This window comes from Hyla sarda, chromosome 2, assembly GCF_029499605.1.
Source record: "Hyla sarda isolate aHylSar1 chromosome 2, aHylSar1.hap1, whole genome shotgun sequence".
Lineage (NCBI taxonomy): Eukaryota > Metazoa > Chordata > Amphibia > Anura > Hylidae > Hyla > Hyla sarda.
The window spans coordinates 288393981-288538159 of NC_079190.1; the positions used below are offsets into that span (position 1 = coordinate 288393981).

At 43.0% G+C, this 144179-nt stretch overlaps 1 protein-coding gene across 3 annotated transcripts; it reads left to right on the top strand.

Moving 5' to 3' along the window:
• The first annotated feature begins 30933 nt into the window (after positions 1-30933).
• On the top strand, positions 30934-98924 carry SYTL1 (synaptotagmin like 1). Of its 3 annotated transcripts, none has more exons than XM_056557391.1 (14): positions 30934-31147; positions 59390-59538; positions 59604-59703; positions 62212-62257; positions 63958-64003; positions 65079-65167; positions 65265-65372; positions 67536-67702; positions 69399-69501; positions 74407-74568; positions 95130-95208; positions 95414-95513; positions 96276-96481; positions 98048-98924. In XM_056557391.1, the coding sequence occupies exons 1-14, from the start codon at positions 31029-31031 to the stop codon at positions 98182-98184; spliced, it is 1611 nt and encodes a 536-aa protein (XP_056413366.1). In that variant the 5' UTR covers positions 30934-31028; the 3' UTR covers positions 98185-98924. The 3 variants fall into 3 exon arrangements, with proteins under 3 accessions (XP_056413366.1, XP_056413368.1, XP_056413369.1); XM_056557393.1 differs by having other exon boundaries at positions 65082-65167; XM_056557394.1 differs by lacking the exons at positions 30934-31147; positions 59390-59538; positions 59604-59703 and adding an exon at positions 61723-61876 and having other exon boundaries at positions 62212-62252.
• The last annotated feature ends 45255 nt before the right edge of the window (positions 98925-144179 follow it).

Sequence of the window (144179 nt, forward strand, 5' to 3'; positions counted from 1 at the left end):
TTTTTTGGCACCATGGGGGCTTCCTAAATGCAACATGCCCCCCAAAAACCATGACAGCAAAATTTGCTCTCCAAAATCCCACATTTAGTTGCCCTTTCCCTTTCTCCTTATACCCCTTGTAAAAATGGAAAAAATAAAAATAAATGGGGCCACAAGAACATGTTAGTGTAAAAAATTGAGATTTAGATTTTTCTCCTCCACTTTGCTGCTATTCCTGTGAAACATCTAAAGGGTTAACAAACTTTCTAAATGTCATTTTAAATACTTTGAGGGGTGCAGTTTCTAGAATGGGGTCATTTATGGGATATTTTTCGCAGAAAGGCTCCTCAAATCCACTTCAAACTTAACTGGTCCGTGAAAAAAATCAGATTTAGAATTTATCGTAAAAATTTTGAAAATTGCTGCTATACTTTGAAGCCCTCTAATGTCTTCAAAAAGTAATAACATGTCAACTTTATGATGCCAACATAAAGTAGACATTTTGTATTTGTGAATCAATATATAATTTATTTGGCATGTCCATTTTCCTTACAAGCAGAGAGCTTCAAAGTTAGAAAAATGCTAACTGCTGCCGGCGATATGCTGACTGCAGAGTGATATTCCAAGCCTAAGAAGCAGGGAGCCAAGCAGCGCTGGAGAAACGGGACGACGATAACAGCGCAACGGGGGAACGTAGGAAGGTTTGTTAATGTTTAGTTTTTTAGTTTTTGCAGCCAGGGCACAGGGGAGGTTAAAAGTTTTGCACCGCATTTCTCCTTTAGGGTACATTCCCACACGGCGTATTTGCTGCGTATTTGCTGCTGCATATTTTATTTTCTCTGTTGAAGTCAATGGGTAGGAAAATACGCAGCACCAAATACGCACCAAATACGCAGCAAAATACGCCGTGTGGGAACGTACCCTCAAGGTGAAAATGGGCTGAGTACTTAAGGGGTTAAGAAATATGACAGTTTAAGGTGTTGACTGCAGGATTTAAAGGGAATATATCACCTAGACTTTTTTTTTTCCATATTAGAGGCAGGTACTTTTTTTTTAAATTTGTTTCTATTTTCTGATTGTATGTTTTTTTGGACATTATTATGGGTCTGCCATCATGCCTGAACAGTTAGAATTATGATTTACGGCAAAACCCATGGACATAGACAACATGCAATATTTTTCAACTTGTATAGTTCTTTTCATTGAGTTGTTTTTTGGTTTGAAATTAACTGGCCTACAGTATTTCTTTTATATTGCTTCAATATACATCATTGGGTACAATTAAAGGGGTATTCCGGGCAAAAACATCTTATCCCTTATCGAAAGGATAGGGGACAAGATGTCTGATCGCGGGGGGCCCGCCGCTGGGACCCCCCGCAATCTCCCTGCAGCAGGCTGCAACGCCCCCTCCCATAGACATGAATGGAGGGGGCATGGTGGGACGTCACATCCCCGTCTCGGAAGCCCGGCGGTTTATGAAACTGCAGACGCAGCTATGCATAGAATGCGGGCTGCTGCAGGGAGATCGCGGGGGGGGCCCAGCGGCAGGACCCCCGTGATCAGAAATCTTATCCCCTATCCTTTCGATAGGGGATAAGATGTTTTTGCCTGGAATACCCCTTTAAAGATACTAATTATACAAGGAGAAAAAAATACATACATTTTAAGTAACTTTATTTAATGTTATTACTTGCATATTTATGTATTCTACTGCCTGTGGGGGTGTTTTACCTTGTCTGTATCTGTGTAATTATTTGTATGTCATAATATGTTTTATATAGTCCAATAAAAAGTCTTTGGTTAGTGTTAGAACTTTATAGGCATATACATGTTTAATATCACATTAGGACTAAAACTGCTCATTACTGATTTGTTTGGGTTTAGTAAGTTTTTCTTTTCTAATTATATGGAGATTGTTTGCATGTTATGTCAAAAGGCTAAGCAATGTTTATACGTGCCTGTCAGAAAGGTTTCAGTTTATTTATCCCCAGGCAAGATGGTAGCATCAGCTTTCTGCTCAGCTGTATCTGAAATTATTATACTACAAGTGTTAGTAGGAATCAGGAGACTTAGCATATGTTCACACGCACATATTTTTACATTCATTATTTCAAAGAGTACCTGGCATCAACTAAACTGTCCCTAATTCCCCCCATCTCTCCCTGACACTCACTGAGTCCTTCCCTGTAGTTTTTTTTTCTAAAATGCTATATAAATACCTTTTTGCTGTTCATAAGTTCTGCTCAGGCTCCTGCTGTGAGCTAGGGATGAAGGGAGCGTAGCCTGGCAGGCGCGACGTCATCTTAGGCCTGTCAGGGCTAGCTTCCGCCCTTCTTCCTGGATGCAGCGTTTCCTCTGGGGAGTAGTTCAGGTAGTGCCACACTTTCTCTCCTTCGACCATCAGTGCTGCACTGAGCTGTAGTCAGCGCTGATGCCCGGGCAGAGCTAATGTGAGGGGCGGGGGGACATGATGCAGGGGGGCGGTGGGAGCGCATATGACAATGTGAAAGTTTATGTGAGGGGCGTGGAACACTAGGCAGGGGGGGTGGTAAGTTTATGTGGAGGGGGTGGGGGGGAGATAAGGCAGAGGGGCAATGGGAGTGCTTTTGACGATGAGAGGGTATATGTGGGGGGGGGGGGGACACACAAGGCAGGAGGGGCAGTGGTTATGTCCCTGTCCACAGAGCCCCGTGCATGATTGACAGGCAGGGAGCGAGAGATGAGCAGAGCTTCATTTAACATAAGGAACACTATATAAAAGTTTGACTTGATGACAGGTACTCTTTAATAAAAAGTAAACACGGTATATTTGATAACACAGATTAATTTACCGCTATCCCCTATGCGGCCTCTGTTGAATGAAAAACATCCATAGATTTGTTTCCTTTCTTTTCCTAGCAGTTCAAATTGCTATAGCGACTTTTTGGAAGAAGATAACCTTGGACTTAGTAAATTCCAAATTAATAGAATAATGCTTAAAGGGGTATTCTGGTGAATGAATATATTTCTGGGGATGGGAAAAAAAAATACTTACCTACCCCTGGCCTCCTGCTGCTCCTTACTTCTGATTGTTTTCCAAAAACGCGAGTTCAAAGCAGAAACCTGCCATTTAGCTAGGAAAATGCTGTGGCCAGTGATTGGCTGAGGGAGCAGGTTGTGCTCTGACCTCTCATCAGACCGAGGAAGAGTCACAACAGGAGCTGCAGGGCATCGAGTGTTGTAAGTATCATTTTTTATTTTTTTATTTTTATTTTAGAACACCAGAATATCCCTGTAAGGATAGGCTACATAGTAGTGTTCATGATTAGGAGGAACTACAGCAAAACTTTTTCAAAAGACTACCTCTTTGAGAAGACCTCTACCTTGTGCAGACCTGATTTTTTAGTTACCAATATTCAGTTCCACTATATTTTATTCATACTGGCCATCTTCTATGGGTAGACCAGGGTTCTCTTTATTTCCTCAAGGTACCTGTTGTATGTGGATATGAAATTTTAGGAAACACATATCTGATCCAAGGAAGCTGGGTGAAATATGCAATATCCAGAAATAGTTAAATATCTGACTTAGCTTGCTAGGGACTTAGGTAAGTCCTGTTATGTGGCCTGGATTTTTATCAGATGAAGGGCAGGTTTGGTAGTGGCAGTGGCGTAGCGTGGGGGGTGCAGGGGGGGCTGGCCACACCGGGCGCAACATCTGGGGGGGGGGCGCGCTTGCACTCGCAGCTCTCTGCCACTGCCTGGCTCATTCACTCTCTCTGCAGTGCTGGCTGTGCGAATCCGATCCAAGACGCTGGGTCGCTGCCCACTGTGGAGGGGGGGGTGCCAGGCGTGCGGTGCAGTGGGTGCGAAGAGAGAGCGAGGGACTATCTGGAGGAGGGACAGTGCAGCGGCCGCCCAGCGCAGCGCTGAGCGCGGGAGAGAAGCACACCAGACCAGCCCAGGCAGCAGCAAGAAGAAGCTGGCAGCGGCGGCAGGCAGGTGACACAGGCCAGAGAGGAGAGAGGAAGCCAGTGGTGACAGACGCTGCAGGAGGAAAACCTAAGAGGACCTGGAGGAGAAAACCTAGCCTACTGACTGCTGTGATCGGGTCCGGGACAGCCGGTGAAAAAAAAGGTAGGAGTCACAAGTGACAGGAGTCAGGACTGACTGGAGTAGTACTGGGCTCAGTGGGCTGGCTGTGTAGTGCTAGCAGAGCATCTCCAAAACTGAAGTTTCTTTGGGATGTTCCCGGTCTGCAGGTCAAGACTGGCATGTTGAGCTGACCAGATGGATTGAAGTTTGGTTGGTTCAACAGTGACGAGACAGATTTCGATCCATATGTAGCTGCTCCAGCTCAACATAAGTTGATGTAAGCCAGTGGGTCTAGCAACCTTTAATTTATTTATCAGTATTTTCATAACAAACAATACATGTACTTAGGGGGTAAGGGTTTCTTTAACTAATCTAGTGGAAGAGACTCGAGTGCTAAAATCCACGGGTTAGGGGGTGCAAATTACTATTGCCTTGCCCCGGGTGCTGACAACCCACGCTACGTCGCTGGGTAGTGGGGCATTTCACCCCAATCCTGGGCCACTCCAAGTTTTCAGACTAGTCCAGATCAGCACAGGTGCTAAAGACAGCTTGCCACTGGGCTTTAAAACTAGGTAAGAGTCAATCTACAATCTGAACCTGTACCACTGAGGAGAATTTGAATCCAGAGTGCTCATGTGCTGTGTACTCGCGATGCTGAGTGGACTTGGCACCTCACAGGCCTCCTGTGAGGCTGCTCGTAGTGGCAGATTGCTGCTGCGAGCAGGCCAGGGGCGGGGGAACGGGGGTGGCAACAGGTGGAGGCACAAAATGGATCCGCAGTGTAAAATACGCAGCGGTTCCGTTAGTGTGACCCTACCCTAAATGTTACTTCCTTGACTCTGTCTGCTATTTTGCCTCTGCTTGACTGATTCTACAGAGCTAATCTTCCACAACGTATACATTCACACATGTCACACTGTTCTCCTGCAGCTCCCTGCACTAAATTTGCTCCTGGCACAGGCAGCATGGTACAATGACATTGTCTGCATCAAATTTCCTGGCTATCTCCTCTCAAGCGACGGGACATGAAGCCACCGACTCAGTGTCCCATCACAACGTGCTCTACAACTGTGTGTGTCCTAAGAAAGCACATATAGTTGAGAGCTGCACTCGCCTGGAGGGGCAGAACTTTTTTCCCAGATTCCCGGATGGGCCCCACTTGCCCCACAGACCCGGTCACGTTTAAAGCCTCTGCATCTGTGATCATTACACCTGTGCTTGTAGGAATTAATTGACTGTTTGAATCCCTTCAGTCAGGCTCAGAGAAGAGAAGTAAAAACTAAGAAAAAGTTAAAGGGGTACTCCGGTGGAAAACTTTTTTTTTTTTTAATGAACTGGTGCCAGAAAGTTTAACAGATTTGTAAATTACTTCCCTTAACCTTAACCCCTTCCCGCTATATGACGTATGCATACGTCATGAGCGGGCTCCCTCGATAGAACGCGGGGTCACACGCTGCGTCATATCGGGTCGGTCCCGGCCGCCATCAACGGCCGGGACCCACAGCTAATACCGGACATCACCGATCGCCGCGTCTAAAGTGAAAGATAAAGTTGCCGGTTAACTCAGTGGAGCTGTGCGGGACCGTCACGATGAAATCGTGGTGTCCCGAACAGCTTGCATGACAGCTGGAGGGCCCCTACCTGCCTCCTCACTGTCCGATCGCCGAATGACTGCTCCGTGCCTGAGATCCAGGCAGGAGCAGTCGAGCGGCGATAACACTGACCAATGCCCGGCTATTGCCGGGCAGTGATCAGGGTAGAAGATCAGTGTGAGCAGTGCTATAGCCCCCTATGGGAGCTATAACACTGCAAAAAAAATTAAGTGTGAAAAAAGTGAAAATAAAGTGTTAATAAAGATCATTTAACCCCTTCCATAATAAAAGTCAGAATCATCCCCCTTTTCCCAATAAAAAAAAAAAAAAAACTGTGTAAATAAAAATAAACATATATGGTATCACCATGTGCAGAAATGTCCGAATTATAAAAATAAATCATTAATTAAACCGCACGGTCAATGGCGTACACGCAAAAAAATTCCAAAGTCCAAAATAGTGCATTTTTGGTCACTTTTTATATAATGAAAAAATGAATAAAAAGCGATCAAAAAGTCCGATCAACACAAAAATGGTACCGCTAAAAACTTCAGATCACGGTTCAAAAAATTAGCCCTCATACCGCCCCATACGCAGAAAAATAAAAAAGATATAGGGATCAGAAGATGACAATTTTAAACGTATACATTTTCTTGCATGTAGTTATGATTTTTTCCAGAAGTCCGACAAAATCAAACCTATATAAGTAGGGTATCATTTTAATCGTATGGACCTACAGTTAAGCCCCCAAAAGTTACAAAATGGTGTTTTTTCTTCAATTTTGTCGCACAATGATTTTTTTTCCCAGTAGAATTCTGGGTAAAATGACTGATGTCATTACAAATTAGAATTGGTGGTGCAAAAAATAAGCCATCATATGGATTTTTAGGTGCAAAATTTAAAGAGATATGATTTTTAAAAGTAATGAGGAAAAAACGAAAATGCAAAAACGGAAAATCCCCGGGTCCTTAACCCCTTAAGGACCAAGGGCGTACAGGTACGCCTTTGCTCCCTGGTACTTAAGGACCAAGGGCGTACCTGTACGCCCGTGGGAATTTCGGTCCCCGCCGCGCGCCGGGCGGGGATCGCGCCGGGGTGACTGCTGATATCTATCAGCAGGCACCCCGCGCAAATGCCCAGGGGGGTCATTAGACCCCCCCATGTCGGCGATCGGCGCAAATCGCAAGTGAATTCACACTTGCGATTTGCGCCGATTCCGGGTCATACGGGTCTATGGTGACCCGGTGACCCGGAATAGAAGGGGGATCGCGGGTGTCCTAGACACCCACGATCCCCCTGTAGCGATAGGAGTGAGGTGGCAGAGTTGCCACCCCTCCTATCTCTGCTATTGGTGGTCTAGACGCGACCACCAATAGCAGATCAGGGGCGGAGGGGTTTACTTTCGGTTTCCCCGTCCTGCCCACCGACAATAGGCGGGGCAGAACGGGGAAACCGACAGGGACCGGCGCCGAAGATCCACTTACCCATCGGCGACGGCAGCGGCGACGATCAGCGGAAGAAGAGGACCGCGACACAGCTCCCTGGATCCAACGGAAGCCGGTAAGTTACTTAGCAACATCTGGAGGGCTACAGTCTGAGACCACTATAGTGGTCTCTAAACTGTAACCCTCCAGATGTTGCAAAACTACAACTCCCAGCATGCCCAGAGAGCTGTTTAGGCTTGCTGGGAGTTGCAGTTTTGCAACAGCTGGAGGTCTACAGTTTGAGACCACTGCAAAGTGATCTCTATACTGTGCACCTCCAGATCTTGCAAAACTACAACTCCCAGCATGCCCAGACAGCAGTTTGCTGTCTGGGCATGCTGGGAGTTGTAGTTTTGCAACATCTGGAGGTCCACAGTTTGGAGACCACTATGCAGTGGTCTCTAAACTATAGCTCTACAGATGTTGCAAAACTGCAACTCCCAGCAAGCCTGAACAGCAAACAGCTGTCTCTGCATGCTGGGAGTTGTAGTTGCGATCCCTCCAGCTGTTGCATAACTACATCTCCCAGCATGCCTTTCGGCGATCAGTACATGCTGGGAGTTGAAGTTTTGCAACAGCTGGAGGCACACTGGTTGGAAAATACTGAGTTAGGTAACAGAACCTAACTGAAGGTTTTCCAACCAGTGTGCCTCCAGCTGTTGCAAAAGTACAACTCCCAGCATGCACGGTCTGTCAGTACATGCTACGAGTTGTAGTTTTGAAACAGCTGGAGGTTTGCCCCCCCCATGTGAACGTACAGGGTACATTCACACTGGCGGGTTTACAGTAAGTTTTCTGCTTCAAGTTTGGGCTGTGGCAAATTTTTCACCGCAGCGCAAACTCCTAGCGGTAAATTCCCTGTAAACCCGCCAGTGTGAATGTACCCTAAAAACACTACACTACACTTACACATAATAAAGGGTAAAACACTACATATACACCCCCTTACACTGTCCCCCTAATAAAAAATAAAAAACGTATTGTACGGCAGTGTTTCCAAAACAGAGCCTCCAGCTGTTGCAAAACAACTACTCCCAGCATTTCCGGACAGCCACTGACTGTCCAGGCATGCTGGGAGTTTAGCAACAGCTGGAGGCACCCTGTTTGGGAATCACTGGCGTAGAATACCCCTATGTCCACCCCTGTGCAATCCCTAATTTAGTCCTCAAATGCGCATGGCACTCTCTCACTTTGGAGCCCTGTCGTATTTCAATGAAACAGTTTAGTGCCACATATGTGGTATCTCCGTACTCGGGAGAAATTGCGTTACTAATTTTGGGGGCTTTTTTTCCTTTTACCCCTTATGAAAAAGAAAAGTTGGGGTCTACACCAGCCTGTTAGTGTAAAAAAAATTTTTTTTTACACTAACATGCTGGTGTTGTCCTTTACTTTTTATTTTCACGGGAGGTAAAAGGAAAAAAAGACCCCCAAAATTTGTAACGCAATTTCTCCTGAGTACGGAGATACCCCATATGTGGGCGTAAAATGCTCTGCGGGCGCACAACAAGGCTCAGGAGTGAGAGCGCACCATGTACATTTGAGGCCTAAATTGGTGATTTGCACAGGGGTGGCTGATTTTACAGTGGTTCTGACATAAACACAAAACAATAAATACAGACATGTGACCCCATTTTGGAAACGACACCCCTCACGGAACGTAACAAGGGGTATAGTGAGCCTGAACACCCCACAGGTGTTTGACAAATTTTCATTAAAGTTGGATGGGAAAGTGAAAAAAAAATATTGTTTTCACTAAAATGCTGGTGTCACCCTAAATTTTTCATTTTCACAAGGGAAAATAAAAAAAAGCCCCCCAAAATTTGTAACCCAATTTCTTATGAGTAAGAGCATACCCCATATGTGGATGTAAAGTGCTCTATGGGTGCACTACAATGCTCAGAAGAGGAGGAGCGCCATTGGGATTTTGAAGAGAAAATTTTTCCGGAATTGAAGGCCACTTGTGTTTACAAAGACCCCATGGTACCAGAACAATGGACCCCCCCCCATATGTGACCCCATTTTGGAAACTACACCCCTCATGTAATGTAATAAGGGGTACAGTGAGCATTTACGCCCCACAGGTGTCTGACAGATTTTTGGAACAGTGATCCGTGAAAATGAATAATGTAATTTTCCATTTGCACAGCCCACTGTCCCAAAGATTTGTCAAACGCCAGTGGGGTGTAAATGCTCACTGCACCACTTATTAAATTCTGTGAGGGGTGTAGTTTCCAAAATGGGGTCACATATGGGGGGGGTCCACTGTTCTGGCACCACGGGGGGCTTTGTAAATGCACATGGCCCCTGACTACCATTCCAAACGAATTCTCTTTCCAAAAGCTCAATGGTGCTCCTCCTCTTCTGAGCATTGTAGTTCGCACGTAGTGCACTTCAGGTCCACTTATGGGGTACCTCCATACTCAGAAGAGATGGAGTTACAAATTTTGGGGGGTATTTTCTGCTATTAACCCTTGCAAAAATGTGAAATTTGGGGGGAAACACACATTTTAGTGAAAAAAATATATATTTTTTTTTACATATGCAAAAGTCGTGAAACCCGCGTGGGGTATTAAGGCTCACTTTATTCCTTGTTACGTTCCTCAAGGGGTCTAGTTTCCAAAATGGTATGCCATGTGTTTTTTTTGTTGCTGTTCTGGCACCATAGGGGCTTCCTAAATGCAACATGCCCCCCGAGCAAAATTTGCTCTCAAAAAGTCAAATATCACTCCTTCTCTTCGGAGCATTGTAGTTCGCCCGTAATGCACTTCATGCCAACTTATGGGGTACCTCCATACTCAGAAGAGATGGAGTTACAAATTTTGGGGGGTATTTTCTGCTATTAACCCTTGCAAAAATGTGAAATTTGGGGGGAAACACACATTTTAGTGGGAAAAAAAAATATTTTTTTTACATATGCAAAAGTCGTGAAACATCTGTGGGGTATTAAGGCTCACTTTATTCCTTGTTACGTTCCCCAAGGGGTCTAGTTTCCAAAATGGTATGCCATGTGGGTTATTTCTGCTGTTCTGGCACCATAGGGGCTTCCTAAATGCAACATGCCCCCCAAAAACCATTTCTGAAAAACGTACTCTCCAAAATCCCCTTGTCGCTCCTTCCCTTCTGAGCCCTCTACTGCGCCCGCCGAACACTTTACATAGACATATGAGGTATGTGCTTACTCGAGAGAAATTGGGCTACAAATATAAGTATACATTTTCTCCTTTTACCCCTTGTAAAAATTCAAAAATTGGGTTTACAAGAACATGTGAGTGTAAAAAATAAAGATTGTGAATTTTCTCCTTCACTTTTCTGCTATTCCTGTGAAACACCTAAAGGGTTAAAACACTTACTGATTGTCATTTTGAATACTTTGGGGGGTGTAGTTTTTATAATGGGGTCATTTGTGGGGTATTTCTAATGGGAAGACCCTTCAAATCCACTTCAAACCTGAACTGGTCTCTGAAAAAAAGCGAGGTTCAAAATTTTGTGAAAAATTGGAAAATTGCTGCTGAACTTTGAAGCCCTCTGGTGTCTTCCAAAAGTAAAAACATGTCAATTTTATGATGCAAACATAAAGTAGACATATTGTATATGTGAATAAAAATTTTTTTTATTTTGAATATCCATTTTCCTTACAAGCAGAGAGCTTCAAAGTTAGAAAAATGCAAAATTTTCAAATTTTTCATCAAATTTTGGGATTTTTCACCAAGAAAGGATGCAAGTTACCACAAAATTTTACCACTATGTTAAAGTAGAATATGTCACGAAAAAACAATCTCGGAATCAGATTGATAACTAAAAGCATTCCAGAGTTATTAATGTTTAAAGTGACAGTGGTCAGATGTGCAAAAAACGCTCTGGTCCTAAGGTGTAAAATGGCCTGGTCCTTAAGGGGTTAAGGGGTTAAAAAAAATCTAAAACTTTTTGTACAAAATCAGTAATCTAAAATCGCCCTATTTTGACCACCTATAACGTTTTCATTTTTCTGTATATAGGGTGGTATGAGGGCTCATTTTTTGCGCCGTCATCTGTACTTTTTATCGATACCACATTTGCATATATAAAACTTTTAGATAATTTTTAAAAAATTATTTGGGGAATAAAATGTGACAAAAAAAGCAGCATTTTTTTTACTTTTTTTCTTTTATGTTTACGCCGTTCATCGTACAGGATCATTAACATTATATTTTGATAGTTCGGACATTTACGCACGCTGCTATACCAAATATGTTTATTTTAAAAAAAATTACGCTTTTTAGGGGTAAAATGGGAAAAACTGACTATTTTTATTGGGGGAGGGGATTTTTCACTTTTTTTTTATTTATTTTTTACATTTTTCAACTTTTTTGTACACTTTTTGTGTCCCCATAGGGGACTATCTATAGCAATCATTTGATTGCTAATACTGTTCAGTGCTATGCATAGGACATAGCACTGATCAGTATTATCGGTCATCTTCTGCTCTGGTCTGCTCAATCTCAAACCAGAGCAGGAGATGCCTGGAGATGGATGGAGGCAGGTGAGGGGCCCTGCGTCCGCCATTACAGATGATTGGATTGCCGTGGCAGCGCTGCGGGCTATCCGATCATCAATTTTAACATGCGCATAGCCGCAGATGCCGTGATCTGTACTGATCACGGCATCTGAGGGGTTAATGGCGGACATCCGCGCGATCGCGGATGTCGGCCATTACCGGCGGGTCCCCGGCTGCTGATAGCAGCCTGAACCTGCCGTGTATGACATGAGAACCGCTCCGATGCTTGCGGTCATACACAGGATGTAAATGTACTTCCTGGGGCACGAAGTACCACCAAACCAGGACGTACACTTACGTCTGTGGTCGTTAAGGGGTTAAAAAATCTTAATCCTTCCAGTACTTATTAGCTGCTGAATCGTACAGAGGAAATTCTTTTCTTTTTGGAACACAGTGCTCTCTGCTGACATCATGACCACAGTGCTCTCTGCTAACATCTCTGTCCATTTTAGGAACTGTCCAGAGCAGGAGAAAATTCCCATAGCAAACATATGCTGCAATGGACAGAGATGTCAGCAGAGAGCACTGTGGTCATGATGTCAGCAGAGAGCACTGTGTTCCAAAAAGAAAAGAAGTATGTAATATTAGCAACTATGTAGTTTTCAGCAGCTAATAAGTACTGGAAGGATTAAGATTTTTTTTATAGAAGTAATTTACAAATCTGTTTAACTTTACGGCACCAGTTGAAAAAAAAAGTTTTCCACTGGAGTACCCCTTTAAAATGTAATTTGAGCCTACTTATAGCATTGAAATAGAGTTAACCAAGTGATAACTTGTCTCAAATTTAATGCTTGTTAGTTTGGTTATAGTTTGGACTGGAATGCCACCATGGGTCAAGGATATGATTACAAGATATCTGATAGTATGAGGAGCCCAGTGAGTTGAACTTTTAGACAAAATTTCACAGTGAACACTGAAGTAGATATAACTGGATTGTGGGCATGTATTGCATTAAATATGGTGATGATAAATGTATGTTAAATGGTAACGTAACACATCAACAGTACATCCAGTAATGTGGCTAGGATTATACATCAGAAATGCCTTCATGAAAAACCTAGAAATAGTTGACTGACACTGGATGCCTGGAACACCCGGGAACTCTATCAGTACTTACAAAGGGAATACATTTGTTCTATGTATGTCCTAGAAAGAGGTGTGTCGGTCTGGTGGGTGGAGTGTTCTGGAGTGACTCAGTGCTATGCATACTGTACACACACATACCTACGCTCCACACAAATAGCTTGTACACCTGGACAGGATCTGTGCTCTCACACACAGGTAAGCCAAAATATAGGAATTCCATAAGAAATTAGGGGCGGCTGAGAGATTTGAGGGAAGGGGAGTTTACTGTCAGATACTTTAGTAGGCCAGAATAGCAGGTGTGTAATCAGATTATTAGCAAAGACATTTGCAGAATTCCATATGTGCTTATAGTTTTATATTCCTCTTTTCTAACTTCTGCTGATGTCACAAACCTTTGTCATGCGAGATTACCAGTGACATACAGAAAAGGGAATTCTAAAACCCTCACCTGTGTATCTAGACAAACTGAGGCAACACCTTGTATATGTGTGGGAAGTACTGACAGATTTAGGGATCCCTTTTCCTGTTTATGTGACATGCTGGTAAAGGGAGTTCCATTACTGTGGTCATAAAACACAAAGACGCTTGTGGGGGACAGTTACTTATACACCTGTAGTGCAAACATATTGTCAGTGTATCTTCCGTGAGCGCACCGTTCTTCTTGGCGGTCACTAACAGGCCAGACACGTTTGTTGACAGTTGCTTCCTTTATTCAATATTTAAACTAGAAGAAGAACATATCTACTGAAGATAGGAGATAGAAAGTTTATCAAACTCTAAGGATGATCCTATTGTAATAAAATGAAGGGCATGATAAGCAGTGATCTACGCAGCAGCCGAAGATACGCATATAATGTCATTTGATTCATACAGAATTTCAGATAGTTCATCTAAATAAAAATTTCCTGTTAGATTATTAGTCCTGAATCAAACCATATGCCCCATACCTTAAAAAAAAAAAAAGTTCTCATTATGTGTATGAAAATGAAAACAAAAAAGGTCTGCTTCCAGAAAAAGTCTCACTCTTGCCACTGGCTGTGCCTGAGATTGCAACTTATCCCATTCAAGTTAAAGGAGTTTTTCCATATTAGTGACAAGACCAGAGAACTCCACAATCATTAGCGGGAGAGTTGAGGGTCCTCTGTTCATCCTCACCACAAGACCATGGTAAGGAGGAGGTTGAACAGACATGCATATCACTATTTCATGCATGGTACTTTTTCTATAAGATTTCCTTCACATTCTCTTTTTTTCTGTCTTTAAAAATAGCTGAATAATATGCTTGGCATTTTAAGTGCTTTTTTATATATGCTTTTATTGGGATATTCTTTTTTTTACTTCTTCTTTCCTTTTGTACTGGAATTTTTCCTGGCATTTCTGAAATTCTATAGAGAAGCTTATAGAGAAAAGCACCATACCTTGAGTTTTTATTAAAACTGACTTTAAAAACTACAAATACAACTCAAACTGAATTACTCAATTGCTCTATATTTAGAGATTGTAATATTTTCAAAACTTTTTTATTTTTATTAACATCATTTTTTTAAAAACTTTAAATATCACTGTGACTGTGTGAGCACACTGTTCTGAGTGGGAGGCTGACCCACAGGTTCTGAGATAGAGATAAAGGCAGGCAGTATTAGGCCCAAAAGCACCTACAGAGCTGGCAGAGACACACATGCACAGGCTGTCAATCAAGCCTGAGTGGTAGAAGGAGGATGTAGGGGACATGACTGTATACTAGCCATGGCATGCAACATTCAAACTTCTTTCTTAGCTTTTTTCGCCTACTCACAGAGCTGAGAACAGCATTGAAACACTGTTCTCCTTACCTTCCAGGTCAAGGTCCTGGGGTGTAGGGCCCAGGGACCTAACAGATTAACACTACAGATTCCAGAAAAACATTTATTTTGGTCACTCAGTCAGCTGACCTTTTTCTAACACTCCGTCTCACAGTTCATTATCACTCACTGTCACTTGTAGAGCTGTAACCCTGAACAGGCAAATTTATGCTACCAAACTTAAAGAAACTTTTTCTAGAAACTCCATATGAGTACACTAGTACCCAAACCCCTTAACAGGCACGGTCTGAATCCTTCTCCTGGGTGCACTTGGACTTGGACCACTTTAGCGCCCTCTGTACGCCAACTCCTAATGTGTAGGGGCTCATGAAACCTTAAACGTGAACTCCTTGTGGCTACTCTCTTGTCAGCAGCAGGCTGTCGGATTGACAACCTTTTCTCCATCCTACACAACTAAATTAGTGCCCTGTATATATACAGACAAGTTGAGAGTCGGCCATCAATTAAAAAGACTGATTGCTAATGCCCCTTACATACTGACCAATGTCATGCCCTTGGGAACCAATAGTGTGGAGTATGGTGCATGAAATGTCTTCATGTATATCCTCCATCATCTATTAAAATGTACTTAGACATCGTTGTTTACATGAAATAGTAAAATCCTACAAATGTCTTTATATGCAGTCTCTTAGTAAACAATAGAAGGTACAGCTTTTACATGTAGAGTTGTAGCATTCACAATAGACAAACATCCTGCCTTAGGTAGCTCAGTTTTGTGCAGTCTAGGGTGTGTTAAAAATGACCTTCTTATCATTGGAGGGAGGGGTTACAATGACAGATGACAGCTCTATTATACTACTGAAAGCTTTATTCTAACCATGCCCATACTAAACATATGTAACATACTGTTTTTTTTTTTTTTTTTAAAGGGAAACATTTTGTTTGTATGCAGTATTTATTATTTACTGTTTATTACTCATCCACATTTGTCTTCTTTAAATTATTGGAATTTGATTTTAGAAGGCTTAAGCACATGATACCATATGCTTTTTTTTGCAGTGCTTTAACCCCTTAAGGACTCAGGGTTTTTCCGTTTTTGCACTTTCGTTTTTTCCTCCTTACCTTTTAAAAATCATAACCCTTTCAATTTTCCACCTAAAAATCCATATTATGGCTTATTTTTTGCGTCGCCAATTCTACTTTGCAGTGACATTAGTCATTTTACCCAAAAATGCACAGCAAAACGGAAAAAAAAATCATTGTGCGACAAAATCGAAAAAAAAACGCCATTTTGTAACTTTTGGGGGCTTTCGTTTCTACGCAGTGCATATTTCGGTAAAAATTACACCTTATCATTATTCTGTAGGTCCATACGGTTAAAATGATACCCTACTTATATAGGTTTGATTTTGTCGCACTTCTGGAAAAAATCATAACTACATGCAGGAAAATTTATACGTTTAAAAATGTCATCTTCTGACCCCTATAACTTTTTTATTTTTCCATGTATGGGGTGGTATGAGGACTCATTTTTTGCGCCGTGATCTGAAGTTTTTATCGGTATGATTTTTGTTTTGATCGGACTTTTTGATCACTTTTTATTCATTTTTTAATGATATAAAAAGTGACCAAAATACGCTTTTTTGGACTTTGGAATTTTTTTGCGCGTACGCCATTGACCGTACGGCTTAATTAATGATATATTTTTATAGTTCGGACATTTACGCACGCGGCGATACCACATATGTTTATTTTTTATTTTTTTTACACTGTTTTATTTTTTTTATGGGAAAAGGGGGGTGATTCAAACTTTTATTAGGGAAGGGGTTAAATGACCTTTATTAACACTTTTTTTTTACATTTTTTTTGCAGTGTTATAGGTCCCATAGGGACCTATAACACTGCACACACTGATCTCTAATGCTGATCACTGGCGTGCATTAACACGCCTGTGATCAGCATTATCGGCGCTTGACTGCTCCTGCCTGGATCTCAGGCACGGAGCAGTCATTCGTCGATCGGACACCGAGGAGGCAGGTAAGAGCCCTCCCGGTGTCCGATCAGCTGTTCGGGACGCCGCGATTTCACCGCGGCGGTCCCGAACAGCCCGACTGAGCAGCCGGGTCACTTTCACTTTCACTTTAGAAACGGCGGTCAGCTTTGACCGCCGCTTCTAAAGGGTTAATACCGCACATCGCCGCGATCGGCGATGTGTGGTATTAGCCGCGGGTCCCGGCCGTTGATTAGCGCCGGGACCGACGCGATATGATGCGGGATCGCGGCGCGATCCCGCTTCATATCGCGGGAGCCGGCGCAGGACGTAAATATACGTCCTGCGTCGTTAAGGGGTTAAAGGGGTACTCCGGTAAAAACCTTTTTTCTTTTAAATCAACTGGTGGCAAAAAGTTAAACATATTTGTAAATTACTTCTATTAAAAAATCTTAATCCTTCCAGTACTTATTAGCTGCTGAATGCTACAGAGGAAATTCCTTTCTTTTTGGAACACTGATGACATCACGAGCTCAGTGCTCTCTGCTGACATCTCTGTCCATTTTAGCAACCATGCATAGCAGATGTATGCTAAGGGCAGCATGGTGGCTCAGTGGTTAGCACTACTGCCTTGCAGTGCTGGGGACTTGCGTTCAAATCCCACTAAGGACAACATTAAATAAAGCGTTATTATAATAATGTCAGCAGAGAGAACTGTGCTCGGGATGTCATCAGAGAGCATTCCAAAAAGAAAAGAATTTCCTCTGTAGTATTCAGCAGCTAATAAGTACAGGAAGGAATAAGATTTTAATAGAAGTAATTTACAAATATGTTTAACTTTCTGCCACCAGTTGATTTAAAAGAAAAAAGGTTTTCACCGGAGTACCCCTTTAATACCAGTTAAAATGCCACATGTGTGCTAAAAGGGCTGCTCTAAGCCCTTCATCCTTCCGAAGTGTATAAATGGGCACCACCAATTACCAATGCTTGTGCTACAAAGCGCTTTGAGAAGTTGTTATAATTAAAATGAATTAATGAATACATAAATAAATAAATAAATAAATCCTGATAAGTGTGTACAGTTTAAGCTTATGGGTGATGATAGATTGCCTAAAAGGTTACAGTCTTTAAAGTTAATTAATTTCTTATGAAGTTATGTGGATATTGCTTTTTAGCATCCCATTGTGATAGCTTTGGCAACCCTGTGGATCGTAGAATTGATAATGCGCTGTTCAGAAGATATATTTCTGCTTTAGCTCAAGTTAAGACTGTATTGCTGTTGCTAAAGAATCGCAGGTCTTGCTTCTCCAGATTAAGGAAGACATTGTCCAACAGGTACCCAAATAGGACTGTCTCAAAAATATCTAACAAATTGCTCTGGTCTGTGAAGTCTATTCAACAAGCAATTTTGCAGTTTGTGGTATGGTGTTCTCTACTGCAGGGCTCTAACTTTGGGGGGCAGATGTCCACCAAAGTTTTAATGTTCTATAACATACGCTGCATACGTACCAAAGTTGTTACTGCATTGTTCCTGGCCTGAGTCAGGTACTGCATATATCTTTATCTACCTGGAAAAGGGGCTAGTAAAGGCAGTTCAGTGAAGTCTCTTATAGCAAACATTCACACCACAGTTCCTTATATCCTGGGATGGATAGTCAAATCCCATATTTGTCAAGCTCCAGTGAGGTAGTTTACAGTGGGGATGAAAAGTTTGGGCACCCCAGGTAACAATTTGTATTAATGTGCATAAAGGAAAGATGGAAAAATCTCCAAAAGGCATCAAATTACAGATTAGACATTCTTATAATATGTCAACAAAAGTTAGATTTTATTTCCATCATTTACACTTTGAAAATAACAGAAAACAAAAAAAATGGCATCTGCAAAGTTTGGGCACCCTACAGAGTTAATATCTTGTACTGCCCTTTTTGGCAGGTGTCACAGCTTGTAAATGCTTTTTGTAGCCAGCCAAGAGTCTTTCAATTCTTGTTTGAGGTATCTTTGCCCATTCTTCCTTACAAAAGTCTTCCAGTTCTTTGAGATTTCTGGGCTGTCTGTCTTTTAAGGTCTATCCATAGATGTTCAATTATGTTGAGGTCAGGAGATTGTGAAGGCCATAGCAAAACCTTCAGTTTACGCCTCTTGATGTAATCCCCCGTGGATTTTGAGGTGTGTTTAGGATCATTATCCATTTGTAGAAACCATCCTCTCTTTAACTTCAGCTTTTTCACAGATGGCATCAAGTTAGCATCCAAAATTTGCTGAAATTTTATTGAATCCATTTTCCCTGTGTCACTGGCTGCAATACAACCCCAAAGCATGATTGATCCACCCCCATGCTTAACAGTTGGACAGAGGTTCTTTTCATTAAATTCTGTTCCCCTTCTTCTCCAAACGTACCTTTGCTCATTCCGGCCAAAAAGTTCAATTTTAACCTCATCGGTCCACAGAACTTATTTCCAAAATGCATCAGACTTGTCTATATGTTCATTTGCAAAGTTCAAACGCTGATGTTTGTGGTGAGGACGTAGAAGAAGTTTTCTTCTGATGACTCTTCCATGAAGACCATATTTGTACAAGTATCTCTTTATAGTGGAATAGTGTACCACAACTCCAGTGTCTGCCAGATCTTCCTGGAGGGATTGTGCAGTCAAACATTGGTTTTGAATAGTTTTTCTCATAATCCTGCGAGCTGTTCTATCTGATATTTTTCTTGGTCTTCCACATCTTGCTTTAACTTCCACTGTTCCTGATGTCTGCCATTTCTTAATTACATTCCGAACAGAGGATATTGACATCTGACGTTTTGCTATGTTCTTATAGCCTTCCCCAGCTTTGTGAGCGTCAACTATTTTAAGTTTAAGATTTCTAGACAACTGCTTAGAAGAACCCATGGTGCTGATTGTTGGGGCAAGGTCAGATGAGTCTGGGTATTTAAAACCTTTGAGATTGACTTCACCTGGTCTTCTCAGATGATGATGGAGAACAATCCATGACACTGGCAGGTCTCAGCTTTGCAAACGGGGCAGTGCATGCTATAAATACTGCAGGGTGCCCAAACATTTGCAGATGCCATTTTCTTGTTTTGTCTTATTTTTTAAGTGTGAATGATGGAAATAAAATCTAACTTTTGTTGACATATTATAAGAATGTCTAATCTGTAATTTGATGCCTTTTGGAGATTTTTCCATCTTTCCTTGGCTTCTTTATGCACATTAATACAAATTTATACCTGGGGTGCCCAAACTTTTTATCCCCACTGTATGGTATTTCTGTTAGACACCAGGAATATGTCCATGTCTCTTCTACCAGAAAAACTGAAGATCTGTTAAACTTTTAATATATTATTTTTTATGTAATTATAAGACACTATGCTATTCACTTGCTGTTAAAATTCTCAATCTTTATATGTTTTTAACCCCTTAAGGACCAAGCCCATTTTCATCTTAAGGACCAGAGCTTCCTTATGGTGAAAGGATCTGACCACTGTCACTTTAAGCATTAATAACTATGACTTGCATTGAGGGGGCGGGGCGTGACATCAGATGGGGGCAGAGTCGTGACGTCACGATCTTCTGTTCCCGGGGTCGGGACCCAGACCCGCCAGCGCTTCCGGAGTAGTAACAGGTGGGTGCCGCATGCTATATTGCGGGGTCCCCAGCGGCGGGACCCCCGCCATCAGACATCTTATCCCCTATCCTTTGGATAGGAGATAAGATGTCTAGGGGTGGAGTACCTCTTTAAGGCTCACTATACCCCTTGTTACGTTCCGTGAGGGGTGTAGTTTCCAAAATGAGGTCACGTGTGGGTGTTTTTTTTTGTGTGTTTATGTCAGAACCACTGTAACGATCAGCCACCCCTGTGCAAATCACCTCAAATGTACATGGTACGCTCTCACTCCTGAGCCTTGTTGTGCGCCCGCAGAGCATTTTACTTCCACATAATGGGTATTTCCATATTCAGGAGAAATTGTGTTACAAATTTTAGGGGACTTTTTTTCCTTTTACCTCTTGTGAAAATGAAAAGTGTGGAACAGCAACAGCATGTTAGTGTAAAAGTGTAAAAAAATTATAAAATTTTTACAATAACATGCTGGAGTAGACCCCAATTTCCCCTTTTCATAAGGGGTAAAAGGAGAAAAAAAACCACAAAATTTGTTAGGCAATTTGTCCTGAGTACGGAAATACCCCATTTGTATCCCTAAACTGTTTGAAATACGACAGGGCTCCGAAGTGAGAGAGCGCCATGCGCATTTGAGGCCTAAATAAAGGGATTTGCATAGGGACCCGGATGCAAGAATTACACTTGCCTCCGATACTAAAAATACCCTATGGCAGTGTTTCCTAAACAGGGTGCCTCCAACTGTTGCAGAACTTCCAGCATACCTGGAATCAATCGCTGTCCGGTAATACTGGGAGTTGTCTTGCAACAGCTGGAGGCTCCGTTTTGGAAACAGTGTCATACGAGAATTTTTTATTTGGGGGGGGGGCGGTGTAGGGATATGTGTATATGTAGTGTTTTAACCTTTATTTTGTGTAAGTGTAGTGTAGTGTTTTTAGGGTACATTCACACGGCTGCGGCGGAAAATTAGCTTCATCTCAAACTTGTAGCAAGAAACTCACTGTAGACCCCCGCCCGTGTAAATGTACCCTGTACATTCCCATGGTGGGGGGGAAATCTCCAGCTGTTGCAAAACTACCACTACCAGTAAGCCCTTTGGCTGTCCGTGCATGCTGGGGGTTGAAGTTATGCAACAGCTGGAGGCACACTGGTTGCAGAACACAGAGTTTGTTACTTAACTCAGTGTTTCGCAACCAGTGTGCCTTGAGCTGTTGCAAAACTACAACTTCCAGCATGTACGGTCTATCAGTGCATGCTGCAAGTTGTAGTTTGTCACAGTTGGAGGCACACTGGTTGAGAAACGCTGAGTTAGGTAACAAACTTTGCAACCAGTGTGCCTTCAGCCGTTGCAAAAACTACAACTCTCAGCATGCAGTGACAACTGAAGGGCATGCTGGAACTTGTAGTTATGCAACAGCTGGAGGCATACTACTAACACTCCCAGCATGCCCTTTGGTTGTCCCTGCATGCTGGAGGTTGTAGTTATGCAACAGCTGGAGGCACACTGGTTGCAAAACACTGAGAATTTGTTACTTAACTCAGTGTTTCCCAACCAGTGTGCCTCCAGCTGTTGCAAAACTACAACTCCCAGCATGCCCAGACAGCCGAAGGACATGTTGGGAGTTGTAGTTTTGCAACATCTGGAGGGCCACAGTTTGGAGACCACTGTGCAGTGGTGTCCAAACTGTAGCCCTTCCAGATGTTGCAAAACTACAACTCCCAGCATGCCCAGACAGGCTTTGGCTGTCTGGGCTTGCTGGGAGTTTGTAGTTTGGCATCTCATGGAAGGATGCAGTGAAGATCGCTTATCGCTGATCTTTACTGCTGCCTCTGCCGGTTCCACCGCTGCCTGTCCCGATCCCGCTGCCGATTCCGCCGTGATCCTCGGTCCCGCCGCGATCCTCGGTCCCGACACCCTCCGCCATCTTCCCCCTGCTCTGCCCTGACATCCAGGGGCGGGCAGAGCGGGGATTTCAACTTTGACTTCCTGCCTCCCTCCTGCCATTGTTCAGTTTGTCCTAAAGACCAATGGCAGGGCATAGGAGCGAGGTGGCCACCTGGCTCCTATCCCTCAGGATGATCGGAGCTGTCTCTGACAGCTCCGATCATCCCTATTTTCTGGGCTATCGGGTCACCAGAGACCCGATCAGCTCGGAACCCTGCAAGTCCTTGTCATTAGTCAGTCACTAACTGACTGACTAATGACAACCATCAGCAGCAGGGGACCATTCTGATTGGTCCCCAGCTGCATAGTGTCATCGGTCAGCTGTTCAGAACAGCTGCGATGACGTTTCTATCACCATGCCAACGGACATGGGGATAGAAAATGTATTGGACGTTTATGAACGTCCATTTGTGTTAAGTCACAGGAAAAATGGATGTTCATAAACTTCCATTTGCGGGAATGGGTTAGTGTTATTGAAAAAAATGGCCACTAGGTGGCTCTGTTCTGTTCACTGCACAAGTCAAACAGTTAGTTTGGTCTCCTCCCAGCCTGGCAGGAGACCAAACTCAGGAAGTGCATGTGGGGCATGGCAAGGCACAGCTCTCGCAGGCCTCAGTGACGTCGCTCCTGCTGGGGAACACCCACTTTCTCCTGCTGGGAGCTCACACAATGTGAGCAAGGGGAAAGGTATGACACAGAGCTTTTTAAAGCTCAGAATTTTTTTTTTAAAGGGCTGAAGGGGTGTTAGGAGTAGTTAGGGAATATAATCTGAGTTAGTTTAGAAAATATGGTTTGATGACAGGTACTCTTTAACACGTTAACGACCATGGACGTGTATACACGTCCTGGTGGGCTGCATGTTCCTGCACCAGTGTGCGTATACACGTCCATGGCTCTCATGGATACTGCCCAGTGTACTCACGAGATCATGGCAGGGACTCAGGTGTAACACACAGCCGGGACCCTGCCGCACTGCAGGGACCCAAGTAAACTTCGGTCTCGGCAGTTTAACCCTTACAGCTGCAAGCAAGCGACCGCAAGCTGTAAGAAGTTTGACAGAGGTAGGGGTCTCCTTCTGTCTCTCTCCAGCAGCACCCCACAATGATCGCGGGGTGCTGCGGCATACTTGGGCAGCTGGGGGTCTTACAAAGGACGTTAGGATGTTCTGATATGCTGCCTGCCAGTGCTAAACTGGCAGGCAGCATATTACTACAATGCTTTGGAATACTAAGTATTCCAAAGCATTAAAAAAGTGTTTAGAAATAAATAAATAGTAAATAAAATAAAATAAAAGTGTAAAAAAAAGGGGTAAAAGCAATAAAAGTGTAAAAAAAAAAAGAGTAAAAAATGAAAATACATTTATTAAATAAGTATAATAAAGAATTAAAATGCATAATGAATAGGATCACACGGCGCAAATCCGCAGCATATTACATGATGCAGATGCCCATCAGCAGTCACAATAATGAGCTCCCTGCTGCGGCTGAGTAGCTTTTTGTGTCCACTCATAGCGGCGGATTTCCCGATGGCAGTCATGAGCGGACACACTGAGCTACCGAGCCGCAGCAGTGATCTCGCTCTTGTGACTGCCGGGGGCATCCGCGGTGTGAAATACGCTGCGGATGCGCTCTATGTGACCCTATACTTAGTAAATACTTTTTTACAAACGCCCCGTTCATACTGCATTTCTGCAGTACGTTATCTGTCAGCATCATGCCAAAAAAGTGATGCTGACGTAAACTGTAGCAGCTCCATTAATTTCTGAATGAGACTTCTACAGCATACACTGGCATCCCTTTTTCGACATGACGGATATATCCATCAGGATCTTCAACTGTCACAGACAGCTGTGCATCACTGCTAGCTGACCAAGGAGCGATCAGAGTGGTCCCTGGTCCAGCTAATATATATTTATTTCTGAGACAAAAATCTTGCGGTCCACATGGGGTCACTTGTAGGGATGCGGTATTGTTCTGCCAGCTCCGATCCTTTGCAGACATGGAGTGGGGTCTATAATTCATATACAGTAATTATGCCCTGAAAGCCAAAGGGGGCTCCTCACCTTCTTGGTCCTACCAGGCGGTCAGGCAGTATCACCGAGCTAGATCAATAATAGATGATGTGCATTCACTGCACTAAATGATTATGAAGTATTTAACAACAAATCACCGAATAGAAGAAAAGACATCACTGTTATCACAATGTAGGGCTAAAACTTAACCTTCAATGTGTACTAAATAAAATAAAAAAATAATATCACCTACAATAAGTGTATGCACACCACCAAAACCAAAAAATGCACAAAAGCCAAAGTACGCCAATAGGTGACGGGACAGGAACACACGAAATTTTGATAGGGGAGGTCCTGATGAAGATGTATATAGAGTGTGTAGAACCCCTCAATAAAATTGCTGCAATGGTCGTCCAATATGAATGCAGAGATGAAGTGGGGGAAGTGCTCTCTAACACTAGGCGCCCTCACCTACTGTCCCTGCCTTTTGAGGTGCCCAACTCCTAAACAGGGTGGCCTCAACCATGGTGACGTTCCCTTGCCTCATATAAAGTGAGCGAAAAAATAATAAATGTAGAGACAGAGTAGAAAGCAGATGCGACCTATAAGTCACCTAGTCCTGTCACACTAGTGGCGCACTGTCAAATAACCAAAGTATATACAATAATCTGATAACTCACTGGTCACATGTTCCAATGCAACCAAAAAGCCATATTTTCAAGATTCAAGTCTGTTTTCAGCACGATCCTGTAGTCCACCATCAGGACTGTGGGCTATTGAGGGACTTGACGTTTTCTTTCGCTGACACCATCGTGGTCATGATAGGTATATCTCTAGTGTGTGCCATTACACACCTGGATTGTTTTCTTTGTATACAGGAACTAGTTTAAGTATTCTGCCCCATTGTATTGAGACATGGGATTTTGTTACACTATGAAACCGGTGTGAATATGTACTTAAAGTATTAGTCTAGTTGCATTATATCGGCATCTTTTTTAGTGCACTGTGTCCCATTGTATTGTGACAGTGCACTTGAGCTGCTGAGTTGATATTTCATTGGTGTGATTTTGCATTAAGAGTATTATACCTGGTGCACTGTGTTGGCGCCTTGTGCACTACTCTATTTCTTTGTCCCTATCATCATGTTGTGTGGGTACATATACTACCAGCGTTCCATCAGGTTGCTGTTGCTGACATCAAAGCACAATACCATTCGGGTGATAGAGCCCTCTGCCTGAACATAGATTTTTATTGTCATTTTTTGTATTTTACTGGAATCTTGAAAATATGGCTTTCTGGTTCCCTGATGAACCTGTTCTCGATTAGACGGGGAAAACGCGCTGGAACATGTGACCAGTGAGTTATCAGATTATTGTATATACTTTGGTTTTTTGACACTGCGTCACTAGTGTGACTAGTTTTGACACTGACGGGACTAGGTGACTTATAGGTCACATCTGCTTTCTACTCTGTCTCTACATTTATTATTTTTTCCCTCACTTTATATCAGGCAAAGGAAAGTCACCGTGGTTGAGGCCACCCTGTTAAGGAGGTGGGCACCACATAAGGCAGGGACAGTGGGTGAGGGCGGCCTAGTGTTAGAGAGCACTTCCCCCACTTCATCTCTGCATCCATATAGGATGACCGTTGCATCCATTTTATTGAGGGGTTCTACACACTCTATATACATCTTCATCAGGACCTCCCCTCCCTCCTTATACTATTACTATCACCATTACATGTGTTCCTTTCCCGTCACCTAGTGGCATAGGTTGGTTTTTGTGCAATTTTTTTTTGCATTTTTTGGTTTTGGGGGCATGCATACACTTATTGTAGGTGATATTATTTTTTTATTTTGTTTAGTACATATTAAAGGTTAAGTTTTAGCCCTACATTGTGATAATAGTGAGGTATTTTCTTTTATTCAGTGATTTCAGGCGGTCAGGCAACCAGGTGGGGGTACTGCCCAGCCGGGATGAACAGCGTGCTAAAATATGGGGCGCATTTTCTCCATTTCAGAAGCAATGTACCAAAATGATGTCCCACAAATAAAGAATTTGTAAAAAAAAAAAAAAAAAAAGCTAATTACAATTTTTTTTCACTGACTTTGAAATAATTCTAGCCACACAATAAGGGCTCAACGTACTCACTTTTGCCCTAGGTGAATACTTTAGGGGCGTAGTTTCGAAAATGGGGTCACTTCTGGGGGTGCGGTATTGTTCTGACAGCTAAAATGCTCTGCAAGATGAAGGGCGGCCTATAATTTGTATTATGATATCCTGAAAGTCAAATGGCGCTCCTCTCCTTTTGGGTCCCACCATGTGGCCATGCAACCAAATATGGCCTAGGCGGGGTATTACCGAACACGGGACGAACAGCGTAATAAAATATGGGACGCATTTCCTCCATTTCAGACAACAACATGTCCCACAAATTATGCATTTGTGAAAAAAAGCTAATTTTATTTTTTTCACTTAGTTTGTAACCATTGCAGCCACACAAAAAAGGACTCAAAGTACTCACTTTTGGTCTAGGTGAATAATTTAGGGGGTGTAGTTTCCAAAATGTGGTCACTTGTGGGGGTTCTGTATGGTTCTGGCAGCTAAAACCCTTTGCAGGCATGAAGTGCAGCCTATAATCCATTCAGCCTAAAATGATGCCCTGAAAGCCAAATGGCGCTCCTCTCCTTCTGGGTCCTACCACGCTGCCAAGGAACCAAACATGGCCTAAGCGGGGGTATTTCCAAACATGGGCCGAGCAGCTTTATAAAATATAGGGTGCATTTCTTGCAATATCAGAAGCGATGTACAAAAAATATGTCCCACAAATTATACATTTGTTTCAAAGAAAGCAAATTTGGAATTTTTAACACTGACTTTGTAATAATTCTTGCCAAAAAACTATGGTGTTAAAATGCTCACTGTACCCCCTAGTGAATACCTTAAGGGGTTTAGTTTTTAAATGGGGTCATTTAGTGGGGGTTCCTATGTTCTACCACCTTCAAGTTAACGGCAAACCTTTCATAGAAAATTAAAAAAAGATGTACTTTTCAAATGTTCTAAATTTCAAGTAAAATTGTTAGGCTTCTAATTAATTTAACCCTTTCAGGAACCATGACGTACCGCTACATCATGGGACACTTGGTCATAAGGACCCATGACGTACCAGTACGTCCGTGGGAATTCCGGTCCCCACCACGCGCTGGGTGGGGACCGGACTGGGGTGACTGCTGATTTTGATCAGCAGGCACCCCGCGCAAATGCCCAGGAGGGTCATCAGACCCCTCCCCATGTCGGCAATCGCCGCAAATGTGTGAATTCACCGGCGATTTCTATGGTGACCCGGAAAATAAGTGGGATCGAGGTTGTCCAAGACACCCACGATCCCCCTGAAGGGATAGGAGTGAGGTGGCAGGTGCCACCCCTCCTATCCCTGCTATTGGTCATCTAGAAGCGACGACCAATAGCAGATCGGGGGCGGAGGGGGGGGTTAAGTTTCGGTTTCCCCGTTCTGCCCATCCACAATAGGCAGGACAGAACGGGGAAACTGACAGGGACCGGCGCCAAAGATCCACTTACCCATCGGCAGCGGCAGCAGAGGACGGCGATGCGGCTCCCTGGATCCTACAGAAACCGGTGAGTTGCCTAGCAACATCTGGAGGGCTACAGTTTGAGAACACTATACAGTGGTCTCTAAACTGTAGCTCTCCAGATGTTGCAAAACTACAACTTCCAGCATGTACTGATCACCGAAGGGCATGCTGGGAGGTGTAGTTATGCAACAGCAGGCGGTACGCAACTACAACTCCCAGCATGCCCAGACAGCTGTTTGGGCATGCTGGGATTTGTAGTTTTGCAACATCTGGAGGGCCACAGTTTGGAGATCACTGTGCAGTGGTCTCTAAACTGTAGCCCTCCAGATGTTGCAAAACTGCAAATCACAGCATGCCCTTTTCCTTACCAGCAGAGTGCTTCAAAGTCAAATTTTTCCTGAAATTTTGGAATTTTTCACCAATAAATGATGCAAGTATCGACAAAAATTTACCACTAACATAAAGTAGAATATGTCACGAAAAAACAATCTAGGAATCAAATTTATAAGTAAAGGCATCCCAGAGTTATTAATGCATAAAGTGATAGAGGTCAGATTTGTAAAAAATGCTCCCTTCCTTAGGGTCATAATGAGCTCTGTCCCCAAGGGGTTAAAGTTTTTTTTTACAAACATGCTCAGGCTGCCCAAAAAAATAAATAAAGAACCTATTCTTTCCTCTCTGTCCCCGTAGCCCCGGATATCGTTGCTTTGTTCTCTGCCGAGCTACTACTTCTTGGTGCTGGGGTCCAATACGCTTGAGTGCCGCTCAGCCAATCACCAGCTGAGACAGGACGCTGCTGCAACCGGTAATTGGCTGAGTGGCAATGCCTTTCACTGATCCTGGGGCCTGAAACATTACATTGCCAATTACTGGCCACAGCTGTGTCCCTCCTCAGCCAGTGACTGGCTAAGCGGCACTCTGATGTATTGTCATCCCAGCACCAGGAATTGGAGTATGGCAAAAAAACAGAGCAGCGATACCAGAGGCTATGGGAACTGAGTAAGAGGTAAGTATAAGTTTTTTTTTGGCAGCTTTGGCATGTTTATAGGAAAAACATTTTTGCTGGATAAACTCTTTAAACTTAAAACAGTTAACTATGTTTGAAAAGATATCTAGTCAAATGTATTTGCAAGTATATAATATTTATATAATATGTTAATTAAAGGTTTTATATTGTATAAGTTCCCACATAAGTTATATTGTTCCCACATAACATTTGCATCATTACCATTCACAAAGACAGCATAGTTAAAAGGGCATTCTAATCTTGACAGATATTCTAGTGCACCTTAAATTCCCACTGTGTTATGAAGTCATGGCCGTAAATGTTGGCACCCCTGAAATTTTTCAAGAAAATGAAGTATTTCTCACAGAAAAGGATTGCAGTAGCACATGTTTATTCCCTTTGTGTGCATTGGAAAAAAAGCTAATTGGACATAATGTCACACCAAACTAAAAAAATGGTCCGGACAAAATTATTTGCACCCTTTCAAAATTGTGGAAAAATAAGATTGTTTCAAGCATGTGATGCTCCTATAAACTCACCTGGGGCAAGTAACAGGTGTGTGCAATATAAAAATCCCACCTGAAAGCAGATAAAAAGGAGAGAAGTTCCCATAGTCTTTGCATTGTGCGTCTGTGTGTGCCACACTAAGCATGGACAACAGAAAGAGGAGAAGAGAACTGTCTGATGACTTGAGAACCAAAATTGTGGAAAAATATTAACAATTCCAAGGTTACAAGTCCATCTCCAGAGATCTAGAATTGCCTTCATCCACAATGGGCAACATTATGAGGAAGTTTGCAACCCATGGCACTGTAGCTAATCTCCCTGGACATGGATGGAAGAGAAAAATTTATGAAAGGTGTCAATGCAGGATAGTCCGGATGGTGGATAAGCAGCCCCAAACAAGTTCCAAAGATATTCAAGCTGTCCTGCAGGCTCAGGGAGCATCAGTGTCAGCGCAAACTATCCGTCGACATTTAAATGAAATGAAATACTATGGCAGGAGACCCAGGAGGACCCCACTGCTGACACAGAGACAGAAAAAAGCAAGACTACATCTTGCCAAAATTAACTTGAGAAAGCCAAAATCCTTCTGGGAAAATGTCTTGTGGACAGATGAGACCAAGATAGAGCTTTTTGGTAAGGCACATCATTCTAGTGTTTACTGAAAAAAGAATGAGGCCTACAAAGAAAAGAACACAGTACCTACAGTGAAATATGGTGGAGGTTCAATTAAGTTTTGGGGTTGCTTTGCTGCCTCTGGCACTGGGTGCTTTGAATGTGTGCAAGGCATCATGAAATCTGAGAATTGCCAACGGATTTTGGGTCGCACTGTACAGCCCAGTGTCAGAAAGCTGGGTTTGCATCCGAGATCTTGCGTCTTCCAGCAGGACAATGACCCCAAACATACGTCATAAAGCACCCAGAAATGGATGGCAACAAAGCGCTGGAGAGTTCTGAAGTGGCCAGCAATGAGTCCAGATCTAAATCCCATTCAACACCTGATGTTGGGAAAAGTTGCCCTTCCAATAAGAGAGACCTGGAGCAGTTGGCAAAGGTAAAGTGGTCCAACATTCTGGCTGACAGGTGTAAGAAGCTTATTGATGGTTATAGGAAGCGACTGATTTCAGTTATTTTTTCCAAAGGGTGTGCAACCAAATATTAAGTTAAGGGTGCCAATAATTTTGTCCAGCCCATTTTTGGAGTTTAGTGTGACAGTATCTCCAATTTTCTTTTTTTCCTCCCTTTTTTGGTTTAGTTCCAATGCACACAAAGGGAATAAACATGTGTATAACAAAACATGTGTTACTGCAATCCTTTTCTGTGAGAAATACTTCATTATCTAGAAAAATTTCAGGGGTGCCAACATTTACGGCCATGACTGTATGTAAAATAAATCTAAATATCATATAAAAAGGATGCCTTCAATATTCCAAGTCATTATTTAAAAAATTTGGTTCAAAAATGGTTTTGGTGGTGCCAGCAATGATTTTTCTGCAACCTTTCACTTGCCAGACCATAGTTCATCACTTCCTTATTCAAGGCTTGTGGTATTAGCTATTAAACATACATCCTGTACATACACCACCAAGCAGCTGCAACTAGTATACTCCCCCATAGTGTGTAGTCTGTCACTGTTTTTAACATTTTGCTTATTGCTGCCATGTCTCATGTACACTTCAAGATATCTTCAAGCTTTTTTTATGTGCCTCTCTAGGTGCCACTTAGGTAGACATCATATCACCCATGGTCATTCAGCTGGTGTGATTGACTTGTGCCTCTTCCTGCTGCTGTGACCAATGTGGGCAAAGAATGGATGACAGTGGGGACCTTCTGGATCTCAGTTTTTTGACAGGAGAGGAGCAAAAAGTGATAACTCAAGTTCTGCAGAGAGACACACAGCTAAGGGAGAAGGATGACCAGCGAGTACAGTAAGTGATTAAGTACTGTAGAAGACAGGATGTTTCCATGACAGGTAGACATGATTTGCTTTTCTATATGTGTTGGTTTATTTTCACAGCATTTTTATACACATTAGAACATATTTACAGTTGTCAGTCATTTTTAGGAGGTCTATTACATATAAAGCAGTTTTCTCAAGCACAGAAAAATGGAAAGGTGCAAAAATTACAATCTTACCTTACCTTGAAACATAACACAGTGGTGGCCCCTTAGGGCCCTTTTCCACAGGCCGACGGGAGATCTTGCTGATCTTAGTTTGTTTGCTGAGCCTTTAGAAGAATCACTTGTGTGGTCATTTAAATTCTTCTATTTAGGCTGATTGGTGTCCTGTTAACATGGTCCACGTAAAAAGGCGGGCCTTTTGTCGACAACCCATTACTTTCCTATGTTTCTGGAGTAGACTGTCAATTCTCCAAAGCCATTTTGTTTAAAGGAGTCTTGATGACAGATATATCTTTTTATATTTATTGCTTTGTATATATCGCATAATGATCTGTATACAGTTGAGATTGACGCAAATGTGATGGTTATTACAAAATTTGCTGCTTCAGTGTTTTTAGATCTTTTACTCAGTTGATATGAAAAAAAGGTTTTTCACCAGAGTACCCCCAGAGTGAGCCCACTACGTTGGATGAAAAGCAACCCAACACATGAATGGTCTCCTGATGCTTAACTATCAGCATGACAGAGAACTCATGGTAGTGCTTACCTTTTCTTCTTCAGACAATCATTTTTCTAGATGTCCCATCATAGAAAATTACTTTACCCTAGTTTTCTGAGTACAATCCACCTACTCCCTGCAGAATATCAGTCTGTCCCGATCCTGTAACTAAATCCTCTTTAGAAGAGGGTTCTGACTCTTACTAGATTTTATTAGGTGTCCTGAGGCCTTCTTCTCATCAATTGAATCTCTCTCCTTGAAGTTCTTGATGGTTCGTTAAATTGTTTATTTAGGGTGTCAATCTAGCCCAGATCTTTTGTGTAGTCTGCTCTCTTTTGGTTTAGCAGCATCATGCCTCACCGTGGTAATGTTTCTGCACTAAACAGAGTTGCACACAGTTGAATGACAGCTCCTCTGTCCTATCAGCTGCAGGAGCGCTGGGCCAGTCACTGTGGAGTTTATGGAGCAGATGGAAATAGCTGAAAAGGTTGATCAGCAAGAGACCATTCAAGTCCATGCCCCTCTGGTACTGGTAGTCACTCCGCCTGAACCTCCTGTTAAATTCCCTGACCAGTTATCTAGCAATAGAAAATCTTTTGTCGATATTAAGGAAAGCTGCAAGTTTTATTTCCGCTTAAGGCCGTTACCGTCAGGTTCAGTGGACATAGTGATTTCTTTGCTACACGGCACTACTCAGCACCGGAGTTAAAGGGGTATTCCGGCTTTATACATCATATCCCCTATCCAAAGTATAGAGGATAAGATGTATGATCGCAGGGGTCCCGCTGCTGGGGAGCCCCCGCGATCTCGGTGAAGCCCCCGGCATTCTGTGCCGGGGACCTGACGTCACGGGCACGCCTCTAGTGATGTCACGCCAAGCCTCCTCCATTAATGTCCATAGTGGACAGGGATGTAGGCCGCTAGAGGAATACTGTGCAAAGTTCCACAAATGGTGCATAGCCTCTAAGTGGAAAGACCCTGTATTATGGTGTCAATTTCTGTTAGGGTTGTCATACACCCTTAAAGACTTGTTAGAGACGTACCCCATTCCTAAAAATCTTGAATAACCTTTGACTTTAGCTATCTATCTTGATATATGATTGCGGGAACACAGACAGAAACACAGAGCAAAGTCAGGATAGAAATATTTCAAATCTATAGGGCAGCACCGTTTTAACCCCTAAAGGACTCAGGGTTTTTCCGTTTTTGCATTTTAATTTTTTCCTCATCACCTTCTAAAAATCATAACACTTTCAATTTTGCACCTAAAATTCCATATTATGGCTTATTTTTTGCGCCACCAATTCTACTTTGCAGTGACATTAGTCCTTTTACCCAAATATCCACGGCGAAACGGAAAAAAAATTAATTGTCCAACAAAATTCAAGAAAAAATGCCATTCTGTAAATTTTGGTTGCTTCTACGCAGTGCATTTTCCGGTAAAAATGGTACCTTATCTTTTTTTCTGTAGGTCCATATGGTTAAAAAGATACGCTACTTATATAGGTTTGATTTTGTATTACTGAAAAAAATCATAACTACATGCAGGAAAATTTATATGTTTAAAATTGAGCGCTAATTTTTAGTGCCGTGATCTGGTTTTTATCGGTACCATTTTTGTATTGATTGGACTTTTTGATCGCTTTTTATAATTTTTTTAATGTTATAAAAAGTGACAAAAAATACGCTATTTTGGACTTTTGAATTTTTTTGCGTGTATGCCATTGACCGTGCGGTTTAATTAATGATATATTTTTATAGTTTGGACATTTCCGCACACGGCGATACCACATATGTTTATTTTTATTTTTATTTACACAGTGTTTTTTTTAAATGGGAAAAGGGGGGGGGGTGATTCTTACTTTTATTAGGGTAGGCGTTAAATGATCTTTATTAACTTTTTTTTCACACTTTTTTTTTTTGCAGTGTTATAGCCCCCTCTAGTGGCTATAACACTGCACACACTGATCTGCTACACAGATCATTGCCGTGCATTAACACGGCAATGATCAGTGTTATCGGCGGTCAATTGCTCAAGCCTGGATTTCAGGCTTGGAGCAATCAATCGCCGATCAGATGCGACGGAGGCTGGTAAGGCTCGCGGTCTAGCTGATCGGGACGTCGCGTTCTCACCGCAATGGTCCCAATCAGCCCGACTGAGCTGCCGGGAGTGTATTTTTGTTACTTTAGACGCGCCGATTAACTTTGAATGCCGCATTTAAAGGGTTCATAGCAAGCGGCACTATGACCGATGCCGCATACTATTAGCCCAGGGTCCCGGCTTTCATTAGCAACCGGGACCGACCTGGTATGATATTATATATACCGGGATGGGGTACAGGGCGTACAGGTATGCCCTGCGTCCTTAAGAGGTTAAAATCAAAGAAATCAAGAGCAAAGTCAGTTAACAAGCTAAAGGTCAGGCAAACAAGATGCAAACACTGGTAAGGCTATGAGCCGCAATCATGAGCAAACCAAAACCAGAGTGCAGAGTTAAAATAGCCACCAAGGGAGAATGCAGACAGAACTCCACAATGACTGGTCCAGCGTTTCAGTAGCTGATATGACAGAGTAACTGTCATTTACCTGTTTTCAACTCTGTGTCGTGTAGAGCCATTTCCACTGTTATCCATGCTGAACCTAGAGAGAGCAGGCTGCACAGAAGAGCTAGGCTTGACATAACATAAGGGCAAACTAACAATATTTTTGTTTTAAAAGCACTTTTGATGCAAAACAATGATGGCTGCATGTGTTTTCTTGGAGATAACAATGGTTAACAATAGAAGACAATGATTTCAAGCACCATCCCCCCTTTCAAAGCAACCACGGCAGAGGTGAAGTGGATCCCCTGAGCCTGTGTAGATGATGGCGTTGGCCGTACCAGGTAGCGGAGTCTAAGGTGGCTCTGGTCTTCACAGAGCCCGCCGCAAAGCGAGATGTACTTGCTGCAGCAGGCTGCACCCAGGTCGCTACCCCTGATACGACTCATCCACACAGGCAGCCGAGGTGTAATGTGGCACAGGAAGGATAAGGCAACTCGAAGTCAGGACAGGCAGGAGGTCAGGGCTGGTGGCACTGTAGCAAGGTCAGGTCACGTAGCAAGAGCTCAGAAGGCAGGCGGCACAGGAGCAAGGTCTGGATACGTAGCAATCGGGTCAGATACATGGCAAGGGAAGACGCAAACTGTATGCTTTCTCTAAGGCTGAAATGGCACAAAGATCTGTCAAGGGTCAAAAGGAAGTGCTTATATTTATAGGGTCATGGAGCAGCAAGAACCAATTAAGTCTGTACTGGCCCTTTAAATTTCATAGTGCCGGCGTGCATGTGCCCTAGGAGGTGGGGAAGCAGGAAGGCCAGCAAGCAGGAAGAACAGAGGAGACACAGGGATGACGGGTAAGGTAATGAGCAGTGGGCTGGGTGCGATTGCATCATGGGATGCGAATCACTGTGCAAACTGCGCCGGGCAGTGGAGAAGGAGTGCGTTCGCGGCCAGCATGTCTGACTGCGGTGCAACTCCTAACAGTACCCCCCACCCCCTTAGGTCTCCCCCTCTTTTTAAGGCCGGAGAAACCTGAGCACCAGATCCCGGTCTAAGATGTTCTCCTCAGGTTTCCAGGACCTCTCCTCAGGACCAAGACCCTTCCAATCAACCAGGAAGTACCTTTTCCCCCTGATGGTCTCAGTGGCGAGAATCTCTTGAACTTCAAACACATCAGAGGCCCCGGTAACAGGGGTAGGAGAGATATACTTCTGAGAGAACCGGTTAAGGACCAACGGCTTGAGGAGACGTGGAAGGAGTTCGGGATGCGCAGAGAAGGAGGAAGATGTAACTTGTACGCAATCGGATTACTGCGGCATAGAACTTTAACCCCTTAAGGACGCAGCCCTTTTTCACCTTAAAGGGGTACTCCGGTGAAAACCTTTTTTCTTTTAAATCAACTGGTGGCAGAAAGTTAAACATATTTGTAAATTACGTCTATTAAAAAAATCTTAATCCTTCCTGTACTTATTAGCTGCTGAATACTACAGAGGAAATTCTTTTCTTTTTGGAATGCTCTCTGATGACATCACGACCACAGTTCTCTCTGCTGACGTTATTATAATAAAAACGCTTTATTTATTGTTGTCCTTAGTGGGATTTGAACCCAAGTCCCCAGCACTGCAAGGCAGCAGTGCTAACCACTGAGCCACCATGCTGCCCTTAGCATACATCTGCTATGCATCTGCTATGCATGGTTGCTAAAATGGACAGAGATGTCAGCAGAGAGCACTGTGCTCGTGATGTCAGTGTTCCAAAAAGAAAGGAATTTCCTCTGTACAATTCAGCAGCTAATAAGTACTGGAAGGATTAAGATTTTTTAATAGAAGTAATTTAAAAATATGTTTAACTTTCTGCCACCAGTTGATTTAAAAGAAAAAAGGTTTTCACCGGAGTACCCCTTTAAGGACTGAGCCCTTTTTCGCAATTCTGACCACCGTCACTTTACGAATTAATAACTCGAAAACGCTTTTTACGAATATTCTGATTTTGAGATCATTTTTTTGTTACATATTCTACTTTATTTTGGTGGTAAATTTTCGGAGTTACTTGTATCCTTTTTTGGTGAAAATCCCAAAAATTTTCTAACTTTTAAGCTCTCTACTTGTAAGGAAAATGGATATTCCCAATAAATTTAATTTTATTTACAAATACAATATGTCCACTTTATGTTGGCATCATTAAATGGACATATTTTTGCTTCTTGAAAAAATGAGAGGGCTTCAAAGTAGAGCAGCAATTTTCAAAAATTTCATGAAAATTGCTAAATCTGAAGGGACAGATGTTACAGAACTACAACTCCCAGCATGCCTGGGCAGTCTAGGCATGCTGAGAGTGGTAGTTTGGCAACATCTGGAGTGCTACCGTTTGGGCACCACTGTAACAGTGGTCTCCAAACTGTGACCCTCCAGATGTTGCAAAACTACAACTCCCAGCATGCCCAGAAAGCCTTTGGCTGTCCGGGCATGCTGGGAGTTTCAGTTTGGCCTTCCTATTGGTTGCCACAGTAAAGATCACTTTACTTTTACTTTCATTCACGTCCACCCCCCCCCCCCCCCCCCCCCCATCATCCCTATTTTCCGGGTGATCGGGTCACCAGAGACCCGTTCAGCCCAGAATAGAAAATCGCATGTCTGAATTGACATGCGATTTTCTGCAATCGCCGACATGGGGGGGGGGGAGGTCTCAGGACCCCCTGAGCGATGGCATTCCCGTCCGGTCCCCAACCGGCTAGCGGCGGGGAACGGAATTCCCACGGGCGCATGCATACGCCCCACGTCCTTAAGGACTCGGGATGCAGGGCGTATGCATGCGCCCGGCGTCCTGTAGAGGTTAAAAGGACCCAAGAACCGGGGGCCAGTTTGTAACTAGGTTGCTTCCGACGAACATACCTCACAGAGAGCCAAACCTTGTCCCCGGGGGAAAAGACTGGTGGAGACCTTCTCTTCTTGTCAGCCTGGGACTTCATGCGGGAGGAGGCAAAATCTAAAAAACACCAGGTTTCCTGCCAAATAGTTTGAAAGTCCCGAACCAAAATATCAACTGCTGGTACTCCAAAAGAAGTGGTCAGAGGTAGAGGAGGACAAAGTTAGTGACCGTAAACAATAAAGAATGGAGAGGTACTTGTAGAGTCAGAGTCACGATGATTGTAAGAGAACTCAGCCCAGGGTAACAGATTGAACCAGTCGTCCTGCCCGGGCAGAAACGAAATGGCGAAGATATTCTCCAAGAACCTGGTTCACCTGCTCTACCTGGCCGTTGGTTTGCGGGTGGTATGCTGATGAAAAGTCCAATTTTTCTTTGAGGCAAGAGCAGCGGGCCCGCCAAAACTTGGAAACAAACTGAACCCCTCTGTCAGAGACGATGTGAAGCGGTAGACCATGCAGGCGGAAAATATGTCGGAAGAATTGATCTGCCAACTGAGGAGCTGAAGGAAGTCCAGGCAGAGGTACAAAATGAGCCATTTTAGAGAAACGACCACCCAAATGACGGCAATTGGAGGAGGACGGCAAATCGGTGATAAAATCCATAGCAATGTGGGTCCACGGAAACTCAGGGACGGGTAAAGGCTGTAAGAGACCCACCAGAAGAAGTCTTGTTACGAGCACAAATTATGCAGGTATGGAAAAAATCAGCAACATCGCGCTCCAGGTTAGGTTCAAACGTTTTTATTGAACTTTTCAAGAATTTACAAACATATAACACAGGCCATTACATCATCATGGCCCTACAAAAAACAATATAAGAATAAAACACAAAGGAAAATATACATAGATCATATGTAAATACGGAAATATCACTCAGTAGGATAATAAGTTTGGTCAAAAAAGAAAAAATACAAATGTGATAATAATTGTCGTGTATTAATGGTCATACACATGGAATGTACAGGGTGGACCATTTATATGGATACACCTTAATAAAATGGGAATGGGATGTGATATTAACTTCCTGTTTGTGGCACATTAGTATATGTGAGGGGGGAAACTTTTCAAGATGGGTGGTGACCATGGTGGCCATTTTGAAGTCGGACATTTTGAATCCAACTTTAGTTTTTTCAATAGGAAGAGGGTCATGTGACACATCAAACTTATTGGGAATTTCACAAGAAAAACAATGATGTGCTTAGTTTTAACGTAACTTTATTCTTCCATGAGTTATTTACAAGTTTCTGACCACTTATAAAATGTGTTCATTGTGTTGGATTATCAATGTAACCCTCTTCTCCCACTCTTCCCACACTGATAGAATCATCGCAGGAGAAATGCTAGCACAGGTTTCCAGTATCCGTAGTTTCAGGTGCTGCACATCTCGTATCTTCACAGCATAGACAATTGCCTTCAGATGACCCCAAAGATAATAGTCTAAGGGGGTCAGATCGGGAGACCTTGGGGACCATTCAACTGGCCCACGATGACCAATCCACTTTCCAGGAAACTGTTCATCTAGGAATGCTCGGACCTGACACCCATAATGTGGTGGTCCACTATCTTCCTAGAGCATTCCTAGATGAACGTACGTCCGTATTCCAGGGTGACCGGCCAATAAAGAAGAATGTCCCCAGGTCAGCACCTTAATCCTAAGGCAAGATGGCATAAAAGTATTTCCTGGGGGAGCCTGCTGAAGATTGACTGGTGCTGCCATAACCAATCGATCTGGAGGAACAATATGACAAGCTTTAGGTTCCTGGCCCACCACATCGGAAGCTCGAGAGAGGCAATGCGAATGGGAAAAAGGGAATGGGAAAATTAAACCGGGAAAAGAAAAGTGACCACGTTGTGCAGACTGTAAGTAAAGAAGATTTTTATGGTCTGTATAGATATTGATAGGATGAGTAGCTCCCTCTAACAAGTGACACCATTCTTCCAGAGCGAGCTTAATGGCCAAGAGTTCCTGATCACCGATGATGTAGTTCCTCTCAGCAGGAGAAAATGTTTTAGAGAAGAAGCCGCAAGTCACCGTTTTGCCCTTGGAGGATTTCTGAGTCAAAACTGCTCCGGCTCCTACAGAAGAGGCATCCACTTCAAGGTAGAACGACTTGTCCAGGTCCAGGTCAAACAAGAAAAAGCCTCCTCCACTGTAGGTGGCCAGGACTTGGGATTGGCACCTTTCTTGGTAAGAGCCATAATCGGAGCTACCAGGAGAAGTGCGGAATGAACTGCCGATAATAATTGGCAAAACCAAGAAAGTTTTTAATAGCCCACAGACCAGAAGGTCGCGGCCAGGTTAGAACCGAAGACAGCTTGTCAGGATCCATCCGAAGGCTTTGGTTGGAGACAATATAGAACAACAGAGTCGAATTCTCGAAAAGACATTTCTCCAGCTTGACGTAGAGGTGGTTGCTCTGAAGGTGACGCAGGACCTTTCGCACATGAGTGCGATGAACTTCCAAGTTTGGCGAGAAGATCAAGATGCCATCCAGATACACCACAACGTGAGTGTAAAGGAGATCTCGGAAAATGTTGTTGACAAATTCTTGAAAAACGGCCGGGCGTTTCAGAGACCTATCGGCATCACAAGGTACTCATAATGCCCATCACGGGTATAAAAAGCAGTCTTTCACTTGTCTCCTTCCCGGATTCTCGCAAGTCCAACTTGGTGAATATCTTGGTTCCCTGTAGGCGATCGAATAGTTCTGAGATTTGTGGGAGGGAGTACCAGTTCTTGATGGTGATTTTATTAAGTCCCCAGTTATCAATGTAGGGACGGAGAGAACCATCCTTTTTTTTTCCACAAAGAAGAAACCGGCTATGGCAGGAGAGGTAGATTTCCGAATGAAGCCCTTCTGTAGGTTCTCGCTGATGTATTCTGACATGGCCTGCGTCTCAGGAGCCAACAAGGGATAGATTCTTCCCTGAGAGGGTGAAGAACCCGGCAGAAGATCAATTGGACAAGTAGGGTCGATGAGGGTCAATGAGGAGGAAGACTCTCCGCTTGCTTCTCGCAAAACACGTCAGCGAAGTCATGGTCCGGGGTAGGCAGACCCGGCAGAGAGGGGCAAGGAATAGGATGCTTCAGTTGAATTGTCACCAGACAGCGTTTCAGACAATCCTGACCCCAACAAGAAACTTCTCCTGACCCCAACAAGAAACTTCTCCGGAGCTCCAATCAAGAACCGGGGCGTGGCATTGCAGCCATGGCAGACCAAGGAGAACCGAGGAAGAACAGTGAGAGAGCACATAGAACTTGATCCACTCCTTGTGCATAGCACCCACTTGCATCTTCAGAGGTTAAATGATATACTTCACCGCGGAATTCAGGCACTCCCCATTGATAGTAGAGATGTACAGAGGCTTAATGAGCTGTTAGACTGGGAGATGATATTTATGGACCAGAGAGGCATCCATGAAGTTCCCTGCTGAACCAGAGTCCACAAAAGCAGAAATGAGAAACCGCAAGAGGAGAAGAGCCGGACCGGCATGTATAAGCGAGGAGAGGGAGTATTCACATCTAGAGACGCCTCCCTTACGTGCCCTAAGTGCATGCATTTCCCGGTTGCTGAAGCCGAAGAGGGCAGTTATTGTGAAAATGCTCCGGGCTGGCACAGTACAGGCACAGATTCTCTTCCCACCGGCGTGACCTCTCTTGCGGAGACAGATGAGCTCAATCCACCTGCATAGGCTCTTCGGCAGAAGGCATAGAAGTAAGTAGAGGCAGCCGCTGAAACACCGGAGCCAAACAGGGAAGACGACATGAACGAACAAGTTTGCGTTCTTGACGGAGCTCCTCTTGTCTCGCACATCAATGTGGGTAGCCAGCAGAATCAATTCAGCCAGGGAAGATGGTGGGTCCCGTGTGGCTAGGGTATCCTTTCCCGTGCTAGAAAGTCCCTTCTTGAAGGTAGCACACAGGGCCGCATCATTCCAATCCAATTCTGAAGCTAAAGTACGGAATTGGACCGCGTAGTCATCTACAGAGGAATCCCCTTGACGGAGGTTCAGGAGCACGGTTTCAGCCGAGGAACAACGTGCTGGCTCCTCGAAGACACTGTGGAATTCCAAAAGGAAAGCTTGCAGATCGGTCGTAACCGGATCACCTTTGTCCCAGAGTGGAGTAGCCCAGGTCAGCGCCTTACCGGAAAGAAGGCTCAACACGAAAGCCACTTTAGCATGTTCAGACGGGAACTGGTCAGACATGAGTTCCACATGCATAGAGCACTGGGTCCCCTTCAAACTTGGTTGGCAGAGACAGGCGAAGCTTGGGACAAAGGCATAGCCAGGAAGTTGCTGTCCCCGAAGGAGCCGCAGGAGCGGATTGCTGCTGTTGTTACTGCTGTTGCTGCTGCTGCTGAACGGAGAGGAGATGCTGCATTATGGTGGTCAGCTGATTCAGTTGCTGGGCCTGTTGGGCTAACTGTTGTGACTGCTGAGCCACAATGGAGGATAGGTCCTCGACACTAGGCAGTGGCACTAGAGATTAGCGAATTGAAGCTGACGAACCCGAATTCGTTACGAATTTCATGAAATATTCGATTCACAATGAATGCAAATATTGCCGAGATTCTGTTGCGCAAATCGTTTAATTAAACTCCATTTCCTGTGGTCCAGGCTCCAGGGCAGCTAAAATGGCAGATCCACATGTCAGTACATGGGGCAAGGAACGCTGGGAAGGCGGGAAGGAAAGGCGGGAAGGGAAGAAGGCGGGATGACTCTGAATCACAAGCAGGATGCAGCCTATCAGCAGCCAGTCACCCTTGTGATGTCACAGCCCTATATAATCATAGCCATTTTGCGGCTCGTCATATCATTCATCACACTGCACACAGAAAAGCTCATTCCAGCAGCGTTTCACATCCTAGTAACATCAGCGTTCTGTTGGACAGGGAGCAGTGTTTTTTTTTCAATGAAAAGGATTTTTACTACAACCATTAACCTCCCAGTTACTTTCTTCAGCATTGTATTAAAGAGAGGGGCAGATAGCTGTGTGTTGCCTCATACATTTCAACAAGCTGCCTCAACTTCATAAACCTTAGCAGAGGAGGCAGGAAGATTTCTTCAGAGCAATTCTGTGTCTTTGTTCCACAACAAATCATCTGCTGTACTAGTCTGTAGACGGTATAATACCCAGCAGTCCGTTCCTAATAGTCTTTGACAGAGTGAAATTTTGTGTTTAGTAAACAGCTTTTTTGTGCTGCAGCACTGTTGTGTTCTGCTGGTGTTGTGCAAAAATACGTTTATTAAGCGTACTGTACCGCATTTTTCTGCCCTCATAAGTGCATACCACATACGTACATCTAAGTAGTGTACTATTTTGTACCTGTTAATCTGTCAAGGGCCTACATACTGTGAAAGGACAGCCAAAAGTAATCACCAGCTTGTGTTTTACTCCAATATGTTTATTAAGCGTACAGTAGCGCATTTTTTGCCCTCATAAGTACATACCACATACCTACATCTAAGTGGTGTACTATTTAGTGCCTGTTAATCTGTCAAGGGCCTACATACTGTGAAAGGACAGCCAAAAGTAATCACCAGCTGGTGTTCTAACCCAATACTTATTTAAGTGTACTGTAGTGTATTTTTCTGCCCTCATAAGTACATACCACATACCTACATCTAAGTAGTGTACTATTTTAAACCTATTAATCTGTCAAGGGACTAAAAACTGTGGAAGTCCAGGCAAAACTACTCACCGGTTTGTGTTTTTACTCAGATACTTTTTTAAGTGTACTGTAGCGCATTTTTCTACATACCACATACGTACAAATAAGTAGTGTACTATTTTGTACCTGTTAATCTGTCAAGGGCCTAGATACTGTAAAAGCCCAGGCCAAAGTAATCACCAGCTGGTGTTTTATAAAAATAAGTTTATTAACCGTACAGTAGCTCATATTTCTGCCCTCATAAGTGCATACCACATACCAACATCTAAGTAGTGTACTATTTTAAGCCTGTTAATCTGTCAAGGGCCTACATACTGTAAAAAGGACAGCTAAAAGAAATTGCCAGCTGGTGTTTTACTCCAATACGTTTATTAAGCGTACAGTAGTGCATATTTCTGCCCTCCTAAGTGCATACCACATACCTACATCTAAGTAGTGTACTATTGTAAGCCTGTTAATCTGTCAAGGGACTAGATACTGTGAAAGTCCAGGCAAAACTACTCACCGGCTTGTGTTTTTACTCAGATACTTTTTTAAGTGTACTGTAGCGCATTTTTCTGCCCTCATAAATGCATACCACATACGTACATCTAAGTAGTGTACTATTTTGTACCTGTTAATCTGTCAAACCGAGAGGTTTAGTGTTTATGATTAGGGGCATATGTATGGCCTGATACTCTCTCTATACATTATATTTAATCTGTCAAGGGCCTAGATACTGTGAAAGTCCAGGCAAAAGTACATACCTGCTGCTGTTCTAGACACATACTGTTTAAGCGTAGTGAAGCGTATTGTACTCCCCTCATATACGCACTAAGTATGTCAGGCAGAGAAGTGCAAGGAAATGCACAGAGGAGTGGCAGAGGCCTAAATTCCTCAGGCAGAGGTCGCAGCAGACTAGGGATGAGTAGCAGCAGGAGTCGCAGCGAGAGGCCTGAGCTCCCGGTATCAGCTAGCGGTCGTGTCTCGACCAGCAAACCATCTGCTGTCATCGATTGGTTAACACGGTCATCCACTTCATAGCAAGTGACATCTGATTCCCCCAGTCAACAGTCAGTGGGTTCCTCAGACACAACCCTCAGTTGGCATGGCCCGAGAGCAGTCCCTGTCCCATTGCCTCTGTCCTATGCTGTTCCCTTCCCTACAGAAGTATCTTATGCTGTGGGTTCAGCTCCACTATTCACTGAGGACGATCTAATAGAGGGCAGTCAGCAGCTACTGCCCAGCCAACAAATGGAGGAGACATCTGCTGCTTCCTCCGCTAGGCGGGCAAGTAGTGATGAGGAGAGTGACGTGGGAGGTGGTGTTGCCAGGGTTCAAGGTCCTGAAGCAGACACTGTTGAGGAACCTGAGGAGGACACCAGTGACGTGCAGACACTTGTTGATGATGATGAAGCCGATTGGGAGCCGGGTGCAGAAGGGGCTTCATCATCATCAGGAGAAGAGAGTTGCAGGTTGCCTGTGAGGCAGCAGCTGAGCCAGCAAGGTGGTAGCATGGTTGGCAGTCAGCATGGTGGCAGAAGAGGAAATTCTGGAGCCAAACGTGCCCGGGGGAAACCACCTGCTTCGCGGCAGCCTACCTTCCCGGAAGGTAGTGGAACAGGGGTTCCTGGAGACGGCGGCAGTAGCAGTGAATTAGTGCAGACTGTTGGTGGGAATATAAGCTACTCTGCGGTGTGGCTGTTTTTCATCAATCATCCAGAGGAGGTTCACATATGCAAGATATGTCGGCAGAAGCTGAAGCATGGGAAAGGTCCCAATGTTGGCACCATGGCCCTGCATCAACATATGCTTCGCCACCATAAAGCTGCCTGGGAGAACCGTGGCACCGATGTAGTGATCCAGCCTGCTGCATCACCCAGTGGCATGCCGCTCCCTCTTTCAGCCAGCCAAGGCTCCACTACCTCAGCCGAAGGGAGCTGTGTGTCATACCCTCTTTCTGTCACTCCAGATGCTCCTGCTCCTCAAACTTTTAGTCAGCCATTCCGCCAACAATCCATCGGCGAAGCCATGCCAAAAAAACAACAGTATGCGCCCACTCCAACGGTGCAGAAGCTGAATGTGCTCCTGTCTAAGTTGCTGGTGCTGCAGTCCCTCCCTTTTCAAATGTGGGACTCTGCACCTTTCAGAGAACTGATGGCTTGTACCGAGCCGAGGTGGAGAGTGCCAAGCCGTCATTTCATTGCAAAGACGGCAATACCAGCCCTACACAATTTTGTGGAAGAGAAGGTGGGCCAGTGCTTGAGCCTGTTGGTGTGTACCAAAGTGCATGGCAGCGCCGATGTCTGGAGCTGAAACTATGGTCATAGACAATACATGTCCTTTACGGCTCACTGGTGAATGTGGTTCCTGCACAGCCACAAAACCAACTTGGACAGGTCACGCCGCTTCCTCCTCCACGCTCTCAGCCTGTTGGTCCTGTGACAGTGTGTGGCTCTGCCTCCTCATCCTCCACAGTGTCCTCAGCCTCCACTGCCAAGATAAGTCTCAGTGGCCCTTCAGCATACCATGTGTGCAGGGCATGGCGGTGTCACGCTGTTCTTCACATGGTTTGCCTTTGGCGAAAAGAGTCACACAGGAGGAACTTCTAAAAGAAATTGGAGCATGGCTTACTCCACAAAAACTGGAAATGGGAACCATGGTGACTGACAACTGGAAGAACATCTTGCATGCGCTGCAACTTGGAAGGCTGAGCTATGCGCCCTGCATGGCACATGTGTTCAATCTGGTTGTGAAGCAGTTACTGAAGTGTTCCCCCCATTTGCAAGACATCCTAACAATGGGAACATATAATAGGTAAAAAGAAAAAAGGCGGCGCTTGAATCCAAAACACCAATGAAAGTATAAGAGGTATGTACTCACCCGGTGTATGTGGGAGGTCACAAAACAGTGATCCCCCACTAACACCTGGAGTCCTCTTCACGCTTATAAACTGAACCAATCTCCGTCATATGGACATCCCTTAGGGAGGGCGCAGGGTGAGCCGGAATCACAAAACCGTGGTCCGTATATATATAGGAGAAAGACAAATAGAAAAACCAGCGCTCGGGGACAGTTCAGAAGAAAATAACAGTCAAACCATATTTTGGTATATTGTCATAGAGGTAGACTTACTTCACTAGGGGAGATGAGTAGGTGGCATTGCATTTCACATCATCCCCTTCCAGGAGAGTTTTACAGAATGGCCGGGCAGCCCGTGAGTATATAGGATAAGGTTTATTGCGACGCATTTCGGAGGGCTTACAGGTTGTATGCCTGAGGAAGGAGGCGATCTTGTAAGCCCTCCGAAACGCGTCGCAATAAACCTTATCCTATATACTCACGGGCTGCCCGGCCATTCTGTAAAACTCTCCTGGAAGGGGATGATGGGAAAAGCAATGCCACCTACACATCTCCCCTAGTGAAGTAAGTCTACCTCTATGACAATATACCAAAATATGGTTTGACTGTTATTTTCTTCTGAACCGTCCCCGAGCTCTGGTTTTTCTATTTGTCTTTCTCCTAACAATGGGAACGAAACTTTGCATGCACTTCAGCCACTCGTGCACCACAAAGCACACCCTCCTTGAGTTGCAGCGTCAGAACGGTATCCTCCAACACGGTCTGATTTGTGAAGTTGCCACACGTTTGAAGGACGGGGAGGAGGGGGAGAGGGGAACAGTGGAGCACAGTTTAGGTTTCGCAAAATGGGCAGTTTTTCTAGTAATCTGACAGGAGAGGAGGAGCAGGAGCAGCCAGAGGAGCTAGAGGGTTACGAAGAAGGCGAGACAGAGAGCCCAGACACACCGTGGCAGTATGCAGTGGAGATGGAGGCAGGGAGTCCCTCCGAGTCACTTGCACAAATAGCACGATGCATGCTCACTTGCTTGCGTAATGACAGCCGAATTGTCCCCATTCGGTAGCATGGTGACTTCTGGATCTTCACCTAATTGGACCCTCGCTACTGCCACAAAATAGGAGCCTTTTTTACACCCACTGAGAGGAAGGACAAAATGACCTACTACAGAGGCATCCTATGTAGTCAGTTGGCTGATGCCTATTGGTGCCATCCTCAATCCTCTCGCAGGTCTGAATCGGGGGGCCCTCAGCGCTCACCTTCCACTTCCATGGCTGCTGGGGAGGGGTGGGGTGGCAGGAGCAGTACCAGCTCCATCAGCAGCCTAAGTCTACAGTCGCTGATGAGTAGCTTGCTTCACCTGCATAGTGAAGAAACTCATCAGCAGCAGGTACACCTGGAGCAGGATCTGAACCAGCAGGTGGTGGCATACCTTGACATGCCCATGCCAACACACCTTGAAGATCCGCTGGACTTGTGGGCAGCCAAACTTGATTTGTGGCCGCAACTAGCAGAGTTTGCCCTGGAAAAGCTGTCCTGCCCGGCCAGTAGTGTGCCATCAGAGTGGGTGTTTGGTGCGGCGGGGACCATAGTCACCCCAAGGAGAACTCATCTGTCCACGAAAAATGGGGAGAGACTGACCTTTGTGAAGATGAATCAGGCATGGATCAGCCAAGATTTCCAACCACCAATGCCTGATGCATGAGAGTAGATTGACCATTATGCCACACCAACAATTCACAAATATGTATAGTGCCAAACAGATTTAAGGCGCTGCTCCCCAGTTACAAACATTGCTCCGCATCAGACCTTTTTTCACCCACCTTCGTCATAGGGTACTGGTATTGCCACCCACCACACCCCTCTGTCACCGGGTCACTTTCAGGATTCTAGATGCTGCTGCTTCCACCTCCAGGCTATCTCATTCAGCCACTATATGGTCTCTTCTCATGCTTCAGCCAACTCCAGGCTGTGTCATTCAGCCACTATATGGTCTCCTCATGCTCCAGCCACCTCCAGGCTGTGCCATTCATCCAATATATTGTTTACTGATGCTTCAGCCAGCTCCAGTCTGTGCCATTCAGCAACTACATGGTTTAGTGATGCTGCTGGGCCTAGGCCATTACCTATATATGTTTATGGTAGCACTAGGTACCATGCACATATTTTATTCTTAGAGATTGTGAGGCCCTATTGTGAGCCACCTCCAGGCTGTGCCATTCAGCCCCACTATATGGTCTCTTCATGCTGCCACAAACTCCAGGCTGTGCCATTCAGCTACTATATGGTCTGCTCATGCTTCAGCCACCTCCAGGCTGTGCCATTCAGACACTATATGGTCTCCTCATGCTTCAGCCAAATCGTCACTGGGTACTGGTATTGCCACCCACGGCACCACTCTGTCATCGGGTCACTTTCAGGACTCCTGATGCTGCTGCCACCTCCAGGCTGACTCAATCAGCCACTATATGGTCTCTTCTCATGCTTCAGCAACCTCCAGGCTTTGTCATTCAGCCACTATATGCTCTCCTCATGCTTCAGCCACCTCCATGCTGTGCCATTCATCCAATATATGGTTTACTGATGCTTCAGCCAGTTCCAGTCTGTGTCATTCAGCAACTACATGGTTTAGTGATGCTGTTGGGCCTAGGACATTACCTATATAGGTTTATGGTAGCACTAGGTACCATACATCTTCAATGGAAATGTAAAAATTCCTCTTTTATTCCTAGAGATTGTGAGGCCCTGTTGTCTCCTCATCTACCGCCAACTCCAGGCTGTGCCATTCAGAAGCTATATGGTCTACCCATGCTGCCACAAACTCCAGGCAGTCATTCAGCCACTATATGGTCTCCTCCTACTGATGCCACCTCAAGGCTCTGTCATTGTGCTGCCATGTGACTCCTTGTTAGATTTGGTCCTTTGTACCCACACGCCGGGGCTTGGGACACTAAAACTTGGGAGTTAAAAGTTCAATTTCAAAATTCTCAATTTCAATTTCAAAATCTTAAATTTCTATTTAAAATTCTTACATTTCAATGATCTCCTCATGCTTCTGCCAACTCCAGGCTGTGCCATTCAGACACTATATGGTCTCCCCATGCTGCCACAAACTCCAGTTAGTCATTCAGCCACTATATAGTTTCCCCATACTGATGCCACCTCCAGGCTGTCTCATTCAGCCACTATATGGTCTCCACATACTGATGCCACCTCCAGGCTTTCTCATTCAGCCACTATATGGTCTCCTCATGCGTCAACCACCTCCAGGCTGTGCCATTCAGCCACTATATGGTCTCCTCATGCTTCAGCCAACTCCAGGCTGTACCATTCAGCCACTATATGGTCTCCTCATGCTTCAGCCACCTCCAGGCTGTGCCACTCAGCCACTACATGGTCTCCTCATGCTTCAGCCAACTCCAGGCTGTGCCATTCAGCCACTATATGGTCTCCTCATGCTTCAGCCAAATCCAGGCTGTGCCATTCAGACACTATATGGTCTCCCCATGCTGCCACAAACTCCAGGCAGTCATTCAGCCACTATATGGTCTCCTCATGCTGATGCCACCTCCAGGCTGCCTCATTCAGCCACTATATGGTCTCCTAATGAGTCAGCCATCATTAAAAAATGATATCCTACTTGTATAGGTTTGATTTTGTATTGCTTCAGAAAAAAATCATAACTACATGCAGGAAAATGTATACGTTTAAAATTGTCATCTTCTGACCCCTATAACTTTTTTATTTTTAGGTGTCCAGGGCGCTATGAGGGTTCATTTTTTGCACCGTTATCTGAAGTTTTTGTCGGTACCATTTTTGCATTGATCTGACTTTTTGATCGCTTTTTATTCAGCTTTTCATGATATAAAAAGTGACCAAAAATACGCTATTTTGGACTTTCGAATTTCTTTGCGCGTACGCCATTGACCGTGCGGTTTAATTAGCGGTATATTTCTTTTAAATCGGACATTTCCGCACGCGGCGATAACACATATGTTTATTTTTGTTTTTATTTACACAGTTTTTTTTTATTATTGGAAATGCCGGGTGATTCAAACTTTTATTAGGGGAAGGGATAATTCAAAGGGTTAATGATTTTTTTACACTTTTCTTTTGCAATATTATAGCCCCCATAGGGTAAAAATGACACCTTAACTTTATTCTCTTGGTCCATACGGTTAAAATGATACCCTACTTGTATAGGTTTGATTTTGTATTGCTTCAGAAAAAAATCATAACTACATGCAGGAAAATGTATACGTTTAAAATTGTCATCTTCTGACCCCTATAACTTTTTTATTTTTCCATGTCCAGGGCGCTAGAGGGTTCATTTTTTGCACCGTGATCTGAAGTTTATGTCGGTACCATTTTTGCATTGATCTGACTTTTTGATCGCTTTTTATTCATCTTTTCATGATATAAAAAGTGACCAAAAATACACTATTTTGGACTTTCGAATTTCTTTGCGCGTACGCCATTGACCGTGCGGTTTAATTAGCGGTATATGTTTATTTTTCTTTTTATTTACACTGTTTTTTTTTTATTATTGGAAATGCCGGGTGATTCAAACTTTTATTAGGGGAAGGGATAATTCAAAGGGTTAATGATTTTTTTACACTTTTCTTTTGCAATATTATAGCCCCCATAGGGGGCTATAACATTGCATTTTCTGATCTTTAACTGTGTTCAATGCATCTCCATAGGGATGCATTGATCAGGGTTTTCGGCGATTGATTGCTCAAGCCTGGATCTCAGGCTTGAAGCATTCAATCGGCGATCGGACTGCAGGAAGGAAGGTAAGAGACCTTCCTCCTGTAGTACAGCTGTTCGGGATGCCGCCATTATACCGCGGCAATCCCGATCAGCTCCCTGAGCTAACCGGCAACTTTCACTTTCACTTTTAGCTGCATGGCTCAGCTTTGAGCTCGCGGCTAAAGGGTTAATAGCGCGCGGCACCCCGATCAGCAAACTCCACGCTGTGTCATTCAGCCAATATATGGTTTACTGATGCTGCTGGGTCTGGGCCTAAGTTTTTTTTATGGTAGCACTAGCTACCCTAAATCTTCAATTTAAATTTAAAAATTTGTCTTTTAATCTTAGGGATTGTGAAGCACTAGTGTATACTTGTGCTGCTGCCAACTCCAGGCTGTGCCATTCAGCCAATATATGGTTAACTGATGCTGCTGGGCCTGGGTCTGGGCCTAAAATTTTTTTTATGGTAGCACTAGCTGCCATAAATCTTCAATTTCAATTTCAAAATGTATCTTTTAATCTTAGGGATGGTGAAGCCTTAGTGTCTACTCATGCTGCTGCCAGCTCCAGGCTGTGTCATTCAGCCACTATATGGTCTCCTCATGCTGCCAACACCTCTACGCTGTGTCATTCAGCCACTATATGGTCTCCTCATGCTTTAGCCACATCCAAGCTGTGTCATTCAGCCACTATATGGTCTCCTCATGCTGCCAACACCTCCACACTGTGTCATTCAGCCACTATATGGTCTCCTCATACTGATGCCACCACCAGGCTCTGTCATTGTGCTGCTCTGCAGCAGTGATTCTAAAAGCGATGCCTGTAATCTGCATGTCATACTGAATAACAGTATTATTTCACTACCCCAGCACACTCCATATGCGTGTTAGAACACAGCAAAGTGTTCTACACCCCTATTGAGGTTCTCTGTAGGCCAGAAATAGCCGTTTTTTTGCTGTGAATAAATTCGGATCAAGCCGAATTTTTGCACCTTGGCGGGATCCATGGCCGGATCTTACTGTTACAGCAGAGGTGTAGTGGATCCACTGAACCTGTGTAGAAGATGACGTGGGCCGTACCATGGAGCGGAGTCTAAGGTGCCGCTGGTTTTCACCAGAGCCCGCCGCAAAGCAGGAAGGACATGCTGCTGCAGGCGGCACCCAGGTTGCTACCCTGATACGACTCGTCCACACAGGAAGCCAAGGTGTAACGTGGCACAAGAAGGATATGGCAACACGAAGTCAGGACAGGCAGGAGGTCAGGGCTGGCGGCACTGTAGCAAGGTCAGGTCACGTAGCAAAAGGTCAGAAGGCAGGCGGCACAGGAGCAAGGTCAGGATATGTAGCAATGGGGTCAGATACATGGCAAGGCAAGACACAAACAGAATGAAATGGCTGAAATGGCACAAAGATCCGGCAAGGGTCAAAAGGAAATGCTTATACTTACAGGTTAATGGAACAACAAGAACCAATTAAGTGTGTACTGGCCCTTTAAATTTCACAGAGCCGGCGCACGCGTGCCTTAGGAGGCGGGGACGCGTGCCGGCAAGCAGGAAGAACAGAGGAGACACTTGGACGATGGGGAAGGCAACAAACAGTGGGTTGGGTGCGATTGCATCGCCTGATGCAAATCGCAGTGCGAACCGCGCCGGGCAGCGGAGGAGTGCATCCGTGGCCAGCATGTCTGACCGCGGCGCGACTCCTAACAATAATTCATTCAGTATGAAAGAGTGATATCAGCTGCCTTGTCCTTATTAGCACTTTTTCCTGATCTAACAAGATCACTGAGATGTTAGCCTGTTATTTTGTGGCAGGGCTGAGTTTTTTATTTATTTAGTTAATAGATATGCAAATTAATAACTGTATAGTTAATTGCAATTCATCTGATCATTCTTCATAACAATTTAGAGTTACAGAGTAAATGTGAATTGCCACTATTAAAAACTCAAGCAGCATACTTTTTGAAAACAAAATTTGTTTCAGTCTCAAAACTTTTGGCCACTACTGTAGAAAGCTAATAAACTGTGATCTCCCAGGAGAGACAAATATGTCTTAAAGAGGCCAACTGTGGCCAACCCTATCATGAAATATCTTAGGTTGGCCTGATCACACACCATTTCTTGATATGCTCTCCTTATACTTAACTATGTGAGTTTAAAGTTTGTCTGACTACTCAGGGAATCACCAGTGTGAACTTAAATGTTTTTATTTTTTTTAATATCCATAGATTGCTGAGGCCGTAGAAAAAAAAACTACACTCACCTACCCCTTGTCCCCCGCAGATCCCATTTCATCTCCTTCCGGTCCTCTGCTACCCCTATCTTTTGCCTGCTTCCAAGACAAGAGCTTGGAGCAGGAAAGGCCACTCGGTCAATCACTGGCCAAGATGAGATACCACTGCAGCCAGGGATTGGCTGAGCGGGGACCAGGGTAGGTAAGTATAGTCGTTTTTTTTTACAGACCCAGCTATCTATGATTTTTTTAAAACCCCTTTAACATAATCATGGGAGTGAATATCAGGTGATGGTCATGATTATACAGACCCAGCTATATACCAATTACAAACCCCCCAATGTAAAATATTCAAAGCCCCTGATAGTATAATTATGCTCATCACCTGACTATTAAAATGAAATTCAGGCTAAGGGAGGGTGTAAGGAAAAAAATCTCTGTGAGTTTCCTCGCTCTAGAGCTGCTGTCAAAATCACTGAACTAAGGTTCCTATTGTCAGGCGCTTCCTGGTTTGGTGACGTGACATCAGATATCTGCTCATCCAATCAGAGACTGAGGCGGGATATCGCAGCGGCTGCTGATTGGATGACTTATGTTTGGTGATGTCATGTTCAATGATTCCGGCAGTGGTGCTAAAGCGAGAATGGCAAGAGAGGTTTCTTTTTACACTGTTTAATTATTGCTGACAATATCATATTGTTAAGGGATATACTGTACAGGAATGCACCAGGTATACTGACATAAATCTCTTTATACTGGAATTAACTACCCACTTTTTACTAGACAACTGCATATTCTGACACTTAACCCTTCACTCTCCTAGACCACCAGGAATATTGGCACTAAAGTGGTTGTCCAGTTCCATACAAAATTAGAATTGAGCTTAGAAACAAAAAAATTATACGGACCTGCTTCAATCTCCCTACCGTTCTGGCACTCCAGGTCCCCCGTTGCTCACCATTGCTATCTGGTCCCTGTGACACATTACCCTAGTAGCAAATGCCCACTCAGCGAGTTACTGACTAAAACAAGTCACTGCTGCGGACAATGAATCGTTGAAAGGGCAGTTCCTTCAGGGACACACGAACCAGGAAGCAGCAATCAGCATCAGGGTCATCAGAACAGCAGCACCCTGATTTCTAGCCCCTTTAATCTACACTCTTGACACCAATATTGAATAGATTTAGGGGGTTCACATGGGTGAAAATAAAACTGAAAAATGCCATGGATGAAGCATGACTTTTAAAAAAAAAAAATTATCCAGATTGAAAAGCCATAACATTTTTTTTTTCTTTTAACGCTTTTTCTCTCTTGAGTGGTGTTTTATTTAAATTTTTTTGTCTTTAAGGTCACTGGCTGTAGTGGTGGCATTTTTGTATACCTAGTTTGCACCATTTTTTTCCCCATATACCACAGTAGGTTTAAAGACAACAATGCTTAAAAAGAGAACAATGCCTTAAAGGGGTATTCCGCCCCTAGACATCTTATAAGATGTCTTATAAGATGTCAGATCGCCGCGGTCCCGCTGCTGGGGAGCCCTGGGATCCCCGCTGCGGCACCGCGCTCTCATTACAGCACAGAGCGAGGTCGCTCTGTGCGTAATGACGGGCGATATGGGGGACGGAGGAGCGTGACGTCATGGCTCCGCCCCTCGTGACATCACGGCCTGTCCCCTTAATGCAAGTCTATGGGAGGGGGCGTGACGACCGCCACGCCCCCTCCTATAGACTTGTATTGAAAGGGGCGGGCCGTGACGTCACGAGGGGCAGAGCCGTGACATAACGATGCTCCGGCCCCTGTACTGCCCGTCATTACGTGCAGAGCGAACTCGCTCTGTGCTGTAATGAGAGCACGGTGCCGCAGCGGGGATCCCAGGGCTCCCCAGCAGCGGGACCGCGGCGATCTGACATCTAGGGGCGGAGATGTCTAGGGGCGGAATACCACTTTAAAACCATATGTAAATGTGAGTGTGCATTTTTGTGCCATTTTCCTCTCATTTTCTTCGATAGAAATGACTTGTAATAAACTGAATAAAACACCACAAAAAAGCATATACTTATACACACTATTATGGGATACAGCACCAGAACATGCTGTTTTTTGTTATTTTTTTCTTTTAAGCCAAAAAATGCATTGAATGCAAGGAAGCGGTATTCAGGTACTGAGTTGCCAGGCAGAACACCCTTATAAAATCCTGTTTAATTGGTTTACTTTATTTCGATGAAAGAGTAAAAGCACAGTCCATCTGCTTAGCTATTTTGTACTTGAGAGATGATAATGCTAACTGCCAGGCGAAGTCAATGTAAAATGAATAGCACTGGCAGTGTCATCTGCACACACAGCAGGAAGAAATAATCTGACTAAATCTGACTAAACAGTACATAGAAAATCGCACAATAGAAACATATAATGGAATAGATATTGTGAAGCAGCATGGCGCACAGTGGATAGTGCTGATCCATTAGATTGCATATAATTGACTGTGTGGGAATTTATTGTCATATGCATGAATGCCAAAGAGTAACTTACTAGCCATAGGAATGTGTTCACAAAAGTACATCCTCTTGCTAAACTGCACCTGTTTGTTTTAGTCTGCATACATTTTCTGCCTAAAAAGGACAACCATTTGTAGCGCTGTGGCCAAAGAACAGATTTGATAAAATGAAAGGTATCACTTCAAACTCAGCATACATCTAAATAAATATAAAGCGTCTGTGTGTGTATATACATTTTCCAGCATCACTTCCAAATGGCTGGAGATATTTCGCTAAAACCTGGTACACTCGTTATGCCAACTAAAAATATAACATGCCAAGGTCAGCGTTTTTGTCTAAAGTCCCATGTAAGTCTATGGGACTTTCAGTACCTTACTCCACAAGCTCTATTCTACATCTCCTGGTGAGTTTGTCGGTGCAGCTTGCAAGCTACCCCCCTTCCCGAAGGCCATGCTTCTCTGCAAGCCATGCCCCTTCTATTTTCCTCAAGGCCAAAAACACAATTTTCGTCCGATACACCCACATCACAGGTCCTTCAACTACAATCTTTCGATCACAACTCAGCCCCACTTTACTCCACAAGCTTCGCATCTCAAGATGAACAAGGACAGGATAGGAGGACGAGATATGAGGTTGGGATATGAGGACAAAAATATGAGGATAGGATATGAGAAGGGGATATGAGGATAAGAGCATAATTGTTGCTTGTCCTCTCCCACAAGGTTTAGGTAGGAAGACGGGGCAACGCCGGGTACTCCGCTAGTTTCTTATAAAGCACTAGCAATCCCAGTGATCAAGCAAATATGGGACAATATGGGATATATAATTTTTTTTTTCAACAACATATAAGGGCTTGTTTTTTGGGGGACAAGTTGTACTTTTTATACCATTTAGGGGCTCATATAGTATAACATTTTCCTTCAGAAATGCACTGTCTCCATGGATGGCAATGCATTTCTGAGTGGATACCACAGAAAGAATTGACATATCAATTCCTTCTGCGGAGGCCAGAAACAGTGCAATGGAATTTATGGCAGAGTTTTTCAGCTGGATTCTGCTTGGAAATTCCACCAAGTGAACTAGGCCTTGCGGGTACCGGTTGGTACCACCTTCATTTTGGAAGGTCGAACCAAGGAAGAAAAGGTTGTGCTGTTCCCACCATTTCCCTAAGGATCTGCAGCTCCATAGTCCTCCCTGTAGAATAGAACCTATACATATCTATAGCAATACCAGCTACATTCCCTCATACACCAAGGCAGGGGCAGCAACCACAGCGCTTCCACCACCATCACCAATTGTACCATACTGGCACCATAGAAGGCATACAGGACTCCAAATCAGCAGGTGCACCGACTGTAGGTAACATTTCTCTTGAAGACATGCATCCTCTCCCCTCTCTCTGTATACATGCTCACACTGGCTGCTCACCTATAGCTGCTGTATCTTGTACATTGGATGGCGGCTAACAGCCTTACTAGGTTCCACAGACATGAAAAAGGTCCTAATGGGGCTACAGCTATCTCATGCCAATTCCGTGAAATATTTATTTGCATGCCACTATTGATGCAACTGCACTGTAAGATACTAAACAGATCTGACAGAAGTGACAAAAATGTCTAATTGGAACAAAGGAAAATTAAAAAGCATTTTATAGTTTTTCATAATGTCCTGTTCTCTACAGGTTTCCCCTATTTGGGGGATAACTAACTTTTTTGGACATCCCCTTTAAATACTATTTGGGAGGCCACATTAATGTATATCGCAATAGTTTGCAATGCACTCAGACCACAGCTATTTATAAAGTCAGTACATGTTGCTGTGTGGGATCTTATTACACTTGGCACAGATTGCTAAGAAAGTAACAATACTTAAATATTTGATTATGAGTTACTGTTCTTAAGCCATACTACCAGGTAGCTTGACTTGGCAAAGGCACATTAACACCTGTCTGCCTCCCATGTCTTACTTCAACATATTTTTTTCCCAAACAAATATAAACCCTGCACCACCATGGCCTAAACTGAAATCACAACTTCCCTCCATTTGGTAGTCAATGTGATTCCTATTGTATTTGTAAATCACTTATCTTGCAAAAATAACACCTTATCGCATAAAAAAACCTGCTCTAAAGTCTTGACCACTGGAAGTCTCACTGCAATCTGCTGTCCATTGCCCGCTGTCAGGGTAAATCTGTCTTTAGGAACAGCGAAGGCTATGTCCACTTCCGTGTTGGGCAAATCTGTTATAAATCTGTTATTGTCACATAACGGAGGTCATTCTTAATTGCTCTAAAATTGATGTTAACAGGAGTCTGTTATATTAAAAGATTTTGTTAAAATAAACATAAAATAATGGACCATGAGCATCCGTTATTGTTCATTATAGCATCCATTTATTACCGTTAATGTCAGTTATTTCTAATTTTAAAGGGGTACTCTACTGGAAATGTTTTTTTTTTTTTTTTTTTTTTTTTTATCAACTGGTGCCAGACAGTTAAACAGATTTGTTAATTACTTCTATTTAAAATCTTATTCCTTCGAGTATTTATCAGCTGCTGTATGCTCCACAGTAAGTTCTTTTCTTTTTGAATTTCCTTTTTCCCTTTGTGCTCTCTGCTGACACCTCTGTCCATGTCAGGAACTGTTCAGAGCAGGAGAAAATCCCCATAGCAAACCTATCCTGCTTTGGACAGTTCCTGACATGGACAGAGGTGTCAGTAGAGAGCACTGTGGTCAGACAGAAAGGAAATTTGAAAAGAAAAGAATTTCCTGTGGAGCATACTGCAGCTGATAAGTCCTGGAAGGATTAAGATTTTTAAATAGAAGTCATTTACAAATCTGTAACTTTCTGGCACCAATTGATAAAAAAAAAATGTTTTCCAGTAGAGTACCCCTTTAAGCATACTTATTTTGATTTAAAAAAAAGTTTAAGTTTTTAAAATTAGCAAAACATATGTCTCTCCTATGGGACCCCCTGTGATCTACAGGCATCCATGCAGCAGGAAGATTTGCAGGCCCCATTCTGGGTATCATGCGGGGTTCCAGAGGTCAGACTCGTCGTAATCAGACACATATCCCTAGGGATACTTTGCCAAACACTGGAGTACCCCTTTAATAAGTTACTAAAAAGCAGTCAAAAAATTTTTATTAATAAAAACTACAATAGAATGTGAAACTCGCACAGCCATATATTTCTTCTTTTTTTTTTTTTACTATTGTTCAATGCAAATACATTCAACAATTAATTTGAAACAAAGCAAATTTGCAAACATCCTCAGTAAATCTATAAGTCTCCATAGTTGTAGACATCAAAAATTGTGTTAGGTCAGATCTTGCAGTCACACTCCCTTCTATCTATTCAACACTAACTGCTGCTGATCAAACTATGTAGGTTTTGCTACGGTAAGTTACTAAATGATTGGTCTATACAGGGATCGTTTATTGTCTGTTACTTTATAGATGTAATTGACTGTATAAGAGTTGTGGATACAAAGTGGATACAAGGTGTCAAATGAGTATCTGCCGCCTCCCTAATTAGGTGTCAGAATTAGCATATGCAGGATAGAAGAAATCACACTGACACATAGTTCAAATAAATGATATTTCCTGTATTTGAACCAATTACAAGGGTTGATATAGTCTGTAGCATGTCATGAACAGCTGTCCTTATGATTGGTTTCTTCCTTCGGTAGGCGCTCCTCGTCCATCAGTGAGTGGCCACTTTTAGCCAGCATGTTCTTAATAGACATTTTACCTCACCTACCACAAAAGCAGTAGAATTCTAATTGAGGCAACTTTCAATAAAATAATGGATGCAACAGTGGACCTTCCCTTTAAGGGCAGTTTTTGCTTATTCCTGGATATTTATTCTTCTGTATTTATCTTTAAGGCCACAGTACACATAGTAATCAGGATACATACAAAGGAGAATATACTATGACCTTGACAGGGAAATTTTCTTACATTTCTTCATTTTCTACATCAATCACTATTTCATGTACGTGATCTGTAGTTAGGGTAATATTGTTCCCTAAACTATGTTATCCTTATAAAATGATAGTACAATAACCTAGAGCACTCTTCTCTCTTTTTACAGGAAACTCCGGTCATCTCTTTCAGATCCTCTTGTACTTAAAAGACTGTCTGGGGACTGGTTCAGTGATGTCAGGGCAAGACGTCCTTGGGGCCAAGTTGGTGGAGTTGACATAGTGAGGGCCTCTATTAGACGGAAGAAGAAAACCAGAGGTGGGTCATAGGTTTTCTCAGGTATTAGGAAAGAGTGATTCACTATTAATAGTTTGTTTTGACAGGTGAATGGGACCAATGTTGGGGTCAGGATGACAAAGAACTGAATGGGGATTATGACAGTGATGATTCTGAGGAGGATGAAATAAAAACAACTGTAATAAGGTAAAAATCCAATGGGGCTGTATTGCACTGTGAAATATGGAAAATGCAGCAAGGTTGAGTACTGTTGTTTTCTGGTTAGATTATACATGTTATTAAAATAATCTGCCAGCACCAGAATATGTTGTTGTTCTTCCAGAAGTAGGGTTTCATAAGTAAACATCAAGAGTCTTTCTGGCAATACAAAAGGTTTTACACGGGAATGGGGGTGTAATCAAAATAAAGAACATGCCTATGAGGGCATTCACACCACGTTTTTGCATTTCAGTTGCCGTATCTGGCGGGGAATTTAAAAAACCGTCCTCTGCCATATCTCCACCAGAGCCGTACTGCATCCCAACGGAGTCAGATAGTAACTCTGGTTGGCTCATTTTTGGACCGTATCCGGTTTTGTTGCCAGACTAAAAAACTTTTTAGTTCAGTTTTTAGTCCAGCAATAAAACTGACTCTTGGATGAAAACAAAATGAAAGAAATTACCACATCCAGAAGGCCAAAATAGGCAGCAGAATCCAGCAAAAGACTGATGACTTTAGCGGAAAATTTGCCCAAGAATACTATTCCCATGAGAACAGCATTTCCATAAACAAGTCATGGTTTTCATATAATAGGCCCAACTTTATGGAATGAGTGTGTCCAGCAGCACAAGCTGGGCAGAACATGTAATGCACTGAAATTGCAATTTTCACTTTGCACCGTTACATTTTGGAAAACATCTCTGTGGTCAAAATGATCACTAAACCCCTACATGAATTCCTTGAGGGGTGTAGTTTCCAGAATGGAGTCTCTTGTCAGGTACCTCAGAGGTTGTGTATATGCAACATGGTGCCCTAAAACCATTTCATCAAAATCTGAACTAAAAATGATTATCCTTCCTTTTTGAGTCCTGCTGTGTGCCCAGACAGCAACTTGTGTTCACTTATGGGGTACTGCCTTAAAAAATGTCTGAGGGCTTCCACTGAATAATGCTACCAGAAGGCACTTCAAATGCGCATGGTGCCCAAAAGTGGTTACAACAAAATCTGTACCAAATTAGCAAAATAGTTCTCTTCTGAGCGCTGACAAATGCAAAACACCTACATAAAAGGGGTATTCCAGGAAAAAAACTTTTTTTTTTATATCAACTGGCTCCAGAAAGTTAAACAGATTTGTAAATTACTCCTATTAAAATCTTAAACCTTTCAATAATTATCAGCTGCTGAAGTTGAGTTGTTGTTTTCTGTCAGTGCTCTCTGCTGACATCTCTGCTTGTCTCGGGAACTGCACAGAGTAGAAGAGGTTTGCAATGGGGATTTGCTTCTAAACTGGGCGGTTCCCGAGACAGGTGTCATCAAACAGCACTTAGACAGAAAAGATCTCAACTTCAGCAGCTCATAAGTACTGAAAGGATTAAGATTTTTTAATACAAGTAATTTACAAATCTGTTTAACTTTCTGGAGCCAGTCGATACATAAAAAAAAGTTTTTTTCCTGGATAACCCCTTTAATTCCTTGAATGGTGTAGTTGAAAAATGGGGTCACTTGTCAGGGGTTCCCACTGTATTGGTACCTTAGAGGTTGTGCAACATGGTGCCCTAAAAGCATTTCAGCAAAATCAAAAAATTCAACAAATCAGGGGGGCTGCCATATTTAGAATAAATTGCTTAACAAACATTGAGCAAAACTGGAATGGAAAAACTTAAATTTTCACTTTCATTGCCCAATTCTAAAAACTTTTCTCGCTTTTGCAGTTTGCAGTTCTAGGACTAGAATAAAGAATAGTCCCTTAAAGGAAAACTGTCACATGTGTTGTCCCGCACTATCCACAGGTACCTTTGGATAGTGCGGGAGACGCTGAACAATTTGAGTCCTACCTTGCCCGGATCCGCTGCACCGTTTCCCTGTTACAGGTCTTTTTTTGTGTATTAAAATTAGCACTTAACTGGAAAAGGCGGGGTTACTGCCTTCAACTGCCACTGTGTTGTAACCACCGCCCTGCCCGCAGCACCGCCCGGCTAATGAATATTCATATATTTCCTTACTATGTTGTCTCATATCGGCCGAGTCTCAAACTGCCTATACCCTTACTTCAGCGCTGCTCCGGACGAATGAAGCAGCTCCGAAGACCGCTTCCGGGTGTAGTGAGAAATCCCGCACATGCGCAGTAGCGTCCGGGACTCGGCCGATATGAGACAACATAGTAAGGCAATATATGAATATTCATTAGCCGGGCGGTGCTGCGGGCAGGGCGGCGGTTACAACACAGTGGCAGTTGAAGGCAGTAACCCCGCTTTTGCCAGTTAAGTGCTAATTTTAATACACAGAAAAAGACCTATAACGGGCAAATAGCGCAGCGGATCGAGGCAAGGTAGGACTCAAATTGTTCAGCGTCTCCCGCACTATCCACAGGTACCTGTGGATAGTGCGGGACAAGACATGTGACAGTTTTCCTTTAAGAAATAGTGATCTACCTAGTGATGCATTTTTTTTTTTTACTAACCCAGTAATATGTGATTTTTCTGTAATTTATGCTAGGATTTCCAGTTTGCCTCAACAGCAAGATTCCTCTGATGAAGGTCAGGTATGTACAGTGCAGATGAGGATGCAAGAAAATTCTATAGGCTATTCTAATGTTTGGAAATTGTATAGCATAAAATCCCAGAATTTTGGGAGACATTTATTTAGACTGGTGTCTCACATGCCGGTTTAAATGAATCCCCCGCCAGCGCACAGACTTGCTGGTTTATGTAGAGGGAGCTCTGAGCAAGCTTTAGCAAGTGTAAACTCTAGTAAATGTGTCCCACAGGGCGAAATCTAACCTCTTTGCGCAAAACCACATCTATTTAACAAGTTTTTTTTCGCACAGCTGTAGCTTGTGCCAAAATATGCAGATTTTCCCCACTTTTGATCAATGCTCCCCTTTGTCTCCCTTTAATATACTTCCGCACTTCCCCAGTTACTTAATAGGTGCCAGTGCGTTTAGTTAGGTTGTTACACAGAGAGGAGTGCGGTGCTTACTTCTGCTGCTGGTTTACACGCATGGTAGTGCTAATTACTGAACGCGTCTTCTGATATACAGACATACATTGGATACTTCTCTATGAAGTCACCCTTCGTTTACACCCTCTAGTTGGGTGGATCTCTCTATTGGTTTGCATTTATAATCCCCCAGTTATTTAATTAGTCCAAGAGTCACATACATTAGTGGCACATGTGTTATGTGAGAGACCCCCAGTGAGTCTTTGATTTATTAGTAACTGAACATTGTATGTTATCTTTTCATTATCTATGCACATCTCCCCCTTTGATTGTATTTTATTAATGACAAAATAAAAGTTAAGATTTATGCAACATGACTCTGTGATACTTGGATAGTGTACCTTAAGATATGTTTAAAGCGTACCTGTGAGATCCCACAAAAAAAAATTTGATATGTTACTCAGTACCTAATCCTGACCATGTACATATACATTTTTATGCCTCTATCACCTATATTTATTATAAAAAATATATCTTTCCATTAGCGCACTGTGTTAGAAATTCTCTCAGGGGAAGGGGCATGTTCCTCTTTGTGGTGGTGGGAGGTGACTGGTGTGTCTGCTCATGCAGCCTTGTCCATGAGTCATCTCTTCTCCATGACTCATGGACAAGCTGATGCTGCTGCAGGACTGGATAGTGTCACAGTAGGTATGGGGACCCCTAGTGGTGGGACTTTCAGGAGCAGTTTTCTTAATTAAATATTAAAAACATTTTAAACAACCATATTACAAAAGGTTTTTAGTTTTTTCAGTAACAACATAAAAAAGTTTTTGAATCTGACAGTCTTTTCACATATGGCGCTGAGCTGTAACCCCAGATCAACCAATGGAAAGGTACCATGCTGTTTATTATAAACAGGAGACATTTTTTTCTAAAGCTGGACAACCTTTTAAACATTGACAGTGGGAGTTGCCTTTGTCATGGTTACACACCAGAATCCTATTCTCTAATGGTCCTTATAAAGGTTTGTTTTTTTTGTTATAAGTTATTTAAAGCTTAATCACTGTATAAATGAAAAGCTCTACAACTTCCTGATATACTCTGTGGTTTCATTTCTTACCATTTTGAAAATGTGCAAAAATTAGCAACTTTTTACGTTTTATATTTTACTTGCGTAAAATATATCTAAAATCTACTCCGTCTCTTAGCTGATGTAAATTTCACAGTCTGACGCACATACAATGAAAATATTCCAGCTCATTATTGGTATAAGATCAACATTTTATTGTATTTGATTTAAAGGAGGAGAACTCAGCCCCCAAAGAGGAAGATGACAGTGACACACCAGGTAAGTAGTATTAAAAGGGGACCAGTCAACAGGAAAACAAGGCTGTAAATTAGTGCATGGTTAAATTGGGCTAGTCATCAGGAATCAGGGCATAGCTTTATAACTTTTATAGTCCTTTCCAGTCCCAGGATATATACCTAATATCGTGTAGGACCCCCTTGTTCTGTCATAAACAACTCTATCTATCAAAGCCTGAACTACACAAGACCTCTAAAGGTTTTTTGTGATATCTGACATGAAAATGTTAGCAAAAGATCCTTTAGGGTAGGATCACACATAGCGCATCCACAGCGTATTTCACACTGCGAATGTGCTTGCTGTCGGCAATCATGGAGCGACTGCAGAGAGAGCTCCCAGCTGCGGCCTGGTAGTTCTGTGTATACACTTGTATCATCGTATTTCCCTCCGGCAGTCACGAGTGAACACACAGAGCTACCCATCCAGCAGCTTATTCACATCGCTGTGGATGCGCTTTGTGTGACCCTATGCTAAAAAGTGTATTCTCACACACAGGATCCACTGCAAAATCAAAAACTGTAAAATCCACAAATGTAGATTTGCAACTGTGAATCTGTCATCCCATCTGCACATTATGAGCTACAGATTTGTGCTGACAAATAATGACAGGCTAAGGGTCTATGTAGTGGCCATAAAAATATGGGGGAGGATTTTAACATAGAAGGTACTTGCACAAAATGACAAAAAATTGTCTGTAACTGACAAGCACGCAAAAAGCTTCACCAGATGACCAAGAAGCAAAAAAAAAGATAAATTTTGTCAGCTTGTTATCAGCTTCATGAACAAATCAATGATTGCTTGAAGTAGAACAAATCTACAGTTTTAGCCAATTTTTGTGTATACTCTAGCTAGTGTATTGATATGGTCACATGTGCCATATTGTATTTGCTGCTGCATATTTTCCTACCCAAGTCAATGGGTTGCAAAATCATTGCAGAAAACAATTAGCAAAATACAGCACATGTGACCAAACCCTCATATTTGCCATTTACTATTAACATATAATTACTATAAAACCTTTGTCAGTCTTACAATATGACTTTGTTTTTACTATAAGAAGTTCTTCCTATGCGTCGTCGCATACCTAGTGTTGGAGACCTGGGAATGGAAGAGATAAACTTATCATCTGAAGCTATAACTGGAGAGGTAATGTGCATAAAAGTATTGAACAGCACGGTTATTCTTAAATACTTAGCATATATTGTATATTAGGTATCACTGTGCAACATATCTGTCTTTTCAGGAAAACCTTAACAAAAATGACTTGACTGTCAATAAGGGCCCAGTAGGTGAAAGTGGACACCGAAACCTTAACTACAGTCCATCTGTGCCAACTTTGGGCAATAAATCTGTAAGAACATGTCTTTACATTTGCTTAGTTGTTACTTTTATCATTATATTAATCCCACAAATTTGACTGTAAAAGTACTAGAGGAAGGACAGAAATAAGAGCTTCATGTGCAGAGATAAAACAGACAGTAGGGGCATATACCCCAAACCCCAAGGGGATACCCTCATCTAGTGTTGTGCAAGACGAAAACAATGGGTTGCTCTCACCTGGGGTTGTTCACAAGCAAATAAGTTTAACTATGGGATAATGTACCTATAACAAATCAGTACTAATTGCTGTTAAGTTAATCAAGAACACTGCATTATTATTATCATTATTATTATTGTACAATATTAAAAGGAGACTTACAAAAAGAAATTCACTTTATGGGTAAGGTCACAAGTGCCTTATTTTGCTGCATATTTGCTGCAGCATATTTTCCTACCCATTGAAGTCATTGGGTTGCAAAATCAGCTGCAGGAAATATGCATTAAAATATGCCACAAAATATGGCACATGTGACCCTACCCTAAAGGTATTTCCATCACAGTCATAAATGTCTGATAGTAATGGGTCCTACCTTTCATACTTACACCTACATCAAGAACAGGCCTTATGGTACCCACACACATTAGATTGAAGTTAATCTAATGATTGTCTGTCAGGTAATATCTTACAAAAAATAATCATTTTAGCTGACTGACGTTATCATCTGAAAAGAAGTCGGCTTTGTTTGATATTTTATGCCAATAGTCGAATGAAAGATCTTTCAGTCCGGAATGTTCTCAAAATGTTTCCAGAATATTTCCAGAAAGATCATTCATTGTTCACCTTGTGTCCTTGATCATATATGACCAGTCTGAACTAAAATGATCAATAAAGACTAAAACGTGTATGGCTGTGTCCGAGAAACAATCGGTTGTCAGACAAATGATTGTTTAATGGTGGTTCAACCTGCTTTTATCTAATGTGTTTGGCCACCTTTAAAGGGGTATTCCAGGAAAAAACTTTTTTTCTATATCAACTGGCTCCAGAAAGTTAAACATATTTGTAAATTACTTCTGTTTAAAAATCTTAATCCTTTCAATAATTATCAGCTGCTGAAGTTGAGTTGTTGTTTTCTGTCTGGCAACAGTGCTCTCTGCTGACATCTCTGCTTGTCTCAGGAACTGCACAGAGTAGCAGTTTGCACAAAGGTTTGCTATGGGGATTTGCTTCTAAACTGGGCGGTTCCCGAGACAGGTGTCATCAGAGAGGACTTAGACAGAAAAGAACAACTCAACTTCAGCAGCTCATAAGTACTGAAAGGATTAAGATTTTTTAATAGAAGTAATTTACACTTTCTTGAGCTAGTTGATATATATATTAAAAAAAAAATTTCCCTGGATAACACCTTTAAGTTAAATAGTGCTCTGTGAATGACCCTCTATTGTTGTCCCCCTCAAATCAAAAATCTATGTTTATTATCTACTATTGTTTCATCAAAGGTTAGGGCTAGATCGATCGATGCCTGACAATGGTGGTATGAGACCACTGAAACATAGCTTTTTTTTTGTCTTGCTGAGGATGGAATAAATCCCAGGTTTTTTCACTGAAGATTTTGTGTGCTGCAGTCCTTTCTGCTTTAGATAGATAGACACACACACAGGTAGATAGAAGCAGAAATATGCTCACAAAGATAGTTTAGAATATCAAGTGAAAAGATTGATAGATGGCACTGACTTGTTCTCAGCAATAGAAGCGTTTATTAAAACCGTCAGGTCACTGATACAGAGACCGGTCAACAGACCGTTTCACGCTATCCTCAGCGCTCAGTGTTATGGATTGAGCACCACAGAGATTGCAGCAAGGCTGAGGGTTAAGGTGAGCAAGCTGTGGACATTTAAATCTCTTCTTGGGTATGTGGCAGTGCCGACTTGTCTTATTTCTTATAGATTGTATAGTTTAGAATAGCAGAGGCAGCCAAGTGATGTCCCCTTTCTGCAAGAGAAAGGAGTCACCATATGTACTTGTTTGTAATAACATCATAAGAATATAAGTAGTATTTGTTCACTTTCCAATGAGTTTTCTAATGCGATTGTCATCATCTAATTGTTTGAGCTTTTATCTGAAGCTTTTGTTTTCTGGCTGATGTGGTTTTAGAATTACTGAATATACTATTGTTTTCCTTGCCTCCTTTTACAGCTTTCTGGCAGCATGATGAGCCTGTTCAGTGCAGGAGAATTCTGTTCTCTAGACGTTCAAGGCTGGATCCAGTTTTCTATTCAGTATGACTCCCCCAAGAAGGAACTACGGATTCTGGTTATACAATGCAGAGATCTGACACCAGCCCATAGTCAGACTTCTAATCCGTAAGTGGGAGAGAGAAGCAGTATTAAAGCTTAATATGTAATCAATAAGTATTTATTGTAGGGAGGACATTCGGCTTATTTTGGAAGTGATATGACATCACTAGAATCTTCTTACAATTTTACCATAGTTCCTAATTTTAAAGGGGAGCTTTCACCTTAGTACTGTACTCAAATGCTAGCCATGTGCCATAACAGTCGGACAACCCTACCTCAGTTAACGCGTACCTCTAATGTCTTTTAGACAAGCAGCACTATGCAAGATGGCCAAATGTCTAAATAACATCCATTTCAAATATGGTACCGATAGCCCTCAACATGGCGCCATTTTTCACGTTCCCCTGTGCTCTCTGCTGTATATTTCTATGTGCTATGAAACCGAGTGCCCCATTCTGTCTCCACATCACCCATCTCCAGTTATGTAAGTCTATAGCACTGGGTCTTGCACTAGATCTTGGTGTGGTGGAAAAAGAGCAGGACATTCTGTCTCCTAGTACATAGAAATATACAGCGGGAGCAGAGAGAATTGCCTCCAAATTTGGCATTTAGGTGTCAAATTTTTCAACGGACATAATTTTTAAAAATGACTATAGTGTTTATGTTTAACGGACACATTTTCTTTTTGAAACATATTTCATTTTGAAACCTATTGAAATGGATGGAAACATATTTAATTCTGTTTTTCACTGGTTTTTGTTTTGTTATTTTGTGCTATTGTGTACAGCAAAAAAAAAAAAAAACATATGCATTTCCCTTAAAGCTAAGAATCAGGTCTCTTATGGGCTTTTTGTTTTTCTCACTGAACATGACCCAACTAGAGTAGCTGGGGCATCTGTCTTCTTTGCTTTGCCAGGACAATATAAGCTGCTTGAAGGCTAAAAATTCCAGTGACCGTGACATGCTACCTTCCTATCGCTGTGACACTGTTCAGGTGCACGAAATGTCATTACTTTACCTCTCCAGTAATGCTACAGCTCTGCTGACTCACAGCCTCCCATTGTCTCCCAAAGTAATGCAAGGCTTTTTTCATGGGCCTACCAATTCATGGGCTTTTTTCATGGGCCCACATGGAGTAATTCAAGAGGAATTTACTCGAGTAATTCCTCTTGAATTCTCCGCTCCAAATTAATGCACATCTCCTCTGCCCATTGACTTTAATGTTATTTCTGCTGTCCTGTTCACACTGCGGAAATTCTGCTAGCAGAATTCCGACGCTGAATTCCGTTCCGCTTGAAGAAAGAACATGTTCATTCTTCAAGCGGAATCCGCTAGCAGAAATCAATTGAAGTCAATGGTAAAAAAAATTCCGCCCGACATCGTTTTCGCGCGGAATTCGCAGGCAATTTGTACGCAATTTGCGCAGAATTCGAGTGCAATTTGCGCGGAAATGGCTGAAAAACCATTCACATCTTTCTCCCCCATGTCCGCGCACAATTCCGTGCGCAATTCCGCGTGCAATTCCGCGCGCAATTCCGCGCACAATTCCGCGCAAATTATAGTGCAATTTACACCATAGGCAAGAGAAAATGCACCTTGATAAATCTTGTCCTATGAGTTTTTTCAGACTTATGGAGCTCCTAAAAAAAATCTTGCTGATCTTGAATATTTTTTATGTTTTTCATGAACATTATAAAAGAACTCTGTAGGTGATAGAAAAAAGAAATCTTTATGTGTACCTTTCTTTCATAAATATCCTTAGGTATGTGAAATGTTATTTGCTCCCTGACAAATCTGTTCAAGGCAAGAGGAAAACAAAGGTGAAAAAGAAGACTTTAGACCCTCTCTTCAATGAGACTCTAAAGGTTGGTTCAAAAAATATGAACTAGGTCCATTATATGCTCCACTATTTACTATGGTAATAATAATAATAAAAAAAAAAAAAAAAACAATAACCACACATTTACTTATTGTAGGACCCATCAGCTGTGTTAGGTGTTTCCAACAGGGTGTGTCCTTATACAGTCAGACAACACTGACTGGACTGTGTCATAGCGCACAGGGAAGTACTCATTGGCATACAAAATGGTAATAAGCAGTTAACAATGTAGATATACATTTCAAGGATAAATACCAGAGAAATGGCACAATGTAGAGTTCTAAAAGGTTACCAGCATTGTTGTTTTTTTTGGAATACAAGTATTTACTTGCATGTCCTATATCATATGGAAAGGTGCATAGTGTTCAAATCCTCTTGTACTGTATTTATCATCTCCAAATGCAGACAATGGTTATCAAACAGCACAGAAAGTACCATTGATAGTCACTGTCCACCACTGCATGTGTCCCTATTCTATAACCAAATGTAGGTAACAATGGAGGTCTTGGGGACTAATAAAAGGGGAAGTAGTTCTGTGATTTCATTGGACCTAGAGGAAGTAGAGTGTGCCGTGAAAGTCAGAATTTTTTTTTTTAACCAAGGGCTTGCACAAATATGTTAATCTTTTTAAAGCCCGAAGCCAGGCGTTCTGGCTTTATAAATTTCCCTCTACTTGTTTTACAGTTGTATTGTAATGAATGAGGGTTGGGTAGGGGGAAGTGAACCCTAAGCTGTCCCTAGAAACACTCTCCCTGCCTACTTGCCCATCCACCCTAAATGATGGATCGACAACTGGGTGCTGGTCCCTTCCTGTGCTAAAGTGCAATGGCGTCAAGATCAACAAAATAAACTATACTGTACATAGTCGGGGACAGGTCAGAAATGTAGTGAGAATACAACCAACAACTAGGTAAACCAGGCAGAATATAATTACTTACAAAACGTGATATAGAATACTAACATGCAGTTCAGAAATCGGAATAAAGATAAACAGCAGATATGAATAAACGAACAGGACTAGATATGGAATAAACATACAGCAGACAAAACCAGGAGATGCAGGGGATGAACAGATTAACTGAATGTCAAACACTAAAGGGATCAGGAAATATAGAACACAGTTCACACTGGACACAGAACAAGGAATACAATATACATCCCACTCCAAACATGGAGGGACATCAATACCAAAGCCAAATAGGCTCCTAGCCAGCAGGAACTCTCCACCGAGTGATCAGGATACTGGCCTTAAAGGAAACAGAAATACTAAATACAAACAAACGCAGGTAACATAGTAACATAGTTCATAAGGTTGAAAAAAGACCAGAGTCCATCATGTTCAACCTATATCCCTAATACTAAAAAAAACTCATACTAGAGGTAAAAATTCCTTCCCCGATCCAAATATGGCAGTCAGAATTAATGACTGGATCAACGTTCTGTCCCTATAATTCTAATATACATAACCAGCAATGTTCTTACTCTCCAAAAATGCATCCAGACCCCTTTTAAATTCTTTGAAAGAGTTCCCCATCACCACCTCCTCCGGGAGAGAATTCCACAATCTCACTGCTCTTACAGTAAAGAACCCCCGTCTGTGCTGGTGTAGAAACCTTCTTTCCTCGAGAGTAGAGGATGCCCCCTTGTTATAGATTCAGTCCTGGGTATAAATAGATCATGGGAGAGATCTCTGTACTGTCCTCTGATATATTTACACATAGGTATTAGGTCGCCCCTAAGCCTTCTTTTTTATAAACTAAATAACCCTAATTCTGATAAGCTTTCTGGGTACTGTAGTCTTCCCATTCCCCGTATTACTCTGGTTGCCAGTCTTTGAACCCTCTCCAGCTCCACTATATCTTTTTTGTACACTGGGGCCCAGTACTAAACACAGAATTCTATGTGTGGTCCGACTAGTGATTTGTACAGCGGTAGGATTATTTCCTTGTCGTGGGCATCTATGCCTCTATTGATGCAACCCATGATTTTATTTGCCTTGGCAGCAGCTGCCTGACACTGGTCACTACAGCTAAATTTACTGTTAACTAAAACTCCCAAGTACAGGAGAAGACTAACTCCTAGATAGCTCAGATAGCACTAGGCTCTGGAATTCTATCCCAGGAGTCGCAGGAACTAACAAGGTAAAAACATGAAATGCACAGTGTGAACACGGACTAAGAAATATCACAGAACAAGCACAATACTAAAACCCGACAATGTGTACTGGAACCAAGCACGCTAAAATCTATATCATAAACAGGAATAATAACCATGGTTAAAACTCAGATAAATACTAAAACAGAAAGGTGCATAATAAAACAGTCATGGTCAGAGTAAAGCACTGATCACCAGTAGCCAGTTCCAGCAGAGCTCGGGTTTACATAACCCGACCCAAGCTGCCATAGCCTAAGACCATTAACTCATCCCTAGCCAGGGAAAATAGTAAAGGAAACTGTTCAGACACAAGCCTAGTGTCTGAACAGACCCCAAAACAGAAAAATACAAAAACACTGAAAACGGACATTACATGTATAATGAGGATGAGGATGGCTGGCTGAGCACTACCACATACTGCTGTGATGGTGAGAAGGCTGTGTACAACTCCATACTGCTGTAAATACAGGGTAGTAGTGCTGACATGCTGCATTGTCTTTATTAAATGGCTGTGGACACAGAGCCTTCTTCAGTGTATTGTATAATCCAATGCCTAGATAAAATGCATTAGAATACATGATACACTGGGGAAAAGCTCTGTGTCACTATTGCTGCATGCACTGCAGCCCCTAGCACAGCAAGCAGTAAGTGAGTGAGTGGAACTAGGGCATGAGAAGCTCTGCAGTTCCTGACTCTGATCTTGGTGGCAGCAGAGAGCCCTGTACTGCTACCAGGCAACATCTTCAGCACATTACAGGGGAATGGGCAATAAGAAACCCCATTCTGGGAAAAGTCACAGGTCCCATGGATATGAGCTTGTCAGATGTAAATACTATATTTTGTGGATATTCCATAAATGTCTAAGCTGGGAACGTCCATTTAGGGATTAATACTTTTTATTGGAATGATGTTTATTGCCCCAGAAGTCCCTGACCCCATAGTTGAAATTCTGAGAACATAGTAATAGGAGACGAGGGGGCTGATATTCTCAGCTATGGCAGGCATAAACTAGGAGACTTTATTAACATATTAAAAATGACAAACAATAACAAACAGTTTATTGATGTCTTACAATAAAAGAAAAAAGATCGACATAAAAAATGTCTCTTTACCATTAGGCTTAACGCCTTAACGACCTGGTGCGGTGGTACTTAACGCACCAGGACGTACACTTACGTCCTGTACATGACCGCAAGCATCGGAGCAGCCAGGGACCTGCCGTTAATGGCCGACATCCACGATCACGCGGATGTCTGCCATTAACCCCTCAGATGCCGTGATCAATACAGATCACGGCATCTGCAGGAGTGCGGTCTGAAAAATGCATGATCGGATCGCCCACAGCGCTGCCGCGTCGATCTGATCATTGGTAATGGCGGACAGAAGTCCCCTCACCTGCCTCCGTCCATCTCTCAGTGTTTTCTGCTCTGGTCTGAGATCGAGCAGACCAGAGCAGAAGATCGCCGATTACACTGATCAGTGCTATGTCCTATGCAAAGCACTGAACAGTATTAGCAATCAAATGGTTGCTATAAATAGTCCCCTAAGTGTAAAAATAAAAGTAAAAAAAGTAAAAAGTAAAAAAAATTAGAATGTAAATTGTCCCTTTTTCGCAATTTTACAGCCAAAAAGTGTAAAAACATTTTATTAATAAACATATTTGGTATCGCCGCGTGTGTAAACATCCAAACTATTAAAATATAATGTTAATTATCCCGTACGGTGAACGGCGTGAATGTAAAAAAAAAGTCCAAAATTGCTGTTTTTTTTAAAACATTGTATTCCACAAAAACTTGATAAAAACTGTAATAAAAGTTTTACATAAGCAAATGTGGTGTCAAAAAAGTACAGATCACAGCGCATACCACTGCTTATATGGAAAAATGAAAAAGTTATAGGTCAGCAAAATAGAGGGATTTTAAACTCACTGATTTGGTTAAAAAGTTTGCGTTTTTTTTAAGCACAACAATAATAGAAAAGTATGTAATCATGGGTATCATTTTAATCGTATTGACCCACAGAATAAAGAAAACTTGTCTATTGTAAATACAGCATGAAAACGAAACCTTCCCAAATTTGCTAAATTGCGGTTTTCTTATCAATTTCCCCACACAAATAGTATTTTTTAGGTTGTGCCATACAATTTATGGTAAAATGAGTCGCACAAAAAACAAGCCCCGATACTAGTCTGTGGATGAAAATATGAAAGAGTTATGATTTTTAGAAGGCGAGAAGGAAAAAACGAAAATGTAAATAAAATTGTCTGAGTCCTTAAGGCCCAAATGGGCTAAGTCCTTAAGGGGTTGAAATACCGGGGAGAGAGTGGTAAGCTGCTTCCAAGCAAATGGAATTCAACTGTTAAATCCTTCTGTCCCCCAATATCATCTGTAAGGGGAGAGTCAATATTAAGAAATTGTTCAGTCCCGCCCATATAGTGGTTCCATTGATAATAATCTAATGTGTATGGAAAGCTTTAGGGTGCGTTCACTTGTACACGTTTTTAATAATTTTTAATTATAGAATGCAAAGCCAGGAACAGATTAGAAATGGAGAAAACATATCAAGGAAAAGAGAAAACTTTTTTTCTAATCCATTCCTGGCTTTGTTTTTGTTGTAAAAACCTGAACTGGATGGATGTTTGGTTTTCATCCTAAATTCCTAAGTACAGTAACTGTAATAAATCTTTCTGGAATGTTTGCCAGTCCATGATATAAATCACAATGTTTCTACATGATAGTACAAGCTTGAGAGATCAGAACTACAAAGCCGTTTCCTAAACTTGTCTGTGTGGCATCGTGGGTCACTAGCAAGAAACATATTCTTGGGAGAAGTAGAACTGGAACTTGCAATTTGGGACTGGAGCCAAACTCAGCCAGCATGGCATAATCTTCAGCCAAGGGTAAGTGGAAAGTTTCTTCTTTGAAGTAGCAAAAATAGGATGTACTGTTTTATAAAAGTTTAGTGTATACAGTTTCACAGATATGTATGTAGATTTCCCCGAAGGTTCTCAAAAAGTCATCTTGTTTTTAAAACTCTTGACAAGAAGTCACAAGGGTGGACAATATCTATTAGTAAATGTAAATTCACAGCTTGTATGAACATGGAAATGACCCCTTCTTGCAAAATGACATAAGTGTACATTGGGATTGCAAATGTATCATGTGGCATGATGGTGGGGGATGGTGAATACCAGGAAGAGAAGGCATGAATCAGGGGATGGAACATACCAGGTTGAGGGGGCATAAATCAGGCTCAGAGTGTGTAATTATGATATAATTACGTTTTTTATACTGAGCACAGGTCCTCTAAATATAACAATAAATTGCCACCATATCATATGAAACTGTGACGGTGCCATGATCAGAACTGTCACATGCCAAGCAGACCTTGACAATTCCTGAGCAAGCAAAGAGGTCTTATATTGGAAGTGACTGTGATTTACTAGTCAGTGTTGACTAGAGAATCATATTGTTCTGGCTTCTGTAGAGAAGAAGAAAAAAATAGAGACTGTAAAAGGGCGCCTCGTGTATAGATTAGGTAAAGTCGTGCATGGGAGACCAGCATCTCTATCAGATGGATGTTAACCTTACATGCTGTATGTGGTTAAAAAAAGCCTATCACCTTAGAATTAATCTGGGTACCAAGATGTTGAGTGGCGTCTGAGCTGGAAGCAGGGACAGCCTGTCCTGAATGTAAATAAGAGTATAGGTAGAAAACAAGACCTCCTGTTCCAGGCGCTGATGACTGTTTGCATCAAGTAGAAGTAAACCACAGAATTCTTTTTAAAAAATCCATGGCAAGACTGTTTATTGTTTCAAAGAAATCATACAAATAAATTGGATGATGATGGGTTTTGAGGGTAACACCCTCTTCCTCAGAAGCTGCGCATCTTAGATTGTGAATGGAAAGATTCTACTGGACACCACGCTGCATAGTGCCAAGTAAACTGCCTGGCACAGGTACTTTGCACATGTCTAATTAATAGGATAACTACAGTGCCTCTCCATCTCCGCTCTGCACAGCTGTAAAGAGCGGTATACAGATTTACAATGGAAGTCTATGGGACTTTTGACAATTATGTGTACCAAAGTCCCACAGACTTCCATTATAAGCATATGCCACTTGCTTTAGCTGCGATGAAGGGGCATAGAACGTGCAGCCGCACACTTCTGCTACTACTATTCCAGCGATTGGTAGAGGTCTCAGCACTCGGAGCTCCATCAATACAAATTTCTGACAAGTCACTATGAGGTTAATACTTACACGAGCTCATTATAATGATAGTTACACCAGCTCATTATCGTTACAGTCAGCTCATATGAGAATTATAACTATTATTGACCAGTTAAGTTAACAGGGTTTTCCTACATTTTACAAAAAATTACCAGGGGCCAGGGATTGGGAGGTCAAATAAAAACATATCCCTCTAGTTGCTCCTGTCCAGTACTGCTTCTGTCCCTAGCAAACCTAATGCTCCAGTGTTCTTACCTTACACTGCATTGGAGCGATGCAGCCAGTCAAGGGCCTCAGCAGTCATCAGTACCTGTTACACCTGGTGATGAGTACAGTGATGGGCTGCAGTGGTCCCATACAGCAGCAGCCCCCCACATTTAATATTATTTTAGCAACTGGCATAAACTACTCCATTTTGAAATTGGCAGGCACTTCTTATTAAATCCTGTGCAGCTGACACAGGCAGGCTTTTACATAGGACCTATGTTAGAAACCAGTCTTATTAAATACCCACAGTGGCCCACATTTACTATTGCAAACCCGACATGTTTTGTAGGGTTGTGCGCCCGATTCCAGCGCATTGCGCCAGAAATACTGTCTGTGCCAGAATTTGCGCCAGAATTGAAAGAAACCCGACTAACTCTCCATTTTAGAAAAAGAAAAACTGAAAAGGGGCTTGGTCACCGGAAAGGGGCGTGTTTCCAACATTTTCAGGAAAAACCCAACATATTTACTAAGATTTCCACAGAAAATGTGGTGAATTTCAGCTGAGGAAAACCAGACAGGTCAGAGTATGTGTAAAAAAAGAAAAATGTAGGGAAAGTGGAAAATTAAGGGAAACCTTAGTAAATACCGTGGAAAAATAATTGTAGGGAATTATAACCCACAAAGAAACCTACACAACACTCTTAGTAAATAAGGGCCATTGTATTTTATTTACTGACAGCAAGGTGGTATTATTCAATCATGTGGTGGTGGTAATATCTGGTCATGGTGTAGTGGTATTATTGGACTTTGTTTAGTGCGTTTTCCTCAGCAAGGGCCCATTGACACAGGAAAATATCCGCCTGCTGAAATTCCGCTGCCACAAGAATAACTGTGTTTTGTCTATGGAGACGGCAATGTCAGCGTAGTTCTAGTGCCGACAGATTTAGTCAGCGCTGGCGGCAATCAGAAAAATTCCATCCGGAGATTCTGCAGTGTGAACCTAGCTTAAACGGGTATCAAAAAATTGATATGTTGTAGTACTTAAGTACTACAACATATCTCTAAACCAGTTTAAAATCACTTTTAAATTCGGCCACTAGGGGTCACCCTCCTAGTGGCCGAATGCATTCTGCAGTTACGTCACTACAGAATTTTGACTCATTTAAGCCTAGCAATGAGTTGAAATTCAGTCACTGCCGTGCTCGCTCCCGCCTGTCAATCAGACAGGCGGGAGCTTGCGCTTTGAAGGAAGTGGATGCACGCAGGCTCCCGGGGACAAGGTAAAGTATTATTGGGTGGGGGTGGGGGGGGGGGGTTGCGTGTTCACCTATACAGTATGCCTCCAGTTTCCCCACTACAACTCCCAGCATGCCCTGATAGCCAATAGATGTCAGGGCAAACTGGGAGTTGTAGTGGGGAAACAGCTGGAGGGACACTGAATAGGTGAACTAAGGGGGGTGGGGAGGGGGAGTGGGTTGAGCGGAGCGGCGGGGCGGGGGGGGGGGGGGTTGCGGTAGGGCTGGATGGTATACCAGTCGCGGGATGTGCAGGAGCGGGAGCCGCTGAGCTCACGTGCGGTGCACATCCCCGCTCCCCCTGCAGCTGCCGCTGGCTCTCAGTGATCAGAGCCAGGGGAAAGCGCAGAAACTTCATCCCCTGGCTCTGATGTTTCCCTCAGCCCCAAGCCTGCACCCTGTTCAGCCCCCTCTCCTATTCCTTCAGGCTGTTTGTTTATCATTCCCGTCCCCAGGCCTCCTTCCCCTGCAAGAGCTAAATGTGACTGGCAGGCACAGGACATCTTATCTTCATCCCCGCTCTGTTCTCTGATCCCCGAGCAGGGACCGGGATCAGAAGCTCTGCAGCGCCCGTACATTCAGTGCTTGCAGGGGGAGAAGGCTCTGCTGATTCTCACATTCCCGTCCCTGCTCGGGGATCAGAGAACAGAGCGGGGACGAAGATCAGAAGTGCTGCGTGTGCACATTCTGCGCTTGCAGGGGTAGAAAGCTCTGCAGCGGCCGCAGCTGGGGACCGGGATTATAAGCTGTGCAACGGCGAAAATGTAAGTGAATAGCCGTCAGTGCGCCCATGGGGGAAATCATGATAGTGCTGCGGCTGACAATTAACCCCTTCCCCACCATGGGGGCCGTGCGCACGGTCCCCATGGCGGGGAAGGGGTTAACTGTCAGCCGCTGCACTTATACATTGTTTCCCCCATGGCATAACGGTAATACTGTGATATACATATTAGGTCATACCGCCCAGCACTAGGTTGCGGGCTGCGCGGTGGGGAGGGGGTACTCTGGGTGAACTAAGGGGAGGTGGAGTGGGTTGAGCGGCGCGACGGGGCCGGGGGGGTTGCGGGCTGCGCGGCGGGGAGCGGGATGTGCGGCCATCACAGATCCGGTGTTCACCTATACAGGGTGCCTCCAGTTGTTTCCCCACTACAAATCCCAGCATGCCCTGACAGCCAATAGATGTCAGGGCAAGCTGGGAGTTGCAGTGGGGAAACAGCTGGAGGCGCCCTGTATAGGTGAACTACTGGCGGAAGTGTTGGCCCCAGCAGGCATCAGTGACGTGGTGCCTGCTGGGGAAGTCTGCCTGGTAGTGAGCACACTGCCAGGCAGACAAAAGGCATTTTTAATATGTAAAAAAAAAAATTCAAGGCATGGAGGGGGTTAGGAATAGATGGGTAATAGGCAGGGACAGAAAAAAGAAAAAAAGTGATGGTGGGAGCTACCCTTTAAATATTCACATTCCTTGAGAGAATGTAGTCTCCAATATAGGGTTACTTTTAGGAAGTTTCTGCTGTACTGACACCTTGGGTCTCTGTCAATGCATCATGGTGACCAAAAACCATTCCAACAAAATCTGACCTACAAAATGCCAAATGTTGTTCTTCTATTCTGAGCCCTGCTGTGTTTCCAGACATCAGATATGAGAAATTGTGTAAGAAATTTTGGTGTCCATATGAAGTTTAGAATCACTGATATGGTATTTCTGTACGTAGGATAAATTGTGTAACAATTTTTTGTGGAGATATAAAATTTCTGCAAATTTTGAAGCAGTGGGAAAAAATGTTTTAAGAGTGAAGTAGTTTTAAAAATGTTAAATAATTTCAATTCTGGAGAACAAGAGGAGAAAAATAAAACCAATTTAGTAGTCTGCAAGAAAACAAGCAAACATTATGTGATGAGGAGAACATTATCTGTAATGGGGGAGAACATTATCTGTAATGGAGGAGAACATAATCTGTGATGAGGGAGAACATTATCTGTGATAGGAGAGAACATAATCTGTGATAGGGAAGAACATAATTGGTCATGGGGAGAACATTATCTGTAATGGGGAGAACATAATCTGTGATGAGGAAGAACATTATCTGTTATGGGGGAGAACATTATCTGTAATGGAGGAGAACATAATCTGTGATGAGGGAGAAAATTATCTGTGATAGGAGAGAACATAATCTGTGATGGGGAAGAACATAATTGGTCATGGGGGAGAACATTATCTGTAATGGGGAGAACATAATCTGTGATGAGGAAGAACATTATCTGTTATGGGGGAGAACATTATCTGTAATGGAGGAGAACATAATCTGTGATGAGGGAGAAAATTATCTGTGATAGGAGAGAACATGATCTGTGATAGGGAAGAACATAATTGGTCATGGGGGAGAACATTATCTGTAATGGGGAGAACATAATTTGTGATGGGGGAGAACATTCTCTGTGATAGGGAAGAACATTAATAGGAATCAGACAGATAACTGTCAATGAAGGCCGATCTGAAAAGAAAGAAACATTAACTACTGTAATACCAACAAGATGGAGCCCAACCACAACCAAATTAAACTTAAACCTTTTTTCTGCTGTGCCCCTAGAGAGAGAAAAATTCACATTGCATTTTTAGTATTTGAATTGTATTCCAGGATTTGCTGAGAGTTTTAGTTTTGCAACATCCGGAGGTCCGCAGGTTGAAGACCACTGCTCTATACTATATTTTAAAATTATGATAGTTAAGGTTGACTCCATATTTGGATATTCTTTGCGTATGCCACTTAAAATTTTTTCTCCAAAGGTACTTGAAAAGTTTCCATCAGAATCTGTGGGAGAACTCTTTAGGTGTATACAGTAAAACTGTATCCATAAACTCAACACCCCCCACCCCACACACATGCACCATTATCTGGTGTAGTCAAAATATTAACTTTGGTCTCTGTTATTCATTTTAGTTAGAGTTTACATTTATTTGCTGAAAAGAAACGAATGTCCAGCGCAAGGCTCAGGGAAATGTAGATGTGTTTACAATCCATGGTAGGCAAACATCAGGACTACACAAACATGCAGGTGACGCGTTTCAGCCTTAACAAAATGGCCTTAGTCATACAACAATTGTATGTGTTGTGGAGTGCCTTGGGAAACAGGAATCACCTGTACTCCGTCAGCAGGACCGCCCACACAATAGCTAGTGGAACTCATTTACTAACAGCATTCCAACTCTTTTGTCGGGTTGTGCGCCTAAATTCTGTGTAAATTCTGAATGTGCGACAGAAAAATCCTGACAGAATCAGAAACACTCAGAGTGAGAAAAAAATACAAAATGGGCATGGTTTTCGGGAAAAGAGGCGTGTTCCCTACATTTCGTCTTTTTTGAAAACCACTCTGAAAATCATGTGAATTTTCTGGGAAGAAAACACCTTAAAGCATGTATAATGTTTCCGAAAGCGGAGTAAATTAGTAAATACCATGGGAAAAAAAAAAGGTCTGAAAACACAAAAAAAACTCCACTCCACTCTTAGTAAATAAGGGCCGGTATGTGTATACCTAACTGCAACACCTATTCAACAATACAATCTCACATATATTAGAGTTTATTATACTAGACATACAATACAAAAGCTAAAACCATCTAATAATAGAAAGAATCATTATAATGTATATATATATATATATATATATATATATATATATATATATATACACTGCTCAAAAAAATAAAGGGAACACTAAGATAACACATCCTAGATCTCAATGAATGAACTAATCTTATGAAATACTTTTGTCTTTACATAGTTGAATGTGCTGACAACAAAATCACACAAAAATTTGTAATGGAAATCAAATTTATCAACCCATGGAGGTCTGGATATGGAGTCACACTCAAAATCACTGTGGAAAACCACACTACAGGCTGATCCAACTTTGATGTAATGTCCTTAAAACAAGTAAAAATGAGGCTCAGTAGTGTGTGTGGCCTCCACATGCTCGTATGACCTCCCTACAATACCTGGGCATGCTCCTGATGAGGTCTCCTGAGGGATGTCCTCCCAGACCTGGACTAAAGTATCTGCCAACTCCTGGACAGTTTGTGGTGCAACGTGGTGTTGGTGGATGGAGCGAGACATGATATCCCAGATGTGCTCAATTGGATTCAAGTCTGCGGAACGGGCGGGCCAGTCCATAGCATCAATGCCTTCCTCTTGCAGGAACTCCAGCCACATGAGGTCTAGCATTGTCTTTCATTAGGAGGAACATAGGGTCTGAGGATCTCATCTCGGTACTTAATGGCAGTCAGGCTACCCCTGGCAAGCACATGGAGGGCTGTGCTGCCCCCCAAAGAAATTCCACCCCACACCATTACTGACCCACCGCCAAACTGGTCATGCTGGAGGATGTTGCAGGCAGCAGAACATTCTCCATGGCGTCTCCAGACTGTCACGTCTGTCACATGTGCTTCTGTTACAGTGTGAACCTGCTTTCATCTGTGAAGAGCCAATCTTGGTGTTCTCTGGCAAATGCCAAACGTCCTGTATGGTGTTGAGCTGTAAGCACAACCCCCACCTGTGGACGTCGGGCCCTCATACCACCCTCATGGAGTCTGTTTCTGACCATTTAAGTGGACACATGCACACAGGGCTCTGTCAGTGCTCCTCCTGCTCCTCTTTGCACAAAGGTGGTGGTAGCGGTCCTGCTGCTGGGTTTTTGCCCTCCTACGGCCTCCTCCACATCTCCTGATGTACTGGCCTGTCTCCTGATAGCGCCATCCATGCTCTGGACACTACGCTGACAGACACAGAAAACCTTGTTGCCACAGCTCGCAATGATGTGCCATCCTGGATGAGCTGCACTACCTGAGCCACTTGTGTAGGTTGTAGACTCCATCTCATGCTACCACTAGAGTGAAAGCACCGCCAGCATTCAAAAGTGACCAAAACATCAGCCAGGAAGCATAGGAACTGAGAAGTGGTCTGTGGTCACCACCTGCAGAACCACTCCTTTATTGGGGGTGTCTTGCTAATTGCTTAGCATTTCCACCTGTTGTCTGTTCCATTTGCACAACAGCATGTGAAATTGATTGTCAGTCAGTGTTGCTTCCTGAGTGGACAGTGTGATTTCACAGATGTCTGATTGACTTGGAGTTACATTGTGTTGTTTAAGTGTTCCCTTAATTTTTTTGAGCAGTGTATATGATAATGATTCTTTCTATCATTACATGGTTTTAGATTTGTATATCTAGTATTATAAACTGTAATGTATGTGAGATTGTATTGTTGAATAGGTGTTGCAGTTAGGTATACACATACTATCTATTGTGAATATGTGTGGGCGGTCCTGCCGACAGAGTACAGGTGGTTCCTGTTTCCCAAGGCACTCCTCCCATGCATATAAGATCTAAACACGTACAATTGTTGTATGATTAAGGCCATTTTGTTAAGGCCGAAACACGTTCACCTGCATGTTTGTGAAGTCCTGATGTTTGTCTACTATGGCTTGTGAATAAATCTACGTTCCCCTTGCGCTCGACATTTGTTTCTTTTCTGTATCATCGAGGTGAAGTCCACACCTGGTCCGTGCAGCAAGTACATCAGAGGGTGAGCTGATACAGCTACTTCTTTGTTTCTACATTTATTTGCTGTATGGAATAGCGCAGGCATATGCAAATTTTTATTTTTTATTTTTGTTTAAATCACCAAACCCCAGGGTAAAAAAAACACCCCTATTTATCTTCCCCTAAAATTTAACCTTCATTCCATTTATTAAAATATTAAACACTCCATGAAAAAATATAAAAACAGGTACTGTCATAGAGTATATATGGACTGTCACTTATGATATACAGAGTACGTACTCCCTGTTGTCAAAAGGTAAACAGCATAAACTGTATACTGCAGTGCCATTCACCTTTTGACAACAGGGAGTACCCTGTATATCATACAGTCATTGTGTGGGTTGTAGACTCCATCTCATGCTACCACTAGAGTGAAGCACTGCCAGCATTCAAAAGTGACCAAAACATCAGCCAGGAAGCATAGGAACTGAGAAGTGGTCTGTGGTCACCACCTGCAGAACTACTCCTTTATTGGGGGTGTCTTGCTAATTGCCTATAATTTCCCCCTGTCATACAGTCATGGCCGTAATTACAGGCATCGCTATTAGAATCACTGCCGCAGAGCGTCTGGATGTGGCAGCAGGGAGACAATATGGCGTAAAAATTTAAGAGATTTTTTATGTAACTTTTATTTAATTTAATTTTAATTGATTTACATTTTTTGAGTACCCATTCTGGTGAGCATCGAGCTGGCTGTGCGCTGCAAGGTGAGCTACCACCTGTTCCAGCCCGTGCCTCTCAGCGCCCCCGCCCCCCCCCCCCCTCCCACTGTCTTACTCTTCGTGGAACTGTAAATGTTTCATTTAATCAGTTATGGTTCATTGTTATCACTCCAACCTGTTTTCTTGGAGAACATATAGTCGCTGAATGACAGCCTGGATGTGGCGGAAGCATAAGGAGACCGTATGGTGGCAGAATGAGACAGCCGGGAGGTGGCAGCAGTATAAGGAGTCCTGAATGTGACCCGGTGACAGAGGGGTGCGGTGGGTGAAAAAAGGTCTGATGCAGGGGAATGTCTGTATCTGGGGAGTAGCGCCTTAAATCTGTTTGGCACTATGCATATTTGTGAAGTGTTGGTGTGGCACCATGGTCAATCTACTCTGACGCATCAGGCATTGGTGGGTGGAAATCCTGGCTGATCCATGCCTGATTCATCTTCACAAAGGTCAGTCTCTCCACATCTTTCATGGACAGATGAGTTCTCCTTGGGGTGACTATGGCCTCTGCCTCACTAAACACCCGCTCTGATGGCACACTACTGGCTGAGCAGGACAGCTTTTCCAGGGCAAACTCTGCTAGTTGCGGCCACAAATCAAGTTTGGCTTCCCAGAAGTCCAGCGGATCTTCAAGGTGTGTTGGCATGGTCATTTCAAGGTATGCCATCACCTGCTGGTTCAGGTCCTGCTCCAGGTCTACCTGCTGCTGATGAGTTGATTAACTATAACAATGTGAAGAAAGGTACTCATCAGCGACTGTAGACTCAGGCTGCTGCTGATGGAGCTGGTACTGCTCCTGCCACCCCCCCCCCCTCCCCAGCAGCCATGGTAGTGGAAGGTGAGCGCAGCCCCCCCCCCCCATGTCAGACCTGCGAGAGGATGGATGATGGCGCCAATAGGCCTCGGCCAACTGACTACGTAGGATGTCTCTGTAGTAGATCAGTTTGTCCTCCCTCTCAGTGGGTGTAAAAAAAGGCACCCATTTTGTGGCAGTAGCAAGGGTCCAATAAAGTGTAGAGCAAGAAGTTATCCTGCTGCCGAATGGTGACAATTTGGCGGTCACTACGCAAGTAAGTGAGCATGCAACGTGCCACTTGTGCAAGTGACTCGGAGGGACTCTCTGCCTTCATCTTCACTGCATACTGTCACGGTGTGTCTGGGTCCTCGGTCTCACCTTCCTCATAACCCTCTAGCTCCTCTGGTTGCTCCTCCTCTCCTGTCAGATGACTAGAAAAACTGCCCATTTTGTGAAACCTAAACTGTGCTCCACTGTGCCCCTCCCCCTCCTCCTTCAGTTCAGCCCCCACAAGGCTCATGTGGCCATGAGATGTAGGCGCCACGTCTCCAGTGCCCTGACCAGCCATCGTTTCCAACACGTGTTGTAGGAAATGAAGCAGTGGAATGACGTCGTTTATTCCATAATCCTGGTGACTTTTTAATAATGTGGCTTCCTCAAAGGTCCCGAGCAAACGGCAGGTGTCACATATAAGCTGCCACTGGGTGACATTGAAGTTACACAGGGGAGTACCCCTATCTGCTTGGATCATCAAGAAATTGGTGATGGCTTTTCTCTGTTCGTATAGTCGGTCCAACATATGGAGGGTGGAATTCCAACGTGTGGCAACGTCACAAATCAGACTATGTTGGGGTTCTGATGCTGCCGCTCAAGGAGGGTGTGCTTTGCAGTGTACGAGTGGCTGAAGTGCATGCAAAGTTTCCTTACCATTGTTAGGATGTCTTGCAAATGGGGGGAACACTTCAGGGACCGTTTGACAACCAAATTGAACATGTGTGCCATGGCTCAGCCTGCCTTGTCGCAGCGCAGACAAGATGTTCTTCCCGTTGTCAGTTTTCGTGGAGTAAGCCATGCTCCAATTTCTTTATGAATGACTTTTAGCAGTTCCTCCCCTGTGTGACTCTGTTTGCCAAGGCAAACCATGTGAAGAAGAGCGTGACACCCCCGTGCCCTGCACACATGGTATGCTGAAGGGCACTGAGACTTGTATGTGCAGTGGAGGCTGAGGACATGGTGGAGGATGAGGAGGCGGAGTTGCACACTGTCACAGGACCACCAGCCTGAGAGCATGGAAGAGTGGAAGAGGAAGCAGCATGAACTGTCCAAGTCGGTGTTGTGGCTGTGCAGGAACCACATTCACCCAGTGGGCCATAAAGGACATGAATTGTCCCAGATCACAGTTACAGCTCCAGACGTCGGCGCTGCCGTGAACTTTGGTGCACACCAACCGGCTCATGGACTGGCCAACTTCTCAAAATTGGGTAGGACTGGTACTGCCTTCTTCGCAAAGAAATGACGGCTTGGTACTCTCCACCTCGGCTCAGCACAAGCCATCAGTTCTCTGAAAGGTGCAGAGTCCACCACTTGAAAAGGGAGGGACAGCAACACCAGCAACTTGAACAGGAGCACATTCAGCTTCTGCGCCATTGGATGAGTGGGCGCACACTGTTGTCTCTTGGACATGCTGGTGGAATGACTGACTAAAAGTAGGAGGATCAGGAGGATCTGGAGCGACACACAGGTATGACACACAGCTCCCTTCGACTGAGGTGGTGGAGCCTTGTCTGGCTGAAAGAGGGAGAGGCATGCCACTGGGTGATGCAGCAGGCTGGACCACTACATGGGAGCCATTGTTCTCCCAGGCCACTTTATGGTGGCGAAGCATATGTTGACGCAGGGCTGTGGTAGGCTGCCATGAAGCAGGTGGTCTACCCCAGTTACGTTTGGCACCAGAATTTCCACTCTGCCACCATGCTGACTGCCAACCATGCTACCACCTTGCTGGCTCATCTGCTGCCTCACGGGCAACCTGCAATGCTCTTCTCCTGATGATGATAAAGCCCCTTCTGCACCCGTCTCCCAATTGCAATCGGCTTCATCATCATCATCAAGTGTCTGCACGTCACTGATGTCCTCCTCAGGTTCCTCAACAGTGACTGCTTCAGGACCCTGAACACTGGCAACACCACCTCCCACATCACTCTCCTCATCACTACTTGCCAGCCTAGGGGAGGAAGCAGCGGATGTCTCCTCCACTTCTTGGCTGGGCAGTAGCTGCTGACTGTCCTCTATTAGATCGTCCTCACTGAAGAGAGGAGCTGAACCCACAGCATAAGATACTTCTTTAGGGGAGGGAACAGCATAGGACAGAGGCAATGGGAGGACAGGGACTGCTCCCGGGCCATGCCAACTGAGGGTTGTGTCAGAGGAACCCACCAACTGTTGACTGGGGGTATCAGATGTCACTTGTGATGAAGTGGATGACTGTGTTAACCAATCGATGACGGCAGATGGGTTGTTGATCGAGATACGACCGCTAGCTGATACCGGGAGATCAGGCCTCTCACTGCGACTCCTGCTGCCACTCACCCTTAGTCTGCTGCGATTTCTGCCTGTGCTGGATGAATTTAGGCCTCTGCCACTCCTCTGTGCATGTCCTGGCACTTTTCTGCCTGACATACTTAGTGAGTATATGAGGGGAGTACAATACGCTTCATTACGTTTTAAAACAGTATTTGTCTAGAACCGAAGGAGGTGTGTACTTTTGCCTGGACTTTCACAAAATCTAGGCCCTTGACAGATTAACAGTACAAAATAGTACACTACTGTAGGTATGTGGTATGCACATATGAGGGCAGAAAAATGCGCTACTGTACACTTAAAAAACTTATTTGTGCACACCAGCAGTACACAGTCGCTGTGTACTAAACCCAAAAATGCACTCTCTCAAAGACTATTAGGAATGGACTGCTGGGTATGTATTATGCCATCTACAGACTAGAATAACCAGCAGACCATTTGTTGTGGAACAAAGACACAGAGTTGCGCTAAAAATGTATTTTTCCCTTCTCTGCTAAGGTTTCTCCAGCTGAGCCAGCTTGTTCAAACGTATGATGAACACACAGCTCTCTGCCCCTCTCTGTAATATAATGCTGTAGAAAGTGACTGGGAAGTTAATCGCTGTAGTAAAAATTATTTTCTGTGAAAAACACATTGCTCTCTGTCCACCAGAATGCTGACATGACTAGGAGGAGAAATGGTGCTGGAAAAAGCATTTCTGTGTAACACACAAAGATCTGTATGTCCTATCTCTCTGCAGTGAAAGGATGAAGTGACAAGCCGGAATATGGTTGCCAATTATATAGGGCTGTGACATCACAGGGGTGACTGGATGCTGATAGGCTGCATCCTGCATGTGATTCAGGGTCATCCCTCCTATCCTTATTCCCGCCTTCCCAGGATTCCTTGCCCCAAGTCTTCACATGTGGATCCGCCATTTTAGATGCCCTGGAGCCTGGACCGCACTAAATGGAGTTTAATGAAGCGATTCGCGCAATAGAATCGCGGCGATATCTGTATTTTTAATGAAATTCAGAACGAATTCAGATTCGTTATATTCGACTCGCTCATCTCTAGCTGTAAATGTTGCCACCCCTAAAAAAATTTCAATAAAATGAAGTATTTCTCACAGAAAAGGATTGCTTTAACACATGTTTTGCTATACACATGTTTTATTCCCTTTGTGTGTATTGAAACTAAACCAAAAAAAGGGAGGAAAAAAAACAAATTGGACATAATGTCACACCAAACTCCAAAAATGGGCTGGACAAAATTATTGGCACCCTTAACTTAATATTTGGTTGCACAAACCTTGCTTTCTGACACTGGGCTGTACAGTGCGACGCAAAATCCGTTGGTAATCCTCAGATTTCATGATGCCTTGTACGCATTCAAGGCACCCAGTGCCAGAGGCAGCAATACAGCCCCAAAACATCATTAAACCTCCACCATATTTCACTGTAGGTAGTGTGTTCTTTTCTTTGTCGGCCTCATTCCGTTTTCGGTAAACAGTAGAATGATGTGCTTTACCAAAAAGCTCTATCTTGGTCTCATCTGTCCACAAGACATTTTCCCAGTATTATGGCTCAAATTAATTTTGGCAAAATGTAGCCTTGATTTTTTTTATGTCTCTGTGTCAGCAGTGGGGCCTTCCTAGGTTTTTGGCCATAGACAGATAGTTCGAGCTGACACTGAGGCTCCCTGAGCCTGCAGGACAGCTTGAATATCTTTGGAACTTGTTTGGGGCTGCTTATCCACCATCCGGGATATCCTGTGTTGACACCTTTCATCAATTTTTCTCTTCTGTTGATGCCCAGGGAGATTAGCTACAGTGCCATGGGTAACAACCTTCTTGATAATGTTGCGCACTGTGGACAAAGGCAAATTTAAATCTCTAGAGATGGACTTGTAAGCTTGAGATTGTTGATATTTTTCCACAGTTTTAGTTCTCAAGTCCTCATACAGTTCTCCTCTTTCTGTTGTTAATGCTTAGTGTGGCACACACAGACACACAATGCAAAGACTAAGTGAACTTCTCTCCTTTTCATCTGCTTTCAGGTGTGATTTTTATATTGCCTACACCTGTTACTTGCCCCAGGTGAGTTTAAAGGAGCATCACATGCTTGAAGCAACCTTATTTTTCCACAATTTTGAAAGGGTGCCAATAATTTTGTCCAGCCCTTTTTGGAGTTTGGTGTGACATTGTTAAGATATGTGCTCCGGCCGCACATGCTGGCTGTGAGCGCATGGTTCCGTTACCTGCTGCTGTCAGCGGAGCTGGGATTTGCATGGCGGGACACGCATGCATACGAATCCCAGTCCGTCACTCACCTGGTGCTTTTCCTGCCTTCGCTTCTGCCTCTCTGCTCCGGCGCGCGTGTCCCTGTCCCCTAGGGCATGCGCTGGATCTTTAAGATTTAAAGGGCCAGTGCGCTCATTAGTGTAGTAACACCTTTTGGCTCATTGATAAATTCCTCCACCTCCCACACTTCCCTGCCAGATCTTTGTTGCCCTAGTGCCTGAGAGAAAGTGTTCCTGAGAGTTGCCTTGCCGTGCATCATACCCTTTGCTTCATGACCTGACCTTGCTCCTTTGCCATCTGCCTACTGATTACTTGCTACGTTCCAGTCTACTGAAACGAGAGTGTTACAGTAAGATCCGGCCAGGGATGCCGCTGAGGTACTCCTGCCTGAAGTCGCGGATCTTCCTCCTTTGGGGTATGTCAGTCTCAGCAATTGGAGTGACAGGTGCAGCAACTTACCCAACTGTCTGCTCAACAGCTATTGGCCTTACAGCAACAACAGCAGCAGGTACCGCAACCTGGCCCACTCCCACCACTAGTTCCTGCAGTGTCTTCTGGCTACCAGCTACATCTACCTTTACCTTATAAATCTGATGGTGATTCCAAGTTATGAAGAGGCTTCGTCACACAGTGCTCCATGCACTTGGAACGTGCAAAGGTGGCCTTTGTCATTAGTCTACTCTCCGGGAAAGCCCTGGCTTGGGCTACACCACTTTGGGACCGTGGTGATCCGGTATCCTCCAATTTCATCCTCCATCTTCTTTGACTGAACTTATCCACTTGGCCACACGCATTGATGTGTGTTTTGCTGAGAGACAGGAAGAACTGCGCTTAGAGAGAGAACCAGCCCAAACATGGAGATATCCTCGCCTGGCACCTGTGTTTCAACGTCCACCTCTTCAGTTTCCTGCACCTCTTGCCAAAGAGGCTATGCAAGTGGATCGTTCTTGTCTTTCGCAACAGGAGAGGTCACGACGACGCAATGAGAATTTGTGCTTGTATTGTGCTAGCCCAGAGCACTTCCTCAAGGACTGTGCAGTTCGCCCACAGCATCCGGGAAATGCCTGTACCTAGGGTACATGGGAGAGGCGTCCCTGGGTGTGAATACTACCTCTCCACGCTTATCTATTTCTGTACAAGTCTTCACTTCAGACTAGTCTTCCTTCATTGCTGCATAATTTTTGGATTCTGGATCCGCAGGTGACTTTATTGATGCTTCTTTGGCCGACAAGTATCATCTTCCTGTCAATTGGCTTGTCAAGCACTTGTTCATCTCCTCTGTTAATGGACAAAATCTGGACTGTATGGTTCACTTCCATACAGAATCTCTTGTCATGTAAGTGGGTGCATTACATAAAGAAAAGATTGAATTCTATGTTCTGCCACACTGTACTTCAGAGATTCTTCTTGGCCTTCCTTGGCTGCAACGCCATTCTCTGCAACTGGATTGGAGAACTGCAGCAATAATTCACTGGGGACAATTCTGTCAAAATCTTTGCCTCCAACCAGTTTAGCCTAAAGTTGTTTCTTGTCTTCCTCCTTTACCGGGCCTGCGGTCACCTTAGCAAAATTTCTCTGATGTATTCTGCAAGAAACAGGCTGAGTCTCTGCCTCCACATCGTCCTTACGACTGCCCTATAGATCTTCTGCCTAGTACCACTTCTCCTTGTGGAAGGATATACCCTCTATCGGTTCCTGAGACCAAAGCCATGGCTGAGTATATCCAGGAGAATCTCCAAAAGGGATTTATCCATAAATCCTCTTCTCCTGCCGGAGCTGGTTTCTTCTTTGTAGAGAAGAAGGATGGCTCACTCTGTCCATGCATTGACTACAGGGGACTTAACAAAATCACGGTCAAGAACCGTTACCCATTACCTCTTATCTCAGAACTTTTTGACGTCTGCGTGGTGCCAAGGTTTTCTCCAAGTTGGACTTACGTGTAGTGTATAACCTCATTCGTATCCGCAAGGGAGATGAATGGAAAACGGCCTTCAATACTCGAGACGGACATTTTGCGTATCTCGTATTGCCTTTTGGTCTCTGCAATGGGCAGTTTTGGAGACGTGTTACACTGGGATAGTGACTCTATCTGTGTATTTGCATCAATGAGAAATTACATTAATAAGTTTAACAGCTTGTCTAATTCTATTATGCGTCTTTTTAGATGGTAATACCTATAGAACTCTCACTATCTACATGTGTTTTATGTGTAAACTAAGTAAAAGTTAAGTTTTATATCACTCCCCATATTTACTTCGGTCTCTGCAATGCTCCAGCCTTTTTCAAGAGTTTGTCAATGATATCTTCGGTGATCTTCTCTACAAATGTGTTGTCGTATACCTAGATGAAATCCTGATCTTCTCTTCCAACTTAGAGGAACATCGTACTCATGTTCGTCTGGTGACTACTGAAGAATCATGTCTATGCCAAACTGGAGAAATGCCTGTTCGAGAAGTCTAATCTTCCGTTTCTTGGCTACATTGTCTCTCATCAGGGCCTGCAGATGGATCCAGATAAATTTCTGCAGTATTGGATTGGCCTCCTCCTTCGAGCCTACATGCTATTCAACGCTTTCTGGGATTTGCTAACTATTATCTTCAATTTATCCTACATTTTTTGTCCTTGGTTGCTCCAATCGTGGCTCTCACTAAGAAGACCTAAGTCTTGGCCTCAAGAGGCTGAAGAGGCCTTCTCCCGTTTAAAGTCTGTGTTTTCCTCTGCTCCTGTGCTTACATGACCAGATCCGGAGAGGCCCTTTGCTTTGGAGGTTGATGCCTCATCTATTGGAGCGCGTGACGTTCTTGCCAAGGGCAAGACTGTAACTTGTGGGTTCTTCTCCAAGACTTTCTCTCCTGCTGAGAAGAATTACTCCATTGAAGATCGTGAACTCCTCGCTATCAAGCTAGCCTTGGAGGAATGATTAAATTTATTGGAAGGTTCTTCTCATCGGGTCAGCATCTACTCCGACCATAAAAATCTTATGTACCTTCAGTCTGATCAGCGTTTGAACCCCAGCCAGGAAAGGTGCTCACTGTTCTTTTCTAGGTTCAACTTCTTCATCCACCTCTCTCCGGCAGATAAGAACATCAGGGCAGATGCTCTCTCCAGGTCCTCTGACATCATTGGTTTGGACTCAACGCCTAGGCATATTATTCCTCCTGACCGTTTGATTCCTGCCGCCCCTGCTGAAATTCAGCAAGTTCCTCCGGGAAAATCCTTTGTGCCCACCAGATTGAGAAGCAAGGTACTGAAATGGGGTCATTCTTTGTTGACAGCAGGTCATCCTGGTATACGCAAGACTCTACTTCTAATCTCCCAGCACTACTGGTTGCCCCATCTTGAACATGATGTTTCTGATTTTGTTTGTTCCTGTGAAACTTGTGCCCGTGACAAAACTCCTCGACAGAGACCTGCAGGACTCTTACAGCCTTTACCCAATCCTGGAGACTCCCTGGTCCCATATCGCCATGGATTTCATCACCGATTTGCCACCCTCTCATAATAACACTGTCTTTTGGGTTGTTGTAGATCGGTTTTCCAAGATGGCTCATTTTATTCCTCTACCAGGTCTTCCCTCTGCCCCACAGCTGGCAAAGTACTTCTTGTTGCATGAATTTAGTTTATATGGTCTTCCTCAGCATATAGTTTCGGATCGTGGTGTGCAGTTTGTCTCTATGTTCTGGCGAGCCCTTTGTAACCATCTGGAAATCAATCTGAACTTCTCCTTGGCCTACCACCCTCAGTCCAATGGTCAGGTGGAGAGGGTTAATCAAATTCATGAGACTTCAGCATTTTGTTTCATCTCGCCAAGACGATTGGGTCGACCTTCTCCCCTGAGCTGAATTCTCATATAATCTTAAGGATTCCGAGTCCACGAGGTCGTCTCCCTTTTTTGTTGTCTACGGACTCCATCTCCATTCTCCTCTTCCTCTGCCTGTTTCCTCCCGTGTGCCTGCTGTTGATGAGCTGGTCTTTATCCCAGGCTTCTTCACGCATGAAGGCGCAAGCTGATAAGAGTATAAGACCTCCTCCGTCCTTCTCTCCTGGTGACATGGTGTTGCTTTCATCCCAGTACATCCGCTTTATACCCTGTTACAAGCTTGGTCCTCGCTACCTTGGTCCCTTCCACGTCACTCTCCTCAAGCCTCATAACCGGTTTTCTCAAAAGAATCTTGTCTCCAAACCTGTCTCCGGCTCTTCTGATATCTACAAAGTTAAAGAGATTCTTACCACTAAAACCGTGAGAGGTAAACATTTTTTCCTGGTCGACTGGGAGGGTTACGGTCCTGAGGAGAGATCTTGGGAGCCTGAGGAGACTATCCTGGATGATGATCTTCTCAGGAGTTTTCTGAATCGTAAAAGGAGGGGTAGACCAAAGAGGGGGTACTGTTACGTTATATGCCGCCTGCCGAAGCAAGTCCATCCTGCTTTGCGACGGGCATTGGTGAAAACCAGCGGCACCTTAGACTCTGCTCCCTGGTACGGTCCGAGTCATCTACCACACAGGTCCAGCGGATTCACTATCTTCAGTGTTCCAGTCTATTGAAACGTGAGTGTTGCAGACATAATGTCCAGATTGCTTTTTTTCCTCCATTTTTGGTTTAGTTCCAATACACACAAATGGAATAAACATGTGTACAGTGGTCCCTCAACATACGATGGTAATCCGTTCCAAATGAACCATCGTTTGTTGAAACCATCGTATGTTGAGGGATCCGTGCAATATAAAGTATAGGAAGTTGTACTCATCTATCCCCACCCCTCCGGACCCGTCACCGCTTGTCACCACTGCCCTAGATGTCGCCCTCCATCGCTGTCGCCGCGTCCCCGTGTTGTTCCCCATTCTCCGGACGGCTCTGCTTCTCCGGGATCGTCGCTCTCACATCGCCGCCATCACGTCACTACACACACTGCTCCTATTGGATGACGGGACGCCGTGCGTGGCGACGTGATGACGACGATGGAGAGCGCCGGCGATGCAGCGGAGCCTGAAGAGGATGGTCCAGAGCCCCGAGGACAGGTAGGAGACCATCACCGGAGCACACGGGGCACCGTAAACGGCTATCCGGCGGCAGCTGAAGCAGTCTGCGCTGCGGGATAGCCGTTTATGCGATGGCCCCGACATACAAAAGCATTATATGTTGATGCTGCCTTCAACATGCGATGGCCTCTGAGAGGCCATCGCATGTTGAAATTATCATAAGTCAGGGCCATCATAGGTCGGGGGGGGGTCACTGCTCAGCAAAACGTGTTACGGCAATCCTTTTCTGTGAGAAATACTTCATTTTCTTGAAAAATTTCGGGGCTGCCAACATTTACGGCCACGACTGTAAGTATTAGGTGATATATACTCTATTACAGTACTTGTTTTTATATTTTTCAGGGAGTGTTTTATTTTAATATGTGAAATAAAAGTTACATTTTAGGGGAAGATAAAAAGGGATATGGTGATTTACAGTTAAGGGCCCCTTACATACCCTTTGAATAGTGTTGTTTTATGACATCAGAGGTATGCCTGCGGCAGTTACTGCACAACGCAGTGTGAAGAGAATTTACGGCAACAGGATGCTACTTCACAGGCATCCTGCTGAATCCAACTGCACCATCCTGTTTACATCTGTTTTTCAGTGAAGCTTGCATTTGACCTTTAATGTGTTTAAATCTGAAGAATTTTTATCATGGGGTTTGGATTTTATATGACCAAATAGTGCTGCATGCTGAGATAGACCAGCTCTAACTTGTGATATCTTTAACAGACACCTCTCTCACCAGACTTTTTGTATAGTCGTGGAAGGCTCAATTTGGCTGCAAAATTCATTCCTCAGGGAGCTGATGGTGAGTTTTTGCTTTCAATTTACTCTTTTACTATAGCAGATCAACCTCTTTGACAAGTCAAGTTTTTCCTTTTTGTATACAGAATACAGTTTACTGTATATATTGTGTTCCTGTCTAAATGTACTCCATTTCTTCAAATAGGATTTCAGGAAGGGAACATTCATTGCCTTTACATTACATTGTCACACTTTTTTCTTATCGGCAGGTTTAGGACTTCCACCTTCGGGAGAACTGCATATTTGGGTGAAAGAGGCACAACAGCTTGTTCCTCATAAAGCTGGAAATATTAGTTCATTCGTAAAATGGTATAGTAACTAAAGAAATTCTTCTCACAGTTTTCTTTTCGGACATGAAAAACATGTAATGCATGGAAAACACAAGATTCATTTTTTTTTTTTTTTACAAGCAACATGTGTTTTAGTGGTGTAGGTCCTATAGAGAAGTCTATTGGTAAAACACCAAATAAAATGACAAACTGAGAGCATGCTGTGCAGCGTGAATAAACACTGCTGATACAAATGCACTATTTTATATTACACAACAGACTTTAGAGTAACATATAGCAACAAGAAAAAAAAGCTAAACAAAAACTTTGTTAAGGCTAGGTTTCCACACAGGTTTTTTTTTTTCTTCATTTATTTATTTATTTATTTTTTTAATTGCCACTGCAATTTTGTAAGCGAAAGTCAGAAGTGTATTTAATAGGAATGGGAAATATAAAGCAAGGACTTATTTTTCCCCATTCCTTATGGATCTACTTCTGGCTTTGGCTCATAAACGGCAGTGGCAGTTTTCCAAAAAATGGCAGATATAACTTGTGTGAAAGCCTAGCCTTAAAACACTAGAAATAAAGCCATTAAAAACATTTTCTAAAAAAACACCATTGTTTGTATGTTTATAATCAGTCTTAGAGTCTGACTTTTGTAGCCATGTAAGGCACGTTGTTGGCTCATAGCTATCTAATATTGGCAAAATTTTGTGTATGGGCTTAAAAAGTAATTTAATATGGTGTCACAGTTAAATGTATTAGCCTGATTGACATTAACTTCTGTTAAACTTCCATATAGCTGTGTGCTCCCCGATGATAGCCCATCAAGTATTCAGCGCACACGAGTAATTCCACGTAGTTTGCGGCCAATGTACAATCACACCATGGTATATGATGGTTTTCGGGTGGAGGACCTGGCTGAAGCATGTGTAGAATTTACACTGTGGGATCAAGGAGCTATATCCAGTCGACCCCTTGGAGGAATTCGTCTTAGTACTGGTCGAGGTACATTAAACTTTCTTCTTCCACCACTTTAACAGAATTAGAACTTTTTTTGAAAAGTATTTTTTTGAACACTTTTCAATATTTTCAGAGTTTGATAAGAAGCCACTTCAGCCAATTGTAAGTGAACAATAAACAATAGTACATTCTACCTCCATAACAACATCTTCCATCTATGACAAAGTTAACGCATGCAGGCACTATTGCGGAGATTTATCAAAACCTGTCCTGAGAAAAAGCTGCTGAGTTGCCCATAGCAACCAATCAAATCCTTTCTTTCAATTTTCAGAGGCCTTTTCAAAAAAATGAAACCAATCTGATTGGTTGCTATGGGCAACTCAGCAACTTTTCCTCTGGACAGGTTTTGATAAATCTCCCCCTATAGGGCCCCCACTAGCGCTTTACTGTTTTTCCCAGTATAATGGCTGTTCAAGGTACCACAGTGAGTGGGATGGCTGCAGTCCCTGATAGCTGGGACGCTGAAAGCACTGCTGTGTAGGAAAAAACTCAAAAGTGGATGCAGCACTATAAGGGTTCTGTATCCTATCTATTCTCACAATTCTTGGGAGTTTGTGAGATCACAAGCAATGTCATCTCTTTATGAGATGGGAAAACCCCTGCACTCAAATGATAATAACAATGGATATTAACCAAGATAATAACAATAGTAACAATAATGATGATGATGATAATAATAATAATCATAATATTAAACTAGTGGTAGGAATTAAATCAATTAACCAGATCATTTCAGTTTAGTGAAACAGGTTTGACGTTAGTGCCAGAAATATTACTCCTAGTCTGGTATCATTATTTTCCTGCAACACAGTGCCAAGTTTTAGTGATAATATAAAAACCCTGTTATTGGTGCATAATAGAACCAGATGCTGCCAGCAGGAATATTACCACTCACTCTGTCTGCTTGGAGTGGACATATTGATGCTTGCTGTTAGAGAGTCAAGCTAGGTTACCCTCAATTGCCCCCTGGTTCATTTGTTTTGACTCCAATCTAGTCCGATTAAGGCTAAAATCAAGTGCATAGATTTAATGGTGGTACATAGTGGTACTATAACCCTGAATATTACTTACTTTTAAAGGGAAAGAATTGTCTATATCTATCTATATCTATTTATTTCTATCTATTTTCTGTTTGTGATTATGGGGGTGACCATCTTGCCTGAGCTTCTGTTAGAAGCATTTAGAAATATACTTTACTACAGCCACATTGACCATAGGAGCCTGTAGTCTGGAGCTGGGTAATTGACTTCTATGAGAGAGTGTTCTAGGCATGGTCATTGACAAGTGAAGAAGTCATTGTGCTAGAAGGGTGAGAAGAGGAGCTGTGACTAGGCTATGTTCATACATCATCGTTTTACAATGTTTTTTACAGCATCTGTGCTCGATTTTGCCAAAATTGTGGCAAAGAATGTCGCTATTTTACCTATCACACAAATTCCTATAAAAACATGATGTTTCCACGAGTTGCATAAGCCCTGTGAAAAAGTGCCAATTTTGTCATATAATCATGTAATATTTTTTCTATTCCCTTTTCTGTATTCTGTATTACAGGAAACAGTTACAATGTTCCAGTCAGCTGGATGGATTCTACAGAACAGGAAAAAAGATTCTGGGAGACAGTCATAAAAAATCCAGGAGAATGGACAGAAGTGACACTGCCACTAAGACAGAATCTAACCCCCCGCTAATAGCATTTCAGAAAAGACCTAATTTTACCTCAGCTAAGAAGGGAAGCTGGCCATAGACATTAGATTAATGCCAACGTAGAGTACCTCAGCTTGCCGCCATCCCACCCCATCCCTGTCTCTGATTGGAATGACTAAAAGTGCATGGAGGGAGGAGAGCTGAGTGGCTAAGACCTTCATCACTGCTTGTCCTGAGGGAAAACTTGAAGTTCAGCTAAAGAAAATCCAGTGTACGTAGCCATCTCCTGTTTCCCCCTATAGTGAATTTATAGCAGGATCTGCCCATGCCTATGCACTTTAGATTACTTTTGGATCTTGTGAAAATCAAATTTGCTGAAAAAACTAATTTGCATGGACAACTTTATCCATCACTTATAACTGAATAGTTTTAAATACAAATAGCAAATAGCCTGTGCAGAGGCTATTTTGCCAAAACTAAACAACATTTTACCCTTGAGTACAGTTTAAAGTGGTTGTCCTATTTATTTAAAAATGTTTGTACCGCTTGGAATTGTGATAACATAAAAACAAAATAAGCTATACTCACCTGTTTATTTCTCTGCAGTCATCATGTGCTTAAGTTTTTTGTTTTTTTATCTCAATCCCAAGCAGTAGAAAAATGTTTAAATAACTGGGACATCTTAGTAGATTACTTAAACCCCTTGTTTAGATATATTTTTGATTGCCCATAGCTAAATGTGAAACTTTTCCTGAAAGATTTATATTACAACTTAATAAAATAAATGCACTTTTATTATATGTATATGTCTGTAGCCTTGTTATTTAAAAAAAAATATATATATACATGTAGTGTCTTTGGAACGTCATTAGGAGAAATAAGACAGGGTAAGTAAACAAAGGGACCTGAGCATCAGTGATGATGTCATCGACCATGTAAGGTGAGTACAGTATAATTTATGATATAGGGTTGGTGCATGGACCAGACGTGGACTATGTCCTGTAAATATGGAAAAAAAGAAAGGATGTCCAGCTTCAGGCTTGAAGACGGAACTTTATTTGAAAAGCCATAGGAAACATCAAAACGGATTCAGGTGGCATGACGCGTTTCGACCTTAGGAAGGCCTTAGTCATGACGAGTCATATCACCTGAGTCCATTTTAAGGAAGAACTACGGGATTGAAAAATGTATCCCCTATCCTAAGGATAGGGGGTAAGTTTCAGATCGCTGGGGGTCCAACCGCTGGGGCCCCCCGCGATCTCCCGTACGGGGCCCCGGCTCTCTGGTTAGAGAGGGCGTGTTGACCACCGCACGAAGCGCGTGTTGACCACCGCACTATGCAGAGAGCCGCGGCCCCATACGGGAGATTGTGGGGGGCCCAATCGGTCGGACCCCCCGCGATCTGAAACTTATCCCCTATCCTTATGATAGGGGATAAAATGTTAAATCCCGTAGTTCTCCTTTAATGTTTCCTATGGCTATTTAAATGAAGTTCCGTCTTCGAGCCTGGCTCTGGACATCCTTTCTTTTATCCTTACAGTATAGTTTATTATTTTATAGCCAAGCAGGCAGCAGTTAGTTAGTCAGTTAAATCAGAGAACCTTTTTAAATACACTATGTAAAATATCTCCTGAAAAAAGGGGGGAAAGGATCAATCATGTACGATTAAGGTCAGATGTAAAACTTGGTTCCTCAACTTTTTTAACTTCACTTTTCAGTAATTTTAAGCATTTGTACTAGGTTCATAAAACGTGACATTGAAAAAAAGTGCAGATTTTCTTATTCCATATGTTTCCTTGTTTAGACACACATACATAGTTGCAACATTTATTAAACAACATGGGATTATTTTATTAATTTGTTGCAGCTAAGCAAGATGAAAACAGGCACTTTAAAGGGGTACTCTGCCCCTAGACATCTTATCCCCTATCCAAAGGCGATCTGACATCTTATCCCCTATCCTTTGGATAGGGGATAAGATGTCTAGGGGCGGAGTACCCCTTTAAGATATATAAATAGCATCAAAGACATTGAAACTGATATATTGAATGTCTCCAAATACAGAAAAGCACAAGACACAAAAATAAAATATAAACTTGGAAGGAAAAAAGGTACAAAGTTAAAAGCAATGACAGGAATTAATACATGAATCCTGTGTTTTTTGTGAAATCAATTAAACCTGTAATGAATTAGAATTTAGACTCACCTAACCCCGCCTTGTCCGGACTAAAATAATTTAGATTTGTCCGGAAGGGAGAACTCCAGAAGGGAGAACTCACTGAGGTGAGTCTGTTTGAATTAGTGGAAGCACGAAGATATTAATAAAATGCACATAGCGAGATTGTTTAGTAAGACATGGGAGTGTTTGAGGAAAATATTGGGCATAAAGGAAAGCTTAATATACACTAGAGTGTGGGAAAATTGTAATTTCCCTGAATTAAATAAATGACGTGAATATGTTAACTGGGAACAATACGGGGTGAATAGAGTAATAGAATTGGTCACTGAAAAATTAATAATTGTGTGGGACACATTGGTAGAGAAATATAAAATAAAAAGAAGTAAAGGTTTTAATATGCACAGGTGTGTATTCCTTGGGAGAAGGATATTAATAACCCGAGGTGGGAAGTTGAGAGACATGCATTGATGGACTCCATTTTTAGTTTACTGGGTAATACGAAAAAAAATTTGGGGAAAATTTATAAAGGTATAGTAAAATCAGTCTCAAACCGTAAGGGACCAAAAAGGAAAGATAAGTGGGTGAAGGAAGTAGGACCTATAAATGATGATGAGTGGGAAGAAGTTTTCCACAATGTTAATCAAGCATCAATAAATGAGAACCATAAAATTTGATTAATAAAAATAATACATAGGCTTCCGTATACACCAACATTTCTGCAGAGTATCGGTAAAAGGGGAAATGCTGACTGTTCGAAATGCCCCTCCTTTGATGCAGACTTAATTCATGTGCTCTGGGGATGCCCGCAGATTCAAAAATGATGGGGAGAAATTTTTATTAAAATAGAAAAACAGCTTAAGGTTAAACTACCTTGTGATGCGAGAACAGTAATTTTTGGAATAGGGCAGACAATTAATAAATTGCTAGGTATAGCAAAGATTTGTATTCTGAGAAAATGGTTTGGAACTAATATAAAAGAATGGAGTAACATTGTGGAAAAAATTAAGATCTATGAAACTATTAATAATAAAGGAACAAAGAAGGGTAGGAAGATTTGTGCTGGCTGGAAGGAGTGGGAGGGGTAAGTGAAGTGGCTGGTTTGCAATAGTAAATGAGGGCCAGTATGTAGTACATAGTTTGATATAGCCAAGAGGGCAAGGCATGGGAGAGTGAGAGTATAAACAGAGTGGTATTTGAAGGGTGAGGTAATCAAGCTTAAAAGCCGTAAATATGGTCACTGGTATGGGTAAGGATATACTCTTTTCTCCCGCTATACTCCTACAGAACAACTGTTGTGACACGTCCCGATAATGCCCATTAAAGGCCCCAAAAAAAGAGCCTAATGGACCCGTTACGGGTATAACAGTTTTGTCATTGTTTATTCATGAGTGGTATATAGGGGAACCACTAGTCCAATAGCAGCATACACTAAAAATCTGTTAGTGTGCACAAGGAACCTAGCGCCAGTATATTCTACATACATTAGTACATAGTTTGGTTAAAAAATACACATGTTCATGAAGTTCAACCAAGCAGAGAAGGAGATGGATGAAGGGGAGAGAATGGAATTCTATATTTCTGCATATGCTTTATTATTATTGTGATCTAAGAACATATCTAAGCCTATTATGAAGCCCAGTGGCCAGTTCCTCAGGCAGGCTGTTTCAATTGCTTCACGGTTCTTATGGTAAGAAGGCTTGTCTCCTCTAGAGATTATACCTTTTTTTCTTGAGACGGAGGGAGTGCTCCCTTGTGTTTTGAGGGAGTTTTACCTAGAACAGTGTTCCCCATATTTTTAGTATGGGCCATTTATATATTTAAATAAGATGATCATATCCCCCCCTAAAATGTTTTTTCTCAAGGCTAAACAAATTTAGTTCTTTAAATGCTTCCTCATAGCTAAAATGTTCCATGCCCCTTATTAGTTTTGTTGCATGCCTTTGTACCCTTTCCTGCTCCAGGATGTCCCTTTTATGGATCAGTGCCCAAAACTGAACAGCATATTCCAGGTGAGGCTAAGGTTTCTCAAGTGGCACGGGACCTAACACTAAGCATTAAATGTGGAGTTTATACACCTCCAACTATAAGATTTAAACAACAACAAAGACGTGGTCTCAAATGGCAGGAGGTGCTCAAACCCAAATGCAGTTGTGCATTTATGCTGGGGGAGCAGATCCTTACCTTGTGGTCTGTTGCTAGGGGCAATCCCCAGCATAAAAATTTATACCATGGGGGATGCCTGCAGCGGACTACAAGTGCCACAATGGCATCCTACACCAGGTAAACGGTGTGGATGTGTAACAATTAGAATAATGCAGGAATTTAGGTGCACTACTGTGGTAGATGTAAACAATGACATTGGCTATCCCTCAACACTGATGTTAAAATTGAGACATTAGCCAATATATACTTATATGAAGGACATACATGAGCCCGCACACCACACTACTTTATAAAGGAGCAGTATTATGTCCTTGTCCCTTGAGTCCATGCCTCTTTTGATACATGACAATATCCTGCTGGCTTTGGAAGCAGCAGCCTGACATTGCATGCTATTTTGTGGTCTATGATCTACAAGTACACCCAGATCCTTCTTTACCAGTGACATGCCAAGTTTTATCCCTTCTAAGATATATTCTGCATGCAAGTTATTAGTACCTTGTAACATATTAACATAGTTTTTTAGGTTACAAAAAGACAAAAGTCCATCGAGTTTAACTTAGATGCATAAATTTACATTTATACACATCGAACCTCATTTTCAAAGTGGATGCCCACACACTTCTGTCTAAGTCGGCTTGTTACTAATGCACGTCTTTCATAGACTGTACTGTGCTACAAAGTTTGGTGTCATCTGCAAAGATAGAACCAGAACTGTTGATCCCATCCTTTAAATTATTGTTAAATAAGTTAAAGAACATGTCCAGCGGGAAAAAAATGTATCACCTATCCGAGGGGTCCCTGCAGATAGGGGATACATTTTTTTTACTCTATATCTTCTTTAAAGAATAGTGGGCCCAGTACTGAAACCTGGGGTACACCAATAATAACTGGGGAACAATCATTGACCACCACACTCTGGGTACGGTCCTCAAGCCAGTTTTCAATTCACTTGCAAACTAAACTTTGTTTACCTAATTGGGGAGAGTTATCAACACCTGTGCACAGTAACAGCGGTGCAGTTGCCCAAAGTGACCCATCACATAGCTTTCTTTTTTTTTCCAGAGGCCCCTTTAAAAAATTTAAAAAAGCAATTGGATTGGTTGCTATGGGCATCTGCCCCACTTTTCCTCTGCACAAGTTTTGATAACTCTCACCAATTGACCTTAATTTACCCAATCAAGGGGTCAATCAAGGGCAGTGTCAAACGCTTTAGCAAAATCCAAAGACACTATCCGGGAGATTTATCAAAACCTGTCCAGAGGGAAAGTTGCAGAGTTGCTTATAGCAACCAATTAGATTGCTTCTGTAATTTTTTTAAAAGGCCTGGGAAAAATGAAAGAAGCGATCTTATAGGTTGTTATGGGAAACTTAGCAACTTTTCCTCTGGACAGGTTTTGATGCATATTAGCTCCTGCCTATTTGCTGTGTATCAATGGGTAGCAAAATCAGCTGCATATTTTGCTACCCATTGACTTCAATAGGTAGGAAATTAGCGCAGCAGCAAATACGCTGCAAAATAGGGCACATGTGACTTCACCCTAAAAGCATACTTATAATACTATTAACACCTATGTATTCCCATATGTAGTAACTTATGAGCTCTTTAACCCCTTAAGGACACATGACGTACTGGAACGTCATGTGTCCACTCCCGATCTATAACGCGGGGCCACGGCGTGGCCCCGCGTCATAGCGGTTCGGGCCCGGCCTCTAACAACGGCCGGGACCCGTGGCTAATAGCGCGCGGCATTGATCGCTGTGCCGCGCGCTATTAACCCTTTAGACGCGGCGTTCAAAGTTGAACGCCGCGTCTAAAGTGAAACCGAAAGCATGCCGGCTAGCTCAGTGGGCTGTTCGGGATAGCCGCGGTGAAATCGCGGCATCCCGAACAGCTGACAGGACAGCGGGAGGGCCCCTACCTGCCTCCTCGCTGTCCGATCGCCGAATGACAGCTCAGTGCCTGAGATCCAGGCATGAGCAGTCATGCGGCAGAATCATCGATCACTGGTTTCTTATGAGAAACCAGTGATCAATGTAAAAGATCAGTGTGTGCAGTGTTATAGGTCCCTATGGGACCTATAACACTGCAAAAAAAAAGTGAATAAACATCATTTAACCCCTTCCCTATTAAAAGTTTGAATCACCCCCCTTTTCCCATAAAAGAAAAAACACAGTGTAAATAAAAATAAAAATAAACATAAATGGTATCGCCGCGTGCGGAAATGTCCGAATTATAAAAATATATCGTTAATTAAACCGCACGGTCAATGGCGTGCGCGCAAAAAAATTCCAAAGTCCAAAATAGTGCATTTTTGGTCACTTTTTATATCATGAAAAAATGAATAAAAAGCGATCAATAAGTCCTATCAATGCAAAAATGGTACCGTTAAAAACTTCAGATCACGGCGCAAAAAATGAGCCCTCATACCGCCCCATACACGGAAAAATAAAAAAGTTATAGGGGTCAGAAGATGACAATTTTAAACGTATTAATTTTCCTGCATGTAGTTATGATTTTTTCCAGAAGTCCGACAAAATCAAACCTATATAAGTAGGGTATCATTTTAATCGTATGGACCTACAGAATACATATCAGGTGTCATTTTTACCGAAAAATGTACTACGTAGAAACGGAAGCCCCCAAAAGTTACAAAACAGCGTTTTTTTTTAAATTTTGTCGCACAATGATTTTTTTTCCCGCTTCACCATAGATTTTTGGGCAAAATGACTGACGTCATTACAAAGTAGAATTGGTGGCGCAAAAAATAAGCCATCATATGGATTTTTAGGTGTAAATTTGAAAGAGTTATGATTTTTTAAAGGCAAGGAGCAAAAAACGAAAATGCAAAAACGGAAAAACCTCCGGTCCTTAAGGGGTTAAACAATTTTCCCATAATGGTTGTTAAGATTACCTGGAGATAACCCTGTGTCCCTTTTGAAGATTGCAACCACATTTACCTTGCACCAGTCCCTCAGCACAATACCAGACACTAGAGAATCTCTAAATATTATGAAAAAGGGAAAAGAAATTACTGAACTGAGAATTCTTGGGTGTAATCTATCGGGTCCTACAGCTTTGCTTACATTCATAATATGGCTTAGGCCCGCAATCAGCATCTGACATCTGCCGGTAATGACGAATATCGGAAATCCCTCTAACGTCAGTACATCATTTAAGTAATTAAATCCCCTGATCAATAACGATCACAGCATTTAAACATTTAACTGCTCGTAATTCCTGGTGTCTAGGGGACCCATCGTAATGAAATCACGGGGTGGTGATAGGTTGCTGGGGAAGCTTGGGGCTTTACCTGTGTTCCTTGGGCTTCCCTAGCTCGGTGATTGCTGAAGGCTGCCTTAGGCAGCCCTTAGCAATCAAGTGCCGAATAAATGGATCAATGTAATGAAATAGCATTACATTGATCTATGTAAGCCATCTAATGGTGGCTTATGATAGGCCCCTGGGGGGAAAGGGGGGCAAATTTTAATAAAAATTGAAATCACCATTTTTACCATTTTTTATATAAAACACTGTAAAAAATAAACATTCTTAACGGCATGCATAATTGTCCAAACTATGCAATTATTACATTCTTGATACTGTACCTTCAATGGCGTAAACGTAAAAAAATGCTAAACGCCAAAATTGCTGATTTCTGTTCACATCACATTCCAGAATTTTTTTAAATAAAAAGTCAAAAGATGAAAAGCCAGAACTACACAGAAAAAGTGTTGTTTAATACTACAGCTCATGGCGCAATGTTTTTTCAACCATAAAATGAATCAAAAATTATCCAAGTTTGGTATTACTGGAATCATACTGACCCATAGAATAAAGTTTGTATGTAAATTTTTCAAAAATGGAAACTCCCAAAAAATTGCCCCCCAAAATTTCGCAATTCCATATTTTTAGAATTTTGGCCTACTTATAATTTTTCATGGCTTCATAATACATTATATAATCAAATAAAGAGTGCCAATGAAAAGTACAAAATTAAATCTAAAAAGTAAAAAATTAGTCCTAATACAACTTATAGGTCTTAGAAGGTGAGGAGGAAAAAACATGAGAGACAAATTTAAAACTTGTTGGTTCATGAAGGAGTTTATTTACCCAATCAGTAGCCTTCTCTGCCTTGATCTCCAGTGACCACCTACCCATTATCATTGTTGAGTGGACCTACATTCTTTTCATGCTCTGCATTTATATATTTAAAGACATTTTTAAGATTTTTTTTGCTTTATTGGGCTTTTGCCTTTCATTGTAAATGTTGATGCTTTTTTAACCTTTTTACAGATTTTTTTTAAAGCTTTGTAATTATTAACCCCTTAAGGACATTGGACGTAAATGTATGTCCCGATGCCTTGATATCTAGCGCACCAGAACATACATTTACGTCCTGAGTGGTATACCAACTATGAAGCGAGCACAGAAACTTTGCTCACTGAATAGACTGTAAGTGACTGTAAGTGTCATGATCAATGGTGATCATGGTAATCTAGAAGGAAAGCAGAAGGCGCACCATGTGCGGAATCAGCAGGTCAGGCCCATAGGGGGGGAGGAAGCTGCGCATGCGCAGCGAAACACGTTGCATCTAATAAACCCACCTTGATTTTATGCTACAATATCTCCTGGCTCCTTCATCCAGCGCTGGCATCTTCTATCTCTACGGTCTATCTCCTAACCAATGCTGATCATGGCATGTAAGTGCCACTATCTCTGTCCACCTCACAGATTTGCCTTCCCAACATGTCTTTTTTTTTTTTAGCTCTGGCCGCCTGCTACTTGGTGCATCAGTGAGTATATTAACACCCAGCGGCGTGTACAGTCTATGATACAGGCACAGAAGTTAGGCTCACTTCATAGAAGGCAGGTCCATCGCTACTAATGGCAGACATCAGCAATCACGATGATGTCTGCCATGAACCCTTTGGATGTTGTGATTAATACAGATCATGGCATCTAAAGCAGTTGTGTGGCTTAGTGACACTCATCTAACCAACACAAATGCTAAAACCAAATAATGGCAGATTGGTTTGTGGACGTCATATCCAATGATGCATCAAGCCATCGACTTTACCATATAGTAAAGTGTTAAAACATAGCACACACAACACCTTTACCAAGGTATCCAGGGGGAGTGGCTATGCACATCCCATCACACAGAAGCATTGCCATAGGGACTAGGGCACCATACGGTTCAAAGTCTTATTATCGCCAAAAAAATAAAAAACATCACATACAAACGTGTTGTGGTTTTTTGGAGGTTTGCAGAAGCATAAAATCATAGGGTCAGTTGTATACATAGAATTTATGGGACCCAATAGCAAAAAAATCATAATCCCCCCTAATATTATTCGAGACCCTCTAGACTAATACTCCCCCATAGCACACCAGTATGCAGGTAGTTCTTCCCATTAAGCAGGTAGTCCCCCCTCCCCCAGAAGGCAAGAAGTTTCCTCATTAAGCGGGTTATCCTCCCCATTAGCCAGGTAGTCCCCCTACCTGCTAAAATAAAATAAAAAAATTCTTACCTCCTCTCCTGCACAGAGCAGCAGCCAGGCCTTCTCTCTCCTCCTCTCTGATGCAGGTGGGAATACCATGCATGCTCCATGGCAGAGGTCACATTCCACACCAGGTGTAGGCCGCAGCCTGAATCTTTCTTCTTGGTGCCGTTTCCTCACCAGAGGATTCAGGGAAAGTGTCCAGGATTCTCTGTTCATCGAGCTGATTTTAAAGTGGACAGTGATTGCCCAAATTAAAACCTGCTGGGTCAGGTGGATTGGGGGTGGGGCCATAATGTCCCTGGCAAGGCTCCCTGTCTGTCAGGCCCCATAGCAGTTTAACACACTGCCTCTATAGAAAGTACACCACTGGTTTGGTCATACCTTGATGCCACGTTAGGTCAATATATTAGGTATGTTATTTCTGTAATTGCTTATAGACTGTATAAACTGTTCTAGAGATATTTTGTTTTAACAGTGATATTGATGGAATAATGATGGAATAATAACGTTTTCATTATACTACATTTTAGATTCTTTGTTTCTGTCTAAGATTTAAATATCTATTTTGGATAGTGACTACTGGGTATATAGTCATACATGCATCAGCTACCTCATTCCTCCTAGCTATGTTCTTGCTTTGATACTGCAAGCATCCCGGAGATCTAGTAAAAAGTGACTGCAACTCTCTTTTTTTATTTGGAATTCATGAAACTGTACTCTATCCACTGGACAAAAGAAGAAATTCTGATTACAAAGTATGTATATGATATACTGTATACACTGAAAAAGGAAAATACATACTTACCATAGTCACATTTTTTTCATAGATAGAGACCTGCAGGTGTCACTGTTGCGCTTACTTTCCAAGGAAATGTTTCAATAATAAATAAAACACTTCCCTCAATCTCTTTTCATTGTTTTTAGAGGTTATTGAGTCATCAAATAACTTTAGAATAATGAATAGAGACATAGAACACACATCAGCACTCACATCTGACTTTCAGAAATGAGTATGTCCTATGGCGAATTGAGCCGGATCTTGTGGTGATCCTGCTCCATACTCGCTGGTCTACAGCATCTATTAGCTGCCGATGGCGGCACTTAACCCTACAGATAGTACAGTCAAAGATGACAGCGGCATTTAAAATGGGCTATTTCTTTGACAATGGTGGTATAGGGGTCTGCATCGCGGAGGGGCAATGTCCTAGCAGCCAAGGCCTTTCCTGGCCTTCTGTGGCGGCTTATCCATCCCTATTGATAGAGAATGCCTATCAATAGAGCACAGACTACATGAATCAATACTGTATAAACGTACAGCATTAATCTCTATGAGCAATCAAACAGTTGCGCATAGAAGCCCCGTAGAGGGACTAAGTGTTATAAAAATAAATAAAGCTTTCACCAATATAAATGAACTCTTTCATACTAACTAACTAAAAGTTTAAATCTCCTATATATTTGGTATGGCCACATGCGGAATTGTCAGAACTATTCAAATTTATAATGTTGATCAATAATGTAAACAGAAATGATACCAAATGGCAAAACAGCATCATGTTTAATCACATCCCAGAAAAAAAGTGAATAAAAAGCGATTAAAATGTCCAACCAATGCAAAAACTACAGATTATCGTGCAAATGACAGTGTTTAAAAAAAAAAAAAATGTAAAAAGAGAAGCCCCCACCCTTTCAAATTCAGCAAAATTGATTTATTTTTTAATTTTTGACGTAGATTTTTTGGTAACATGAGTGATATCATTGCAAAGTATAATTGGTCTAGCAAAAAACAACCTCCATATGGCGAGGAGGAAAAAATTAACATGCATCATTGCAATCACTGCATCATTGCAATCCAATGTGCAAATTTAAAGGGACCATGCATTTTCTAAGTTTCCATTTTAAAATAATACTGAAGTCTTGCAGTTTCAATTCCGGCCACTAGGCCTGATAATAAATTGCTACTTCTCATTCTATACAGCTAACTTTTTAGCAGTGTCCTCATTATCATCACAGGCTCGGTTACAGTGAAAGGTGACACCAGTATAGAGGGGATCAGGCCATTCAATGGTCAGAGATTACCATCCCCTTTCCCTGCACAAAGACATCTACACAGGTCACAGAGTATGTCTAAAAAACTCCCCCATAGAAGTCAATAGGGTGTCCTCCAGTCTACAGTGCCTATGTAAAAGGGGCTTGCTGTAAAGCATTTCTTTAAATGCTGTTAAAAGCAGCTCAGGCAAGATGGCTGTCTTCATAATGATGTCCAAAAACTGAAATAAAAACAGATTGGAAAAAGTAACATGTTTCTTTATTCTCAACATAAAAAAACCAAATACATCCACTCTAACCTTTTAAGGACCGCTGATATGCCTTATCCCTGTGCTTTATGTATCTTACAGCTGACACCAGCAACTGCTGGCATCAGACTTTAATCCGATCCCGGCAATTTATCCCTACTAGCACATATCATAGGCAACCATAACAGCCAGAGGCCTTGTAAAGGCCACCAGATCTGCTAGTACAGTCTGTCTCAGGCAGACTGCAATAGTAGATTGCCAATTTAACAGATCATTGTCATACAGTAGAATACTGTAGCCTTCCAAAATACTGTTGGCCCTATGTGGAAAAATAAAAGAGATATGGCTCTTAGAAGATAAGGAGGTATTGTGCCAAAAATCACTTTCAGGGAAAAGGGTTAAACATGTTCTGGATAAATATATTTCCATCCTAAGATACAGAAAAGGAAATAATACAAGGGCATATAGTAAAACAGGATTGTGATCGTCTCAGCGTCTATGTTTTTCCTTCTGTTTTATTCTTATTCATACTGTTTATTGTGGTAAATTTAGACATCAATCTTTGTAAGGGGCTCCAAATTATCTAATGGCAGCCCTGACCAGAACTGAACAGAACAATACCACCATACTTTGAATGAATAAAACCACCTTTCCAGGACTCAACAATATCACCATACTCGAACTGAACAATACTACCATATCATGCCTGAATAACACAGCCATACCAGATCCTAACAATACAACCATACTGTGACTGAATAATACTGTCTTACTAGAACTGAACAATACCACCATACTGTGACTGAATAACACCACCATACCAGAACTCATCAATACCACCATACTGTGAATGAATAATACTGATTTACCATAAGTGAACAATACCACCATTCTGTGATTGAATAATACTGTCTCACCAGAAATTAACAATACCACCATACTGTGACTAAATAATACTGCCATACCAGAACTCATTAATACCACCATATTGTGAATGAATAATACTGTTTTACCATAAGTGAACAATACCACCATACTGTGATTGAATAATACTGTCTCACCAGAAATGAACAATACCACCATACTGTGACTGAATAATACTGCCATTTTTTTTATTTTTTTTTTGCAAGTACAGCATTCACCATGGATCAATAATGAATTCAATAGATTGGGTTTTGAGGGGTTATTAGTTGAGTCTCTTAGTTCTACAGGAGCTGCAAAGTCATGGGGTAACTCAGAGGGTAAATTGTGTAGGACTACAACTACCACTGTGGTTTTTGTCTATGATGAACATAGACTACACTGGTAGTTGTAGTCCTACATTGCCTTTTTACTCTCTGAAATACAGGTCCTGTAGAACTAGAAAACTCAGCCTGAGGGTACATTTACACTTGTAGGATCTACAGCGAGTTTCTTTGACTTACATTGACATCTGCTGCAGCTCAAACCTGCAACAGGAAACTAACTGTAGATCCCATACATGTAAAGGTACCCTTAGGCCATGTTCACACGTCTTCAGCATCAACCTTGGCTGTGCACCGCTACGTGGAACTGATAGGCCTGATGGCAGCACATTATATGACTTGTGGAGAAGTTTCTCCACAAATAAAGTTGCTTTCACTGGAAACTGTCTGAAAGAGAGAGTGTCTAGTGGCAAATATGGTCCTTTCTGCACAGGTCACAGAGCATACCCAGAAAATTCTCCCATTGAAGTAAATAAGATTCCAGTCTACGTCCATGGTGCTTACTGTAATGCATATATTTAAATGTTGTGCAAATATGGGTTCACATATAATAATTACAAAATAATGTACAAAAACATTTATATAAAAGGTTATGATTTGAAAATAGAAACAGATTAGCTGGCTAGATAGTCAAAAAATAATCTTGGTGACACATTTCCTTTAAAGAAGTGTTCTCATAAAGGCAATTTCTGTCTATATTCCCTGTAAACATACCGATATACATAATACTGTGTATATATGACTTTATCAATATAAATGATTCATATAATTTTCTTATTTACATTTTAAACATTACTTTTAAATTTAACTTTTAATATTTTATATTGAGTTAATTAAAGGTGTGTTTTATTACGCATGTTGTATGGAGTGTGATGTAACCCTTTCCCTCATTATGTGTCATATTTAAGGGCAATACTTGTTTAATCCTGAGTTTATTGCCTTTCTTTTTTTTTGTGCTGCCCATAAATTTTTATCTTTTATTTCAGTTAACACAATGTTTCATGTTTTGCTTCCCATTAAAGCTAATGTGTCTGATAATTAATAGGTTTAGTGGCCAGATTGCAAAATGTATGATTCCAAAATGTTTTACAAAACTTGTAGTGACATGGTAAATTTAAAAATACATCACCAAAAATGTCTTTAACATAAAAACTTGATTTAAACAAAAGATAATTTTCTTAATACATATTCCTTGTTAATGCAGTCTATGTATGACAATTCAGGAATGCCACAAATGGTATATCACATAATACTTGTACAACTAGAGTTAATCCACACAAGGTCGGAAGACGAACCTGACCCAGGTAAGGACACCACTGGCTACATATAAATAGGAGAACCAGATGGAGGAATATGAATGGTTGAACATGTGTGAACAAGTTCCCCATTGAAAAACCCCACATGTGAAAAACCCCATGCAACATCCTTAGGGGTGTACTGTTAGGGCAGCCCCCAATTAAACATACATTTTAGACTTGTGTAGGTTAAGCCCCCTATCTAATTGTTTGACAAGTTGATAAATCCTCCTCTAACTTGAACACTGCACTGACTCTTCTCTCCCCTCCTTGCCAAGGACCAGACTTAGCTCCTTCTCCTTCTCCTTCTGGACCCTAACTAGAACCGACTGTTCCCTGTCTATAAAGACCAGGGGGCTAAGGGCCAAGACGGTAATTGGCCATAGTGATCACATGACACCTCTGCAACCTTTCCCTTAACTCCTTCCCGCTATAGGATGTATGCATACGTCCAAGCATCCGACACGTTCGAGCTTTTGGACGTATGCATACGTCCTTGCGATCTCCGGCACTGCCTCGGGCAGCGTAAGAGATCGGCGACGGGACCCAGCTGTTAATAACAGCTGGAGTCCCGCTGCAGCTGCCGGAGCCACGATCGCGCCGTTCCCGGCAGCATTAACCCCCTAGATGCTGTAATCAATCTTGATCACGGCATCTATGGTGTTGACAGGGGGGAGTGCTCTCCCCCTGTTCACCGGCGGTGGCACCGTGATAAGATCGCGGGTCGCTGTTGGTTGCTATAGCAGCAGGAGGTCAGATCATGACCTCCTGTCTGCCTGCTACGGAAGCCTGTGATATCCATCCACAGGCTGGATCGTACAGGCTGTAGTGTGTGCAGCTCATCAGGTCATACTGTGCTGCAGTACAAATGTATTTCAGCATAGCATAACCTGTAAAAAGTGTAAAAAAATTAAATAAAAGAATGAAATGTAAAAAAAAAAATGCCCCTTTCCCAATCAAAGCCCTGTATTATCACTAAAAAAGCTAAAAAACACAAATCATATACATAATAGGTATTTTCACGTCCGTAATGACGTTTACTATTAAACTATGTAAATTATCCCGCACGGTGAACGCCGTAAAAAGAACCATAAAAAAAAGCACAAAATTTGCCAATTTTGGTTCAAAAAGCGGAATGAAAAAGATCAAAAGGTAGCACATAGCACAATGATACCAATAAAAAGTACAGCTCATCCCACAAAAAATAAGCCCTTACTCAATGACGTCGGACGAAAAATAAAAAAGTTACGGCTGTTGGGAAATGAATGGCAGAAAAAGAATTTTGCTCAGAAAAGGAAAAAGAACATAGAAAGCTATATAAAATGGGTATTGCCATAATCGTACCGACCCACAGAATAAATATAACATCCCTTTTACCACACAGTGTACACCATAACATTTTTTTTAAACCCCAGTTTTGCACAATATTTTGACGTTTTTCACAAAATGCGGCATATGTCAACAAAAATGCACCAGTTATATAAAGTACAATATGTCACGAAAAAACAATCTCAGAATCGCTCTGCTCAGAAAAAGCCTTCTAAAGTTATTACCATTTAAAGAGATACATGTCAAATTTTAAAAAAAAAAGAGCCTGGTCATTGAGGTAAAAAATGGGTCCGTCCTTAAAGGGTTTATACAAGATGAACAACATACATTGATATAAAACATAGAACAATAAATACGAAATGAAATAACAAGTTCCCTGGAGCTGTGGGCCACAACAGACACCTGAGGCAACATCTACCTGACAGGGAAGGCAGATAGTATGCTCTGTACCAGGTCACCAAAGATGCAGACAGTGTAGTTACGTTCTACGTTCTAGGGAGTGCCGAGTGATGATGCTGGAAGCCTAGGGTTGCATAACACCCCCAGCCATTGATGATTCAATCGTAATTGTGTCCCAGGGATGCGATTACAATAGATTTACAGACAGAGAAATTGTTCAGGGATCCCACTTCTGTGGCTGAATCCCACTCATAGACAAGGGAGAGTAGGAACCCCCTCATGTAGTTTCTGGGAGACACCATAGCAGCTAATGTCCACCCACTAGCTCAGGGACAGTTAAATATTTAAAATTAATCCTGTGGAGCATAGGTATATAATATCCAGAAATAGTTCTATTTTTATGTTAATACACAACAACTTAGGCCTCTTTCACATTGCCGCCTGGCTCCGCTTTATGGAGCTCTGTTGGCAATTCCGTCAAAACAATGCAAGTTTTGCAAAGAAAAAAATAGAGCATGGACTATTTTTTTTCTCTGTTAAATTACCCTATTCCCAACAGACCCCATTCAAGTAAATAGGATATGTTGGGACCCGGTGGAGTCAGTTGTGCACAGACCCAATCGGCAGAAAAAAAAGAGTCAAATGGACCCAGAATGGGACAGAACGCAATGGTAATGTGAACACTGCCTTATCCTGAAAAGATATCTGAGGCAAGCACATTTTAATTATTCCAACAAGCGCACACTGTACATATACTTTTAATCTTTTCTAACATTTCCATGATGAACATTTGCTAGCAGATGTAAATAAGAGCTAGTCTTATAAAACAATTGTGCTCAGATATACTGATCAATTAATGTTAAATATATTAAAAGTTTAAGTTCTAATGTTTTAAGAAGTTCTGTTTGTGTTATCTGGTTTACTGTACAGCATGAGCCCACAGAGATTGTGAGCTACTGATCATGGCGGTGTTGATGTTTGTTTTGTGTTTTGTAATAGTGGCAGGAATGGTACTACCAATGGCCATTTTTACTTAGTTTGTCAAGTTTTACTTTCCCTGGGAGCCCGTATTTGTAAATTGCAAATTGCAGCACCATATATGTTAAATATATTAAGATTTTTTAATATACTTGGAGTAGATTCTCTATTTAGTTATTGTTCGCAGCTTTGTAACAATATAGTATCATATTCGTATAAGGGCTAGCTTGCATATTTCTCGGTGCTATGATTATATTAAGTTGTGTTAGAATATATGGATTATTTGTGTATTGTGCAGAATTTTGTTATAGCACAATAATGACATTTACTTGAATTTCAATACTAATAATCTGCTCATATATTTCTGCCTGTTGGTACTTATTTAAGGCTGGATTTCCATGGTGTTTTTGCTGTACCTCCTAAGTATACATAGTTATCCTGTCAAAAAAGATGCCATTTACTGAGGCACACAGCAGCAGGTCCATTTACTTTAATGGCTCAAACTCAGACAGTTACAGTGGGGACACCCCAGGTAAAAATTTGTATTAATGTGCATAAAGAAGCCAAGGAAAGATGGAAAAATCTCCAAAAGGCATCAAATCAAAAGTTAGATTTTATTTCCATCATTTACACTTTCAAAATAACAGAAAACAAAAAAAAATGGCGTCTGCAAAGGTTTGGGCACCCTGCAGAATTTATAGTATGCATTGCCCCATTTGCAAAGCTGAGACCTGCCAGTGTCATGGATTGTTCTCAATCATCATCTAGGAAGATCAGGTGATGTCAATCTCAAAGGTTTTAAATGCCCAGACTCATCTGACCTTGCCCCAACAATCAGCACCATGGGTTCTTCTAAGAAGTTGTCTTGAAATCTGAAACTGAAAATAGTTGACGCTCATAAAGCTGGAGAAGGCTATAAGAAGATAGCAAAACGTTTTCAGATGTCAATATCCTCTGTTCGGAATGTAATTAAGAAACGGCAGTCATTAGGAACAGTGGAAGTTAAAGCAAGATCTGGAAGACCAAGTAAAATATCAGACAGAACAGCTCGCAGGATTGTGAGAAAAACAATTCAAAACCCACATTTGACTGCACAATCCCTCTGGAAATATCTGGCAAACATTGGAGTTGTGGTACACTATTCCACTATAAAGAGATACTTGTACAAATATGGTCTTCATGGAAGAGTCATCAGAAGAAAACCTCTTCTACATTCTCACCACAAAAATCAGCGTTTGAACTTTGCAAATGAACATATAGTCGAGCATGATGCATTTTGGAAACAAGTTCTGTGGACCGATGAGGTAAAAATTGAAATTTTTGGCCGGAATGAGCAAAGGTACATTTGGAGAAGAAGGGGAACAGAATTTAATGAAAAGAACCTCTGTCCAACTGTTAAGCATGGGGGTGGATCAATCATGCTTTGGGGTTGTATTGCAGCCAGTGGCAAAGGGAACATCTCACGAGTAGAAGGAAAAATTGATTCAATAAAATTTCAGCAAATTTTGGATGCTAACTTGATGCCATCTGTAAAAAAGCTGAAGTTAAAGAGAGGATGGCTTCTACAAATGGATAATGATCCTAAACACACCTCAAAATCCACGGGGGATTAAATCAAGAGGCGTAAACTGAAGGTTTTGCCATGGCCTTCACAATCTCCTGACCTCAACATAATTGAAAATCTATGGATAGACTTTAAAAGAGCAGTGCGTGACAGACAGCCCAGAAATCTCAAAGAACTGGAAGACTTTTGTAAGGAAGAATGGGTAAAGATACCTTAAATAAGAATTGAAAGACTCTTGGCTGGCTACAAAAAGCATTTACAAGCTGTAATACTTGCCAAAGGGGGCAGTACAAGATATTAACTCTGCAGGGTGCCCAAACTTTTGCAGACGCCATTTTTTTGTTTTCTGTTATTTTGAAAGTGTACCGTATATGCCGGCGTATAAGACGACTTGGCGTATAAGACGACCCCCAACTTTTACAGTTAAAATATAGAGTTTGGGATATACTCGCCATATAAGACTACCCCTCCTACCGCGATGTACAGTACCTTGTAGTTATCCCCACATTAGGTAGGCATCATGTGCCCCCACATTAGGTAGGCAGTATAGTTCCCCTCACATTAGGTAGGCAGTATAGTCCCCCCCACATTAAGTTGGCAGTTCCCTCACATTAAGTTGCCAGATCCCCCACATTAGGTTGCCAGTTCCCCCACATTAGGTTGCCAGTTCCCCCACATTAGATTGCCAGCTCCCCCACATTAGATTGCCAGCTCCCCCACATTAGGTCGGCAGTTCCCCCACATTAGGTCGGCAGTTCCCCCACAATAGTAGGCAGCTCCCCCACAATAGGTCGGGAGTTACCCCACATTAGGTCAGCAGTTACCCCACATTAGTAGGCAGCTCCCCCACAATAGTAGGCAGCTCCCCCACATTTGTAGGCAGCTCCCCCCACATTAGGTCAGCAGTTCCCCCACAATAGTAGGCAGCTCCCCCCACATTTGTAGGCAATTCCCCCACATTAGGTCAGCATTTCCCACACAATAGTAGACATTTCCCCCACATAAGTAGGCAGCTCCCCCCACATTTGTAGGCAGCTCCGCCCACAATAGTAGGCAGCTCCGCCCACATTTGTAGGCAGCTCCCCCCACATTAGGTCAGCAGTTCCCCCACAATAGTAGGCAGTTCCCCCACATTTGTAGACAGCTCCCTACACATTTGTAGGCAGCTCCCCCCACATTTGTAGGCAGCTCCCCCCACAATAGTAAGCAGCTCCCCCCACAATAGTAGGCAGCTCCCCCCACAATAGTAGGCAGCTCCCCCACATTAGGTCAGCAGTTCCCCCACAATAGTAGACAGCTCCCCCCACATTAGATTGGCAGCTCCCCCCAACAGACATACAGCTTCCAGCCATATAAAGTGTATGGCTGCAGGCTGTATGTCTGTACTGGTCTGCCCCCACAGTGTTCCGAACACCGCTCCTCCGGCCCGGGTCACCATTTACTGCTATGGCCTATGGACCATAGCAGTAGGTGTCGGGGAGCGGTGACCGGATCACTTAAGATAGCACGGCCGGTCACTCACCAGGCCCCGGTCGGCGCGTCCTCCTGCGGTCCTCCTGGTCCTGCGCTCCTCTACCTCTATGGTTGTAGGCACGTGACGTCACTGACATCCCGTGCGTACAACCACAGAGATGGAGGACCGGTCTGCAGGAAGACAGAAGGAGGATCGCAGGAGGACGCCGGGGAATGGTAAGTGACTGGTTGACATCCTTATGTCCCGAAAAGATTTTTCGGGATGCAGGGATGTCCAGCATAGGAATACCTATGATTATCTACCCGGGCCGGCTCCCGTGTGTGGCTGCATGCGGGGGCCGGCCAGAGCAGCTAAAAACTAATACTGTATACTAAAAACCTGGGGCCTCCAGCTGTTGTAAAACTACAACTCCCAGCATGCCCGGACAGCCTTTGCCGTGCTGGGAGTTGTAGTTTCACAACAGCTGGAGGCACCCTGGTTTTTAGTATACAGTATTAGTTTTTACTTGCTCTGGCCGGCCCCCGCCTGCAGCCACACACAGGAGCCGGCCTGGGCAAATAATCATAGGTATTCCTATCCTGGACCTCAATACCCGGCGTATAAGACGACCCCCGACTTTCCAGAAGAGAATTCGGGGTTAAAAAGTCGTCTTATACGCCGGGATATACGGTAAATGATGGAAATAAGAATGCCTAATTATAAGAATGCCTAATCTGTAATTTGATGCCTTTTGGAGATTTTTCCATCTTTCCTTGGCTTCTTTATGCACATTAATACAATTTTTTACCTGGGGTGCCCAAACTTTTGATCCCAACTGTAGTGACAACATCTAAACCAGAACATAAAAACAAAACAAAAGATCCAGTGCTCAGAGGACCAATGAATGATATAGGGGGAAAGTAGGGGGATAATAAAATAGAGGAATGCATAGTGGATAACTCACTCCGTTTTGGGGGGTTGTAGAACTTTTTTTCACTTCCCTCCTCCAAGGTAGCCTTAAAATAGAGATTCTACCAGTCGCCCGGAAAGGCTTTAAATCTGGGCACCAACATTAGATCCACACTTCCAAAGATTTTTCTTCTTCTAAATAATTTATAACTCATACATTACACAATAAGATAACATGTTTCAGAGGGTCTAACATGCCTCCTTTATCAGGTATAATAGTACAATCATATATATCTCCCACTCCTCGACAACCAAGCTGGCGGATATGACAATATGAAGTGTGGCTCGAATGTGTTCCACAGGCAGTCGACTGGAGTGACGTTATACAAAATATATATGTGGAATGTATTGACTTAGTGATGTGTTCTACCATTCATGGATGGACGTGATCACCTGATATAATAGAGTGTGTTAGAGTGGAAAGCATCATACTACAGGTGCGTTCCACACTTACCAAAGAGAAGAGCAAAAGAAGCACAGAGAGGGACCAAATGAATCTGAATGAGCCACTTGACCCTCTTGACAATATTAAATTAATAAAAAATTTATAATATATTGTATTTATTTATACATGTACAGAAACATATAAAAATGTGTATATATATATATATATATATATATATATATATATATATATATATATACCGTATATACTCAAGTATATGCCGAGTTTTTCAGCACGATTTTTCGTGCTGAAAACGCCCCCCTCGGCTTATACTCAAGTGAACTCTCCGCCTGTCAATCCCTTCATCAGTGGTCTTCAACCTGCGGACCTCCAGACGTTGCAAAACTACAACTCCCAACCGATGGCTGTCCGGGCATGCTGGGTGTTGTAGTTCTGAAACCTCTGGAGGTCCGCAGGTTGAAGACCACTGTGGCCTTCGTCCCTGTGCATCGTCGTCAAGGCAGCGTCACTAGTCCGGGGCCGGCCCCGAAGCATGGAGAAGAGGGCCCCCCCAGTGAAAATAGATAGCCCGCAACGACTAATCCTCCCCACCAGACGGTCCCTGCAGCATAGGTGGCCCGGACCAGCTCACCCTTACTTCCTGCCCAGGGGAGGTGAGCACAAAACAAAAGGGGGGGGGGGGGGCTGGATGATGACGAAGGCCGCAGTGGTCTTAAACCTGCGGACCTCCAGAGGTTTCAAAACTACAACTCCCAGCATGCCTGGACAGCCGATGGCAGTCCGGGCATGTTGGGAGTTGTAGTTTTGCAACATCTGGAGGTCCGCAAGTTGAAGACCACTGACCACTGATGAAGGGATTGACAGGCGGTGATGATGAAGGGGGGGATGATGACGGGGGTCGAGTCAATAACTTCCTGGCTTTTTGGGGTAAAATTAGGGGCCTCGGCTTATATTCGGGTCGGCTTATACTCGAGTATATACGGTATATAAAATTTACTTACCTGAAATTTTTATTTCCTGTATTCCGTAGGCAGCACACTAACGGGTTAATCTGGATCTCGAGATCCAGAAAAGAAGAGAGAAGATATTCTAGCAATAAAGTAATAATAGGTTAACATACACCTGGTAGGTTACCTATAACATATTGCAAGAACCAGCAGGAGGCATGCAGCATGTATGCAGGAATATATACATTTTATAGGGTGGGATATTTGTGCTGCCTTCGGACTATAGGAAATAAACATTTCAGGTAAATACATTTTATACTTCCTGGACGTCCTCAGGCAGCACACTAACGGGACATATGTGGCAATATAAAGAGGGATAGGCTCTCAATGCACCTTGAACCATGCTCATACCAAAGGCTGATCGCTCTGCTGATAGGATGTCTAAGCAATAGTGCTTGATAAATGTGGTAGGAGTTGTCCATGTGGCGGTCTTACAGATTTCATCCAGAGATATTCGGTACCTCTCAGCCCACGAGCTTGCTATGGACCTAATTGAATGGGCTCTAAACGACAATGGAGACTGGAGCTCTTCCATAGCATAACAATGGTAATAAGATCTTTTCCCATCTGGCTAAGGTTGCTTTACTTGCTTTACATCCTTGATGTGGACCAGCAAACTGGAGGAATAAAGCTTCAGATTGTCTGAAACAAAGTCCTTTCGATGTAGATTGTAAGAGCTCTTTTTGTGGGAAAACAGAACCCTCCTCCTTACTGAGGTTCTTCGGGATGTCAGACAGCTGAGGACAAAAAAGAAATGGCAGATGAAAGGGCAAAGAAACAAAATGATTCTTAGCGGTACATCCCCGTCCCACTGCTTCATCCATATAGCCCTACGGGCAGAGTAAGAAAGTGCTATAGCTCTGGAAAAAACTTCATGACATCCAGGAGTGAGTCACAGAGGTACTCTGCATGGTAGAACTAGACTTTAATAATTCATCCTTGCTGACCCCTTCTTCGACATCTTAGGCAAGATGGCTTAACCATTGACGTAAAGCCCTAGTGACCGGCAGAGAAGCAGTGGCTACCTTGGTTGCCATGGCTGAAGATGAATAAGTTTTCTTATAATCCACTTTCCTCTCCAAAGGGTCAAAGAGGAGAGACAAATCCTTTCAGGAAAAAAATGGATTTCTTTGGACAGATGAGCTGCTGCTAAATCCACTTTTGGTGGATATTCCTACTCGGCAGAAAAGGAACGATCTAGCCTGTAGATAGATTTAAATTCCGCACCAGGTTCAGCCTTTTTTTCTGGCGTGGATCTAGTTTCAGCTAACCCTTAAGAGCCGGATGGTATGGAAGAACTTCATTAGATGAAGAGGGAAAATATTAAAGCTGGTCTTTCAAGCTTTTGAGACTGACATTTCTGTCAGTCTCTAGAGCTTTCATTACACTGGAAATAAGTTTGGGCATGTTTTCTTTATTAAAAATTTATACATCCTCTATTTCTTCTATTTCAGAGACAATGGGAGACCCAGAGCTGGAGAACAGTACCTCAGAAGCTAAGGGTGAATCAGCTGGTGAATTACATTTTCTAGATCTATGTTTCTTAGATTTAATAAACATGGTTTAACATCAACAAATGTGTCAGTAAGTTGCTCTTTAAGCCATTTTAGGAAATCCTAAAGATTAAGGGGGTACTCCGGTAAAAAAACATTTTTTTTTGCATATCAACTGGCTCTAGAAAGTAAAACATATTTGTAAATTACTTCTATTAAAAAATCTTAATCCTTCCAGTACTTATAGCTGCTGTATGCTCCAGAGGAAGTTCTATTCTTTTTGAATTTATTTTCTGTCTGACCGCTATGCTCCCTGCTGACACCTCCATGTCAGGAACAGTCCAGAGTAGGAGCAAATCCCCATATCAAATTTCTCTTGATACCGTTCTTGACATGGACAGAGATGTCAGCAGAGAGCACTGTGGTCAGACAGAAAATAACTAGTCAACTTTCTGTGCAGCATACAGCAGCTTATGAGTACTGGAAGGATTAAGATTTTTTAATAGAAGTAATTTACAAATCTGTTTATCTTTCTGCTACCAGTTGATTTGAAGGAAAAAAAATGTTTTCAACTGGAGTACCCCTTTAATAGAAGCAGCAGGATCAGTAGACACAGATGGTGTGGCAAATGCAGCAGGTGTAGCAGGTGCACATAGCTGACACATTAGAATGCTGGTTTTTGCTGGTGTGTGGAAAAGTCATTTTTGCACCATGTGGCAATTTTTTCATTGCCTTCAGGTACCACTCCATGGGTGGGATGCAGAGCGCCCAGCCCATGGAGTGTAAAGAGGTAAGGAGCAGGGCCGGTTTTAGACTTAGTGTGGCCCTGGGCAAAATTAAAAGTGGGGGTGGGGCAGCAGGGCTGGTGCAAGAATTTTTGCCGCACTAGGCAAATCCTTATTTTGCCGCCCCCCCCCCAGCATCTGCAAACATGTGTTCTAACATTAGTAAACAATACCCCCATACCGTGATTGAATAACAACGCTATACCAGAACAGAACAATACCGATATACCGTGACTGAATAACAACACCATACCAGAAAAGAACAATACCACCATACCGTGACTAGTGTTGAGCGGCATAGGCTATATTCGAATTCGCGAATATTCGCGAATATATGGACGTATATTCGTCATATATTCGCATATTCGTTATATTCTCGTTTTATTTTCGCATATGCGAAACTTTGCGTATGCGAAAATTAACATATGTGAATATTAACATATACAAAATTAACATACGCAAAAATTCGCATATGCGAATTTTCGCACGCTAGTCTCACACAGTAGTATTACAGCCTTCTTTACACCACACAAGCTGGAAGCAGAGAGGGATGATCACTGTGATGTGTACTGTGAAGAAAAAAAAAATAAATATTCGTAATTACGAATATATAGCGCTATATTCGCGGAATTCGCGAATATGGGATATGCGCGAATAATATTCGAATTGCGAATATTCGCGAGCAACACTAACCGTGACTAAATAACGCCAAAGCAGAACAGAACAATATCACCATACCGTAACTAAATAACGCCAAAGCAGAACAGAACAATACCACCATACCGTGACTAAATAACAACACCATACCAGAACAGAACAATACCACCATACCGTGACTAAATAACAACACCATACCAGAACAGAACAATACCACCATACCGTGACTAAATAACAACACCAAAGCAGGACAGAACAATACCACCATACCGTGACTAAATAACAACACCATACCAGAACAGAACAATACTGAATAACAACACCATACCAGAACAGAACATTACCGCCATACCAGAACAGAACAATACTGCCATACCGTGACTGAATAACAACGCCATACCAGAACAGAACAATACTAAATAACAACACCATACCAGAACAGAACAATACTAAATAACAACACCATACCAGAACAGAACATTACCGCCATACCAGAACAGAACAATACTGCCATACCGTGACTGAATAACAATATACCAGAACAGAACAATACCCCCCTACACCGTGACTGAGTAAAAATGCCATACCAGAACAGAATACCGCCATACTGTGACTGAATAAAAATGTTATACCAGAACAGAATACCACCATACCGTGACTGAATAAAAATGCTATACCAGAACACTGCAAAAACACATACCGTGACTGAATAACACTGCAATAACACACATCTATACACATACATAGATATCTATCTCTTATCCCCCTCCCTTGCAGGGTATATTTCTAACACATGCCTAATCTATAATATATATATATATATATATATATATATATATATATATATATATATATATGAACGAACCACGATGTACAGTCCACCAATGTATGCGAACTTGTAAGTGAGAGCCTGCTGGGGCAGAGAATACTCCAGCATCTAGGTTTTGATGGCGGGTTCAGTGCTTCCTACAGGCTCCCTCATGCATCGGCAGACAGGCCATACACTTGCGATCTATCAGCAGCAGGAGGGGGGAGGAGGAGCAGCTGAGGGGAGGGGGGTGTTAACGGAGCCCAGCCTCCCCCTGCCAGCACTACATGGAAGGCCTCTGCTGAGAGCCTTTAAGCAGCAGCGAGGCTCACTTCACACATTCCCGGAGCTGCAAAACACTGTAGCCGCCTGCAGGGGGCCCCCTGGGTGATGGAGGCCCTGGGCAATTGCCCGGTTTGCCCCCCCCCCTTAATGCCGGCTCTGGTAAGGAGTGATGTATAGCATATACATTTACAGGGTGCATAGCATCACTACTTACCTCCGCCAGCTATATGGTATTCAAGGGTGCATAGTGTACCCAGGGGTGCAAGTAAAGTGTTAACCCATGCTGCTGCTAAGCAGTTCTGGGTTAAGTCTTTGTGCGCTATCCTATATATACAGCTGTCTATAGATGATTGTATATACAAAATACAGTAGGCACACATAATAGGAGGCTCCCAGTTTAGGAACACACTGCAGTATGGGCCCACTTCCCAGGGGAGAGCGTCAAAAATGTACTAACCTTTTTTTTTCCTTCTCATTTTAGATACATGAATGCAGAGGACTACGTCAGATTCGGTGGATTGCGACGATGAACAGTGTTTTTATTGTCAATAAAAGGGTTAACGAGGGCTGTGGGGGAGTGTTTTTTTTAAATAAAAAATGTTTTCAATGTGTCGTGTTTTTTATAATTGAAATTTCAGACTTAGTAGTGGAAAGACGGAATCCATTACTAAGCTGAGGCTTAGTGTTAGCCCCAAAAACAGCTAGCGCTAACCCCCAACTATTACCCCAGTACCCACCGCCACAGAGCCGGTACAAACAGGCCCGGAGTGTCAAAAATGGCGCTCCTGGGCGTAGGCAGTAACAGGCTGGTGTTATTTAGGCTGTGGAGGGCCAGTAACAATGGTCCTCGCCCACCCTGGTAACATCAGGCTGTTGCTGCTTGGTTGGTATCTGGCTGATACTGAAAATAGGGGGAACCACACATTTTTTTTTTTTTTTTTTTTAATGCATAGGTTTGCCCCTATTTTCGGTATCAGCCAGATACACTCCAAGCAGCAACAGCCTGGAGTTACCAGGTTGGGCGAGGACCACTGTTACTGGCCCTCCACAGCCTAAATAATGACAGCCTGTTGCCGCCTAGGCCCAGGAGTACCTTTTTTGACACTCTGGGCCAGCACCCCTGTGGTGGCGGGTACTGGGGTAATAATTGGGGGTTAGCGCTAGCTGTTTTTGGGGCTAATGCCCGGCTTCGTAATGGATTCTGTCTACAAGACTTCCACTACTAAGCCTGAAAATTCAATTCTAAAAAACACAACACATTGAAAATTTTTTTATTTAAAAATAAAACACTCCCACACAGCCCTCGTTAACCATTTTATAAAAATGTTAAAAAATGCTGGTCATCGTCGCAGTCCACCAAATCCGACATAGTACTCCGCATTCTCGTATCTGAAATGAGAAGAAAAGAAAAACAAGAAATATGGGTTAGTACAATTTTTGCGCTCTCCCGTGGGGAAAGCGCACATAATGCAGTATGTTCCTAAACAGGGAGCCTCCAATTGTTGCTAAACTACAACTCCTATCAGGGCGGTAGTTAAGCAACAGCTGGAGTCTCCCTGTTTGGGAACACACTGCCAGAAAGGCTCTGTTCCCATTATGCAAAATGCATAATGAGAAGAGAGCCATACTTACCACCCTGGCTTTAGGCCTGAATGGTGTAGCTCCGCCCCTAATGACATCATCACTAGGGGGTGGAGGAGTAAAGGTCACAGGGTGTCTCAGGAGTGAGACCCCCTTTCGATCTGTCCGTACCTGGACTACTACTTGGACTACTACTCCCATCATAGGACAGAGTCTGTCCCATGATGGGAGTAGTTGTAGTACTGCAGTGCTAAGGGATGGCACTTGCACATCCCCCGGATGGGACTCTTTTTGGACAGTTAGGACTACTACTCACATCATGGACAGACTCTGTCCATGATGGAAGTTGTAGTCCAGGGGCAGATGGCAGGAGGTCATTCTGCTGAGACCCACTGCGATCCGCATTTATTAAGTTAACAAGCCGGCGGCTGATGCGGCTCCACTCCACTCCTCGCCGGCTCCAGGCAGGGAATACTGTATACGCTATCACAATTCATAATCGCTGTCGCCGGGAGACTGGAGCTCTGATTGGTGAATAGCCAGCTTGTTAACGCATGTGCCGCCAGCTTGTTAACTTAATAAACGCGAATTGCAGCAGGTCTCAGGAGAATGACCTGCTGCGATCTGCCCCTCACGGTGGGAGCGAGCGCTTGCTCTGTGAATTCATGCCGCGTGCACGTCGCCAACAGCAGGGGCGCATGCGCTGAGGAACTGTGTGTGTATCATACAGCGATCCCATTGCTATTGTAGATCGGATAGGCGTGGCGGCGGTGGTGCTTTGTGCCTTTTTTCTCTTCTTGTACAGTTAATAAATTCGGATTGCAGCGGATCTCTGGAGAATGACCTGCTGCGATCTGCCCCTGGACTATAACTTCCATCATGGACGGAGTCTTTCCATGATGGGAGTAGTAGTCCTAAAAGAGTCCCGCAGCCGGGGGATATACAAGTGCCATCCCTCAGCACTGCGGTACTACAACTACTCCCATCATGGGACAGACTCTGTCCATGATGGGAGTTATAGTCCAGGGGCAGATCGCAGCAGGTCATTCTCCAGAGATCCGCTGCAATCCGAATTTATTAACTGTACAAGAAGAGAAAAAAGGCACAAAGCAACACCGCCGCCACGCCTATCCGATCTACAATAGCGATGGGATCGCTGTATGATACACACACAGTTCCTCAGCGCATGCGCCCCTGCTGTTGGCGACGTGCACGCGGCATGAATTCACAGAGCAAGCGCTCGCTCCCACCCTGAGCGCTTGCTCCCTCTGTCTGCTACCGCTGTGTGCACGCGCAGTGCTAGAGGCAGGGAGCGCTTGAGTTCTCTGCCTCTATTGCTTGCAGAAGTGCACAGCGCGTGTCTACGGCAGAAGAAAGAAGAGAAGAACGGGCACACACGGATCCCAGTGCTATAGTAGATGGGATAGGCGTGGTGGTGGTGGGGCTTTGTGGACCCTGACCACGCCTATCTGTTGCTGACCACCAATATAAATTGATTTTCGGGAACACAAATTGAAGAAAAGCAAAACCAAAGGTATGGCTGCATTCCATTTGTTGTCATCAGTGTTGTTATTGTAGTAGCCTGGGGGGTTCCAAGTTGCTGAAAGTTGCGCTTTAACATTCATACCTTTTGCGCTATAAGTGTACAAAAAGTTAATCAACATAGTGTGGTGGTGGGGTGTGTGGTGCAGGGCAGATGTTGTTACCCTTGGGGCAGCTGGCAATAACCCCTTGTATTTGTGATGCCAGGGCATAGTTTAGCCTATAACCACCCGAAGGTATACCGCTGGATCCTGGGCTAGGCATAGAGTCAATAAAGACTCCGACGCCAAGTTACGGACAACTGTAGCTTTACTGAGGGTAGACAGTTGGTAAAGTCTATACAGTTCAGCCAGTGCCCAAGGAGGTGACCAGTGGTGCAGAGGCCTTAAGGGCTTGCTGGGACTTGAAGTAGGACTGGACAATTGAATGCAGACCATGCTGACTTTGACACATGACAGGGACTGACCTGACTTGACTCATAAATCTGTGACTTTAGCTAACTTGACTTGATGATGGCTGCAGGACTTAACTTTGAGGTCTCCAACACTCCGGACACACACACTGGGCACAACTGAACTGGACCTCTGCTTAGCAGAAGAGCAGAGCTCAAAGAGAGAGAGAGAGAGATAGAAGCTAGCTCCACCCAGGGCTTATATGGGGGAGACTAGCTAGGAGCTCATAGGTTACTCTTGGGATCACCTGGTCACTGGTACCACCTAGGTAACAATCACATGACATATCACATGGTATAACTCTTAAAGCAATATTACATTTGATAACACTTTACATGGTAACATTTTTTTACAATGGGGAAACAAGTGCAGGGGGCCTTGGGGACACTGAAGGAGGCTGCCTGACAGGACAGCAGAAGCATGGGGTAACATCTCCCGTACTGGGCCACCACAAACTCCCCCTCTTAACTAAAGTCGTCCTCGATGCTCATTCCTGCGGCATTTATGCACAATGTCCTTCTCAGGTCTGGATTACGAAACAAGATAAGGATGAGTCCATGTGGCATGGTGAATGTCCATACATGCTCTTTAAACATATGGGGTTAATTTGACTTTGTAACTGCTTTCTGAAGACACTCAAGACAAAAATATACATGTCAATATACATAGATTCAGGGATTGGGCTGCCGGAGGCTATCTACCCAATGCTTTGGCTGTTGGGGCCCCTCGGATCTCAACTCTTCTCCCCAGAACTCAATATACGTTGTTACGCTATACAACAGTGTTACCTTTACATTTATCATTTCTGTCACTCTACGTGCATTAACTAGCTATCAGGTGAACCCTCTGGCCAGTAGAGTACCCTGTACATGTGGACAGGAGAGAAAACATTAGACATATAACTCTATATATTTAGAACTTGTGGACTGGGACGACAAATAATGTTACAGTCCTATTTTAACTATTTGCACATGTGTGGATCGCTCTGACTGGCTTTTTCCCTGACAGGCTCTGCGATCAGAGCCTGGCTTCAATGTGCGGCTCTGCACAGTCAAGCCGCGGCGATCTCCGCTGCTATCGGCAGCAGGGGATCGCTGTGACATGTTCAGGGACCAGTCAGAGCGATCCCGCTGTTTGATCTCTCTGACTGGCTTTTTCCCTGACAGGCTCTGCGATCAGAGCCTGGCTTCACTGTGCGGCTCTGCATAGTGAAGCCGCCGGTGATCTCCGCTGCTATCAGCAGCGGAGATCATTATGACAGATACAGGGACCAATCAAAGCGGTCCCGCTGTGTGATCGCTCTGATTGGCTGTTCTCTGACAGACTGGCCAATCAGAGCGCAGATCACGTGGCCGGACTGTTTCTGGCTCCGTGATCGCGCTTATCACAGTAAGTCTGTCAGAGAAGAGCGAGGAGTCAGGACGTTCTGCGGTCTGATCTGCCGTTTTCACGGCAGATCAGCCACATAGTAAAAAAAAACTGTAAAACACACACACATTATCCCCCTCATCACCCCACCTCCCCTACCATCACCATATAGTACCCCCGCACCTGTGATCACCCCCCTCATCAGCTCCTCATCACCCCCTGAGAACTTCACCCCTTGTCCCCCTGTGATAGCTGCGACGTGCACCAGTGTGATCGTCGTCCCCTGTCACCTGTGATAGTCGCCCCCCTGTCATCTGTGACTGTCGCCCCTGTGTCACCAGAGACCGTCGCCCCTGTCCCCTGTCCCCTGTGGTAGCTGTTGCGTGCTGATTAGTATTTTTCAATATAAGTCAGCCGTCCGCTATCACCATCCGTCACCCCTGTGTCACCTGAGTTTGCTGTCATCTGAGACCATCACCCCTTTGTCACATGTGGTCGTCGCCCCTTGTCACTGTTCCAAAAAGTTAAAAAAATTAAAAAATCATAAAAAGAGCTTGAAACCACCCATCCACCTGTCCTTTGATCACCCTCCAGTGATCACCCCCTGAGACCGTCGCCCCCTGTCCCCCGTGGTAGCTGTGGCGTGCTGATTAGTATTTTTCAATATAAATCAGCCGACCACTATCACCGTCCGTCGCCCCTGTGTCACCTGTGTTTTCTGTCTGCTGTCATCTGAGACTGTCGCCCCTGTGTCACCTGTGATTGTCGCCCCTGTGTTACCTGTGATCGTCGCCCCTTGTCACTGATCCTATTGTCTTCCCCTTGTTAGAAGAAAAAAAAAAAAAAGTAAACCCTTTCCTGTCACCCCTTTGTAGTCACCCCCTGTTTTTTGTGTTGGGTACACCTAAGTGCACAATGTGTCAGGCACATAACAGAGGATGTATTCGCTGGAGGAGGCCTATGAATTTTTGGCCTCAGAGACGGAGTCTGTGAGCGATGATGGGGACCCTACATTCCTAATCTCATCCTCATCTTCATCCTCATCCGACTCGGACGTGCCACCCCCAAGGAGGTGACGCAGGCAGGCCACTGCAGAAGGCCCATCTAGGCTTTCTGAGCCCTCGGAGCCCTCTGACTCCACATGGGTAGGCCCAGACCATTTTACACTCCAAATTCCTGGGTTTACAGGGAATGCAGGGATGCAATTCCCATTTGCTGGGTTGGCAGAAAAATACTTTTTTAAGTTCTTTTTCACCGATGAGCTGTTAGAGCATTTGGTTGCGCAAACAAACATCTACGCCAAACAATATATTACTGCACACAACACCTCTAGTTACGCTCATCCGAATAGGTGGACCCCTGTTACCCAATCAGAGATGGCCAAATTTTGGGGTATAATGCTCAGCATGGAGCTTCTGATGAAACCCAGTATCCACTCATACTGGAGCCACGAACTGCTGTATAACACCCCCATGTACCGCAGGGCGATGAGCAGGACACGTTTTGAGCAGATAATGAGGTTTCTGCATTATAATGATAATGCCACTTGTCCACCTAGAGACCACCCTAGCTATGACCGGCTATATAACATTCGGCCGCTTATAGACCACCTAAATGCCGTGTTCCAGGCGGCATATGTCCCAGAAAGGGAAATATCAATTGACGAGTCACTGGTGCACTTCAAGGGCAGGCTACAATTCCGCCAGTACCTGCCCAGCAAAAGGGCACGGTATGGGGTAAAGATGTACAAGCTCTGTGAAAGTGCATCAGGATACACGTACCGGTTTCGTGTATATGAGGGGAAAGACTCGTCAATTGAACCCCCAGAGTGCCCCCCTGTCCTGGGAATTACAGGCAAGATAGTATGGGATTTGGTGCACCCCATACTAGACCAGGGATACCACCTCTACCTGGACAATTTCTACACCAGCGTCCCCCTATTCAAGTGCCTCACTGCACGTGGGACAGTAGCATGCGGCACTGTCCGTAAAAACTAGAGAGGCCTCCCCAAACCTCTGCTGGCACACCCCATGCGGAAGCATGAGAGCAGGGCACTGTGCAGCGATGGCATATTGTGTGTCAGATACAAGGACAAGAGAGAGGTCCTTGTACTCACCACAATACATTGCCACGCCACCACCCCGGTTTCTGTACGTGGAGCCCCTTAAGAAATCCATAAGCCAGACTGCATCCTGGCTTACAATAAGTTCATGGGAGGGGTGGACTTGTCTGACCAGGTGCTAAAGCCATACAGAGCCATGAGAAAGACAAGGGCATGGTATAAGAAACTGGCTGTGCATATGGTACAGATGGCCTTATATACCGCCTTTGTCCTGTACCTGAAAAGAGCAAAAGAAGGAAAGACCGACGGGAAGGCGCCTAGTGTGATACCGTTGATGACAGGTGGGAGGGGTTAGTCGAAGAGTAGATAATGGGTGCTCACCTTGAGCGAGCAAAAAACTTGCATGTAAACCCACAGTGGGGTTAGTGGTATGGATAAATGTCCACCGGATGCAGCTGCTAAGCCCAGGGTACAGGACAGGACTAGCCAGTCCCGGATAGATATGCAGTGGTAAGGAAGAAAAAAAACCTTTTCGAAGGGCGCTGCTGTTGTCCTGGTGAGATGAAGATGAAAAGTCCGAGGCAGAAGTATTTTGCAAGATATAGCTTCTTTATTGGTGTAGAATCATAGCAAGCAGGGATACAGGCTAGATAACGTGTTTCGGGGGACAGCGCCCCCTTCTTCAGATCAGTGATAACAACTGGTCGTGCTTACATGGTATATATACACTTAAAATGGGCGCCAAACATAAGGGGGAGGGGCTACAGTAAACAGGGGCACATACTGTAAAGGCATGATAAATACATCAAAATAGACATGCAAATCATGAAAACCTATTCTGACACATAGAAAAGCCTGATGGAATGGAGCTATTACAAAACTCTAAATAAAATCATTGGTGAACAGTAGGTCATATGCGAGCATCTGGAGCCACTGGCCGCAGCTCCGGAGTGTGCGGCGGAAGTGGCCGTTGCTACAGACGCGTATCCAAGCAGTCTGTCGGAAGCATCCGGCCAGAGAGCGTTGCCCGGGAGACGCGCGACGCGCAGAGGCGCAGCGCATCATGGGCAGCGCTCAGGAGGCCGGCTCACCCGTGATGACAGGCACTGAAGTCCCTCGCTGGAACCCACAGGAGGGAAAATGTCAGGATGATAGTATGTGATGAATAGACAGTGGTAGTTAATGTGTATTGACGTCAATAAAAATGTCACTGTATATGGACATCTTGAACTAGAGCCAGTGATGTGGCAATGAGAAAAGTGTGGGGGGGGGGGAAAGGGGTGGAGGGAAAGTACTAAAGGGGGGGGGAACAATGGGCAGAAACAGAAAAACGATCTATATAATAATGAAAATAAAAATAAAATTAGAAATAAAAATAAATAAAAATAAAAATAAATAAAAAAAATTAATAAAAATTAATAAAAATAAATAAATAAAAATAAATAAAAATAAAAATAAATAAATAAAATAAATAATTGAAATTATTTTTTATTTTTATTTATTTTTATTCATTTATTTTTATTAATTTTTATTAATTTTTTTATTTATTTTTATTTCTAATTTTATTTTCATTATTATATAGATCATTTTTCTGTTTCTGCCCATTGTTTCCCCCCCCCTTTAGTACTTTCCCTCCACCCCTTCCCCCCCCCCCCCCACTTTTCTCATTGCCACATCACTGGCTCTAGTTCAAGATGTCCATATACAGTGACATTTTTATTGACGTCTATACACATTAACTACCACTGTCTATTCATCACATACTATCATCCTGACATTTTCCCTCCTGTGGGTTCCAGCGAGGGACTTCAGTGCCTGTCATCACGGGTGAGCCGGCCTCCTGAGCGCTGCCCGTGACGCGCTGCGCCTCTGCGCGTCGCGCGTCTCCCGGGCAACGCTCTCTGGCCGGATGCTTCCGACAGACTGCTTGGATACGCGTCTGTAGCAACGGCCACTTCCGCCGCACACTCTGGAGCTGCGGCCAGCAGCTCCAGATGCGCGCATATGACCTACTGTTCACCAATGATTTTATTTAGAGTTTTGTAATAGCTCCATTCCATCAGGCTTTTCTATGTGTCAGAATAGGTTTTCATGATTTGCATGTCTATTTTGATGTATTTATCATGCCTTTACAGTATGTGCCCCTGTTTACTGTAGCTCCTCCCCCTTATGTTTGGCGCCCATTTTAAGTGTATATATACCATGTAAGCACCACTAGTTGTTATCACTGATCTGAAGAAGGGGGCGCTGTCCCCCGAAACGCGTTATCTAGCCTGTATCCCTGCTTGCTATGATTCTACACCAATAAAGAAGCTATATCTTGCAAAATTCTTCTGCCTCAGACTTTTCATCTTCATCTCACCAGGACAACAGCAGCGCCCTTTGAAAAGGTTTTTTTTCTTCCTTACCACTGCTTTGTCCTGTACCGACATGCCAGCCAGAGTGGGATGTTCTTGGAGTTTCAGGAGGTGGTCATAAGGAACCTGATATTTGGGGACCAGGAAGGTGCAGGCCCCAGCACTTCCGAGTCCTCACGGATTGTGCCAGGGCAGCATTTCCCCAGTGAAATCCCCCACACTGGGAAGAAGGGGAGGACCCAAAAGAAGTGTGCAGGGTCTGCTATAAAAGAGGGATCCGCCGGGACACTACGTACCAGTGCGAGATCTGCCCCACTCAGCTGGGACTGTGCATCCCATGTTTTAAAATTTATCACACATCCCTGCAATTTTAATTTGATACATCTTAGCCCCCGTGTATCACATCACATGCCACTGTTTTTTCTTAGTAAATTTTACCCCCCCATTTTATTAGAATCTATGGCCTAGTGTGCCACCTATTATTTTTCATTGTACCCCAAAACCATTCCAGCAAAATATGTGGTACAGTGTGCCGCAAATTACTTTCATTGTACCCCAAAACCATTCCAGCAAAATATGTGGTACAGTGTGCCGCAAATTATTTTCATTGTACCCCAAAACCATTCCAGCAAAATATGTGGTACAATGAAATAAAAATAAATAAATAAAAATAAATAAAAATAAATAAAAATAAATAAATAATTGAAATGAATAAATTAAATAAATAGAGATGAAAAGAATGAAAATGAAAAAAATTTATGAAGATGAAAAAATGAAAAAATGAGAAATGGAAAGTGAAAAATGGAATATGAAAAATGAAAATAAGAACGTGGCAAATGTAACAGCGGGATATGACACTAAAACAAAAAAAATAAATAAAAAAAGGGGGGGGGGGAACCAAATTAATTATGAATGTATATTGTAGGGGGGGGAAGGGGGGGAGAGAGAGATGGGGCAATGGGCAGAGACAGAAAATTAAGTAAGATAAATTAGAAATAGAGATGAAAATGAGAATAAAAATATTATTATTAAGAAAAATGCATAAAAAATATATAAATATAATGTATATAATAGTGATGCATCACAAATTGCACTCAATCATCTCGTTCAGTCCACGGGGTGAGAGAGTCTGGAGACAATGAATCCAAAAATTCTCCCTGCGTCTCAGGGTGCTGTATCTGTGGGACTGATCACTGCTGATGTGTTCAATTGGAGTTGCAGTGATGGAGTTAAAGTCTTTTGCATGAGCTTCAGTCAGGTGGCGGGATACGCTATGCAACAGGAAACCATTAACAGTGTTGCTGCGATGCTTGTTGATGCGTTCCCTAAAGCAACGAATTGTGCGCCCCACATATTGTAGTCCGCATGGGCATTGCAGCAGGTATACAACGTATTTGGTGCTGCAGGTAATGTGGGTTTTGATGGGATATGTAGTCTTGGTAGAAGTGGAGGAGAAAGAGGTACATTTGTGTTTAATAACAGCACAACATTTGCATCTGGGGAGGCCGCACTTGAAACACCCTGTGATGGAAAGAAAACCGGTACTAACACACTTGTTTGTCTGAGGTTTTCACTTACTGGGAGCTACTATATTCCGAATAGTACGACCTCTTCTGAAGGTAAGGGAAGGTTTGGTGGGTAACAATGGTCCCAAGTGTTGATCCTTTAGAAGGATGGGCCAATGGGAACTCAGAATGTTCCTGATTTTTGTGTGTTCCCGGCTGAAAGTGGTGATGAAATTAAGTGACCTATCGCCTATCTTGGTGTCGGCCTTAGGTTTAGGGAGAAGGCAGTCCTTCTGAGTAAGAGTTTGTGCCCGGTTGAAGGAGGACTGCACAAGAGAGTGGGGATACCCTTTAGCCCTAAATCTAGATTTGAGTATTTTGCTCTGTGACACAAAGTCTCTCTCACTCGTGCAGTTCCTTCTGATTCTCTTATATTGTCCGAAGGGTACGTTGCACAGCCATTTCTTGAAGTGTCTGCTGCCAAAATCTAAATAGCTATTGCTGTCAACTTTTTTGAAAAAAGTTTTGGTGGTTAGTTGGTCACTGTTATTATGGGAGACCAAAACATCCAAGAATTCGGCGTGGTCCTGGAAGATGGTCTGGGTGAACTGAAGTGACCAGCTGTTAATGTTAAGGTCAGAGAGGAATTCCATAAGCAGAGAGACTTCGCCATTCCAGATTAAAAAGATGTCATCTATGTACCGTTGGTAGTACACGCAGTTCTTGAAAAGGGGATGAGTATAGATGTGTTGTTCTTCAAACATCCCAACAAAGAGATTAGCGAAACTGGGGGCCATTTTAGACCCCATAGCGGTGCCTTTGTGTTGCAGGTAAATCTGACCCAGAAATTCGAAGTAATTATGGGTCAGTATATATCTGAGACCTTCCAGAATAAATTCCTTCAGAGCAGTGGGCATTCCTGAGTCTTTAGCCAGGAAAAAAGATACTGCCTGAATACCAAGTTCATGGTCGATTATGGTGTATAGTGATGTAATGTCCATGGTAACAAGCGTGTAATTGGATGACCATTCAAAATGTAGTATGAACTGGATGAAGGCTGTAGTGTCTTTGAGGTGAGAGGGGAGACTGGTAACATGTTTCTGAAGTAGAAGGTCAATGTAATGGGAGAGGTTGGAGGATATAGAATTAATACCAGAGATGATCGGACGGCCCGAGGGCTGGGTGAGGTGCTTGTGGATTTTGGGGAGATAATAAAAAATGGGTGTAGATGGTTCTGTGATGATGAGGAAGTCCTTTTCTGCTTTAGATAGGACACCTTGGGAGTGACCGAGATTGACCAGTTTAGTGAGTTTGTCTTGGAAAGTTTTGGTAGGGTTGCTGGGGATAGGTTTGTAATATGTAGTATCAGTGAGAAGTCTGGTGGCTTCGCTGATATAGTCACTTCTGTTTAGAACAACAATGCCACCTCCCTTGTCTGCTGAACGAATAACGATGGTATTGTTAGAGGACATTGCCTTGAGAGCCGATTGTTCAGATGAGGATAGGTTAGATAAGTAATTAATCCGTTTATCATTCCTACACAGGGCGTCAAAGTCAGATTGCACAATTGTGGAGAAAGTGTCAATATGGCTGCCCTTTGCATGTAAGGGGTAGAATGTGGATTTCGGGCGTAGGTCGGTATGGATGGGGGGAGGTGATAATATGGAGGCAGGGTGAGTCTCGATATTGGCAGTGGTTTGGCCATTGGCTTCTTTGAGAGCAAAGAATCTTTGAATCGTGATTTTACAAATGAATTTGTTGAGATCCAGAAACAATTCAAAACTATTAGTTTTATTGGTAGGACAGTAGGAAAGCCCCCTTTTAAGGACTTGGAGTTCAATTTCTGTGAAAACATAACTGGAAAGGTTGAAAATTTTAACCATATTCAGTTCATTTTCTTTTTGGTGTCTGATTCTCTTTTCTTCTTTCCTCTCCCTTCTGTTACGACCTCCTCTGCATCCCCTCTTTCTGGAAGTTTTCTTTTTAGGCCCAGGGGTGGTGCAATGTGGATCTTCTCTAGTGGTGGTAGATCGTTAGGGTCCGATATTAAGGGAGGTATCAGGACTGCCTGGGGAAGGCCTAAAAAAAACGTTGTGTTGGTGTTGGGTGAGAGAGGTGATGGGAGAGCAGAGTCAGGTCGTGGTGAGTAGGATGGAGATGAATTGGCCGCTGGTGGGGTGCTAATGGGTGTAAAGAACTGGTGTGTGGAAAGGCGTCTATGGGGAGTGGTGAGTAGATGAGGTTCAGACAGGGAATCATCTGAGATGAGATCGGATGGGTATCTACCAGAAGGTAGAATGGGCGGTTTGTCGATAAGTTGATCCATAAGATCCAGAAGATCTTGTGTAGGCATGTCATCTGTTGGTGATGGAGGGCTATTGATTAATGGTGGTGGTAAGGTGGATGACTGGATCTTAGTGGAAGAATGGGTTGGAAGTGTGGGTCCTGATGAGAACGCAGAGGGGTTGGATGGGGTGTGAGTGGAAGAAAGGGGGTGCGAATAAGATAGGATAGGACCTGGTGTAGGCAGGGATGGTACAGGGTCTGAGGACCTGAGTGAGCAGATAGGGATGTCAGAGGGGTATGGTTGTCATTGTAGGGTTGGGGGAGATGGAGACTCATTAATGGTGGAGGAAGTGCTGTGTTAGATGAATAGATGAGATGGGATGGTGGCTGTGGGATAGAGCCATTGTTGGATCTGGCCATGTGCACCGAGCGGGGGGGTGCGTGTGGAAGAGGAGGTGGACGGTTTACGTTTCTGTGAATGATGTGCCGTGGAATGGAAGGTCCTGGAGCTGGATGAGGCTGCAGGATGGGTGCGTGTAGCTGGTTGGTAAGGCTTCTTCATACGCGGACGTTTGGCAGGGGGACCATTGGAGGGTGGTCTGTGTGTGCCATGTGGATGAGTGGTATTGGAAGGAGGATTGGGATCAGCCTCACGTTTGTGGCGTGGTTTCAACCAAAATTTAATATTGTCTGTGGTGTAATCTGTACGATCTCTGGAAAGTTTAGTCATTTTTTTGGAAATGACTTCTCTCTCTATTTTCTGCATTTTGTTAGTGTGTGAAGTGTTCCATTGAATAAACTCAGATGTGTGTTTGAATGGTGAAAGGGCATTGATAACTGTATCAATTTTATTTGAAATGTTGTGTACTAAAGTGTCACGTTTTTCACAAAGTAGTGGAAGCAATGTGTTGGAACAGATGCTGAGAGCAGTTTCCCATCTGTTGCAAAAACTAGCATCATTAGTAAAGGAGGCTGTTGGGCGTAGTCGCAGTCCTCTGGGAACAATGTTTTCTTGTAGGTATATTGAAAGAAACGACCCATCAAGTTGGTGCTGGGTTTCCTCGAGCGAGAGTTTCTCAAGCTCGAAAAAGAGAGATCTCATTTGGTCAAAGTCAAAATTGGTAACAGTACCTTCGATGGGATCATTGGTGGTTGCTGAGTCCTGATTGTTGTTGTTGTTGGTAACCAAAGTACGGAAGAGTGTTGCTCTTCTATTGAGCCTTGAGTCTTTCAAATCCATGGTAAAGTCAAAAGCTTGATGCTTAGTGCAGGTGGATGCACCTCTGTAAGTCCGGTCAGAGGTAGGAGTCCGATGTGGATAGTCACAAACCAGTCGCCGCGGTCTTCAGATGGCACACCACTGCGGATGGCCTATAGTGGAAATCTGAAAAGAGCAAAAGAAGGAAAGACCGATGGGAAGGCGCCTAGTGTGATACCGTTGATGACAGATGGGAGGGGTTAGTCAGACAAAACCTCAGACAAACAAGTGTGTTAGTACCGGTTTTCTTTCCATCACAGGGTGTTTCAAGTGCGGCCTCCCCAGATGCAAATGTTGTGCCGTTATTAAACACAAATGTACCTCTTTCTCCTCCACTTCTACCAAGACTACATATCCCATCAAAACCCACATTACCTGCAGCACCAAATACGTTGTATACCTGCTGCAATGCCCATGCGGACTACAATATGTGGGGCGTACAATTCGTTGCTTTAGGGAACGCATCAACAAGCATCGCAGCAACACTGTTAATGGTTTCCTGTTGCATAGCGTATCCCGCCACCTGACTGAAGCTCATGCAAAAGTCTTTAACTCCTTCACTGCAACTCCAATTGAACACATCAGCAGTGATCAGACCCACAGATACAGCACACTGAGATGCAGGGAGAATTTTTAAATTCATTGTCTCCAGACTCTCTCACCCCGTGGACTGAACGAGATGATTGAGTGCAATTTGTGATGCATCACTATTATATACATTATATTTATATATTTTTTATGCATTTTTCTTAATAATAATATTTTTATTCTCATTTTCATCTCTATTTCTAATTTATCTTACTTCATTTTCTGTCTCTGCCCATTGCCCCATCTCTCTCTCCCCCCCCTTTCCCCCCCCCCAATATACATTCATAATTAGTTTGGTTTCCCCCCCCCCCCTTTTTTATATATTTATTTTTTATTTATTTTTTTGTTTTAGTGTCATATCCCGCTGTTACATTTGCCACGTTCTTATTTTCATTTTTCATATTCCATTTTTCACTTTCCACTTCTCATTTTTTCATTTTTTCATCTTCATTCATTTTTTTAATTTTCATTCTTTTCATCTCTATTTATTTAATTTATTCAATTCAATTATTTATTTATTTTAATTTTTATTTATTTTTATTTTTTATTTTTATTTATTTTTATTCATTTATTTTTATAAATTTTTATAAATTTTTTGATTTATTTTTATTTCTAATTTTATTTTTATTTTCATTATTATATAGATCATTTTTCTGTTTCTGCCCATTGTTTCCCCCCCCCTTTAGTACTTTCCCTCCACCCCTTCCCCCCCCCCCACACTTTTCTCATTGCCACATCACTGGCTCTAGTTCAAGATGTCCATATACAGTGACATTGTTATTGACGTCTATACACATTAACTACCACTGTCTATTCATCACATACTATCATCCTGACATTTTCCCTCCTGTGGGTTCCAGCGAGGGACTTCAGTGCCTGTCATCACGGGTGAGCCGGCCTCCTGAGCGCTGCCCGTGACGCGCTGCGCCTCTGCGCGTCGCGCGTCTCCCGGGCAACGCTCTCTGGCCGGATGCTTCCGACAGACTGCTTGGATACGCGTCTGTAGCAACAGCCACTTCCGCCGCACACTCTGGAGCTGCGGCCAGCGGCTCCAGATGCGCGCATATGACCTACTGTTCACCAATGATTTTATTTAGAGTTTTGTAATAGCTCCATTCCATCAGGCTTTTCTATGTGTCAGAATAGGTTTTCATGATTTGCATGTCTATTTTGATGTATTTATCATGCCTTTACAGTATGTGCCCCTGTTTACTGTAGCTCCTCCCCCTTATGTTTGGCGCCCATTTTAAGTGTATATATACCATGTAAGCACCACTAGTTGTTATCACTGATCTGAAGAAGGGGGCGCTGTCCCCCGAAACGCGTTATCTAGCCTGTATCCCTGCTTGCTATGATTCTACACCAATAAAGAAGCTATATCTTGCAAAATTCTTCTGCCTCAGACTTTTCATCTTCATCTCACCAGGACAACAGCAGCGCCCTTTGAAAAGGTTTTTTTTCTTCCTTACCACTGCTTTGTCCTGTACCGACATGCCAGCCAGAGTGGGACGTTCTTGGAGTTTCAGGAGGTGGTCATAAGGAACCTGATATTTGGGGACCAGGAAGGTGCAGGCCCCAGCACTTCCGAGTCCTCACGGATTGTGCCAGGGCAGCATTTCCCCAGTGAAATCCCCCACACTGGGAAGAAGGGGAGGACCCAAAAGAAGTGTGCAGGGTCTGCTATAAAAGAGGGATCCGCCGGGACACTACGTACCAGTGCGAGATCTGCCCCACTCAGCACGGACTGTGCATCACATGCCACAGTTTTTTCTTAGTAAATTTTACCCCCCCCCCCCCCCATTTTATTAGAATCTATGGCCTAGTGTGCCACCTATTATTTTTCATTGTACCCCAAAACCATTCCAGCAAAATATGTGGTACAGTGTGCCGCAAATTATTTTCATTGTACCCCAAAACCATTCCAGCAAAATATGTGGTACAGTGTGCCGCAAATAATTTTCATTGTACCCCAAAACCATTCCAGCAAGATATGTGGTACAATGTGGCGCAAATTTTTTTCATTGTACCGCAAAACCATTTATTTGGTAGTGTGCCACAAATTATTTTCTATATATCCTTCTGTTCGGAGACCTGAAGTGCGCCAGCAGAGCACTAAATGTCCACCTATGGGGTGTTTTCTTAATCAGGAGAAATTGGGCTTCAAATTTTGGGGTCCATTTCCACCTATTACCTCTTGTATAAAAGTAAAATTGGGGGTAACACCATCATTTTAGTGTTAAAAATCGAATTTTCCATTTTCATTTCCAACTTCAACACAAAGTCGTCAAACACCTGTGAGAAGTTTAGTCTCACTATACCCCTTGTTACGTTCCTTGAGGGGTCTAGTTTCCAAAATATTATGCCATGTGGGGTTTTTTGCTGTTCTGGCACCCTGGGGACATGCTAAATTCAACATGCCCCCCAAAACAATTTCAAAAAGCCAAATTTTGCTCCTTCTCTTCTGAGACCTGTAGTGCGCCAGCAGAGCACTTAACATCCACCTATGGGGTGTTTTCTGAATCGGGAGAAATTGGGCTTCAAATTTGGGGGGGGGTGTTTTCTGCTATTACCCTTTTTAAAAATGAAATTTTTTTGCTAAATCAAGCATTTTAGGAATTTTTTAATTTTGGGGGGTATTTTCTGCTTTAACCCTTTGTAAAAATGTAAAATTTTTGGGAAACCAAGCATTTTAGGAATTATTATTATTTTTTTTTACATATGCAAAAGTCGTGAAACCCCTGTGGGGTATTAAGGTTCACTTTACCCCTTGTTACGTTCCCCAAGGGGTCTAGTTTCCAAAATGGTATGCCATGTGGGATTTTTTTCTGTCCTGGCACCATAGGGGCTTCCTAAATGCGACATGCCCCCAGAGCAAAATTTGCTTCAAAAAATCTAATGTGACTGCTCCTCTTCTGAGACCTGTAGTGTGCCAGCATAGCACTTTTCACCCCCATATGGGGTTTTTTCTGAATCAGGAGAAATTGGTCTTCAAATTTTGGGGGGTATTTTCTGCTATTACCCTTTAAAAAATTTTTTTTTTTTTTTACATTTGCAAAAGTCATGAATCACCTGTGGGGTAGTAAGGCTCACTTTATCCCATGTTACATTCCCCGAGGGGTCTAGTTTCCAAAATGGTATGCCATGTGTTTTTTTGCTGTTTTGACACCCTAGGGGCTTCCTAAAGGTGACATGCCCCCCAAAAACAATTTCAGAAAAATGTTCTCTCCAAAATCCCCTTGTCGCTCCTTCCCTTCTGAGCCCTCTACTGAGCCCGCCGAACAATTTACATAGACATATGAGGTATTTGCTTACTCGAGAGAAATTGAGCTACAAATACAAGTAAACATTTTCTCCTTTTACCACTTGCAAAAATTCAAAAATTGGGTCTACAAGAACATGTGAGCGTAAAAAATGAAGATTGTGAATTTTCTCCTTCACTTTGCTGCTATTCCTGTGAAACACCTAAAGGGTTAAATCGCTGACTGAATGTCATTTTGAATACTTTGGGGGTGTAGTTTATAATGGGGTCATTTATGGGGTATTTCTAATATGAAGACCCTTCCAATCCACTTCAAAACTGAACTGGTCCCTGAAAAAAAAAATTTGTGAAAAATTGGAAAATTGCTGCTGAACTTTGAAGCCCTCTGGTGTCTTCCAAAAGTAAAAACTCATAAATTTTATGATGCAAACATAAAGTAGACATATTGTATATGTGAACCAAAATTAAAAATTATTTTGAATATCCATTTTCCTTACAAGCAGAGAGCTTCAAAGTTAGAAAAATGCAAATTTTTCATTTTTTTCATCAAATTTTGGGATTTTTCACCAAGAAAGGGTGCAAGTTACCACAAAATTTTACCAATAACATAAAGTAGAATATGTCACGAAAAAACAATCTCGGAATCAGAATGGTAAGTAAAAGCATTCCAGAGTTATTAATGTTTAAAGTGACAGTGATCAGAATTGCAAAAAAGGCCTGCGTCCTTAAGGTGAAAATGAGCTGTGTCCTTAAGCGGTTAAGGGCTTGCTGGGACTTGTAGTAGGACTGGACAATTGAATACAGACCATGCTGACAGATGACAGGGACTGACTTGACTTGACTCATAAAGCTGTGACTTTAGCTTATTTGACTTGATGGTGTCTGCAGGGCTTAACTTTGAGGTCTCCTACACTCTGGACACACACTGCAATGGATCTCAGCTTAGCAGAAGAGCAGAGCTCAAA

Excerpts from the sequence above, each read along its gene's own strand:
- SYTL1 (XM_056557391.1), top strand. The coding sequence starts at position 31,029 with ATGGATGACAGTGGGGACCTTCTGGATCTCAGTTTTTTGACAGGAGAG. Across the intron at positions 95,209-95,413 it reads CATTCCTCAGGGAGCTGATG|GTTTAGGACTTCCACCTTCG; the intron begins GTGAGTTTTTGC and ends TCTTATCGGCAG. Across the intron at positions 95,514-96,275 it reads ATTAGTTCATTCGTAAAATG|CTGTGTGCTCCCCGATGATA; the intron begins GTATAGTAACTA and ends ACTTCCATATAG.